Source organism: Wolffia australiana, chromosome 14 (genome assembly GCF_029677425.1).
Source record: "Wolffia australiana isolate 7733 chromosome 14, ASM2967742v1".
NCBI classification, from domain to species: domain Eukaryota; kingdom Viridiplantae; phylum Streptophyta; class Magnoliopsida; order Alismatales; family Araceae; genus Wolffia; species Wolffia australiana.
The window spans coordinates 95,224-236,479 of NC_135848.1; the positions used below are offsets into that span (position 1 = coordinate 95,224).

Below are 141,256 nucleotides of genomic sequence, written 5' to 3' on the forward strand. Positions count from 1 at the left end.
TCTGAAAAGGGATCAGATTTTCAATTCTCTTCTTTTCAGAGTTCTGATATCTTAAGAAAGTAGTATTATCACAGTATCAATCTTATTCTTTAAGTTTTTTTAAAATAATAATAACTTGAGAAATATTCATATAAAAAGATTATATTGGATTTTTTTTTTTTGCTCTTGAGCTAACCTTTCAGGTAAATCGAATACAAGTGTTTCAATATTTCACAAGGTCTTTCAACACTTGTGAGAATAGAGACAATATTTTGAGTAAAGGAGTTTTTGGAAGCTGAGGACTTGAGTGGTCCATTGGAAGTAGAAGTGAAGGCAAGGATACCATCAAAAAGGCTGAGGGGGCTCAAGGTTATTCTTGTTTTTCATTTTCTAGATAGGAGGTATCCGTGTATCCCTATTACCAGGCTGTTTTAGCTTGGGGGGCTATAAACTTGGTTAGGGACATATTAAAACTCCGGCTGGATACCCCGGGACAGGATTAAGGGATTAGCCCTAACCTGTATAAAAATTCTGGGTGTCCACTTCTTCTCTCTTTATAATTAGGTAATAGGTATAGATATCAGGAAAATAACAAAACAGGAAGAAAAATAAAAACAGGGAATAGTCTAATTCACCCCCCCTCTTAGACCATTCATAGGATATTAATCCAACAGATTCAAGTCTTGCTTGCTTTATGCTATTAAATAAATAATAAATATTTTTGAATAAATCAAAGGCTTTAAATGACGTAATTAACCTCTGATTTCTAGTTATCACCCCTCTTTCTTTCTCCTTCTAAAAAAATCACTTCCCAACTGTGAATGGGTGGTCAGAAAATCTACTAAATCCATTGTCACATTGATCACGTAGATATGTGTAGAGGTGGGCACATGAAAGATTTTTACAGTGTCTTTAAGGGAGAAAATTGAGTATAATTAGTCCAACATAAGGTTATGTGAGGTTTTATGTATTAAATATTATTCAATTGAAATGAAATCCTCTGCATATACAATTATAGATGATAAATCAAGCTCGGAAATCCCAAAACCATTCTACCACCTCCCCAGTATGTTATTTTTACATAATCTAGGCCTAAGAGACAGTACATTTACTCCATGCAACCTCACTTCCCATATGGTTTGGAGAGTTGAGGCATCGTGTCACCCACCACCTTACCAAAATCATAGCCATTCAAGTGGCATTTATATATGATCAGCCAGCTGCTACTTGGTTGACCATAATGACAAGAAAAGCTTTAAAATTTTGGGTAATTAAAAAAGTCTATAAATGGGTTTCTATTTTCCATGAAGTTCATGACTCATAGTCGAGTTTGTTCCATCCTGCCTCTTTTTACATTTGTATGCTTTAACATTTTACTTGTTTTTAAACGCGTTTCAATAGTTTAATCTTCTTTTTTACTCTTTATGTTGAGAATTTATTTCAAATTGAGTAATGATACCATTTCCTCCTGAAAAAAAATATGAAACTACTAGAGGCACAATTTTACTTCCAAACTCTCAAAATGAGTGGCAGGTTCTGATTAGTGATGAGAAGCAATGACTTATAAGAGTGAAGATTCTGATCAAAGGTTAAACTTTGGTCAGCTTTCCTTTATCATTATCCGATTATGATACAATATTTAAGTTTGATCAAAATATGAAAACCAAATGGAAGTTGTCCCATAGACCCATCCACCTACTTTAATTATGATCATGGATAAAAAAATAGGGACTGATAATATTCTGATCAAATATCCAACTTTATATTGAAATTCAGATATCTGATACTGATTATATGTATGCCAATGTATCTATTGTTTGCCTCAGATCATTATCATAATATGAACAAAATAAAAAATATATGAAGCAAGCTGGTGTATCCGGATTTCTTCTAATAAGAGTAGGACCAGGGCTACTTCGATCGGGTTGACCCATTCGGCTCGGGCATGTCTGACCTAGTAAATCTGATTGGTTGCGTCTGAGCCAAACTGAGCGAATCGATAAGGCCCGAACTGGTCGACCAGGCCGAATTGGTTGCCTAACCTTACTGGAGACTTTGCCAGCACAACCTGAGTTGAGCCGATCGCCCTGGCCTGAGTTGACCTAGTCAACCTAGCTCGAGCTCACTCATTCGATTCGGCTCAAGTAAACTAGACTGAATTAATCAGAACCATCATGGCCAAACCAGTCCACGCAGGCTCCCCCTATCCCGACAAAGTTGACTTGGCCACTTTGGACCAAGTTGCTTCGCCCAGACTGGATCCTATTGTCACGGAAGTACAGAACACACAAGATGAGAAGCGAGGAACTGTGCCCAACGGGCAACTATCTAGACGAACACAAACGATGACCTAGGCGGAAAGAGTGGAGGGAACCTCACAGAAGTCTACCACCCAACCACTCCTCAAGACTACACTTCCCCCTCTCTACGATGTCACGACCCCAACGAGGGGTTTTACGGACTCTTAAGGGAGTGAGAGTAGTTGCATTCTCCAAAGAAGAGATCTCGCAAATGGCACCATCATTCGCTTACACTTTGATAGGGAGATTTGGTACGAAGCGTCCCCTTATAGATGACATCATGAGGGTAAACTTAGCACCAGGACACTTCCTTGGTACGATGGTCATTGGAGCACACAACGATTTGAGTGTTTTTATCTACTTCCAGTCAGAAGATGACTTCAGAAAGGCTCAGAGCCGCACCACATGGTCGATCACTGGCTCCATTACGCACACCTATCGATGAATGATCGAGTAGATGAGCAGCTCACGAGAACATTTCCCCCACTCTGTCCCAATGTGGATAGGTTTCCCTGAATTACGACCACATCTCTTCACGCCCATTGCTTTGGAATCCTTAGCAAATGTCGTTGGAACATTTATACGCCTTGACAAAGACGAACATTCATTCAACCGCCCTGGATATGCAAGGGTATGTGTAGAGATAGATCTGCTTGAGCCCATTCATCGCATGATACTAATTCGCAATGGCGATGAGTTAATCCGCCAGCCCATTGTGTACGAGAACCTCCCGAGTTTTGTACACACTACATCATCTTGGGTCACTCTCTCTATACGTGTCACCAAAAGGCGTCGCAGGCCACCATGAACTCCTTGGAAGAGTACCTTCCTCCTTTGCCTTATAATGAATACATAGCTGAGGCAAAACTCACTACCCAAGGGCTTCGCCCTAAAAAAGACCGCCTCCGGCTACACACTCCACCCTCACACTGTAGGGTGCAACTAGTGGGTCACCTCTCCTACACGGGAACTCTATGTCGGCTAAGCTTGTCCTGGCCAAGTCCACACCTACAGCTCCACAATGGGTGAATAAAGGTGTTGATAAGCGCCCCCAAACCCTATCCTGAGCTAAGGATGTTTCATTTATTAGTAATCAGTCGGACAAAGGTAAAGAGGTAAGGGTACCCACACCCACCTAAAATATTTGCCATTTTGGATGCGCACCAGAAGGACCCGATATGAGAGACTCCATGGAGGTCATGTAGAGTCGATCTAGTACCCCTAGCACCTCTAGATCAACACCCTCCAGTACTTCACCATCACCTAGGCCTACATCCCCGCACCATTCATCATCCCCCATCCTACATCCTCCCGTCGCTCATCATCTCCCACTTGCCCTCCACCATCACCTTGATCCTCTCCATCATCTCGCTCCCTCCCCCTCGGCTGCCCCACCTTCATCCCCCCCCCCACCTCCTTCACCCCTCCATAGCCCTAGCCCAACATCCTCTCCTAGCCACATCCCCCCCCCCTACCCCCGATATACTCACCTCCCTGCCCGACCTCCACAGCCCTAGCCCACCGTCCCCCCCTCGCCACATCCCCCCCTCCATATGCTCACCTCCCTGCCCAACCTCCATCCATCTCATATTCTCTCTAATCAAGATGAATGCTTGAATAACCGTCAAGCTTCACTCCCCAATTCTAAGGCAATTTGTGGGGACACTAGTGGTCTCTCTTCCACAAGAGAGGACAAGGATGATGCCTCCATTTCTGAGGATTCAGACATAGACACCTCCCTCTCTCAAGGACATCATTTGGATGGCCCCCCATACATGTCGCATATATAACACCCAATCGAGGGTGCATCCTGTGAGCCGATAGCTTTATGATTCTAAGTCTCGTTTGGAATTGTAGAGGGATTGTCAGCCCTCCAACCTAGTCACATCTCCTATCCCTCATCAATAAGCACAACCTAGGGATAGTTGGGCTTATTGAGCGGATCACTCACATTCCATTATGAGGAAACTCGGGATTGATCATGATTACCGTCATTCCTCGAATAAGCTCTGGCTTTTTTGGAAGCGAGATTATTCGTTGGAATTTCTTACTGAAGGAGCACATTACATTACCTTTGTCATACCATACTCCACGAAACCCTACACGCTCACCGCAGTCCACGCCTCGTATAGACATCTAGTGCGGGAGGCCGTCTGGGAAGAACTCACTCGACATATCCAAGCCTACTCGAGACCTGTTGGCCTCCCTTGGTTTATAGCCGGGGATTTCAAATGCATACGGGCAGCCAGTGAACGCCAGGGAGGAACACCACCCAGGTTGCGATCTATGCAAGCGTTCAATGATTTTATTCAACAGGCTTCACTCGTGGAGCCACCCACTACAAGTGAGAAGTAGACATGGTGCAATGAACACGAGGCAGATGTGCATATGTACGAGCGGCTCAACCGTTGCTTTACTAATAGCACAACACTAATGCACTACACTATGATGATTGAGATCCTACCGAGATATTACTTGGATCATTTACCACTCCTTCTCTCAGACTTGAATACTCGAGTTCACCACCCTCCATTTCGATTCTAACCCACGTGGTTAGAGCATGAAGACTTTCATAGTTTTGTGCACAGCTATTGCTACATTGTCTATAGAGAACTTTAGAGACATGCACACACCAATCGAAGCACTTAATATGGTGCTAGCTGTTATTGAGCAACAACTACAGGATGGTTGGAGTGACGAAGCAGGAGAACGCAAGCTTAGGCTTAGTGAATAGCTTGAGGAAGCCATGTGACGACAACAGATTTTCTATCTCAAAAAATTGTGTATCAAATGGTTGCGAGAAGGTGACAAAAACACACTTTTCTTTCATGCCTTGATTTGACATAGAGCTCGTACTAATTATATGACCCTATTAGGGATGCATAATCAGGACCCCGCCCACCTAGCGGCAGCTGGTGTCGTATACTATAATACACTCTTGTCTTCACAACCGACTACTATGAGGGAGGACCTAGTCGCTTCCATCCTCACTTGGTGACTGTCCAGGAAATTGCCCTACTTACGGCCCTTCTTACAAGAGCAAAGATCAAGGAGGTGCTCTTCTCCTTTTGTCGAAACAAGGCCCCATGACCGGATGGGCTTTCTGTGGAGTTCAATATAGCATGTTGGGATATAGTAGGCACGGACTTGGTGCTTACTATCAAGGAGTTCTTTACACATAAAGTCCTACCTAGAAGTTAGAAAATCACTTTATTGACTCTTATTCCAAAAGTGGACACTCCAACTTCTTTTACAGACTTTTGCCCTATTAGTCTTTGTAATGTATGTTATAAAGTTGCATCCAAGATCATTACAAATCAACAAGGGACCTTCCTTAATAGACTTATCTCGCCTGAATAGTGTGGTTTTGTCAAGGGTTGATAGATCCATGATAGTATCATGCTAGTTCACGAGTTAGCCCATCCACTAGACACTCATATTTGGGGCTCAAAGGTCATCATCAAACTGGACATGGAGAAGGCCTTTGATCGAGTTGAGTGGAATTTCCTTACCAAAGTGTTACGTTGCTTTGTGTTTACTGATACTTTCATCGATCTTGTGGATGCAAGCATTAAAGAGAATCATTTCTCTCTTGGAGGACGGAAACTCCACTGGCTTCTTCACGGCCATGAGAGGTCTACGGCAAGTTGATCTCATCTCACCCACCCTTTTCATATTGATGGAGGAGGTCTTCAGCATATCGCTCACACGAGCGATCACTCGCGGCCTCATCAACCATATTTTACAAAAAGGGGATTCCTGATCCTCTCGCACTCTCTATTTGCAAATGATGACATCCTCTTCCTCGATGGATCTAAAAATCCATTAAGGAACTTATGAGTGTCCTCACTGCTTACAAACGGGCTTCTGGCCAGCTCGTCAATGCCTCAAAGAGCAACTTTATGGTTGGTCCATCCACCACATCAAAGTGGTCTCAGATTATTCAATAATATTCCCACTACTCGCGAGGATTCCTCTGTTTTGACTATCTTGGATGCCTTATCTTTCTCAGACCCTCTAGATAACATTATTTTGATGCCTTGGTGTCCAAGTTGTGAAAGAAACTAGACGGATCAAAACTTTATTTTTTATCCTCTGGTAGCCGCAACCAGCTTATTCAACAAGCCCTTATGAGCATCCCGCTACACACTCTAGTGATCCACTTCTTATCACTCATAGTCATCTGCTTTGTGGAACGACTATGCGCACGTTTCTTATGGTCTGGTCACCTTACGGGAGAGCATCTCCACCATTGGATTTCTTGGGAGAAAGCTTGTCGCCTGGTGAACGAGGGAGGTCTAGGGATCAGAAGCCTTCAGGACATCCAAGACATACTTTACAAGAAGCTCGTGTGGTGTATATGTACCACAAACTCCTTGTTGGGGAGTTTCATCTCGGGCAAGTATGGCAAGTGGGCTCGTAGAGAGTTGGACATCCGAGGCCCTTGTAGTTGGGGGGCTTGGCAACACCACTGGCTAGAGATAGCCAATGTCACCCATTGGCATGTCGGTTAGGGTGCGATTAGCGCATGGCATGATACATGGCTTGCCGATGAGCCTTTAGCCTGCCAACCCCACTTTGCACCCCATCAACTCCGATTGATTGTGGCACATCTGCTTACGGTCAACACGCGCCACCTTTGGGAACAGTATGGCCTCCGCTTAGACATGTTATCACAGGCCCAAAGTACTCTAATCGGGACCACTCTCGGCCATCCTATTTGGATGCTTACCCTCGATGGGTCCTTCTTCTGTCAATCCTCTTGTGAGCATTTTTTTTTAGAAATCCCCCATGCCACACTATGGTTGGCGTATCTGGCATCCTGTGATCATCACTCGAGTCTCCTTCTTCCTTTGGAGACTCATGCATCGTGGCCTCCTGACGGATGATCATGTGAGTCGTATCGATCACTCCTTCATTTTACGTTACCAGTGTTCTCCCTCATCTCCCCAAGTTGAGACTATGGAGCATATTTTCTTCCATAGTTTTTTTACAGCCCTAGACTGTTGGTGCCAAATTACACATCATTTGCACCCACTACTACGTACCCCTACTACTCTAACACAATTAGAGTGTTTTGGCAAGATTTTTCTCTCACCAACACACTCTAAGTGGAGCCTATTCCTTCACATCACCATAGCTTACGTACTATGGAATATTTGGAAAGGACAAAATGCTTCACATTTTTTACGGACCCCTATGTGAGCACTAAATATCATGCGACGAGTCCAGTAGTGGATACGAGGCACTCACCATCTTATATGGCCCGCACCTATAGTTTAGCCCTCACATGCACTCTTATTCGCAATTGGGACATATCAGTGACCCTTGGCCCCTTCACTATTCGGCTACAGCTTGTCCACTGGCACCCACCACCAACTGGCATCCTCAAGTTGAATGCCGATGGTGCAGCCAAAGGGAGCCTGATAACACCCTGATTTCGGTCTTTATTTCATGTTATTAGCATGATTTCATGCATTTAAAGAGCTTAAAATTGGGTTGTTATCATATATTTGCATGAAAATAATGTTTGCAAGTATTTTCTAATTTCTCCCTAATTTTCTGTTAATTATATGAATTTTTAAGGATTTATTGAAGCTCGAAATAATTATTTTTGAATTAAAATGACATATTTAATATTTTGTTTCGACATGTATCAGCATGGGAATGAATCAGGGAATTTTCTAGAATTTTCTAGAATTTTTTACAAATTTTAAGGATTTTTCTGGGATTTATTTCAAGAAGAAATGCATTTATTCTATTAAAAAGGGCATATTTATAATAAAATACAATGTATTTACACAATTTCTGGACTTTTCGAGGTCTTTTTGCAACGTTTTGTTGCAAAAAGACCCTGAAAACAGCTCTCGGTCGCCACGGCAGGCGTAAAGATCCAATTTAAAGTCATTCAGGGTTTATTTGCAATTGCATTATTAATTTTAGAGAAAATCGGAGGAGAGAGAGTGCCAAAAGGGCATATACACGAATATTTTTGGGCGGCGTTCATTTACAATTGCTTGTTTTATTAAGGGCTTTCTTGAAAAAAAACGCAAAGAGCCTCCCGCCTTGTCGACGTGGCGCAACTTTACCCGTTGGATAAAAATCCAACGGCGATCGCACATGTGTATGTGGCAGGAGGTAAGTTCACCGCCCGTGCGGCGCATACAATCTTGCGCGTGCGGTGACGTGGCGACACACAAGTAGGCAAAGGAACAAAAAAACGCACGTGTGCGTGCGTATCAAAACGTACGCAAAATGCGCACTAACGAAAATTTAATTGTTTTCTACTCTCTCGTCAGGGGTTCGTGGCGCAATGAGAGAGTGCCCGCCAAAGGAGTTGAAACGCCGCAGCCAATGGGAAGTCGACACGTCATTGCGTGTATTAATAAATAAATCAATTTTAAATCCAATGGACTAAATTGGTTTAAAATTGATTTATTAATAACTTTTGATCCTGAAGTCCGATTGAGATGATTTTTTTATGGATTTGTTTGTCTTGATCCCCTCTTTCTATCTGTATGGTTGGATCATTCAGATCTAGCCTACATTGATAGATAAAAATTAATTACTAAATGGGGGTAAAATGGTGATTTTCACCATGTGACCTAGGTATAAAAGCTGAATTTCGAGAGGAGGGGCTCATTCTTGATGGTTCTCTATCACATCTGCAAGACAGAGAGGAGTCCCATCCTGGATCAAGTTATATGGTACTTTTTCCTTGATTGTATTTGGATTTGTGCGTTTTAAATGAGATTAGTTCAATTTCTTGTTTCTTCTTCTTAGTTTTGATCTGAAATTCTAAATCGCTTGGCTTGAGCGGCATGTACAAGCCCTGATTAGGATTGAGAGGAGAATTTGAGGGATTCAACTAAGCATTCAACTGCATTCCAAAGAAAAACTCTAAAAAAATTAGTTTTAATTCTTAGGAGATTAAATTACCCCCATTTCAGTGCTGAATTATCAAAGTTGCAAAAACAAACCAAACTCAAATTAAAAATTCCCTTTTAACCTCTCTAATTGACCTCTTGGATCCTTTTATTAGGATCAAAGAAGCCAATTTAGAGCTCCATATTTCTTCTATTCATCTCAACTCTTCTACCACCCTTTCTAAATTCTCATCTAATTAGGGTGACTTGATCCTCATTGAAGATCAAATTCAGTTTAATCAGAGTGAAACGACCAATACAATCACCAAATCGAATTCCTTACTAGCTTCCCTTGGACGACACTCATACTTATCACTATACGTCTTAAGTGGAGTTCTTATAAATTTTATTGCATAAGCCAAAATCCACAACGACAAGGGCTAAAAATTGCATAGTTTTTACCCCTGTTTTCGGCTTATCAGAGCCCAAGACTCGCAAGAAGGGGGCAGTATCCTACGTGACCACACAGGGAGTATTCTTTACACCTTTCGTCCTTTTACAGTATCCAAACCAATACACCAGCCGAGACTATAGCGATTTGTGATGTTTTTCTCCTCTACGAGGCGCAAAACCTTCACAATGTCATTGTAGACTCAGACTCTCATGTGTTAGTAAACATGCTCTGTGCAGGCACCTGCTCTTAGTGGCAGCTACAACAAGTATGGCAGGACATCATACGGTGCTTCCCCCGCTTGATTAGCATCCGACACCAGTTGCGCAAGGGAAACCAAACTGCATATGCCCTTGCCAACCATGTGATACATAGTCAAGCCTCTTCTACTCTTTACTCATCCTAGCAGGAACTCCCTCGGGCAGCTCGTGGTTGCCACTGCATTGAGCTCCTCAACTTGCCAGCTCTTCACACGCATCACACTCTATCAAAGGATGGATATATAAATTAGATAAACAGCGAATGTTTATTTTAAACTACTTGTAACCATATTTTTGGGTTCTAGAGGCCTAGATCTGGATGAACAAATCATAATGACACACATCGAAAGACATTTTCAAAATCAAATGACATCATTAAAACCATTGAAACATAGTACCTTCGCACAGATTACATGTGTGATTTCTTGGATCCTAGACCAAGACGAGTCAAACTGCTCAAGTGTGCAGCCTCTAGACATATCCACGTGTTCCTTGGAATATCAAATCTCCTCCTTCTCATTGATGAGGCCTTTCATATTAATTTAACTATCTCAAGATATAGATTAATTAATGTTAGATTGATTTAACCCCATTGATAAGTCGAGTCTCCAACACGTGGGTTGCCAAGCTACACCTTGTGTTCTAGAAGATGCACAGGTGTGTATATCGACTCACTCATGGAACATGTTCTTCATCGGTTACGGTGTATGTATAGTCCCTCATCCACTTGATGCTCCTTGGATGACTTAGGGTATGGTTAAGAGTCAAACCCTAATCGGTCGTCCGAGTTAGTACTGATACATTCAAAAATCATCGGAGAACTCATCTCTGATAATTCACTGCCTTAGCCGAGGACTTCATCTCATCGTCCTCCTTGAGCTATTTCCTCTTATACCGAATGCGATGATCCCATCTTGACCACTCAATCATCTTCGTGAACTTCTTGATGCACTCGAACTAAGACCATTTAGAATCCCATGATCAGAAACTCATTGGCCATAGTCAAAGTTTGTCCATAAGATGTCTTTGATGTCTCAAATCTAACGACAACTTACACAACCATGACGTGAATCAACCTGATTGACATTTTGGTATAATACCATTCAGGGATTTGTACGGATCAATTTAGTGAACTCTTTCCAATAAAGAGCACCCACTATATATCCTTGGTGTCTCCACAATAATGGCTATAGGACCGGCGATACTCATCATATGAGTGAGGCTAGATAGTGTTATTATATCCGGATACTTTGACGTCCTTCTCGTGTATCCTTCAAACAGGAATATTTGGAACACATGCTTAAAGACTAGTGATCTCCGTATCACGATCTCATCATAATTCACTAAGTCTGATCATGTATTCATGGACTTCATTATAAGCATCACATGTGCACTATAATGAATATGTTCTATTAATGAACATGGAACAAGACGTGGAATGTGTGATTGGCTTTCCCGCCACATATATTTCCATCACTATTGTCATCCACCCATACCCCACTAGCCCACCACTCTACCACCATGTCCTACACAACTTAGTATTCACTTCAACCCACAAACCGTAACTATTTACTCAGCTAACCCACAAAGTCCACCAACAATCCCACCCTAACCCACTATCACTACCCCATCCTTACCACACATCATCCATCACCCTCCCTTTACCCTACCCCACACTTTAACCTGCCTCTCCCCATCGCTCCCTCATCTCATCAAGCCTCGCCTAACCACATGTCACATAAAGACAACCTTAATATATTTAATGTAATATTAAAATTTTATATTTAATATTACATTAAATACAAAATTTTAAAATACATTTATGAATATACACTATAACATCGAACTAACATAAAGACAACTTTAAATAATAATAAACTAATTAACTTAAATAATAAATTGAAAAATCTTAATACATGTAAAAATTGTAAGATTTCAATAATAAATTAAATTAATATGTTCCAATATTTTAAGAAAATATTCCAAAAATAAATGAGTGTTCTACCTCCTTAATTCTGAACGTTTTCAAAAAATTATTTATGTACCAAAATAAAATAATACAATATCTAAATTAATTATTTCCTTTAAATTTACCTAGATTGGATATGAATGATGATTTAATGTGTTTTACTACAGTCCATATAGTTTTCATTTTTACCTAAACATATAATATTTTGAACTATTTTCAAATTTACTTTTATTTTCATAATTCAAATTAAGCATGAACCTTAAGGTTGGCTACAATGTGCATAAATCACATAACCAAATTGAGGATTCCAAAATTTTTAAATCATATATTAAGTGTGATCCTTCAAGTAAATCATATTATGATTAACATCAAAATTTTCTCTGAAGTAGGGTGATGAATCCATTGTCCTACCTTTAATAAGAATCAGATCTAATTAGAGATACATATTTTATCATTGATCATATTCTGATAAAATTAAATCATATGACTTCAATAAAAATCTGATTCTGATGACTGATGGGTCCATTTAGGCTTCTAATCTGATATCACAATTGTATCATAATCTCATCACTGAACGAAATATCAATGAATCCATAGAGCTCTTCATATTATATTCAAAAGCAAATTCTTCTAACTATTGGACTTGAATCATAATCTGGTTACTGATCAAAAGAAGTCTAGTGGATACATTGTCTTCTAATCTAGAAATTATTATACCAGTGTAATGTCCACTATTATTTGTCTCCTAAAATTTTAAGATACTACCTACTAGGTATGATTGTTTAATTTTATGATTCTTGTAAACTATGTGACCTACTTTGGATATCAAATATATAATTGTATTTATTTCTTTATTCGTTTGTGACTTTAAAGAATTAAAAACATAGTACAAATATAACTATGAATTTTATCATCTGATCAAGAGTAATGCCTTCTCTTATTTGTAAATTTCTGAATGTATAAGCAAGTTTTGGGTTTTGTGGATTTGATTAATGACTTCATATCAAATTCCATGCAGTGGAAGATGGAAATAAATCCATAATTTATATATATATCCAATGATGATCTCATCATCGTATGAGGAACTAGTTCTGCTATAGAATCTCTATGCAGAATTTCTTAAAGTCGTTTATGTGCCTAGACTCTAGAGATATCCGTGCGACCGCTGCAAAGATGGATTTCCTTTGATATAGCTCAATCCTTGAAGCTCTGGTTGATTTTACCCCCATTAAGCCTCAATAAGAGGGGATTCCAGAAAAAAGGTGAGAAGACAAGGGGGGCTGCCCAGAAATGGCAGTCATGGGAACCTAAAATGGTTGTTCCCGTCTATTTATCCTGACATGAACGAACCTGATTGACATTTAGGTATACCATTCAGAAACTTTTAGAGAACAATTCAATGAACTTTTCCCCTAACGGGCACCAACTATTTGTCTTTGCATATCTACACTAATGGCCACTAAAGGAGATTAGTGCACATATCAACTGTACTTGTCCTATTAGTACGATTAAACAGTAATATTATTTCCAAAGAGTTTGATGTCTGTCATGAGTATCTCTTAAATAAGTACATTATAATTCGTGTTTAAAGACTAGTAATGATGGTATCTTGATCTCATCATAATTCAGAAAGTCACTACACATATTTAGGGACTTCATTCTAAACATTTATCACAGTAGACTATTTTATGAATAAATATTTTTTTGACGAACTTCAACATGTGATGGAAGTTTTATTTGCTTGATTTTCACAAATTATCAATCAACAAGACAACAAGTTCTTTGATTTCTAATGAGACCTTGGCTCCTTCAGTATTAAGATAACATTATTATTGTCACATAACAATGGAATAGAGTCTATGATAAAAGGTATGACTCTAAGGTTAGTTATGAACATTTCAATCAAATTTTCTTCTTGAATATATTAGTTGTAGTGATGTACTCGGCTTTCATCATCAAGTTTAAGGTTGGCCTTCTTGGAACTTTTCCACTAGGCTTTCATCATTACATCATTTTAATGCTCATAAATGATTCTCATGTTACATCTGATCTCTCTTAGAGTTCTCCATCCTAAAATCCTTTTTGGTGATGGTTTATTTTATGGATTTGGAGAATAACGAAAACCTTCCTAACCTTTCTCTATATATCCATAAAATAAAAAGTTTGATTCTTAAACTATCTTTATTTACAAGCATTCATCACTACCTTATGTGCTCTTAACAGCTAGATCTTAGGCCACCTTAGGCCTTACGCAAAGAATGGCGTACATGATGAATATGATTATCATGATACATTGGATCTTTGTTAGAGTTCTACACCTAAAACCCTTTTTGGAGATGATATATAGAAAAACTTCTTAACATATTTCTATAGGTCAGTATTTCTGATATATTGGTTACTTTTCTCAAATCCTTTCATGGAGAAGATTTGTGATAGTCATTCCATTATCTAGCATAACATTCCTACATCATTCTCAACAAATAGATTGTTCTCTACATAAAGTATTATGAGAATATTAAATTAATTGTGCTCCAATTGGTTTTCATGTATACGCACATGACTCCTATTCATTCTCAATGAATACATGATACTTGATCAATTTCATTAAAACTCACAGTGCAGCCACGTAAGTATTTCTTCAGTCAATCTTTGAACACCCAAAACTTGCAAACTATGACATATATTTTTAGGTTTTATCATATACACCTTCATCCATTTTCCAAATTCCATAATCATAATGTGCCTCAACGATAATAAAGCCTCTGATCAACTTTATCATAGAATATAGTGAGAATCCTTCCTCCATGGACTTTGCCTTGAAAATTTTCAACTTATCCATCAACACCAATCTTTATTTAAAAATTCTCTTACACTCAAGGGATACCATACCCTTAGAAGGGTCTCCCAAGTTCCAAGCTTGGTCAAAGTGAATACGTTAAATTTATGATTATGTCCACATTTACAAGTTCACTCATTTACTTGTATCATTATATCACCCAGCATGATTCAGTTATCTAGTCCACTCTATCACACATATGAAGTTTTTTTGGGTACATCTAAACAAGTTCAGAAGTAAGTCTTCATTCAATAAAGTTGTGATGTTTGGGATCTTGAATTTCTCTCAATATTACTTTTTCTTCCATTAACTACTGATAAAATTTATGAATCTTCCAAGAAAATCAACATCTTCTAAGAAGATGTTTTTTCTCCATAATTTAGTAAAACTATTTTTTTTTTTATTTGGACACCCATATAATTCACACCTAATAATCCTTAGATACCTACCTATAGCATGCATCATTTCATGGGAAGAATTTCCACACAAATGATACCTAAAGTTGGTTTGATGTATCTTGACGAGGCCGATATTGTACAGCTCTTGTTACACCACAGAGAGGGCAAGTAATCTGAGATGAAAACGTGAATGGATGATGCAGGAGTAGAAAAACCAAAGAGAATTTACGCCAGAAGTTGCTGACCTAGGGTGAAAGTTCAGATAAGCGACATGAGGGGTTTAGGGTAGTAGATAGGTTCCCAATCATCCGATGATAACATGATAAATGCATGAAATTTTCCATATATTTTAGTTTTATATATTATTAATTTAGAATTTATCATTTTATCACTTGAATTAACTAAATATTTATGCACTAGCTATAAATTCAATTTTTTTACTTTATGTTATTTTTGACTAAACTCCTTGACTTCTTTAAGGTCAAGTAATTTTATTACTGATGAGTATTCTATAGTTTCACATGTGCAAAAAATTACAGGAATGAGAAGATGGTAATTCTTAAAGAGTTGGAGAACTTTTTAGAGTTTAGTGATTCTGAAAGGGGGCTTGAAAAGAGAAAAGAGTATTGTGGGCCTTCAAACAAGAAATATGAAGGAGATGGGCCACGACCTTGCCTGCCCATTGGGCTATTGAAAGCCTTCCAAAGAAACAAGTTGAAGATCACACAGGGAAGCTCTCAACCCATGGAGAAAAATAGGCAAAAATGGCAAGAAAAGAAAATACAAAAAATACAAAGGGGGTATTTTAGTAAATAGAAATTATATCTTCCACCAAGACATTCACTTCGGAAGCAAAAGCCCTTTTGAAAGAGGTTGTTCAGGAATGCATGGAATTTTTTCTACAATAGGAGCAAAACTAAGAGTAATCCTTGGAAAATGTCAATGGTTGATGGCATATTTGTCAAAGGAAAATAGAATATGTTATAAGAATTAAATTGGTCAGTTGGATATTTAATTGGTCAATTGGGAACCAAAAACTCGTTAAGTGTTTATTCCATATTTTCAACCTTATCTCCATGGAACAATATGCTATTGCTGAAACATGGAAGAATTTAAATCTTAGATCAAAACACTACGTATGGATGATATGAACTGCCTAACCAATAATTCTTAAATGGCAAAAAACCAGAGCCTATTACTCACTATATCCAAAATTTTCCATTAATAAAACCATGTAAATCCATAGAAAATTTCTTCAAATGTATAAATAATACTTTTCTCCCTCATTTCCCCTCATTCTTGACGTGCTCCATCAAGTGGCTGGAAAGCAAGACAAGGCATATTTTAGAATCCAGATTTCTCAACCTGCTTGATGTATGTTTATTGAAGTTTTCACTCAATATCAACTCGTGTTTGCATTGAAAAATGCATGGTCCTCACGAAATATAGGGATCCAGACTTGAGAGGAAGCATTGAGGGTTCATTAAGCTTGCATTCAGGTTTTAGGAACTTAGATTTCCCTTTTTCCCATCATTATCATCATTGAGGTAGCGTGGTAATGCATGGAGTGTGTGCAGTCCCCCCCCCCCCCGCGCCGTCTGTAGATGTCAACTTTGTGGTGCATGGCAGGTAGACCTATCAGGCAAGAGGGCGAACTCTCCCGCCTCCAGCACTCCATACAATACGCTAGTCCTGCAGGCCCTCCTTCGAATGTGTGCGACGCGTACAAAGAGGCGGCAAGCTGAGGCACTCAACGCGATAGCATCCACGAGCTACCTGAGGGATTTCCTCCTAAAAGAGGAAAAGAGAAGAGAAGTTTGTGTGCATACCGCATGGTTGGCACATGCATCCGTTGTCTAGTTGCCATCGTGTAGCTGGTGACGAACCCTAGTAAGGTGAGGTCGGCAGTGCATGATGTCATGCCATACTCAATGCAGCCGCAACTGAGAGCATAAACCTACATGAAGCATGTAAAGTAACAACAGCGAGTCTGATTCTACGGTGCTATTGTTGATAAGGTCAAATAAGGGTAGTCATTTGCATGCTTTCTTCATCTTAAATCTCCTGAAATTTAGTTCAACACTACCAAAAACTCTCATTTACATAATAATCAGATCAAGCCTTATACTTTTTGCAATGATGAAAAATATAATTTTTTATTATTAACTTGAGGTTTCCTTCAATGCTCTGACATATATTTTACCAGTTACATAGTTTGTATTTCTTTTTAGAGGCTTCCAGGAATATTTCTAAACCCCACTAGGCTCAATGAGTCAAGTGGGACGTGGATCTAACAATTTCCCTAGTATGTTGACTTTTCAGATCAAAGGTTGACTTCCGGTGGTCATAAAATTATAAAATTTTATGAGGAGGTCAAGACATGAGTCTTGATTCTTGGGGCAAAGTTTTAGATCAAAAGGATCTATGAAGAAAAAATGCATGATAATCAATGGAGTTGACTCAACTAATAGGCTTGATGTGAAGGAGCTTGAAGAAAACCTTCTAGAAGGTCTTTGGAGGCTTTGAGGATGTTCAAAACACCTAGGAGGACTCCATCTGGCTGTTATTATTTGGAGGAGAGCCCAGGGTCAGGATCCAGTCCAGGATTCATGAGGTGGAAACCATCCATCCATCCATTCCAGCTCAAATCCAAGGGCTAGAGATGATTTGTAACTAACTCTAACCAACTTGGTCTTTTCCCTCCAAATTCGAATTGGAGGTAAAGACTCTGACTGTTTGGGGCCTGATCACCTGGATTAAGGCCTCAAGAACTCAATCTTGGACGTTTATCCATGATCCAACCACCAGGAATGACTAAAAGAACACATGTAACCCCATAAAGGGCCCCCTCACCCTCCTTGAGGGTATCTAAAAATTGAGTATTGTTTTGTTCCACTTTCTCCATCAGCTGAGCTTGTTCATGGGTCCAACTTCTTCCAAAAGGTTCAAGGCATTTTCTAGGAGCGTCCTAGATCTTGAGGCCAATTGGTAGGGAGCTAAAGAAATCATGATGTCGGATGTCGTCGATGACTCCATCCGATGGGTAATTTGCTAAGTAAATGTAGGTACGTGATGCGAGTGACCTAGCTGAAATGTTCGTGCAGGGCGAGCTTGCGGGAAATTGCCGAGTCTCGAGCTCCGTGGTGTTCAACCGATGATGATGATAGTGACCTTCTGACCCTCGTCGGAGAACCAACGGCGACTATGGCGCCGAACGGAACAAGTCCGTAGGGGCTCGCACCTAATGGACGGTCTTGACCTGTACCTAGAAAGACGCTCAGCATATAGTTTCTTGATAACTTCCTCTCATCTAATCTAACCCGAGCGCAGTAGAGTGCAGCCAAAAATATATTGTAGAAAGTAATATAACGGATGAGCAAGGGGAACGACATACCTCGTCGGTGGTTACGTTCATCGTCATCTTCGTCGACGCAAAGAAGCCAGTGCGGGCAGGTTGGTGGAGGTGTGCTGGGGGCGAGCACAGCGTGCTCAACAAGGTGGTGATGGCGCATGATGTAGGAGGATGAAGGTGTCGAAGAGTGACGGAGTTTAGGCAACTCGAACAAGTGGCCAGGTTCGTTGGGCACGACGGGACGTGGACTCGTCATTGCACAAATACAATGGCAGGCTCGGCAGTAGGGCACAGCTACAAGCAGTGCGTGCAGCATGAGAAGCACGACAACAGCAATAGATGGGTCAGTTTTTGGGTGGTAAAGCGATGCAAGGGTCTGGATCAAACAGCGTGGCGTGAAGTTCAGTGATGCGACCGCTAGGACGGCTTGAGCATCAAAAAATTCTTCCAAGGTGGGGTGTCTCCTATGGGAACTTGGTAGCAAGACGTGTCTGTAGGGCTCCCGGCGACTTCGCGTGCGAGGTGCAATACCCGACCCAAATGCAGCATTCTGTTGACCGAAGGGGGATGGGCGCATGCAATCGCTTGAGAGAGCCAAGCATTAGACGTCCAATCAATGAAGGAACACCGAGGAAAAGGCGGAGTAAGCTTATGAGGGTAGTGGCAGGTTTCCTTGAGTCATCGTGGCAATAAACAAGCCGAGGAGAGGTCGCGATAGACGACCGTCCAAGCAATCCAAACCAGCAGGCGAGAGCAAAACCGTGGAGGCGTTGGGGCTTGTACGGTGTGCCAAGGCGTTGCATCGGCTTCTTGTGATAATGGTCATCGCAAGGACACTTGCAGTGGTTGACCGGGCACTGAAGAAAACCTCGCCTGTCACCCAGGCCTCCTTGTACTGAGAATCGATGCGGGATCAATCACCACGAGTTGGCTGGCTGCAGTATAATGTAGTGGCACCCCTCTCTGTTTCCTTCTTCCCTCTTACTCCTCCTTTCTTCTCCCTTGTTCTCTTCTTCTCCTTTCTCTTCTTCTTCTTCTTCCTCTCCTTCCTCTTTCTCCTTCAAGCGTGAGATCTGATAACTGACACAAAGACAGATCTAGTCTGAATGTGGGCCTCATCATGGCCTTATATAGGGCCATGATGGGCCCCTTACAAGGAGTCCAACAAGGGGGCCCAATAAGAGACCCCATTTTACAACATAAATAAAGATACTAGGAGATTAAAACGATGCAAAATTAAAATGATACATACAGATACGATGATATGTATATAAAAACAATGATACAGACACATCACGACGAGTAGGAGCACTTGTCGTGACGAGCACAAAACAGAGATTAAACCAACGAAAATAGATAACAGAAAATAAGAAGATACAAGTGCGGACATACTCTACCCAGGGTATTTAAACTCATTCATCTTCACGGATGCTTTGGCGTGCTGGTCGGGCTGGGCATGGACAGCAGTGATGTTGGTGGCGGTGAAGAAGGCTCCGATGACGTGTTGTCGATGACGCTTGGACACGCTCCATCAAATCACCTTGGGCCCCTTGGGTGTGACAAAAAATGTTCCTCTCATCTTCTCATTCTACCTCCTCTCAGTCTTTTCCTAAGCTTTTTGGCTATATTTAGGGAGATATCCAACGCCCTAAGCTTTCCAACACCTACTCACATGTGTCAAAACGATTTCTGGAACTCCAGATATTGTCATTTCACTCTTCTTCCGGTTCACCAACTCTAAACCAGATAAGTGAATTACAGTCTTATTAATTTCAGAATTTTTTATCTCTCTCTAGGGACAATAACAAATTCCTTAAAAAATCTCAAAAATCATTCTCTTTCTAGGCTCTTTACAGAAATTGTTCATACATATTAAAAAAGAGTATGCATCTTTTTTCTCTGAAAATAAACCATGTTAACAAATAAAAAACCTTATCAAAGAGACTTATAAAATCATGGAACTTAAAGTTCATATTGAAATTTATCCTAATTAGGTACCTAGCTCCCTGTGCGATCTAACCTTTCTAATTAGTACTAGTAAGGTAACAAATTTGTTGATTAAATCCATATTGACCTTACAAACGGACTAGTTAGTGATCTTTCTCGTCATCAATTTTGAACCCTTAGTTTGGCAATTGTGAAGGTTTCATTTCTCCCAAAGGAGTAAACCATCACATATCGCCATAGCCTCGGCTATCCTAGTAGTTTGAATATCATAAAAGACAAAAAAGCAAAGAGAATGCTCCTTGTATGGTCACGGAGAATACCGTCCCCTCTGGCTGGCCCCAGGTTCCATTTGGTCGCACCTTCAGCTTGAGGATGTCGATTGGCAGTGGATGCCAATGGACAATCTGTAGAAGAATGGTGAGGGGGACTAGCGTTATCGGAGTGCCCCAAGTATGAAGGAGGTCGCATGTGAGGGCTGAGCTGTAGGCGAGGGCGGTATGAGATGGTGGGTACGCTTTATCCATTGCTTGATGATAAGCTCAAAATGTATGTGTTTTTATGTCGTTAGTAAGGGTTTTCAAACTTAAACAATGATATTTATTTTATCCCGTAGTGTTTAAGTAAGGGGTCAAATCCTAGGGAGGCAATAGGGAAAATTCACTTTTGAGTAACGTAGGGTTTAAATTCAGATTTTGGTTAAGATAATAGCTTCTTAGATATATTCACCTTTATACCCTTTTTAGCTCAAAACATATCAAATTGCTGAAATTAATTTTCTATAATCTTCTATCATCAAGATTAGGATGTATGATTAGTGAACTATTTTTTGTAAGAATTAGTAGGTAAGTGTAGAATTGTTAGCTAATTCGATTTAGTGGGATTAACATGTTTTAATGAGTTTAAATTGACATGGATAGTCAAATTAGTATGATTTAGTTGAAGCAATTGAGGTTAATTCAGATTGATTTATGAAATTCTCCGGTAAAATCCTAATTAAATTCTCACATATTTGGGACAATAGGAAAGTTTTTTTTTAATTTTATATTTATCCTAATTGACTCGAAATTGTAGAAATGAACAAAATTAACAATTCGTGAATGGGGTTCACGATTTGCTAATTTAAGAAATACGAGATCAATTTGGATGATTTAAGAGATGGATATAATTCGGAATTGTTACTTGCTTCTCTACGAGTATTAATTGGATTAAAAAAATAAGGTAAGACTTACGACTAACTATGATTAAAATCAAAAATTAAAAACAAAATGATGGAGATGAATGAACTACGAAATCGAAAAGCTGAACAAGTAATTAATTGTAGAATCAATTCAAATTGAACCAAGAAGTACCAGAAGTAATTTCAGGGTGATAGGAATGAAATTTGCACAACGAGCTAACCGAATTTGACAGAATTTGTGCTTGATTTCAAGGCAGAGTGCGGCGCCGGATCATCTAATTTCCTGTCCAATTTCAGCTCTAAAAGCACTCCAGGCTGCTCTTGAGTCAGAGAGGGAGCTCGGGACTTCTCCTCTTGCTTCCAGATCAAGAACACCTCCTAATTTTTTCGATTTCCCCCATTATCACTACGGAATCAGAAGAACAACTTCTTCTGATTCTGTTACCAATTTTGTCCATAGCACTGTGTACGCCGACTACACGTCACACACCGGTTGGTCCACGTTGGGCACTGGGCATCGTGCGCACGGAGATGCATGCATATGGAACGCATGGAGAAAATTTGCCAGCTCTTCTCGATCTGCCTTTTTATTGGTCCACAACGCACCGCACCAGTGTGAGTTAAGTCGGACCTGATTCGTCCACGTTGCGGCGTGTGTAATGTGCGTCGTGCTGCACATGATCCGCGACGCGCACTACTGTGCTTGCATGCGTGTCACGCACCCAAGCCCAAGCACGCGTTCTGATTGGCTGGCACTCTCTTTGGTGTGTTTCCCTGCGCACTAGACACACTTTAGCGCTTAAAGTAGCCCAATAAGGGCCAATTTCAATAAAAAAAACATTTTTATAAAAAAAAACTTTAAAAATAAATCCTAAAAAATGTGCATTACTCCCAAAATGATTTTATTAATTTCTAAAATTCAGTTTATTTGTTTCTTTTGTGTTTGTTTATAGAAATAGATCAATTCAACATTTAATTCTTCTAAAATTCATTTTTAAACATGTTTAAAATGTATAAATTGACCTAATTATTTTATTACATGTATTATTTAACTTGAAATTCAAATAAATTCTTCTTTTAACATCAAATCAGGATAACATGCATTAAAATTAATGTTTTAAAGCATTAAAAACCCAAAAATGTGATGAAATTAGCACTTAATTTCCTCATATTTGCATGTTATCACTTAACATGGCATAGGATATTAAATGCTTGCACGGGGGTCCCTGAAAATGAGACCAATTTTTCCATCGCCTTTTCCATATCCCTCATAGTAAGTAAGCTATGGTAGCATGAAGGAATGGGCTCCATTTAGAGCGTCCTGGCCAGAGAAAAATCTTGCCAAAACACGCTAGTGGTGTCCGAGTAGGGGGGTTACATAGTGGTTGGCACCAGAAGTCTAGGGTGGTCTCACTATGGAAGAAAAGGTGTTCCATAACCTCAGCCTGGGGAAAGTCGGGCAGCAATGACAACGCGAATTGAGAGAGTGTCCTATATGGGTCACCCAATCATTAGTTGGGAGGCCACAATGCAGAAGTCTCCAAAGAAAGAAGGAGACGTGGGTGAGGATTACTGGATGCCATATGCGGCAACCCCATGGCTGGGGGGACCCCTCTTGAAAATGCTCCCAAGATGACATGGATGGGGGGCACCATCATTTTCTCACTCTAAAGACTAATTTTACCTAATTTCTCTCTCTATAATTGGCCATTTTTCTCTCTAGACATTCATCCATATCCCAAGTTCATCCCCTAGAATTTTCCTTCATTTGAACCTTCAAATTCCATCTCAAACTCCCTCTACCCCCTTCTTCATTTTCTCTCTATCTCCTCATTTTGACCTTTTCTCTCTCTAAAACCATTTTGATGTTGCACGACGTCAATGACATCGCCCAACGGGTCATAACCTACGGATAAGTAACTATGTGATGCGATATCCTACGTGGGAGCACGTGTAGGCCTCGACTTGTGGGGTTTCGCCGAGCTCCAAGCTCTGGGGTGAGAGACTAGAGACGATGTCGATGACCTCCTGACCCTTGTCAGATAGATGATGGTGACTACAGCGTCAAACGGTTTGAATCATGGGCGCTCACAAATAAGGGGCGGGCTAGGCCCATACCTAAGAAATCCTCAAATAGGTTCTCTTGTATTCGTCTTCCCTCTCACCTATTCTAACCCCAGTGCGGTGGAGTGCAGATGAGGTATACTGAAAGTGATAGATTAACTGATGAGCTGGGGAAACGAGGTACGCGAGGCGTAGACGGTGCGAGCAAACTCAATGGAGGCGTGCCAGTGGCGAGCACGGCATCACCCGATTGGCAGCGAAGGCGCAACTCAGGAGATGTAACGCTGGGAGGAGAGATGATGCAAGGACACAGGGCACAATGATAGGGACACGAGGAAGCAGCGTCGGCGGAAACGGCGGTGCGGCTCTGTGGTGGTTTGGCTGGGGGGCAGCGATGGCGGACGTCGGCAGTTGCGGCAATGCAGGTGCAACGCGGGCGAGGCGGCTGCTCAGCGGCAACGGCGGCTCGGCAATCTGATACATGATGCAGCGATTGTGGCGCACGGTGACAGCGGGCAACGAGGGCATGATGGCGCAGCACCGATCGAGGCACCAAAGACGTCTTTGGAGACGTCATCGTCGCCATCGACACCATCACCACCACGCATTCAGCCCACCTGGCAAGCCAAGGCGACGGTACCAACGCCCGGGTTCAAGTACTCTGGGTGATGGCACCTTATCTTCGTCATTCCGTTCGTGGTTTTCGTTCGTGTTTTGGCTCGTAGTTCATCGTTCGTTGCTTTGAATTCAGTCGCGTTCATGTGTAACGAGGGAAGATCCTCTCTATAAGGATCTACCCTCTATTTCTTTTCTTTTTCCCTTCTTATTTCCTTTTTATGTTTAAAGACTTCAGTGTATGGGGGGTCATCCACGTTCTCCTATAAGAAGGGATCGTGGATGACCAAATGTGGGACCCTTGTTTTGTTTGAAGAAGAATTTTCAGAATCGTAGAGAAAGGAGAAGGGAAGGAGGAGAAGAGGAGGAGGAAGAGGAAGGGAAAGTGGAGGGGTAAGGGAAGAGAGCCACCGCCGCCATCTCAGATCGTCGTCGGGCCACCTCCTCTCTGCACCCGCACCGTCGTGAGCGCACCACACCGCCGCCGCCACCCGCGTGAGTCTGCCGGGTTTGCGCTGTTGTTCCGCGCCATGCAGTCGCACAGTGCCACGCGGCGACCCTCACGCCGTTGTGCGACCATCGCGTCGCGCCGCATCTGCTGCCGATCCGCTCGCAGACCGCCGCGCTGTGACACTCTGCTGTGGACAAGTGCAGTCTGTTGCACTGCACCTTCCTGATAATCTCACTTTTAGGGTTAAAATTTGTCGTTGGTGATTGAGATTATTCAATAAATATATTTAACCGTACTTAAAAATATTTAGTTAGGGATGAGTACGGATCGTCTCCACAGGGAACGAAGATTAAGGAATTACTTTCTTAACTCATGATGTTCTTATGAGAAGATTGACAAAAGCACGTTTCAAGGATATGAGCTAGTGATATTGATTAAGAAGTACTAAATGTATATGTTATTTCAACTAAAATAAAGAGTAAATGATTGTGATAGACACGAAGATGAACGAAAGTATAAATGAGGATAATGGTTGGGTATGATGGCACGGATGGAGAGACGAGAAACACGAGTGAAATGAGAGTGCAAGTATGATGATAAATTCAAATTATGTTAAATATAGTGAAGGGAAAGAGACAACGTAAGGCGAGGACACTTACCTTAGATCCTTATGTTCCGCCAGGATCACGGCGATTTACGAGTGCCGGTAAGCCCCTCCTCTTCTCCAATGCTTCTTCCCACACACTCAGGACACCAAGAACACTCTTGATGGATCTCAAAACTCACTATCTTTCAATCAGCCTACACAAGTAGGAAGCAACTTCAAGATGAATTTTACAATGATCCAGGCCTCTATTTATAGATCTGAGAAGTATGGATAGAAAGAGGAAGGGGAGACGAAGCAACGCTGAAAATTTCAGCTAAATCGGAGTTGTAGATCAAAAGTTATGGCCGTTTCAATTTGAAGAAATCCTAGCCATTGATATTTTCTCTCTCCTCATCATCGGCGTCATTTTTCGTGCCCGTTGAGAAGTCAAAGCGCTCCGCATTCCGTGCTTTTCGTCTTCCGCGCGTGCGCTTTTCGAAGTCCACATGAACCTGAAGAAAAGTCAAAGAAAACAAAGCAAAGAAGAAGAAAAAAAAAGCAAAACACGTTTTGTTTTCGGAGGGAGACGTGGCGGCACGACAGCGCGCCACGTCACCTTCTTCTTTCTTCTTTTTCTTTCTTTTACACGAGTGGCTGTGAGTGTGCCACGTCACCCGGCGCCAAAAAAAAACAAAAAACATTTAAAAATTGATATTAAATAAAATAAAAGCCCAAAAAATATGTATATATATATATATATATATTTGACTCAGAAAAATCATATCTTTCCAAATAAAATGTCAAAAAATTCCAGAAAAATCATTTTCTATCTCAAAAATAATATTCTTTTAGAATATATTGTTAGAAAATCAATAAAAATGCAGTAAAATCAACAAATCATTCTAAGAACATATTTAATCATTTTAAGATTGATAACATGCAAATATAAGTAATTAAATGCAGATAAATAGGTAAATATGATCATATAAGGTACTTAAAATGCATGTTATCACTTCCCCGCGCTCACCGCCGTCGCTACGAGCTCCGCCCGCCGCCGTGCCGTCCCTCTGCACCGTGACTCGGGTGCTGAAGTCACCCCGGCCTCCGTCGTTGACGACCGTTCGCCAGTCACAAGTCAACCTCGTCCCCTGCCTTGCACCCGGCCGCCTTCGACGTCGCCACGTGCTTCCCGTCCTCTGGCCGGAATGCTGCTACCACTGCAGTTGAGCTACCCTTACGTCGCCGTACGGGTTGCCAACCCCTATGCCAGCAAACCACCAACGTCCACACCGTCTGTCGCCGTTGTGTGCCTGCCTCCACCGGCCCCGCGCCGCGCCTCCCACGCCGCACACGCCGCGCTACTCTACACCACAGCGCCAGACGCACTGCACACACCCGCGTTGCGCTCACCGCTCCGTGCCCACCTGTGCACGCCAACACCACGCCTCGCGCGCTGTTGCACCTCGTGCGAGCACCCAAATTGCGCCGCCGTATTGTCCTCACACCTACGTCCCTCGCCCGTTGCCATCGCTGTTGTTAGACTATCGCGCCCTGACGCCTGTTCACGTGCCAGATCTGCTGTCTGCCGCCATCAACCCTCGCCATCGACTACTTGCTGTTGAGCCACCCCGAGACCGGGGGATTATTCCCTGGACGACAACGACGTACGCCGTTCAATAACGTCTCTTATTTCTTGCAGTGCATTTTTGGTCGCCTCCACCACGCTCGGGTTAGACGTAGGTGAGTGGGACAGGCTGAGTGAAAACTTAACGCGATTTGAGCGTCTCTCCTGTTTGGTATGAGCCGGGATCGCCCGTCCGTGCAAGCACTACCTAGCGGGAACTCTCCCGTTCAGCGGCATAGCATCCTCGTCCCACCCGGACGAGGTTCAAGAGGTCTACCAACTGTCTCCGACCGACCCCTTCAACGCCCTGAAAGTCGGCACCTCATTGCTTATTGACAGTCGCACTTACTAGCCCCCCCCCATACCCATGCATTGCATCGTAGTCCTTCCTCATAGGACCCCTTTGTCAGACGACTTCCCTGGGACAATGTCTGACATTGTCACTCTCGACACCGAGCCAGCCACCTGGGTGACGACAGGATCTCGTCCCCCGACGTCCTGCATCAGGGCATCTGCATTCCGGCGCATGGGCACGATGGCAGCGATTCGCGAGCTCGACAATGGTGATGGCACGACTAGGTGGCAATGACGGCATGCAACAACGGTGCAGCATGGTGGCGGCGACAACGGCGACGCGATAGCGGCGTGACGGCAGGGACAGCAGTGCGACAGTAGTATGACTCATGGTGGTAGTGGGCGTCGCAGGAGCACGGCCGGCTGCAGGCGACAATGATGAGAGTGTAGCAAGCGCGGGCGATGGAAATGGGCATCGGAGGGCGTCGGTTCGACGACGGCATTCACTGCGATCGCAAGCGGCGCACGAGCGCCGCCAATGGTAGGCAACGACGTCCAAGCACAATGGGTGACAGACGGCGGCAGTCCCGCGGCGTGGCTCACGGTGATCGGGAGCGGCACATTAGCGCGACCGGCGGTGAGCGACGGCAATCTGAGCGCATATGGCGCACCAGCGGCGGCCACAGGCATCGGAGGGTGGCGGTCTGGCGGTGGCAGTAATTGTGGTCGCGGGCGACACCTGAGCGTGGGTGGCCGCTGGCAGTGGCGTCTGAACACGTGCTGCACACGGGCGGCCGCGATAGGCAGTGGACAGCAGTGGTTTGGTAGCAGCGGTCTCCTCTTTCCCTTCCCCTCTCCTCCTCCTTCTCCTTCTTCTTCTTCTTCTCTCAAGAGGTCGTCGACCTTTTCTTTTCCAAAAAATTAAACATTGACCAAGTTGCTAAGGTGCCCACTCCATCACTTATATAGGGATGGTGACTGGCCCCCTAGAAAAGGTCCAAAAAGGGGGCCCCAATAAACATGGGGCCCCCTTTAAAACAAACAAAATAAACAAAAATAAAAAAGAGGTTCAAAAAGAGGGGCAGAACGAGTGGTTATGGCCTGGAACATGTCAAAACCTATGAGTATGGGTGTATCTTCGCCTTTGCGTTGGCATGCCATTTAGGTTGGGCTCGAACCGGCAGTTGTCGATGACGACGATGTGAGCTTCAATGACATCTTTGATGGACTGGGACTGTTCACTCCATCACATTTCTTTATCTCTCTAAAATCTCTTCCTGTATCTCTAGACTTGATCCATATCTCTAGTTCATCTCCTCAAAATTTGATATAAAATCTCCTTTATTTGCACCTTAAAATTCCCTCACAAACTCCTACACTCTCTCTTCATTTTCTCTATCTATCTCTTCCTTTCAGCCATTTAACCTCCCTAAACTCATTTATTTCTCTCTCTAAAATCCATTCTTATCTCTCTCTAGATTACCCATCATTTTTGTCTCAAATCTCAAAAAATCTCATTAAAAAAATATGTTTTATCCTTGTAAAAACTCATTTTTCCCCCTTTTGCCGCCGTCGTCCTGTCCCACCATGCGGTGTTGTGTGGCGCTTGTGCAGTAGGGACACCCATCTGCCCACCAGTCTAAGTGCAGAAAGCGTGCACTTCCGCAGGGCACAGGTGTACCCTGTGCATGACTTAACCAATTTTGCTAAGTCTTCACTCTATTGGGCCAAGCCCCATTGGGCTGACCCAATAGGTCACCAAAACAGGCCAGGCCAGCAACCAGGCCCGCCGGCCCATCTGGTCCACCACGGCCGCTCCGCTGTCACTGCCACCACTACGCAAGCACCGTTGCTGCAGCCGTTGGCGATCGCCGGAGCAGGTAATTTCTCTATTATTTAGTATTTAAAATTATAAAAAATAGAAAAAATCAGAAAAAAAATTTTAAAAATTATTTTGTGCATTTGAAATTCCAAAAAATAAAAAAATCCCCAAAATTCATATAATCAATTTTTGGTGCTTTTAACATCTAAAAAAAATCTCCAAAATCTCTAAATCTCATTTTTAATATTTCTAGCATTTTTTGGTGTAACTTAAATTTCAGAAATTTCTAAAAATATTTGTTTTCAATTTCTGTTGTTAAGAAAAACTAGGAAAATTAGTATAAAATATTTTTAGTGTTTTATTTGTATTTCTGATTTAATTTAAATCATAGGAAATTATCTAAATTAACTAAATATCCAGAGAATCCTAGAAATTTATTTTTCACTTTTAAACTCATTTTCTTCATTCCAAGCTTGAGAAAAATTATGAAATTAAATTTATTCCTCTCTGTGGATAGATCCATTACTTGTCTTATATTAATTATAGAGTATTTAAGTAGAAATTTTCATAAAACAACGACACAATCTCGAAATTTGGATTTATCACCTGTCTGACTGGCTAGAAGGCTGGGGGTGGAGGACAGTCACTGTCCATAGGCATCCACAGCTGTCATCGAGAGCGACACAAATTTGATACCAAGAAAAAAATTCTCAATTTCTCTCGATTCGGTGGCTAAATCTATGACTTGAAAATTCTGGTACAGGAGCAAGCAAGGAGGGCAATGACAAAAGTAATAATACTAGAAAGAAAGGGGAAAAAACTATTTGACCTGCATCAGAAAAAAAAGGGGCCCAAATGCTTGTGGCGGGTCGTGATCCTCTCTAGCAAGGAAGCTGGTGGACAACTCCAAAAGCGGTCAAGAACAACGTTGTTGCAAGGCAGGTAAACAGTCTTGGAGTAGAAGATGAATGGCCACGAGGGGGAGAGCACGGGTCACCGGACACAAGCACATAGGCTCCGCGCCTGGGAATGGTTGTGAAGGGGTGAACCGGGGTGGAGGGCGCCCGCGGGCCATTGAGGCGGTGGTTGAGTGGTTATAAGTGCTTTGTGCATGGAAGCTGCCTTGAGAGGGCAAGCCGGGATGGCAGCGACCGCGGCCACTATAGAAGGCATGGAGATGGATCTTGACAGGGGCCCATGCAGCAGTCCACGTGACCATGCGCAAATGTTGTCATGGCCTAGTCGGCCGAGGACTGGCGTGTGACTTGCGGCTTAGCCCAGCAACTGTCAATGGCGGTCGGGCTTCGGTCTGGCAGGCAGCCTTGATGAGTCCGGATGTAGGGCGGCCGCTTACGAGGAGTCGGCAGAAGTCGAAGGCCAATGGCTATGGCAGAAACCTGGGCAATGGCGGCTGCAACGTAAACAATACTGGCAATGGGGCATCAGTTAGGGGAATCACGATTAGCACTGACTGGGCACGGTAGTGGCAGGATCAATGGCGGGCGTGATGGAGCACACCAGCCCACAACACCGAAATCATCTTCAGAGCCACCATCATCGTCATCGACGGCCCGGTCGGTTCACGTCCAACCCGACCGGCATGCCAAGGGGACAGTAAAGATGCCTGGGTTTAAATACCCTGGGTAAAAGCACCTCCATGCATTCCATGATTTGATCCTTGTCGATACGTGCTCATTTTGTTCATTGTTTTATCATGTTCGTGTGTCCGTTTTCATTGTATCCGTACTCGTCATGGCATGATTTGTACTGTTATGTGTCGTATCATTTTGTGTCGCTTTGTCATGTCTCATTGTGTCATTTTTATTATTTACTTTGGTTTTAAAGGGGGTTCTATGTATATGGACCCCCCCCCCCCCTTAATGGACCCTCCCTACATGCCCATCTTGACACCCTAAATAAGGGAGAAGAGGGCGCCTTAGGTCGGATAGACCAGATTATCAAGTAAGTTTGTTTTGTTTAGCTTCTGGTCTCACGAGGAGGAAGGAGAGGAAAATAGAGAGGAAGAGGGAAGAGGAGAGGAGAAGGAGAATGAGGGGAAGAAGGGGTTGTGTCTCCTCACCCTCCTGCCAACACCACCATCGGCTTCCCGCTATGACCCCCTAGCGCTCACCCAGCCACGGCCGCACACTCCCACGGGTCAGTTCTGGCCCGACGAATCGCTGCTCCCACTCGGGAATTCTAGTGTCCCCGTTGAGATGTGGTTCCTAATGTTGACAGTCAAAAGAAAGCTGAATATCCGTCACGCCCCACCAGACAACAATTTCTTCACGGTGCACTGTTCGCGCCTCCTCACAGTGCTGAGCCGCCGCATCGTGAGGCTCCATCAAACAATCGAGAGGCCTTCTGCATCACACGCTGGTTGACCACCACGCACGGCCAAGGCAGACGAGCACTTGGGCTCTGCACCACTTCGCTGATCGGTCAATGTGGGCTCGTGCTTGCAACTGACCCTCACCCGCGTGATTGTTGGAATTGAGCCGTCGCTTCATGCAACCCCATCCTCCCTGGCCATCGACGTCCTTGCCTATGCACACCACCCTATCTTGTTGAGTCAAGCCTTTGACCTGCGACACGGAAAGAAGTGAGGGTTGTCGCCCGGTCGCAGACGTTCCACCCATGTATGTCGTCCGAGGCCACACACAAGTGCCCAGTGCCGCTTGGTTCCTGCCAGCATCGCTCGGTGCCAAACGACCCGCTGCCCCACCGTGGCCCCCTCCACCCACACCTGCAATGCTTAATCGCCACTACGCCGATCAGAGCAATCATCAACATGCACTCTGATGGAGGACCATCTCGAGGACGACGCCACGATGACGAAGAACCATCTCGAGGATGACGCGATGGGACGTCGTCAGCCACGCCGAGCAGCTTGCGCCGACGCTCGCCACCCGGGGTTTAAGTACCTCGCGTAAGAACTTTTATCTTTTTACTTATGCTCATTTTCATGTGTGTTTGTATTTTCGGATTCGTGGACTGGGCCAATGTTGTTGGGCCCCGTCCTCGTCGTTTTTACTTTTTATGTTTGTATTTTGAATTTGTAAGGAGAGGCCGAACCACGTCTCACGACGGTTCGTCCTCTCCCACATTCACTTGGCACCCATCCTCACTATATAAGGGGATGGCATGCCCAAGGAACACCTTGGAGTCATTGTTGAAAAGTTTATTCACAATTCGTCTCCCCCCCTATCGTAGAGAGTAGTGTAGGGGGTTTGGCTAGCCCCACCCCACGTCGAGATCACTCCGTGGGTAGAGCCCACGTTTCTTCCGTCGAGATCACTCCGGGAGGATCGTGCTGAAGCGTGCCATCGAGATCACTCCGGCACGGGTTAAAGATTTTCAAGAAGTCACTGTCCTTCAGGACTGAGAAGAGTCTCCGTCGAGATCACTCCGGGAATTCTTGGAGGTTCCTGAACATCATCGACGCCGCGACCAAGCTGGGAATCCGCTCCGTCGAGGGAGCATTGCCCCGACCATCAAGAACCCAACGCCAGCCAGGTTCTTGATCCCCCCCTGCCCATCTTCCACCACAACCACCCCCCCCCCCTTCTCCTTCATCCAGCCCATCTCGCCCACATTTCCTTGGACGCCACCCCTTCGCCCTCGCTTCTTGATCATCTAACCCCATTTCTTGATCTTTCCCGCCGATTCTTGAACGCCACCCATTCTCATCCTCCATTTTCTTGAAATTCTTGATCGCCCAACCGCTTCCCCTACCCTTTCTTGATCGTCGTTTCCCCTTCCCCTGGCCTTCTTGATCGCCCAACCACCTCTTCTTGCCTTTCTTGATCGCCCTCCCCCTACCCCTGCCTTTCTTGATCGCCCACCCTCCTTTCCCCTTCGTTTCTTGATTCCCAACCGCCTCCTCTTGTCGTTCTTGATCGCCCACCCTCCTTTCCCCATCGTTTCTTGATTCCCAACCGCCTCCTCTTGCCTTTCTTGATCGCCCACCCTCCTTTCCCCATCGTTTCTTGATTCCCAACCGCCTCCTCTTGCCTTTCTTGATCGTCCACCTTTCTTTCCTCTTGATTTCTTGAATTCTTGATTTCTTGATTTCATGATTTCTTGATTTCTTGATCTCACCATATCTCCTTGATTCCCCTTCGTCCTCCCCTTCGCCCTCCCATCGCCCTCATCTTTCTTGATTTCTTGACTCCCACCCTCTACGCCATAACCGATTTCTTTGTTTTCTGCCCCACCCACATGACTATTCCCACGATACTTGGTTCGCTGTCTTGCCCGTCCACACGGCTGCGCCGTGCACCAGCCAAGCGCGCACCTTGTGCGTCCTCTGCTCTGACTCTTGCTACACGCCACCCGTGGACTCAGCTCTCTGCTGGTAGTTACGACCGCACCGTCCACATCCGGTTTCGTCCTCATCAACGACACTCGCCCGCACGATCCGACACTAAGCATCCGCTCGACGACTTGGACGCCTTGGACTAAGCGATACAAAGGTCAGTCTCGTCTCCCCTCCATAAACTCCAGTATTATTATCTTCGACAGTCTCGTCTTCTCCTATCGCGTCCGCTACCGCGATATTCTCGAACATCATCGGATAGGACTAGCCGCCTTGTCGAGCGTAGGGATTCTTGTGGTAGACGGACTGTCATCCGACTTGGACGCCGAACGCTCCAGGGTTGTTAGACGCCCCTCACTTAGTAGACGTCTAGTAGGTCCAGCGGGTCATTGGGAGTTTGATCTTAGGATCACTCCTCTCTCGTTGATCGGTACGGCCGACGTCGCTTTCCGTCAAGTCCTTATCTGCTCATTCATATTTTCTCATCATTCGGCTTACATCCCATACATTCGCATCATAATCCTGTGACGTGAAACGCGCCGATCGATCCCGGCCGTTGTCGTTTCACATCACACTCCCGCGGCCCTTAGCTGCTCGTGCTGCCACCATGAGCCATCGCGCCGCAACCTGCCACTCTGGTACCCGCTCCACCATCGCGCCTTCGGTTGTTGTTCACATACGTCGCTTGATCCCGCTGCCACGACCCATCTCCAGGTCACGCCTGTCGGACTTGGCTGATCGCTTGATTTGCCTCACCATCGCTCATCCCCCCCCCCCCCCCCGTCCTCGACTATCTCCTGCACCTCGCTCCACCACGCCTGCCCGCACCGCTCCGTGCACCGATGAAGATGCCAATGACGAATGCTGCCACCGATTAGGTACATCGTTGCCCTTGCTCGTCAGTTATATTACATCTTTCATATATTGTCAGCTGCACTCCACCGCGCTCAGGTTAGATTAGGTGAGATTTTGAACATCGAAACTACAAGTTGAGTGAATTCCCAAGTTCGCATTGAGCCTGTCCATTACGTGTGAGCATCAGTAGAATTATTATGTTCGACACCGTAGTCATTATCATCGCTCCAACGAGGATCAGAAGGTCACCGTCACCATCACCGGTCGCCCACCCAGAGCTCGAAACTCGGCAAATCCCCACGAGTTGGGGCATGCACATACATCCGCTTAGGATTTATCACATCAGGTAGTTTCATATCCTTAGGGATTTACCTGTCGGACGATGTCAATGACGATGTCCGACATCATATTGGTGTTAGAGCACCATCCAGATACCTGCCGAACGATGTCCCCGACAATGTTCGTCATCATCTTGGTATCAAAGCATTGTCTCAACACCAAATGGATGATGCCCCCGATGACCTCCACCATCAGGGCATCAGTGGCATGACACAACAAATGCTAATGACTTCTACATCTGAAAGTAGAGAAGCGGCGACGACAAGTGGAGGTTATTGATCTTTCGACAGCGGCAACGGTCTCGGCGGCGGTGAACTTGGCAGCTTCGGATTGTTCGGTGATCATTCCCCTCAGAAGTATTCTCGAAAACTGTAAAACATCTCTCAATGGATGAGAGGGTGGGAACCCCAAAGAGAAAAAATTACTCAAAAGTTTAATTTCTCAAATTAGGGGAAATGTCCAAAGTGACAAGGACATTCCCCTAATGGCCCGAATCAAACCTAAAAACATGAATAAACGTAAGGATCCCAAAACACGGGGGGCCTCCATAAATTCCATAAAAACAATGCGTACAAAATAAAACAAACCCTGGAGACCTATTGTCAAGTCTGATACTTGAAGCTCGAGTTCTTCACGTCAGCGCGGCCTTGCCGGCTTGGGCTTGGCAACGCAGCTGCTCATGAACTCAGGCCTATTCTTGCATGTTGTCCTCCACCATGGTTTTCCATCTATTTCCATATATCTTACATATTAGAATTCACACATTTACTAGGTAACATGTTCTAAATGCATACAAATACAATGCGTGCACATACCCATGGGATCATTAGTGATCTTGAGTAGCTTATTGCAGATCTCACTCTACCCAACAAAATCTGATTATACCTTTTTGATGAAACAGTCGTGCAAGATGTATATGGTTGAGTCAGTTAAATTGGGATATCTTTATCATTCATGAATTATATGAATTTCTATAATCAAATATTCTTCTCTTGAATCTCATTGAACAGTTTTAATCCTCTTTTAGTAGGTAGACGTATAAATCTATTGCACTCCATGGCCTTGATTTGGATGGAAATCAAGAGGTTACAGCAGCTGAAGATTGATAACGGAATCCAAACGGCATACAAAATGTATCCATATGATCCCTATCTTGTTGAATACCCTCCTCCATCTTGTCAAGCTACGTTGACGCTCCATCATCGTTAGAGCATCCTGATCACATCATAAAATCATGAGTCAAAGGAAGAAGGGAGCAGGGAGAAGCAAAAGGGCCCTGAGAAATTCTGACCGGGTGAATTCAGTTCTGGATTTTCCCTTATTTATAATGTGAAAATTTATCATAAAACCCTTTAAACACATCAAGAAGACAAGCTTGAATGACCAATTAGATGTGAGATGCTCTATGCCCAAGTATTAGTCCAGATAGTGACTCCAACGGCCTAGGAACCTTCATTAGCCTGGTGAATTAATTAATTATCATAATCATTTAGATTAATTATGACAAATCAATTCAATAGAGTAAATAAATTATTTAGTCTCCAGCTTATGGGATATCAAGCTACACCTTGGGCTCTTGAGGAGATAAATGAATGTGTATTGACTCACTCACAGAACCGCGTACAAAGAGTCCCTCGTTTGCTTGATGCACCTTGGAGGACTTCAGGTACTGTCAACTTGCAAACCCTAATTGGTCCTTTGAGTTACTAATGATGTTTTTATAAATCATTGGATAACTTCTCTTATATTCTACGACACTCACAAAAGACTTCATCGCATCACCTTCCTTGAGTTGTCTACTCTTATACTAAGGGTGGACGATCTCATCTTCACTAAATTATTTTCAATAACTTCTTGTTTTGCCTGAATTAAGATTGTTTAGAACTCCATGATTAGGAAGCTTTATGGATCAATTGGGTGAACTTTGTCTGCTAAAGAGCACCCATTTTTTATCATTAGTGTCTCGATACTAATGGCTATGAAGCTTGCCATACTCATCATATGAGTAAGAATAGATAGTGCATTTTTATTTGGATTGCTCAATGTGCTTCTTGAATATCTTTTGAATAAGAATATTCGTAACACATGATTAAAGACTAGAGATCTCCACATTACGTACTCATATACTTTGATATAAGTATCACGCATGCACTCTAATCAATACATCGTATTAATGAAAAATGGAGATGTGGAACATGTGATTGACTTGTTGTAGATAACTATTCTTTCCATCAACACAGGTAATCTGCAGATTTTGGCAGAATTAGAATCTTTTGAAAGATTCTGTCAAATGCAGAATCTATTACTTGATTTTCTGGGTGTTGAGGTACTTTTCTATCAAGCTTATTAGCTTCAAGAAGAATCCCCATCTCAGATCACCACTTGCTAATTCGCCCCAAGGCTAAATCAGTTCAATTATTTAAAAAAAATCTCCCGTGGCTTCTATTAACATCAAATTAAGTTAATAAATGTGTGATTATAATTGTTTTTTTTTAGATTTACTCCTTGGATTCTTAATCATTTAAGGTTAAAATAAGAAAATTCTATTTTTTTCCTATGTTTTGTTTTTTGTATTTTATTGATTAATAAGATTAGCTACACTTGACTCCTTAGAGTCGAGTAAATTTTTGCTCTTCTTCTTAGAGGTTTATTTGAATTTCAGGATGAAGGAAAATCAAATAATGCTTTCTAGATGCAAATCGGATTAACGAAGAAGCCCAACTACAAAACATAATAACTCAAGCCATGGCCCAAACCATAAAAGAGGCCCCATACTCGAAAAGTTCTTTCTTTAAGCTCATTTAAGCCCTTTTTAAGACCCAAGTCATGGAGGCAAGTACTATGAAATAAACCCGTAATTAGATGTCAATTAGAGGCAAGAATTCGTAATAAATTAATGCTAAAGGTCGTGTGTCATATCCATATCATTCAAATCATTATGACATAACGTAGAATTACAATAGTTCATTATATTGTTTTTGAATTTCTCAAACAAAGACTTTATAATTATTTCCCAATGGTTCTCTGCTCAGAGCCTACTTCAAGGTTATCCACCGTGCATGTATTGGATCAAACACTTTTTAATATCAAATATCATACAAATGCATATGCTTCTAAGGTGACTTAATGAGCCAATTCATAGAACATCAATAAAAATATGACATTAGATGTACCAAAATATTAGATCAAACAATTTCAGAACACCATAAATGACATTAAGTGTACCTCTACTTATACAAGTATTATCCATAAAAATCATAATGTCTAGTATAAATCTGTGCTTCTCATGAACTCAAATAAAAATCCCCCCAGATAAAGGTGGTAACTAACTTACACATGGAATCATTCCTACTTTCTATGTATGCGGAAGCCTCGCGATGACCGGCGGAAACCTCCATGCATTAACATTACGGCTACTACTTTATGTTGTTGTGCATAGCATTGGACCCTCGGTGAGGTGGGCTCCATGATGGATGACCTATCAGATCTGTATTCCCTTAATGTTATCTTTATGGAGGAACACATCTGCCACTACCTTCTACATACCATTAGTGAGTTTTGCTCCATGATATAAATCAGTTCATGGAGCCTCCATCCTAGTTGATGTAACTGCAAGGAACAGACGACAACAGTTGAATGATGACATTGTTTGCTTAGGCAATGAAAGCAGTTTGTGGTGGTTGCTAAGTTTGGCGATTATGGGCAGAAGGTGCGGCTTGATTATCTTCCATATCTCTCTCCTTCTTATATATACTAGAAAGCAGAAAATTTCAAGAGAATGCAATGGTTTTATTACCTTGAGAGAAATGTGCTGGCCATTTGCGTCATCGTCCAAGATATTTCTGAACCTCCTCCGTGCAGCCATTTTGCTGTGCACAAAAACCTATGTCCGTGCCCCAAGTCTACGCGCTCCTCCCGCCCTATGAGAGGAGCTGAGACCAACCAAGAATAAAAAAAAGATCGATTTATTTAGGTTACAAAAGAAACCCAGAAGGGAGTAACTTACAACACAAGAGGATTGATTTGTTGTGGAATTCTTGATCTTCCAAGAATTCAAGGGGAATTCTTGCTCTTTGAAAATGAAGTCAGTTTTGAAGCGCTTTTTTTTACTAGGACGATAAGAATCTGTTCCCAAAAACCTTTTTTTTGCCATGAGATTTCTTGTGCATGTTCATGTTGGTTCACAAACGCTCCCACATTCGTGAATGCACAAAATGCTTTTTCCAATCCCCGGCCTCTATAAGGCCCTATTGTAACCTTCAAGGATTATTATTTTTCTAAGGAACATGTTTCTCCCCTCTGAGTGTTCTCCTCATTAGAGAGTCCAGCAATGATTGTTTTTTTTTTTTAAAGTCCAGCAATGATTGTGGGCTCAAGCACAACCCCCCTGTGGACTCAAGGGTTGAAGTGGCTGGTTTTGTGAAGTCAGGATTTGCTTGCTTCAAGTAGACAAAGGCTTGTGGATTCAAGCAATGTTTCTATACAGGTCCTGACCTAAGGCTGTGTTAGACCCATCATGAACCCTATTTCTAGACCCATCTCACACCGACATCCAAACAAATCTCAGAACTATAGCAACTATCAAATATCTGGACAGACATCAGAATCTTGTGGATGGTGGCAGATTTCTGTACTGGATTTCGGATCTCGAATATCCAGATACAAAAGAAACCGGAGGCAACATCTCCCATATTAAGTTTGTAAAAAAAATGGTATATGAAGTTATTTGTATACTTCCGGATCGTCCCGGATGAGGACGATGGACGAGACGGGACGGAATTTGTCATGACTGACGTCCATCATTTCCCCCGGGACGAAGGACAGGACGGTATCTCGTCCAGGGCCATCCCGTCCTACCTCTCTTGGACGAAGTTTCGGACTGTCCCAACTCTCCTGGACGAATTTTCGTCCGTCCGGACGAAATTAGAGAGAATTTCACGCTGCCAGCCCTAGTATTGTCCTTCGAAAGAAACTCGGCGGGAGCACGAGTCATACCCAGTACCTTGCAGAGCCATCGGGTTGCCTTTTGAAACCCACCCTTGTCTTCCTCCATCTCTGCGACTCGGCCCTTGCCTTATTCTTAGAATCTTCTTTCTTTCGGAAGTCGGTGTCATCGTCTTCAACCTCGAGCGAGCTAGTGACAGAGAAGCGAGGCGCGCCGCCGGCAAGGTACCTATCTATCTATCTACCTATCTATCGATCTTTCTGTCGATCTTTCTATCGATCTTTCTATCTATCTTTCTATCTATCTATGTATCTATCTGTCGATCTAGCTATCTATCGATATTTCTATGTAGCTATCTATCTACCTATCTATCTATCTACCTATCTATCGACCTTTCTATCTATCTTTCTATCGATCTTTCTATCTATCTTTCTATCTATCTATCTATGTATCTATCTGTCGATCTAGCTATCTATCGATCTTTCTATCTACCTATCTATCTATCTACCTATTTATTGATCTTTCTATCTATCTTTCTATCGATCTTTTTATCTATCTTTCTATCTATCTATGTATCTATCTGTCGATCTAGCTATCTATCGATCTTTCTATGTAGCTATCTATCTACCTATCTATCGATCTTTCTATCTATCTTTCTATCGATCTTTCTATCTATCTATGTATCTATATGTCGATCTAGCTATCTATCAATCTCTCTATCTACCTATCTATCTATCTACCTATCTATCTATCTACCTATCTACCGATCTTTCTATCAATCTTTCTATCTATCTTTCTTTCTATCTTTCTATCTATCTTTCTATCTATCTATGTATCTATCTGTCGATCTAGCTATCTATCGATCTTTCTATGTAGCTATCTATCTACCTATCTATCGATCTTTCTATCGATCTTTATATCTATCTTTCTATCGATCTTTCTATCCTGCTATCTATCTATCTATGTATCTATCTGTCGATCTAGCTATCTATCGATCTTTCTATCTACCTATCTATCTATCTACCTATCTATCGATCTTTCTATCAATCTTTCTGTCGATCTTTCTATCTACCTATCTAGCTATCTTTCTATCTATCTGTCTATTTTTTCCCTAAACGAAGGGTGCATACTATTCGCCTGCTCCCAGGCTTAAGCGAAGAGTGCAGAAGGGCGTGTCTATCTTGGAGATGAACCAGTACTGTCCAAACTGGGAAATTTGCGCTGATTTAATCATCATGACTTCTTCGGTATGCATGTCATGCTCACCGGCCTAACAGTTCGACGTGTGAAATTGTTGGGAAAATAAATGAAACAGGAACAAGATTTCAGCTGCCCATGTTTATTCTTATATCTTCTATGTTTCTGTTTTATGTGGTTTCTTCATTCAATCTAATTCTGTTCCTTTTTTCAAGTTTCTTCTTTCTCTTCATTCGTTCCTTCTCTTCCTCTTCTCTCTCGCCCTTCTCGTTTCATGTTGTCCTCTCCATTTCTCCCCCTTTTTTATTTTTCCTATTCTTCTTCGTCATCGCTGATATTTACTTGGACCGGTTCCTGAACCGGCCCAAACCCGCCCTTCTCACCTCTCTCAACGTTCATCGCCTGCTCATCGCCTGCATCGTCGTCGCTGCCAAGTTCAACGACGACGCGTGAGCTCAAAATCCCATTTTTTTTTTCTTTCTCTGATCATGTTTCTTGATCGTATGATCTCGCTTGAGTAAGTTGTCGTTTAAAATTTTTGTTTTTTTTTTTGGTTTCTGAAAGAGTGTTATGATTATGGTGGCCTGTGTTTGTGAATTCTTGTTGTCGGATCATTTAACAATGGTTAGTTGATTATCTGAGTAGTCTTTGTCTAATTGTGTTTCTTGATCGTCTGATCATGGGTTTTCGAACCAGGATTGAGTTATTTATCGTTTTTTTTTTGTGGTGTTTTATTGTCATGGGTTTCTGGGTGGGTTTGTGTCAATTGTTTTGTTTTTTATAAAGAGTGTTATTATTATGACGGCTTGAGCTTGTTGATTCTTATTGTCACATCGTTTAACGATGGTTAGTTGATTATCTTAGTAGTCTTTGTTTAATTGTGTTTCTTGATCGTCTGATCATGGGTTTTCGAACCAGGCTTGAGTTAATTATCGTTTAATTAATTTATTTTTGTTTTATTTTATTGTGATGGGTTTCTAGGTGGGTTTGTGTTAATTGTTTTTTTCTGGAAGAGTGTTATTATTATGATGGCTTGAGTTTATTGATTGTTGTTGTCAGATTGTTTATCGACGGTTAGTTGATTATCCGAGTAATCATTGATCATGGATTTTCGAACGAGGCTTGAGTTAATTACCGTTTCAAATATTTTTTGTGATTGGTTTTTGGGTGGGCATTTTGTTAATTGTTTTTTTAAAGAATGTTATTATTATAATTGCTTGAGTTTATTATTTATTTTACTGAAAGAATGTTATTATTATGGTGGGTTGAGTTTATTAATTATTATTGCATGCTTTTTTAACGACGGTTAGTTGATTATTCGAGTAATCTTTGTCTAATTATGTTTCTTGATCCTCTGATCACGGGTTTTCAAACCAGGCTTGAGTTAATTATCCTTTTTTTGTGATGGGTTTTTAGGCGGGTGTTTATTAATTGCTCGATTTTTTAAAGACGGCTTAGCTGATTATCCGAGTAATGTTTCTCTAAATAGATTTCGTGATATTTTAGTATTGGGTTTTTGGGTGTTTACCACCTTCAGGTTTTCGAACGATGCTCGAGTTAATCTTCCCGATAATCTTTCTTTAAATGCATCTCTGTATAATTTATGATGGGTTTTTGGGTGTTTATTTCTGTCAGGTTTTTTAAGGTTTTATGTCTGTCATTTATGATGGATTTTTGGCTGTTTATTTCTGTCACGTTCTTTAAGGTTTTATTTCTGTCAGTTATGATGGGTTTCTGGTCGTCTATTTCTGTAACGTTTTTTAAAGTTTTATTCCCGTCGTTTATGATGGGTTTTTTGGTGTTTATTTCTTTCATGTTTTTTAAGTATGTTCGAGTTACTGTTGTATGTTTCCTTACGATTTTGATTCGATTTCAGTTTGAACGGATTACATGTGGGACATGTGAGACGGCCATCTCAACACCAACTACTTTTGCACGAGGTAGATGGATGGGTGCATGAACTCTGCCTCAAGATTCTGTCCCAGCTTCTGAAAAAACACTCACTATTTCTGTTTCACCTTTGTTGTTACTGAGGCCTGTTTTTTGAACAATTAATTTGTGTTAATGAGGAAACTTCAAAGATATGGATACAAGTCATCAATGGCGCACAATATTCAAATTTTAAGCACTGCTATATAATGATTCAGATGTGGACAGCCATCACCAGGATCAAAGTGTTGAATGTTAATAGTACCAACTATAATGAATCAGTGAACTTAATTCAGAGCTGTGAATTAAAAATACACCTTTGACTGTTACGCATTTGACAATAATAATGATTGGAATTTTATTAATTCTAATGTAAAATATCATCGTCAAGGGTGGGCAATAAGTGTGCATCTCTTGTTACCAGACCCTCATGCCAACTCACTAGGAAGTTGGTGGGCACAGTATGAAATAAATGAATAATTAAAGAAGAAGCCAACAAAAAAAACTCTAAAGATATGGATCATGGTGCTGCTTTTTGTAAAAAATTCACAGTTCAAGATGGAAATCTCCAAGACAAATGCTCAGATGTTGAAGACAAAGCAAGCAAAGCAACGTCACAAGGGTCTGGTTCCCCACTACGATGGACCTTTCGAAGTGGTAGCAAAAATCGATCGGGTAGCCTACCAACTCAACATTCCCCGTCGGCTGGCGGTCCATCCGGTCTTCCATGTGTCGGCTCTAAAGAAATATATATCAGATCCTGAAGACGCGGCGAGGAACCAACCCCAACGTGCACCACCAAATGTGCGGGCGCACTTCGACCAGGAAGCATAAGCTGTTCTGGCGAAGCGGGAAATTTATCGGGGAGGACGTCATGGCTGCTATCACAAGATTGAGTACATTATCAAGTGGAAGAACAGGCCAGAGGAATCAGCCACCTGGGAGCGCGACTCGGACTTATGGCAGTTCGAGAACCTACTACAAGCATATGAAGAGGAGCAGCGGGCGTCGACGAGGGCGTCGACAAGTTCAAGTGGGGGGGGCGTGTTAGGCCCCTAACTAGGCGGCATTCCCTGCCCAGAGGCCTGCGTGCTTATTGGGAGGGCGTGTCCGTTGTATTTTGGCTCACGACATTTTAAGGACTGAGTCATAATGGATAGTGATATCCAAATACCTGATCTATTAGGCCATTGCCACTGTCGGTGGTGATTCACGGCAGACTGCGCACGTACCCGTCCACGCCCAGAGCGGGACGAATCAGGTACGGTCTGCGCGTGCTGGGCGCGCGGGCTGAACGGCGTGTGCGCGCGCGCGCCAAAGCCAAGCGCCATGCGCGGGCGCCAGCGCCGAGCACTGCGCGCGGGAGCAGGAAGTGCTGCGCGCGGGTGTGGGACGCGCAGGCCGGGCGGCATGCCGCGGGAGCAGCGCGCGGAGTTGTGCGGGATGCCACGCAGCAGCCGTGCGGGCAGCACGCGCATTGCGTGTGCGGGACACGCGGTGGGGAGACATCCCCGCCAGGAGACTAAGGCAAGTGGCGCACAGAGAGCGTCGAGACGGCACAGCGGGCGCGCAGCGCTCCTGCGGGTAGTGCTGGGCGCGCAGCGCCCAGCTCGGGGGCGTCGAATGCGGCGGCGTCACGCAGACTGCGCGCTAGAGTGTTGACATGGGTGCCGGTGGCGTGTGTGATCGTCAAGGCAGGGGTGGCGTGTGTGATCGCCAGGCCCGCGGGCGCACGACGCCCGGCCCGACGCGCTTGTGTAGCGGCAGAGCGGGCGCGCGCGCGCGGAGCGATGGCCCTGAGGCGGTGTGGCGACATTACATCGGCGCAAGGCGCCTCGTCTCGTTCCTTGTAACACCCCTCGTCTTCCCCCATGTAATCTTGATGTACTCTTTAAGATATCAATGCAATGACCCTATTCACTGACGGTGCCTAGCACCAACATCTCCTCTAACCCCTTTCAAGCGATCTTAAGCAATTGCAAAAGCTTCCGCTGCAAGAGATCAAGGTTGCTCAGTATTCTGCTCCAAGCACTGAGGCCAGCACACGCCAATTCCGACCACGAAACCTAGCTCGAGATTTGACCGTGTGACACTCTTTCATACTCCATTTCTTTCACCTTACCTTTGCCTATCGATCGAGAGAAGCCTTTCTCCTTCAGATCTACTCGTTTCAAACTGCATTGCTCTTCCAGAGCCATGCTCCTCTTTCCTCTGGCTTCCACAACTCTCCCCCATGATTTTCTTTTATTTGTTCCACAAAATTGTCGCGCAATCACGGTGAATCCAGGCGGCTCGGTGATGACAAAGATGGAACCATTCACTTTCTCCTATCACGTCGATTTAGCGCGGAGAGACCGGGTTATCCTCATTTATGCGTCAACGGGCAGAGAGAAGAGTAGCATCAAACACAAGTGAAACGGGAGGCGTTCAGGAACAACAGCCTTTTGATCCTGAATCCTCGGACAAATCTCCGTCGGCGACACTGCCCTCGACGGGCAGTGCCCGCGGCGCAGGAGCACGCAAGGAAGAGAGAAAGATTCACGTTATACACAGGAAAAAGAGGGCGTAAAACTTAACGGGCAGGGAAGGAAGCCGGGCAATCAGCGTGTGTATTCTGTCTCTCTATACGAAGAGGAGGAGCACGTGGAGGGAGAGTCGGTCGATCCCCCGCGCGCAGCCGGGGATGGGCCCTCTCCTTATTCGTGTTCCGCGAGGAGGAAAATGAATCGTCGAGGAAGTCAGAGGATTCGGATTCGGGTTCGGATTCGGAGGAGCGTGTCTGTCCATCAACCTACGCGAATGATCCTCCGACGGATCATCTCTGCGCCTTGTCGACCTTGGCTTTGATCTTCTGCTCCAAGATGGACTTGTCGGTGTCGAGGCTGAACATCCGGTTGAGCGCGTGCATGTTGTCGAGCGTCTCGTCCAGGCTCCGGCTGTCGCTGCCGTCGCAGCGCAGGTGCTGCAGCGGGCCGTGCAGCAGCTTGTTCACGATGCCCGTGCTGAGGTCGTCCACGGCCTTCCGGACCTTCTTCGTCAGCGCCTCGTCGCCGATCTTCTGCAAGCACTTCTCCAGCTCCGCCACCCGGATTCTGTCCGCGTAGGACCTCAGCTTCTTGATGGTCGGCACGGTCTCCAGCGAGTCCCGCCACGCCTCGAACCGCCTCATCTCCTCGCTGATGATGGCCTGCGCTTCCATGGCCTTGCGCAAGCGGTCCTCCTTGTTCGCCGCCACCACCTCCTTGAGGTCGTCGACGTTGTAGACCTTGGCCGTCTCGGCGGCGTCCACGCAGGCGCCGACGTTACGGGGGACGGAGATGTCGACGAAGAGCCGGCGGCCGCCCACGGCCTCGCTCACGGCGGGCAGGGCCTCCGCGTGCTCCCGCAGGAACAGAGGGGTCTCCGACGCGGTGCTCGTGAAGATCACGTCCGCCTCCGCCGCGGCCGCGAGCATCTCCGGCAGCGTCCGGTAGACGATCTCGATGCCCTTGATCTCCTCGCGAATGGCGGCCACCCTCTCCTCCGACCGGTTCACGACGACGACCCGGGTGCAACCCTTGGAGGCCAGATGCTTGATCACCAGCTTCCCCATCTTGCCCGCCCCGATGAGGAGCATCCGCGCGGACAGCGCGTGGGCGCGCGGCAGCTTCATGAGGGCCAGCTCGACGGCCGCCGAGCTGACGGAGACGGCGCCCGAGGAGATGTTGGTCTCGCTGCGGACCCGCTTCCCGGCCGTGATGGCGTCCTTGAACATCCGGTCGATGTTCTTTCCCAGGCCGCCCGCCTCCTGCCCGACTCGGACGACCTGCTTCACCTGCGCCAGGATCTGGCCCTCTCCCAGAACGAGAGAGTCCAGCCCAGCCGATACCTCGAACAGATGCCGCGTCGCGTCGCCGTCCCGCAGCATGAACAGGTGCTTCTGCAGTTCCGAGGGGGGGATCCCGCTCGCCTGCGCAGAAACGCGCACGCTCAATCTTCTAAAAAAAGAGCGAGCTACGAGAGAGGAGGACGAACACGAGGAGAGGGGAGGGGAGGGGAGGGGAGGGGTTGCGACAGAGTCGCGGTTCGCACCTTGGACATCCAGCCGATGACCTCTCTGATACCACGGTGCCACGAGAGGGCGACGACGTAGATCTCCATCCGGTTGCAGGTGCTGAGGACGGCCGCCTCCTCAATGTGGTGGAGGTCGCAGAGCTCTTGAATGGCGCGGGGCCACTGCGCTTCGGGAACGGCGAGCTTCTCTCGCATCTCCACCGGCGCCGTGTGGACGCTGAGACCGATCACCATGATGCTGCTGCGCTCTTTCGTGTACCCTGATGATGATGGGAGAATGTGCGGAGAAGGGCATGAGAGACGATAGGGCGGGGTCGGACCGATCGAAAAATCGCGCCACTAAGAATCGGCAACACGATAGATGAAAAATCCATGGGCTAATAAAAAATGGCGGATCGGCCGATCCCTCCGGTTATGAAAATCAAGGATTTGGGAACGCAGGAAAGGAGGGGGAAGGAAAGGGGGAGACTTACTGTCCCCGGCGGAGGTCTTGAGCTGCTCCAGGGCGGAGATGCTAGAGGCCCTCGAGGCGGGGGAGGAGGAAACCTCCACCTCCGCGGTGGCGACGGAGTTACCCGATTCGTGGCCCGCCGCCGCCGCCATACAGATGGGCAAGGCACCCTTCCGCGACCAAGAGATGCGCACACCCTGGACAGATGAGATGGCGGCCAGCGGCGCGGACAGGCCGCTCACGGCTGCCATGGCGGGCAGAAAAGGAGCCATTTTTTTTCTCACTGGGAAGGTCGGTGAGAACCGCCGCGGCCGCGCAGCAGCGAGGAAGAAGAGCAGCCGGAGGAAGCGGGCCCTAGAATCCCCCCTCTGGCAAGAGGGTATCGGCTATTGCGCCGGCTGCGACGGCCGCGACGGATGGGGGAGGAGGCGGCGCGAGGCGGAAGAGAATAAGAGGGGAGCGAGAGAATGGTGGGAGGAATGGGGGGTCTTTCTTCGCCCGGCTGGGGAGATGAAGGCGACGGCGTGGCTGCAGGGTTTTCACTGTTTGGGGGCCGAGACGTCTGGATCAGGGGCTATGGACGACCGAGGGTGGGGCCAAGCGTCTTGTGGAGATCGCGAGGAGCCCCCGTGGCCTGATTACTCGTGGTCTCAATCGCCTTCCCCCGGATTGCGCCCCTCTCATTGGTCCATCCCGCACCACACTTTATCCAAACTCACCTCTCTGTGAGATCTTGTTCAGACCGCTCCCAAAATCATAGATAATATCCAACCCGAATATCCTTTTGACCCCAGTTCTCCTCCTTAACTATCATTTCAACAAATCGTGTGCAAGTTTATGTAGCCGTCAAGACATTACTATCTTTCGTGCTTAACCCTGCAGGATAATTATCTTATATTTTCATTGTAACAAATGTAGCAAGATTATGCAACCATCAAGACAAAATACCAATTTTAAAATTAGTTTGACAAAATTATGCCTCCTCAATCACAAGAGGTTTCGCATTAACACTCTACAAAGCCCATGATAAATATCAACATGTTAAATGTTGGAGTCACCACGAGTCTTATTCATTACTGCCAGTCTCATAAGACCTTGATCTTATCCAAGTAGCTGTTTGAGTCTATGGCTTTTATTTCAAATCATTCTTTTAGTAACAATAATTATTGGAATGAAATAACTTTAAAATATTCATAGAATATTAATGGAGATCTCTTAAGAATATGATGTGATCCTAGAGATGGAAAATATTTTGAAATATCTTCAAAATAAAATGTTTTGGTGTCAGTTATGCCTTATAAAATGTTTTATTTTGAATTTTGCTAAAGAATAAGCTTCTGTTGCATCTTATGTGCAGAGGTATTGCCTAAATTCTTACTTCATTTTCATAAGAGAGAAATTGTTCTTACAAATAGGTGATATATATGAAAGGAAAAACCTAGAGACAACTATACCAGTATAAAAACCAATCACAATTCGTTCTTAAATAGATATTTCAAATACATGAGCTCATAGAGTTGTCTCTAAAACAAAGTTACATTCCTTATCCCGCTTTTACCAAAATATGGTGGTTCTTGAGCTGAGAAGAAAAACCCAATTATGCATTTATCCGTTGAAAATCCACAATTTAAAACTATAATAGTCTGCTCTTTAATTTAATAATTAGTTTTTTATCATCATTTCATAATTGGAAAAAAATCTAATTTATATATAGTGTTGTAATAAAATATTAGGAAATTTATTTTAATATATAATTTTTTGAATGTTTAGTTCTTAACTAGAGTGTGGAAAATGAATCACCGTTATACAGGCCCGTTGGGTACTATTCTCTCCCCTTAGAGTCCATATAATACCATGAAATCCCTTATTTTTTGGTTAATGGACTATATTCTAGTTGATTAATGTGGTATCCGAGCCAAGTTATTTCTTACCCTCACTTCACTATTGTGTGTTGCCTTTCTCTACCACCAATGCAACCTCATGGCATTACTTGTCACCCATGCCATCACACCTTATGTTGCCACACACATCTTTGGTGTCAACCCTATTGCTAGCATAGATGCTCACAGGTTGGTCTTCTTCCAGTGTTGTCGTGATCAGCCCTATCACTAGTGTTGACACATGACTTGGCCTGCTACCTGTGGTATGCTCCTTGCCCTACTTCCAGTGTAAATGTAGCCAGCTTTACCCCCTGAACCACGTACAACGTAATGTAGCCTGCCTCTTCGCAATCAATCCTACTACAAGTTGTGTCACTCCATTCTCTATCTATAATAATATGAAAACCTCGCCTACCGCTAGAATCATCACAGCCATCCCTACTTCCTCACAGAATTATATATGTCATACAATACAACCACACAATTTGTGTATTAATCATTATTCATTAATGCAAAACATATCCATTATTGTTCGTGTGCAACATTCATAATAAAGTGCAAAGATATGTGCAATGATGAGTCAACATAAATGAGATCATACTACTATAATCACTCTCTTTAAATACAAATCCTAAATATTCCTATTCCTAGGATATTTGAAAAGGATGTAGAAATATCTTGATAGTGATGCTCATTTGATGATGTTCGGGAGCAACAATATATAATCATGTTCATTTGATGACAATGTTTTATCCCAAGACCATTTGTGTGGAGACACTAATGAGATATATTGGGCGATCTTTGGTGAAAGACTTCATTGAATTGATTTTTATGAATCCCTTGATAGTGTCATACCTAATTTTCAAACAAATAGATTCAAATTTTAGCTATATAAATGATCCTCAGACATAAGTTCTCAAGGATATGTTGTGGATGGATGGTTAGCTTTTGCCTGTGATCAATAATCCTCTAATAAAGGGAATCCAAAAACTCTTAACTCATATTTTTAAAGAATATAGGAGATTAATTCAGTGATCAAGAAGTGATCGACATCCCTTGTTAAATAGAACACCAAAATCAAGGAAGACAACACAATAAAGTCCTTAGAGAAGGCAATATTAAATCAAAGAAATAATTTTATGATGATTTTGTAATGCACTAGTCCTAAATAGGATGAACAATTAAGTTTTTAGAGTTGAGTCCTCGATTGAGTTCAATTGTGCATGAATAATTAATTTTTTGGTATAGTTTATGACTTATATGAGCTAATAAAGTATTTTTTGGGCTTATGTATTTAATTTATCTGGTTTAGTAAAAGTTGCATGAGATACTTAAACTATGAGTTATGATTCCCTTATAAAAGGATTCCAAACAGTCTTCACGTATATAGAGCAACAAGTCCACATCAAGGATTGTGTATTCAATAAAATGATGTCCATGGCCAAGGCAATACAAATATAAAAAATGGGTTTTTTAATGATTTCTCGATGCATTACTTCTCAATCAGATGACCGATTAAGTTTTGATAGTTGACCAATCCCTGAGTCATTTTCAGAGTGTCTCATAGATGAGGGATTAAATATGCATGATGAAAGATGATATACAGTTTCCCTAAATGACTTGACGAATTCATTTTTACCTTCTATAGCATTTTATCTTGCTTGGCATCTCATGTGTTGAATCTATTTGTGCCTTATTTATCTATATGTATAATATAGCTAACTTATTGGGTTATTCAATAGAATGTTACTAGGATAATGTATTCATTGACTAGAGCGGTACATAGTCATAGAGAATCATATAAATAAGATTTTGCTGGAAATCAGAAGATTTGCTTTGACCAAAACGGCATTAAAATACACAAAAAAATATAAAGGATATAAAGCTCAAAAGTTAAAATGCTAAATAATGTATTACTTTAGGTCCCCCTCCTTGTCTCTCTCTTTCCTTAGGCACCCACCCATCCTGGTGTGATCTGATAGACAAGAATATCCTTCCAAGATTGATGTAAACTTATTGATAAAATATAATTTGGGATTAATTACACCATTTAAGGTCTTGTAGTGAATGCAACTTATTTATATTTCATTACGAGCACAATGCAAGTAAGTGTCAAATCCAAAGGGAGAAATTATTGAAAAAGTAAATTTGAAATTTCTATTTTTTCAGTTTTTTAGATTATTAATAATTTAATTTAATTTAATAAAAGCCAAGCATTGAAAATTAATTCAAAGTAATTCTAAAATTATTAAAAACTAATTTCCCTGATTAGCATAATTTATTCAAATTTTATAAAATAAAGTTGGGAACTTTAATGGAATTTTAGTAATGAGAAATTCTAATTCATACCTAGTTGGTGCTTCAATAATGCTAGTGAAGGTTGATGATGATGAACATGAGTTAAGTGGTTCAGACAAAAATATATATTGTCATGATTTTAGTGGAGATGCTACCATTGTTGGTGGCGACGGAGAAGGAGGATGCTCGCCAGTGAGCGGCAGTGTTGGAGCTGGCATGCATGATGGTAAAAACTTAGGTTATTGACCATAATAACATTTAAAAGGGATGAACATTTAAAAAGTCAAAAAAAAGATGAAGATCACATTAACATCATTCTCATGTGCCTGACGGGCTGAGCAGTGTTTTCTCTTTATGAGTTTATATCTGAATGTCACTAATCCAACCTTTTCTCATTGAATACAAGAACAGACTCAAAAATTATTTTGGATGAACAAATCCCTTTGTATCGTAATTTGCAATAAAATCCAAAGGTGTCTTTCTAATAAGGATGGGGGGCTATTTATAGAACCAGGATGGTGGATTGAAAGAGAAGGTAAAGATAAAGTTATGCTAAAATTTTCAACTCAAATTTTCTAAATCCTGAGATATCTTCATTTGAAGCTGAAGTAATCTGAGCCACCGACTTTCTCCCTCCTCCAATGTTCTCTCTCTATAATCCATTTGCTGAATTTCCACCATGGAAAAAGTCAAAACAAAACCTTAAAATCTATATTTCATGCCTTCTTAAAATATTTCTTTTGAATTTTTTAATGTTATAAATTTCATAAAACACAAAAAATAAGAATGATCATAATTTCAATATAAAAATTCAATTAACGCATAAGCATTTCTAAATAAATCGTTATATATATATATTACTATGATCATAATATTATTTTCTTTATGAAATTGATGACATAAAATTCCAAAACTATACTGTAAAATTGGTAAAAAATAATTTTATTCGAAATATGAAATAAACACCTAAAAATAATTAGCTAAAAATAAATATGTATTTTTTACTTGTAAAAATATATATTTATAAAAATATATATGTTCAAAAAATATACATTTATGAATATAAATATGAATTGATGTCTAAAAAATTATGTTAAAATACAATAAAAGTGAGAATAATGAACGCCATTCTAAAAATGTAATGAATCACTTAATTATTAATAACTTAAATTTATGATCATTTCAATGAAAATAGACACATGAAACTACTACCAAAATTAGCGTATTAGTTTTTATTCATGCCTATCAAATAAACCAGAAGGGCATTCAATGTATGGAGGAAAGCATGGATATGTTTTGAGCTCATACCTTAATGAGGCCCATGATGAACCATTCGTGCAATCCAAAGGGATAACATAGGTGATTCTTTATAGGGCAATGGTATCAATATACATTTTTAAAAAGGTTTATTTTTTGTTTATTTTCCGGCTGCTTCCTAATTCGTCTACAGCAGTTCATCATACTCTCCAAACCAATGATGTGAATGCCTTCACACCTTTCCCTAGGGTTATCTTTTCGCCCAAGAGATAATTTGATTTCCCTTATGTTGGGGTCTATAAACATAAATATGGATGAAGAATTCAAAACAACACGCACTGGAAGACTTTTATGAAATCGTACGGCATCATTAAAATCATGGAACAAAGTACCTTTGCATGGATTGCATTCATGATTTCTTGGATCTCGGAGTGAGACGAGTCAAGCTGCTCAAGTGTGCAGCCTCTAGACGTATCCATGTGATCCTCAGCATGTCGAATCTCCTCCTTCTCGTTGACGAGCCCTGTTCAATCTCCATTGTCATCGTCACGTCATCCCGATCACATCGGGGATGGAGAGGGGGTGTGGGGAGAAGGGATAAGAAGGGAAAAGGTCCTTCCCCTATTTATACTAAGTGGATATTTTTCATAAAAACCCTCAAAACTTTTTAACGGTGGTACTTGGTACTTGAGAATGAGAGAGAGAGAGAGAGAAAGAGAGATGGAGATTTTCCAGAAGATTGGAGAGAAAAGCCCTAAATCTCTTCATCAGGAGGAATCACAGGAATCATCAATTGGCATGGGTGCCCAGATGGAGCTACTTCTTCCTTTCCCTCTGATCATCAAGATGATACGGGTGCTCCAGATCCGATGAATGATGAAATCTCCTTCTATTCGCTCTGCGATGTTCAGGTAATCAGAGATGATTGGTCATTGTTTTGATCGAATCTCAATCGTTGTTTTGAGCTCTCTGGCATGTTTTGGCAGGTTAAACTTCACAGCAAGCACTGTAAGATTTGATCGTTGTGTAGATGGATTTGATCACCATTGTAGGGTGAGATAGGATTTGGGTTGTGTTTTTTGACGGAAGATCTTTGGATGGTCTACGAGGTTAAGGTCTCAACTTTCGAGTATTAATCTGGAATTGTTATTTTTAGTGGCTGAACAACTGCGTTGGACGGAAGAACTACTCCTCCTTTTTCCTCCTCATGGTTTTCGTCCTGCTCATGGTTAGTCCTTTCTCTTTCTCTCTCTCTCCCTCTCTTCTCTTTCTCTCTCTTTCTTACTCTCTCCCTCTTTCGTTCTCTCTTTCTTTAGCTATATATCTCTCTCTATTTCGCACTCTCTCTCTCTCTCTCTCTCTCTCTCTCTCTCTCTCTCTCTCTCTCTCTCTTTCTTACTATTTATTCCTCTCTCTATTTTTCAGACTAAAATAATTTTTATTTTCTATTTCACGGTGGTACTTAAGAAGAATCCAACTTGTCATTCATCTCGATATCAATATGAATAAATAATCCAAAATTTTGAATTATGTGTGTCTTCATCTGATAAAGACAGATTTCATTTTATTGTTTTTCACTATGAACCTAGCATATAGTTCGTCAAGGATCAATAATGATTTCTCACCATCATGTGTTTTTTGTTGTATAGCATGGTCAATAGGGACCTTGACTCCATATTCCATTTTTTTTTTTTAATCCACATTCTCAGAACATGTTATAACATTAAATTTTCTTTTATGCTACCAATCAACAGATACGCCATGTGGATATGCCTTTGACATCTCATCAATGTTAACAAATCTACAGTACAGTTGATGGATATGAGTTGATCATTTTTCTACCTTTTTGAATGAATCTACGATATAGTACATGGATATGAGTTCTTCAGTGCTCTATAATTTCAGCATCTCAGATATTTGTGATGTACTACCACTAGAGTCAATCTACATGACACTCTCAATCTCACTAACTGCGAGCTAGCATAAAGTTATAGTTTATATGGATTGAAATGATACAAAATATTGTATTTGAGCATTATGACCCTAATAATAAATAGCCTTGACTCTGTATGTAAGTATAATTTTAGAATTACTAAAAAATGATCATATATTGGTGATTTTCTACAAATTTAAGTGTAAGGGGCATAACACTATTAAAATATTTTTTAAATGCAAAGAACATACATATTTAAGGAGTGCTATATGAATTTGTGGTTGTTATTTTTCAATTTATTTATAGTGGTGGAGTTTGAAATGTTGATGGATTCATTCTCCTGATGTGAACAATTCTAGGCGGAGATTTTATTGGTACAAATTTCTCCTAAGCGCACTCTCTCTTGAGCGTTTTCCCCTTGCGTTGGGGCCTTGCAGAAAATTTTGGATTAGGGTGAAATTTCCCCGCGAATTAACTCTGCAACCTTGAAAGAAACTTTTAGAGGTTTATTCTTCTGCTAACTCTCGAAATATTTGAGAGGGATATTTTGGCAAGGAGTGAAGCGATGGTTATATGTCTCTCTCAAATTAGTCTTCCTCCCATTCTCTTATTTCCTCTAGCTTGAGTCTGACACATTTTACCACAACATTGTACTTCCGAGAATATATTGAGCTCTCTCAGATCTTTACCGGGTACTTAATTTCGAATGACTTTAATATTCAAGTTGCATTTTTATGATGCTACAATTTCCCTACATTTCTTCCTTTGCAGTATATTCACGTAAATGTTTTTATGTGAGAATTAGAGCTAGATGGTGAATCTTTTGTAACCCAATATTATTGTTAGACTTGTTTCCCTACTGATCGTTTCATCCGTTTCTTCGTTTGCAATATACTCAACTAACATGATGAATCTATGTTTGGCTTTGTTGCTGAAGCGGTCTGGATAAATGAATGAATCTTAAAACAATTTGTAATATATTTAACAGTGGTGTGGATGGTCTGTTCTGAGTTTTGTTTGATCCGAGATTCTGAGTAAAATTTGTTTTTAATCAATCAGTTGGCCATTGAGTTTAAAGAGGAGTGAGGAGCCCTGTCGATTCTCTCAACCGAAAAGCGAATATGGAGGTAGCTCGTGAGCCAACCGGTCATGAACTCGCGAGCCGCCCACTGATTTCTCCGGCCTCTGAAGTTTGCACATACCACCCGGTACATCCGCGACGCCATTACCACCGGTGAATGGAGGAAGGAAGCGTGCGAGAAACTCGGCGTATATCCTTAAACTATATGAGCCGGATATATCCTTGATCTTCACCCCCAGAACCGCCTCCTCTCTTTGCCACGCCCCGCAGAAACGCCACCCCTTGTTCTAATCTTTATCTCGCAGACAGCCCGTGTATCGACGACCCCCGCAGCGATGGACTCCAAGGCTGGCTACGTGTATCCGTATCTTGCTCAGGGTAACTCCTGCTCTCTTCTTCGATTTCTTGTTCTCGATTAGAGACGAGTAAATTGTACGCATCCGGCCTCCCCATCTTTCTACTCCTCGTTCTTCAAGAAAAAAAAAGGATATCTTTCTACTATTTCTATACTTTCAATCGCGTCGTCGTCATCACGATCATCAGCTTTGCCTTTCCTTGCGATGAATCATTCATCATGATCATCACCGTTGATCTTGACCCCCGCCGGGTGCTTTCGAGGACGAAGCAGGATCTTATCAGGGACCCCGGGTGATGGCGCCGCCGCAGTACGCCGCGCCGGCTCCGCCGCGCGGGAAGCGATCGATGGGGTTCCTCGAGGGCTGGTAAGATTCTTCTCTCCCTTGATCGTCCGTCGTCCTCAAATTCTGCCCGGTGAGGCTGAATTCTCTGCCGTGTTGAGCAGCCTTTCCGCGCTGTGTTGCTGCTGCCTCATCGACGAGTGCTGCTGCGACCCCTACGGCTTGCGCGTCTTCTCGTGAGCACGGCTGAAAGCTGGTCTCACGGTCGGAGTCTTACGGGCTACGGAGGGTGTGAACTGTGAAGGGCAGTAAATGCGTAACAGTATTTGCGGATCGTCTCCAATAAATTTTACGTATTTTTTGCTGGATCGTTGGAGAGCGAGCGTTTCGTGACGCTTCTTCTTCTTCTTCTGTAGAAGACGATTATTTCGTAGCTGATGCGCTTTAATCCTTCCTTCCCGGGATATTCGAATGTGCCGTGGCGTGGATAATACTCTTCTGCGCTGATCGATCCTCCGCAGATAATTCGAATTCGGGGAAAACCCTTGTTTGCTGGACGGCGGTCGAGTTGACTACGCATCTTGCCTGCGGTCAATCCCCTGAAATGGGCAAAGAATGGTCCTATTAAGGTAGAAGACCCCTCGCCTTGGAAAATTGGCACATCCTCCGGTCTTTCCTTGTGTTCCCGGCGCTATGGTGCTGTGGAGAGTGGGCAAGTACGAGGTCGGGAGGACAATCGGAGAGGGCACCTTCGGTAAGGTCAAGTTCGCCCAGAACACGGAGACGGGAGAGAGTGTCGCCATGAAAGTGCTCGATCGGTCCACCATTGTCAGGCACTGGATGGCTGACCAGGTAGGTCGATCCCCTTGTCTTTCCTTCCTCCTGCTTCCGAGGCGTGCCGCCGCTCGTCGGATTCCCTTCTCTTCTCCGATCCATCTCTTTTCCCATGCGCTCTGGGTCGTCTGGTTCGAGGATCAAGAGAGAGGAGAATTCCATTTCAAAGGGCTATTTTCAGCCGCCCGAATACTCTTGGCCTGACAATCTGTGGCTGAAATGCTCGTTTAGTCTTCGATTCGGAATCTGATTTCTTTGTTCCGTGTTTGCAGATTAAAAGGGAGATTTCCACCATGAAGGTTGTCAGGCATCCCCATGTCGTTCGACTGCACGAGGCATGATTGTACCATTTTTATCTTCCATAATTGTTCCGTCGAACCGAGTTTGGTTTGGATGAAATTGATTTTGTGCCGAATTGCTGCCGTTGCCTTGTTCTGTTCGTCCCCTCTTTCTGTAGGTTTTGGCTAGCAGGACAAAGATTTACATCATTCTGGAATATATAACGGGGGGTGAACTTTTTGATAAAATTGTGAGTCCTCCAACTCAAACTTTTCATGGTCGGACTTGGTCTTGTGCTAATTTTCTGCCTACTCTTATATGATTCCGTAACTTAATTTTACTCACCTGCCAAATGTATGTGGCAAAAGGCAAATGTATGTGTCATTTGCAGCTATCCTTGTGAAGAAAGCGAGAGGAAGATCCAGGATATACTTCTTTACTGTTGCTTTCCCTTAGAACCGCAAAAACTAGTGGAGATGGGAAAGAACCAGAAATACTTATATTGCGAGATGCGTCTGTGATGAACATCTTTACTCATGGGTCTGACGGATTTTGCAGACCCGGAATGGCAAGCTCAACGAGAACGATGCCCGCCGGTACTTTCAGCAGCTCATTGACGGGGTGGATTATTGCCACACCAAAGGGGTCTACCATCGAGATTTAAAGGTGATTTCCATTTGATATGGATTTAGGAAAAAAAATTCAGAAATGAAGCTGCTAGAGGAGAAGGAATGTTCCTCGTAGTTTTATATAATTTTGGTATCTGATCAATGTGCTGCTGCATGTAGCCAGAGAACCTGCTTCTGGATTCTCGGGGAAATCTGAAAATCTCAGACTTTGGTCTAAGTGCGCATCCGCCGCAGGTCAATAGCGTCGTGCCCTCCCCGGCTTGCAATTTCCCAAAGAATTGTTCATATCCACCATTTATGTCTTAATGACCTTGGTTTTAGCTTTAGGGAGTTAGCCTCCTTCACACGACCTGCGGGACTCCAAACTACGTCGCCCCGGAGGTGATAAATCTTTGTATTTTTTTGCTGTGGCTTTTTAATTCTATTTATCTCCCATCCCATCTGACTTAGAATTTTCGTACGTTACTAGTGGGTGAAACAAAGTTGGGTTTCAAGGGATCAGATTAATTTAGATATTATTAGTCCTCCTCGTCAAAAATCACTTTAAACTTGATAGTTACTCATAATTGCATCAGCCTCCAGCTTCTCCCATTTTTGGTTCTTGATATAACACCGACGAGCGAGTTTTTTCCCCCATCTGATGGTTTGTGATCGCCGTACTTAACCATGAAAAATTGTGTTAGGTGCTTCAACACAAGGGTTATGACGGTTCGTCGGCGGATGTCTGGTCTTGCGGTGTCATCCTCTATGTTCTTCTTGCCGGGCGGCTGCCATTCGATGAGGTTGATCTTACCGCGCTCTACAGCAAGGTAATCCGCATGTTTCTCCCCAGCTTTGCTTCTTTTCGTGTGATCCTTTTTTTTTTCTTCATCGAAGAAGAAAATCTGCGCGAGCCGTGTTTAGTTAGTTTACAGCTTGTTGTGGCCGTTCCCTTTTTGCAGATTGGAAAAGCAGAATTTTCTTTTCCGTCCTGGTTTTCCAGCGGAGCAAGATCATTGATTTACCGGATTTTGGATCCAAACCCAGACAGCGTGAGTATCCATACACGCTACGGTTGATTAGCATGATGAGCGGCAGCTTGTCCTTTCTCCCAATGACATAAAATTTGTCTGATGTTCGTGGGCAGCGCCTTAAGATATCGGATATTCGAGAAGACAATTGGTTCAAGGAGGGATACGTACGGGCCAAAAACCCGCCAACCCTGCAAAGCGAGGAGGACGATATGGATGATCTAACCAAACTCTTTGATGATCCGGAGGTGGGTTTGCCTTTTCTTCTTCTTTCCTCGAACAATAACACGAATAACATGAGATACGAACAAGGCATACTCGTGCGATGTTTGTAACTTTCTTTCTTCTTCTTCTTCTTCTTCTTATTGGAAAAACGGGCGTTGGTCAGGATCTGCAGGAGAAGGGGGAGGCGGAGCAAGGAAACGCGGGTCCGCTGGTTCTGAACGCATTTGATCTGATCGTCTTGTCGGAGGGCCTCAATCTGTCAGCCATTTTCCACCGGGAGCAGGTTGAGGAGACGTTGTTCTCTGCTGGTATCCGGGGATGACGACGATGATGATGATTGATGGGTATAGTATTATTATCTGGTAATCCAGGGGAGGCAGGAGGGGGGAAAGGAGGGTCACCACACGAGATTCGTGTCGCGGCAGCCGGCGGACGTGGTCCTCTCGACTATGGAGGTGGTAGCGCAGTCCATGGGCTTCAAGACCCACATCCGCAACTTCAAGGTCACCGCGCAGAGCCCTTTTTTTCCTGGTTTCCTTCCCCCTTCGTTTGCCACGGCTTCTCACTCTTGGTCTTCTTCTTCTTCTTCTTCTTCTTCTTCTGGCTTTGGTCGCTGTTGGTGGCTCGGCAGATGAGGGTGGAGGGGCCGTCGGCGGAGAGAGGCGCCCACTTCTGCGCCATTCTTGAGGTATGTACCCATCGAGCAGCTTCGTCCCCCTTCTTCCGCCGGCTCCTGCAATGAGCGCTGCGATTCCGTCGTTGACGATGGGGTTGGCAAGCAGATCTTCCAAGTGGCGCCGTCGTTCCTCATGGTGGACGTGCAGAAGGCGGCCGGGGACTCGGCGGACTATCTCAAGGCAAGAAATACCCCCTGACGAGTGACCACTATCTCTCTGTCTCTGCGTTTTTTCTTGTTTTCGGGCCGGGGATCGATTGCTCTGCACTGGGCTGCGGTTGCAGTTCTTCCGGAGCTTCCGCGGCAAGGTGGACGAGCTCGTGTGGAGGCCTCCCCCGGGCAAGCCCAGAGCGCGCGCGCCGCGGCTGCCCAGGCGCTGACTTCTTCTCCGTCTGCCGCCATGGCCTACATCATCATTCCTCCCCCGCCCCCTTTGTTTCCCCTTGTGTTGTGCATACGAATCTGATGCCACCATTCTTGCACCATCGGTACCAGTGGTTTCGACTTTCGAGCAAGGTGTCTCTGCGAGAGAAAAAAATTTGGCTTCATATGGAGAAAAAGAGAGAGAGAGAGAGAGAGAGAAACCTTCGATTCATGCGGCCCGTGTTTTACAACTTCACCGCGTTCCGCCAAGAGGAGCCAGCTATAAAATATGTACACGCGAGTTGAGGATGACAGAGGGAGATCGGGTCATTGAGAGCGGTTTCTTCTTGAGGAACGGCCATGGCGGTCGCCGGGGCGGAGGTGTACGAGCTGAAGAATGGGAGTTTAGAGGTGAAGCTGACCAACTGGGGCGCCACCATCATCTCCCTCCTCGTGCCGGATGCCCACGGTGCTCACTTCTTTTCTCAATTCTCCCCCTTTTTCCTTGGAGAAATCAGCGTGCCATCTCCTGATTTTTCTACCCTGCTTCTCAGGCAACGTCGCGGATGTCGTTCTGGGATTCGATTCCCTCCAGCCCTATCTCGTAAGAACCCAAACTTTGTTCACCTTCATCTTCTTCTTCCTCGCTCTTCTCTCGTCGTATCCATCGCTACACCAACGCGCAGGAGGGCGAGTCCCCGTACTTTGGCTGCATCGTGGGGCGGGTTGCGAACAGGATCAGGCACGGCAGATTCACCCTCGACGGGGCGGAGTACACCCTCCCCATCAACAACCCCCCAAACTCCCTCCATGGTGAGCGCACAAGAAGAAAATGCCCACACCTTGATGAACCGCGGCCCTAATTCACCCACCTCTCACTCTCTCACTCAGGGGGGCATCGCGGGTTCGACAAGGTCCTGTGGGAGGTGGCGGCGCGGGAGGACGGCGAGATCCCCTCCATCACCTTCAAGTACATCAGCCGCGACGGCGAGGAAGGTACGTAGGTCGAAGCCTGCAATCTGGGCTCATCCTCGCCGATGATCTCTCTCTCTCTCTGTGAATTTGTTCGCGCAGGGTACCCGGGGGAGGTGGAGGTGACGGCCAAGTACTCGCTACCCTCGAGCACGGCGCTGAGGGTGGACATGGCGGCGGTGACCAGCAAGGCCACGCCGATCAGCCTGGCGCAGCACACCTACTGGAACCTGGCGGGGCACGACGCGGGCCACGTGCTGGACCACGGGCTCAGGATATGGGCAACCCACTGGACCCCGGTGGACCAGGACGCGGTGCCCACGGGCCAGATCGAGCCCGTGGCGGGCACGCCCTTGGACTTCACGGCGGAGGAGAGGGTGGGGAGCAGGATCGGCCTCGTGGGGGGCGGGTACGACCACAACTTGGTGCTCGGCGGGGGGGCGGGCGAGGAGAGGACGGGCTGAAGCGGGCGGCGAGGCTGCGGGAGCCGCGCAGCGGGAGGGCGCTGGAGCTCTGGACCGACGCGCCGGGCATGCAGCTCTACAGCGGCAACTTCTTGGCCGGCGTCCCCGGCAAGGGCGGCGCCGTCTACGGGAAGCACGCGGGGCTTTGCTTGGAGACGCAGGGCTTCCCCAACGCCGTCAACCAGCCCAACTTCCCCTCCGTCGTCGTTCGCCCCGGCCAAGAGTACCGCCACTTCATGCTCTTCCACTTCTCCGCCCCCCAGGGAAGGGGTAACATACGCATCATGAATCCTGAGACCTGATGAATGAAGACTCCATGAGAATAATGGATACGAGAATAATGAATGACCATCTTTCTTCTCGAGGAAAATGAGCTTGCCGAATCGAATCAGGTTCAAGTGTCAGCAAAATGGATGCGCGAGTTAATAATGCCCAGCGGTTGAGATACTGGATATTCAAGAAGCTTTGTTTTGTATAAATATATTCAAGGAACTAAGTCTATGCATTTTGGATTGACTATTCTTACGTACAAAGATTTAGTTCATTAATTAGAATTTAACCGGAATGCTGGACACTGCTTATGCTTCGTCATGGGTTTTTCTAAATATACGTTTTAGAAAAATGCGGACATTCATTCCGCAGTGTGGCCTCTAAACACGCGAGTTTCAAGAGATGGAAAGTCAAAGCTAGACGATAATCGAAGATAATGAATGAAGAGTCTAATGCCACAATAGCTAATCTGACAAGGATGTGATATGAGTAAGGATATGCACGTTGGAATCTAACAGGTGGTGTTTTTCTTTCCAGTTTAAAAGATAAGTCTGCGTCTCCTGGGATCCGAGCCTAGAAAGGGGCGGGGGATGCCTCCCACGGTCTAGTCTCCTAATCTCCTCCCAAGAGGCAAGGAGGCAGGGAGCAAAGCACACGGGGAAACAAAACCACAAGAAGACAGAGTAGACTCGACTAGACTAGAGTCTATAGCTTGGTTGAGTGCCAAAATTTGCGCATGGAAAAGAGATGAGAGAAGGGGTCGGGTGATACTGCAGCATGGCAGGAAGGTCCAATGCCTTCCTCGCTCACTTCTTCACCTCCTCGTACTCAGCCTCAGGCGGGGTGTCGGGGCCGCCGGCTCCCTGTGCACCGCCGCTGCCGCCGCCACCAGACATGTGCTGGCCGATCTTGGAGACAGCCCGGTTGGCAGCATCAAGCTTAGCCTTGATCTCATCGACGTTCTCGCCGGCCATGGCACTGCGGAGGTCGGCGACAGCAGACTCAATCTCGGAGGCGACTTCGGCGGGGACCTTGTCGCGGTACTCGGTGAGGCTCTTCTCGATGGAGTAGATGGCGGTGTCGGCACTGTTACGAATGTCGATGAGGGCCTTCCTCTCCTGGTCCTTGTGCGCATGCTGCTCCGCTTCCCTCACCATCTTCTGGATCTCGTCTTCCGACAGCCCACCGGAGGACCTGATCGTGATCTGCTGCTCCTTCCCAGTGGACTTGTCCTTGGCTGACACCGTCACGATACCGTTCGCGTCGATGTCGAAGGTCACCTCAATCTGAGGCAACCCCCTCGGCGCCGGAGGGATCCCCACCAGCTCAAACTCCCCCAGCAGCTTGTTGTCTGACGCCATTTCTCGCTCTCCCTGCAGCACACGGATTCCCACCTGCGTCTGGTTGTCCGCCGCTGTCGAGAACGTCTGGTTTAAGTTCATATCAGAACATGCCATCAGTCTGAAGAGCCGCGCAGGGTGACGATGATGATGATGCTGATGATGCTTATAAAGACGATGGATGATGGTAATCAATGGGACAGAGGGTTCTCTCTTACCTGGCTCTTCTTGGTGGGGATGGTGGTGTTGCGGTTGATGAGGCGGGTGAAGATGCCGCCGAGCGTCTCAATACCAAGGGATAAGGGGGTCACGTCCAGCAGCAGCAGCTCTTTAACATCACCACGGAGGATACCGCCCTGGATGGCAGCGCCCATGGCCACTGCCTCATCAGGGTTGACCCCCTTGCTGGGGATCTTGCCGAAGATCTCCTGAACCACTTCTTGCACCCTCGGAACCCTTGTCATCCCACCCACCAGCAGTACCTCATCCACGTCCTTTGTGGAGATTCCGGCATCCTTGAGGCAGTTCTTGCAGGGGTTCCTCGTCCTCTCGATCAGGCTGTTCATCAAAGACTCGAACTTGGACCTAGTAAGAGTGATGTTCAGGTGCTTTGCCCCAGAGGCGTCTGCCGTGATGAACGGCAGGTTGATCTCCGTCTGCGATGTAGAAGACAGTTCTATCTTAGCCTTCTCGGCTGCTTCTCGGAGCCGCTGCAGAGCGAGCCTGTCCTTGGACAGATCGATGCTCTCGGTTCTCTTGAACTCCCCGACAAGGAAGTCCAATAGCGCATTGTCAAAGTCCTCGCCTCCCAAGAAGGTATCACCGTTTGTTGCTTTGACCTGAAATTTGGGACATAAACCACTGTACATCATCCGATACCTGCTTATAGACGGCATGGTCAGAGAGTAAGTTTCCCATCACGTACCTCGAAGACGCCGTTGGAAATCTCTAAGATGGACACGTCAAAGGTTCCTCCACCCAGGTCAAACACAGCAATGAGCCCCTCCTTGTTGTTGAGGCCATACGAGAGAGCCGCAGCAGTGGGTTCATTGATAATTCGCTGCACATCGAGCCCTGCAATCCTCCCGGCATCCTTCGTCGCTTGTCTCTGGGCGTCATTGAAATACGCCGGAACAGTGACCACAGCTTTCGAGACTGTTTTGCCAAGGTAGGCCTCTGCTGTTTCCTTCATCTTGGTCAGCACGAAAGCTCCAATCTGGCTTGGCGAGTACTGCTGCCCATTGGTTTCCACCCACGCATCACCATTAGGAGCCTTGACAATCTTGAAGGGCACCATCTTCATTTCCTTCTGGGTCTGAGGATCTTCGAACCGACGACCGATCAGCCGTTTCGTCCCAAAGAGGGTGTTTGTCGGGTTGGTGACAGCTTGACGTTTAGCCGGCGTTCCCACAAGCAGCTCCCCTTTCTGGTTGAAGGCTACCACAGACGGCGTAGTCCTGGCACCCTCAGAGTTCTCTATGACCTTGGCGTTCTGCATCGTAGTTTTTTACAACATAAGTTAAAATAAAAGAAAACAATTGTTCCATATAATGATAGAACAAGAATGATCATATTGCGCATAATGACTAACCTTCCCTTCCATCACTGCCACACAAGAGTTTGTCGTCCCCAAGTCAATGCCAATAATATCGCTACTGGCAGGCTTCGCACTGATGAAACAAATATAGTTTAACAAAAATATAAAAAGAAAAATAATCCCAGAGTCAAAAGAATCATGCCCAAATCTACCTGAATGCTCTCGTCAACCCAGCCAATCTGGCACTAAAAGGAGACGCGGTCCATGGTGCTTTTGGATTTCCAGTAACCTGGCATGAAAACTCGATCATTCAGAATACATAATTGTCTTTCAGGGTATCCAACCATGACAGCACGGGAAACCGTCGTTTGACCAAATTAATTCGTCCGGACCACAAAATAACAATGCCCATCTCTCGCGCAAAGGAATCATAAAACAGTGGAAAAGAAAATCGGATGGGCATCTTCATAGAGAATATTATGAGGATAGAAGATATCAAAGCAAGCAGAAAAATAAGGTGTAATAAGTAATTATACGCTATCTCGCCATAGAATGTGGAAAGTTTCCAACATGAACACGATTGTGATGAATTTCAGAGTAAAAGATACCAAAAATCACTTCCCTTTAAAATCACAAAATGATCTAGAAACAACTGTTACAGAAAAGAAGCGGCAGCAAGCAACAATATCGAGTAACAAATGAACAGTGGTAACTGAAAAGAAGGGTGACCGCAGACTTGGGACAAAAAGTAATTGACCACCATGAGCTATCGTCGAAAAAGTACACGAAAGCATAAACCGCTCTAACACAGAGGACTCAAACTGAAGTGTGGAAACAAACAGTCGTCGAGGCCATTAGAAGATATCAAGACACTAAGGTTAAAATTTCTACCCAGCAGTATTCTTTGCGCGTGGATATGAAGTAAACAAAATACATCAAAGATAAATGGTAACGAGCACAGGACACGAGATCACTGAGATATGGACAATGTCAAGACCAAAATGGTGCGCGCAATGTTTTTCTTGACAGCGACTGCAAAACTGGGACGTGCATAAATTAGCTTAGGACGGAAGTTCTATATATACGCCAGGAAAACTAGGCGCTGAGATTGAATACGCTATACTTTGGAATCAGATATTCATTCAAATCAAAGAGAACATGGAGTGATTTGACTCGCATCAACACTGGTCAGAAATCAATACTGGATAACCAAATCAATAAGATCATCGATTTGAATCGCGGTAGGTGAAGAAACAACCGGCGAGCAAAGAAAAGCGCGGATCAAGACTGCACAAAAGAAACCAGACACCAGAGGATAAACTAACAAAACGAGGAGGATCGATCAATGGCAAAGAAAATAACAAGAGCCCAAGTATGTCGGGCTTTCAGGGGCCGCAAAGGCGAGGCAGAAGCAAATTAGGGGAGAGAGTTCCTACGGATCGAAGAGCAGACAGCGGTGCGTGGAGATCCCGCCTCCTCGCGGCCCTGAGGAACGCCGATGTGGCCATCGTCCGCCCTCCCTCTGCCGACCGACTAACCCTACTTCTCTGCCTCGCCCTTGTCAACCGAGAGACAAAGAGGGAGCGAAAGAAGAAGACCTCCCCGCAAGTTAGGGTTTCGCGTCGTAGACAATGGCAGCTGGGCTGTGGGGGAAAAAAAAAAGAGGTTGCGGGTCCCCGGAAAGGATCTAGAAGCCGGTTGAGCAGGTCCGCGGCGACCGACGCGTGCCCGTGGAATACTCTCGCCAACCGGCTGCCATCGTTACAACTAAATCGTCAAACCGGTTCGTGGCCATGATGGCGACACGTAGACAACTGATCGTTAGAAGCCTCGAGTTGGACCTCGTCTCCAAGAATCTCGTGGGCTGAAAAAGGAGAGAGACAATATATAATAATGTTAATGATCAACAACCAATTAACATCCATACGATTATCGAATAATTTACATGACGTGAATCAGGAGATTTAAAAAAATACAATTTAACGAATACTTATTTTGAAACGTAGAATGTTCCAGAAGCACTCTGAAAACCCCCAAGGTGTAAATATATTTTACTTCAGTATGACATGCTCTAGTCCTTCGTCTACACACCATATAATCGTAAGAAAATAAACATGTAAAACAAAAAATATCAGGATAATATTATATCATAGATAACCTAATTATTTGAATGTCACTAAGTTCGAATGATAAAAATAAATTGGGGTCGAAAATGGTGTTTCATGCTTCTGATTTATGCAGTAATATTTATCATTTTCTTTGTGCGCACGTATTTTTATAAAAAAAATGGCTGAATCCGCATGGAAAAACTGAATTTTTAGTTAATTTCTCATTTTTACGATTGGATAGTTTTAAGAATGAAATACGCATTTTAAAGATCAAAATAATGAAAACTAATTCAGAAAAACTCTATGACGGTGAAAAACAATAAATCTTGTTTAACACTACTTATCTAAATATTATACAAAAATGTTAGGACTTTAATGAAATTTATTGGGATAAATATTAACTAACTCCAACTAAATTACCTTAAATTAGCTCTTTGGGAGTGTAGGGTGATAGGGGCTTTCCTAGCAAGTGGAGAGAGTGAATGGTGTTTTACCTATGCGGATTATGATAAAGATGGTTGTACATACATACTGACATGTGGCATAGTAGAATAACTGTAGCACATTTACTGTCACTTGATGCAGGGAAAATGTAGGCCGATACGCGCTGCCAAGTGACAAATTTGATGGTAGCATGCAGCATGGCAAAAACTTGTGCTATCATCAACAATGGTAATTTGATAAAAATATCAAAGACGTGAGTTGAAAAATACTTAATATCACATTAACCTAGCAGTCACCTGCCCATCCGGACAAATGGTTCTTTCTCGTTGTGAGTTTTAATCAGATCATTGCTCTTTCAATATTTCACTCTTATAACTCAATAAAAAACCCAACCGAGAGTTTGAATTAAAAAAGCACCCAGCTAATATCCATCCCCAGATTTTGAATGCCAAATTGTAAAATTTTAAAATCACCTGGCTAATTTTTTCTCTTTAATTTTTAACGCCGAAGTTTTAGATCAATATTTACCGTGACTTAGAAAAAAGTCAAACTTAATGTCAATAATATTTATATATTCTGAGTCACCAAAATGATATCTTTATGAACATAATGTCAATAAATGCCACAAAAAGTACCCAAATTCCAAAAAAACAGTCATTGTAACATTATGATTATTTTATTTAATCTAAGCTATTCAAATGACTTTTAATCAGTTTTTTAGGTAGTCCAAACATTTGACTAACTTTATATCACAAATTTCACTCCTATCATTTCATAAATATAATATTTAAATTTTAAGACATATGGTAGCAGTGAAATAAAATAAATTTGAAAAATTAGACTATTATATCCTTTTGGGTTGACTCATTTCTCACTCTATAATCATGTGAAATATTTAAAATGTAATTTCACAAAAATATTGTAATCTAAGTGTGTATCAAGCATTGCTAAAGTACCCCTGTTCGTGGACTTATCATTTTCACGCTGATTTGTATTTAGTCTAAGTCTGCAGACCTCACTCATGCATTCTTTTCACTTTGGACCAAGTTTCTTTCTCAAAGACCAGCCGTTAAAATTTCAATTTTTTTATTTTTTTGGAAATAAAAAAAACTATGCAGTCATAATGATGTCAGACGTAGTCAACGGCGTCCTCCGACATGTAATTTCCTAATAGAGAGTGTAGCTACGCGAATGTGAATGCCATGGGTGGAGTGTACGTGCAGGTCTGACTTGTGGGACTTTGCTGAGTTCTGAGCTCCGGGGCAGAAGACCGATGACGATGACGGTGTCCTTCTGACCCTCGTCGGAGCACGACGATGGCTACGGCGCCAGACGGAATAATTCTGTAGGAGCTCACACATAACGGGCAGGCTTGGCCCATGCCTACGAAACCACACAATTCATAATTTTCCCCAATAATTTCTCTCACCTAAACTAACCTAAGCACTGTGGAGTGCAGCCAAAAATATACTGTAGAAAGTAATGTAACAGACGAGCAACAGAACGACGTACCTCGTCAATGATGGCGTTCATCTTCGGCATCTTTGTCGGTGCAATGGGCCGGTACGGGCAAATGAGGAGGAGTGTTGGAGGTAGACACGAGGCGAAAATGCTGAGTTGGGGCATATCGCTGGAGGAAGGTGGAGGAGTCGAAGAGAGGACGGCGAGGCTGACTAGTGTGGACGAGTGCAACCTGACATTCACAATGACCGAGCTCTGGTGCGGCAGCGTTCAATAGTTCGGCGCATTCAAGAAGATCTGATCAACATCAAATTGATGATCAGCACACCGTGACTGGGGGCGACGAACAAGGCCGAAGGTAATTGATCGCCGAGCGGGGAGACAACCAATGGTCTTGAGCATGATCAACAATAGCGCAGCAACCATGGAGCGATGATGCCAAGCTCAACATGGAGACCTGACAGTATCAGCTATGTGCGTAGGGATTAAAAGTCCCAGGCAGCACTGGCTTGAATGCGTCAAGATGGCGTGTCGATGCATCCAGGAAGTGTGATGAACTGGTGGTCAACAGTTCATATGCGACTGATATCACTCACATACCGGACCCAAACTCATCGTCACTGTTAAATAGGGCGGTCGATACGACGTTGTGGGATGTCCAAATTGGTCTGACGATCATGTGGAAAGACGAATGGCTTTGGTGGGCAGATTCCCCGGTCAATCGTCAACAGCTCCGTGCAGATGTCCAACGTCCAGGTGGACGTATGGGGTCGGTGGAACCACACACACACACACCACATCATAAGTGCGATGGGCAGAGTTAGCATTGTCGACCACAAGGCTAGGTGCGCAACAGCGTCCACCCAAATGGGGATACCATGGACGACGATCGAATGAGGATGTCACCTTTGGAGATTTGCCTAGGTCCCGCACGTGCATATGGAATTGCCAGACGGCGGGTCAACGAATTCGGCGGGAGCTGACCAATGCAGATTTTGACTTCCAAAGGCGGCGATGAAAATCCTGATGCCTTGACAATGCACCAGAGGAATGATCGACATTCTTCCCTCCCTCTCCTTCTTCTTCTCCACCTTCTTCTTCCTCCTCTTTCTCTCGATGGGACCTGATTCTCAGAAAATAACTGCCACAAACATAAACCAGACTAAAGAAAGAACGTGGGGCTCATCGTGGCCTTATATAGGGCCATGATGGGCCCCTTACAAGGAGTCCATAAGGGAGGCCAATTTGGCGACCCCCCCTTTTACAACAAAGATAAAACTAGAGATATTAAAACAATGCAAAAATAAACGATGCGAACGGATACATACACTGAAAAACATAACGATACGGAAGTATCGCGATGAGTATGATGTACTCGTCATGACGGACACGAAACATGAAATCAGACGAACGAAAAATGGATAATTAAAACACGAGCATGTGCGTGGACGTGCATTACCCGGGGTATTTAAACCTAGGCGTCTTCACGGATGCTTTGGCATGTCGGTGGGGCTGGACATGGATCAACGGTGATGTTGTTGACGACACGGATGGCTGCGATGACGTTCTGTCAATGTTGTTCGGGGGCGCTCCATCACATAAATTGTTAACGGTAACTTTAAACTATCAAGATTAATAATTCAATTAAATGTACACGTAATTAAACATTTGGATTAAATTAAAAAAACAAGGTATAACCATGAATTTAAGTTGAAATCATGTTTTAAATAAACAGGAAACTATTTACAAAAAGGCTTAAGGGTGATGAACCCAAAATGGGGCATGAAATATAAGCATTTTAAGACCATTTTGGCATCATTTTATTGATGCTACCTTCGTCTTTATATGAAATTTCATCTCATGCATTAAATGTATCATTTGGTTTGAAAATTCCAGTTTAATGTATTTTTTGCATAATTTACAAATCATATTCTACATTTTTTAGTGCATAAAAAATATATAAAGAGCAAAAAAAAACTAGTTCTAGGGGCCAAGGCAATTAGCTAGGTGCAGTAGTGCATAAGCTAATCGCAGGCATGCGAGCGTAGAGCTCTCAAACCCACTCGTAGCCGGTGAAAACTAGCGAGCACCGGGGATCCCCCCACAGCCCAACACAAGGCCAACCCTTAGCATCATCCACATAAGGCCCACATTAAGCCCAAGTTGCAAGATTGTCACAAACTCAAGCATAGGAAAAGGGAGTTGTTATTTATTCAAAATTGATGCCCAGTCAACATTTATATAGCAGAGCTATTTTCTAAAGTTTCTGTAATGGAATAATTGCGAACCAATTATTTTTCAGCTGTGCATTGGGTTGGGTCAAAAATGATGCATTGGATCGCTCCGCAACGTGCTGAAATCTTAAGACAACTAGAAAGAAATCTTTAGCGGACTTCGTGCCGACCTGGCCCCTGTTGGGTTCGGTTCGACAATGGAAAACCACGTTCCATGGATGTGGAAGCGTGGTCGATCAATTCTCAATCGATCTATAAAATAAAACATTGCTAGTACCTTTTGGGGAACTCGTTCCACCCTTGACTTTGCCACACCTAGATCGTTCTGAAACCGTTCATGCGTTCGGCCTCTAGAAGTATCCACGCGATCACTCAGCGCTTGGATCTCCACGTCTTCTTCTTCAACTCTTCTTGAAAATCTAGAAGATCTCCTCACCATGAAGACACTCTCCCTTGGACAAGTGGAGAAGAGAATCGAGAAAGGGAGGGGCTCTCAAATCAGGTTTGCATGGGTGCTTAAAATGAGACCCCTTTCCCTCTTTCTATTTCACTCAAGATTTTTCTCAAAAACCCTATAAAGTAAAATATATCCACCAATGCCCTTATGACCTTATGTGTGTGACCCTCTAGGCACATATATCATTCTAGTTAATAACTTTTGTGGCCCGGTAACAATTATTGACCAATCTTATTAATGAAATATATCAACATATACGTTAATTAAATAAGGATCAATTTAACACAATCGATAGGTTAAGTTTTCAGCCCGTGGGGTGCCAAGCTACACCTCGTGCTCTAAAAGATACCGAGCAATGTTGATCTCTCTCATGGAACCTTTACCGTCATCGGTTACCGTATATGTATAATGCATCATCCGCGCGAGACTCTTGAACGACTTAGGGTGTGGTTTATCGTCAAACCCTAATCCGTCATTCGATTAGTACTGATGCGTAACGGGGATCATTGGAGAACACCTTCTCTAATATCCTCACTACCCTAGCCAGGGATTTTTCTACATTGTCTTCCTTGAGTCGATCTCCTCTTATACCGAGGGTGGATGATCCCATCTTGACCACTCAATCATCTCTATAAGCTTCTTACTACATCCGATCTATAACTTATTTAAATCCCATGATTAGAGGCTCGTAAAACCCATGAACGTAAATATTTTATTCAATGGACTTAAATAAACACGATAGTGTGATTGGCTTGACAGCCACATAATATCCATCAGCCCCAAGCCCATGTTGTATTAGGCCAATTTTAAGTGCATCAATATAATCTCGACTGTTTGTTCCTCTGAAGGAGATATATATTCTTATAAACTTATTTACTTTCCTTAGATTTCTGATTAGATGCGGCTGCTAATGCAAACCACATGGCCACACAAGCCAACTAATTGATAAGAAGGTTGTTGGCCTGGCATGCTGACAAAGATGGTCGATGTGGCATGGTGGGTGTATCACTTAAAAGTAGAGCACGACTGTGATTTAATTGCAGCCATGGGCAAATCCATCCATCTCCTCCCCTATCCATGAACCCGTCGAACAAGCGACATATTTCGGTGATGATGAGGGACCATATGCCATCTAGTGGCTGTCAAAGGACTCCTGCAACCAGACCGTGAGATTGACTGCCACGGTATGTCCTTCCTAAACTAAGGGGTTTACAACCCCCTATCTCAATATTTTCCAATCCAAACATAAGGTGGTGGCGAGATGAGCCAAGGGCGAGATATGACACCTCCCCATGGCTCTAGTTACCCAGGACAATGCCTTAGGAGTGCTAGAGCTACTTGGATTCATGCCAGCGTAGAGCAAGGCTGGAGGAGACAAAGACCAGGTCTAGGGGGCATTGATCGACACCATCATACTCCTACTACCTGAATCAAGGCGATTCATGTGAGTTTTTGAGCCCCGTAAGATAGTTATATATATATTTCCACTTTAGATGCGTGTATTTGATCCAATTCAAAGTTGAAATTTGTTTTCTATATATTGTTTCCAAGTTCGTCCTCTATTATCCATTATGAAAAATTAGATTTTGGACATTATGTATTTTACACAGATTTTCCTCGTTAAAAAATAGTAAAAATAATAATTAAATATATAAATTAGATAAGTTACATATGTTTACTATAAACTACTTGTAACCATTTGACAATGTAAATACTATTCTTGTTGGATATTAGTGGCGTCAACCCAATTACAGTACCATGTTTATTTAAGTTCATTGCATAAAATATTTGCGTTCATTATTATTCGGTGTGATGTTTATAATGATGTCCATGAATACGTGCAATGACTTAGTGAATTATGATGAGATCATAATACAATGATCACTGGTCTTTAAAAATGTATTATAAATATTCTTATTTGATGGATAGTCGAGACGGACATCGAATTATCCGGATAGAATCGCACTAGCCGATCCTACTTATACGATAAGTATAGTTGATCCTGTGGCTATTAGTGTGGTGACACTAAGGACAAATAGTGGGTGCTCTTTGGAGAAAGAGTTCACTGAATTGATACGTACTAGTCCCTAATGGTATTATACCTAAAAGTCAATCAGGTCGGTTCAAGTCACCGTTGTATAAGTGATCCACTGACCTGAGACACCAAGGACATCTCGTGAGTGGACAACTACGTTTTGACTATGACTTACGAGCCTCTAATCATGGGATTTAAATAAGTTATAGATCGGATGTAGTAAGAAGCTTATAGAGATGATTGAGTGGTCAAGATGGGATCATCCACCCTCGGTATAAGAGGAGATCGACTCAAGGAAGACAATGTAGAAAAATCCCTGGCTAGGGTAGTGAGGATATTAGAGAAGGTGTTCTCCAATGATCCCCGTTACGCATCAGTACTAATCGAATGACGGATTAGGGTTTGACGATAAACCACACCCTAAGTCGTTCAAGAGTCTCGCGCGGATGATGCATTATACATATACGGTAACCGATGACGGTAAAGGTTCCATGAGAGAGATCAACATTGCTCGGTATCTTTTAGAGCACGAGGTGTAGCTTGGCACCCCACGGGCTAAAAACTTAACCTATCGATTGTGTTAAATTGATCCTTATTTAATTAACGTATATGTTGATATATTTCATTAATAAGATTGGTCAATAATTGTTACCGGGCCACAAAAGTTATTAACTAGAATGATATATGTGCCTAGAGGGTCACACACATAAGGTCATAAGGGCATTGGTGGATATATTTTACTTTATAGGGTTTTTGAGAAAAATCTTGAGTGAAATAGAAAGAGGGAAAGGGGTCTCATTTTAAGCACCCATGCAAACCTGATTTGAGAGCCCCTCCCTTTCTCCATTCTCTTCTCCACTTGTCCAAGGGAGAGTGTCTTCATGGTGAGGAGATCTTCTAGATTTTCAAGAAGAGTTGAAGAAGAAGACGTGGAGATCCAAGCGCTGAGTGATCGCGTGGATACTTCTAGAGGCCGAACGCATGAACGGTTTCAGAACGATCTAGGTGTGGCAAAGTCAAGGGTGGAACGAGTTCCCCAAAAGGTACTAGCAATGTTTTATTTTATAGATCGATTGAGAATTGATCGACCACGCTTCCACATCCATGGAACGTGGTTTTCCATTGCCGAACCAAACCGTAGAACCCAACAATCCTTACATTCTGTGAGTATCATAATGAATTGAGAGTGGATATAAGCTTCTCCTCATGTTTGTTGCTTATTCCCACGCTGAGGACACCAATAACACACGATACATCCCAGCTAATCACTATCTTTTAATCATGAGTAGGAAGCAAGTTTAAGGATGAATTTTACATAGATGCAAGTCATTTGCGTTAGAAAATATAATTTCCCTTAACGATGATCATTAACATATTGTCAGTTGTCATCATCCTTGACATCTATGATCATCATCCCCGTGGTGGATGTATATCATCCCTGTCGTTAATTGCCTTAATCCCCAATTTTTTGCATGATCTTCATCCCCATTTCAACGGCTGTCATCGATAGTTGTTATCCTCATCATTGACATTGGCCTTCCTCATTGTTGTTGGTCAATTTCCCCATCATGAACGGTCATCATTCTCGCCATTGATCTTCATTTTCCTATTCATTGGTGGATATTGCCCCCATCATTATAAGTTGTTATTTAAAATACTCGGTGGATTAGTTTTCCCAGGTCATCATCCAGGCATCAACGCTTGTCATTCCCATATTGAATCATTATCTTCCCCCTTGTTGATGGTCATCACCCTCATCGCTAATGGTCCTTATTCCCATTCACAATGGTCGTTGTCCCTGTCATCCACAATCATTTTCTCCATTGTCCATAGTTCCATCATTCAAAACATCATTATTCAACCTTTGTCATCCGATCTTTCATTTTTTGTCATGATGCATCCATAAGCAAATGACTGACGAGTGAAGTCATTTCATTAATTCGGGCAATGATAGATGACACATGCAGATAAAGTGAACATGGTCATTAATCGTTCCCACAATCCTACTTGGATTTTTAAATAAACCCTCGAATGTACAAATATCATGGAATTTCTCCTGCATTGGTAGATCTAGAGAAAAATGTTACTTTATGGTACATCATGATTTCTTGATGGTCTCATTGTTGATTGAAGATCGGAGTCAAAATAGAAGTGATGGAGCTCTCTATACATAGAAACTCACCTTGATATTGGTGGAATATAAGTATACAAATGTATGTTCCTCGCACTTACGTTGGCATCTTTTTATCAGCATTATTAGTTTAAATCCATCTATAAATGTCCATCAATTCGATTCCATTTCTTCCATATCCTAAACTCTTCATCATCATCATTTGTCATCATCCCACAACACCCCATTATTCCATAAATAATATTTAAATAGATTAATTATCACACACATATGTAACCCTACTTATCATTATTCTCATCCACTCACATTTATGCACTTTATCTCCCCTCTCTTATATCTATATTATATCTGTATCATCCATCCTCATTCACTTAATACGTAATATTTATCTATCTCCTTCTTTTATCATGATTTACACGTCACTCTACTTCTGGACTATCCCTTCTCGTCCCCTAGTAAAAATTTTTAAAATAATAATTCCCTAACGATTGTCACTTGTGCAGAAAACAGTGATCATGACTTCATATTACATAAAAAAATAATTCATTGATGAAAACTTAGCCCCTGCACTGAGTTCATCAGGGGCAGTTTAGGACGCAGGTGGGAGCACTATCGAATGCATACATGCACGACAACGAATGCAGCTAGCAGTGAATGAGTATGCGCAGAAGAGCATCACCCAACATGAACAATGTCAAACATGGTCAATAAAAAAAGTAGATAGAAAGGCTGCGATGACCCCTAAACAACCTAAAATCATAGCTGATGGCCACTACCTTCTTCGTCGGTCATCAACATTGACATAAACATGATGCATTCGTAATGTTATACTTATCGGACACACAGTCGAAGATGAAAAACACTGATGATGATGCAATCACATTCGTCCCGTCATGATCATGCCGTTATCTCATTGTTATTACACAGTTGACACATCTGGACATGTCAAACCTCAGCACATGGTAAATATAGAAGGACTAAATTGATAAAGTGGAGGTGGAATTTCTGGCCTACTTCGTTTGAACAACCTATTTTTGTGATTTCATACTAAAATGGGTGTTTATTGAATTTTGTTGCGTTGGTTTCATGTCATGTCAATAAACACAATTTGGGAAGTTCAAACGTGGTTTAGATAATATATTATTTGCATTTAGTGAACATAATTGTTGAAAGCTCATTGAGAGAAGATTGAAATGCTTTTATATGCAGTGGTTATCAGGAGAGACATAAGCCATAAAGGTTCAGAGAGAGACCAAAAGTATAAAAAACATACATAAAAGGACGTAAAACTATACTAAATTGAGTGCATAGTTACCTTCAAATTATGACCGTTGATGCCATTTTCCCACTTTATAGTTAGGTGTTATTTTATTTCACCCCAAATTTTAATTTAGCGAAAATAAAAAATCAGCCCATCAAAATTATGTTATATAAATAAATACAATGATACTAAATATTATTAGTGAATACACATGAATCATCAAGCAAATTATGTTATCTAAACAAGATATATATTTAATTAAAATCGAGTATTAAAGTTTGTATTTATTAATATTTTATAATAAAATATAGTTTTTACAGAACAAGAAGTAAAACCATTTATGTCAAATTAACTTCATTAAAAATCTGAAATATTATCAAATTTTGTGATGCTATATCTTATGTAAGATATACAGTATTATAATTCAAACCCTGATATTTCCGCCCATTTAAGCGATTATCTATTTAAAATTGTCATTTATTCGTTTTGGTAAACCTCAGAGTTATGCTTTTGATAGAACCCTCTTTAGGAATCTTCTCTAGTGGCACCATCCCTATTTTAATTTCATATAGATATGCTGATTTTACAAGGGGTTTTCCTCCTCGAATTGAAAGTTGTCATGTTTTACCTAAGTTTTATTAGACGGCCTGGCGTCCCATCCCACACCCAAAACACTAGAGTCGGACATGCGTCTTTGCCTTCCTTGTCCCTTGAACAATAAGCCTTTTTGATTGCATCATCGAGTGACTATAATTCTCATAATCAAAGAACCCAAAAGAGAGATGGTTCCGACTTTGATGTTGGCGATCGAGATGGTGGACTCTTATCATTTTGTCAGCTAAAACAAGCAGATTCTGGCCTTCAACGGCATCTCGATTTACCCCCCCTTACGTACTTCAATACTTCCCATGATCATCCGTCGTCAGGACATCAGTCCTTGGAAGAATCGTCGGGCGCGTCAGACTTGGGCTGCTGGTTCAGATACTCTTCCTCGATCGTCTCTTTGAGAATGAACAGCCGTTGGATGACCACGGGATCGGCCATGGCGCGGGCGTCCCTCATCTCCGTTTCCTCCTTGTTCATCTGGTGCGCGTCCAGCATAATCTTTATCCACTTGTGCAGCTCCTTGGGCGTCCTGCTCCGCCACTCCATAATCAGTAAAAGAAGAAATAATTCTAGGAAAATAATCGATGATTGATTTGTTCGATTGGATTACGTACGTGTAGATGACGTCCGCGTCCTTGGCTTCTCGCTCATCCCCGGGGCAGAAGGCGGTCGCCAGCGCCGAGAATCGCTCTTCCGGGTCGACGATGTTCAGCAAGTATTTCACGAGTTTAATCTCCGGCGGGGCGATAGTTCTAAGGCTCTTCTGCGTCGTCGTGTATATCTGGCGCATAATTTCCTTGGCCTGGAACAATCGACGACGGCTAATCCGTCAATCTTTTACGCGAAAACTTTGAAATTATAGATTGATGATCAACGGGCGGCCACGTTTACCTCGTTCCTGATCGTTTTGGAGGATTTGGCGGCGGCCCAGGTCTGGTTGATCAGCAGGATAATAGATGAATCGAGCTCCTTGGCTTTCGCAAGGCTTCTGATCTTCTCGCACGCGATTTCCAGGGAAGAGGAACTCAAGATGTCGTCGAACTTGGACTGAGCGCCTTCCGACTCTTCAAAACTCCGCAGAGCATTATCATACGCCGACACGGCCGCCAAGCATCGCGCTCCAAGCCGCGCCATTGCTGCAAGGCGGGAGTTTTTTAGAGAAAAATCGAACCACGGCATGGCGGAAAGAGATTAAAAAGAAGAAGCGATCAGCAAAACGGTGGCGTTCTTCTCCCTCCGCGATGAAACATTTGTCCAAACTAATTGCCCATAAACGAGGAAAAGAAATGGATTGGATTTTGATTAAGTTACCGTCTCGATCCTCCAGGCTGTCGTGGGTCTCCGAGAGAGTGGTGATGTGGCGGAAGAAATCGCCGGTGAACTCCTTCCGTCGTCTGGCCACGACGGCGTCAATGTCCTTTGGGCTCTGCTGAATCTCATCCAGGAGATCGTTGTACATTTCGAGTTCATCGTCGACCTACAAAAAAGGGGAATGAATTCAGTCTCGAACCACCATTTTCATACCAATTAAGGCACCACCTTTTTTATCTTCCGAGACAGCGAAGCCAATTTCTTTATCACGGCGGAATCCGTTTCTGCCTCCACGCGGACCTTCAACCGGTCATAGAAGCTCCGGCGGTACTTGTTCCACTCTTCCCTGAAGGTCAGCAACTTCCTCCAATCCTTGGACGTGGGCTTCTCGTGGAGGAAAACTTCGATCATCCTGTCGCAGAATTGGGTCATCGTGTACCCTTTGGCCACCTCTTCTTCGGTTTGGATCGTCTCCTCCGTTTGAATCGTCTCCACGTTAGAAACTGCAGGAAGAGGCAAAACTGACTCTACCGAAGTCGAACGATTTTAAGGAGATACACGATCGAGACCAAGAGAAGGGGACAGAGATTAGGCGAAAGAGAAGAGAGGAGAGGAGAGAAGATAAGAGAAGAGGAGGAAGCGACAGCTTACCGGGAAGAGGAGAGCCCATCCTTCGTTGTCTCACCCAGAAGCTTCCATGGCGGCGATTTTCTGCCCGAGAGAATTTGCAGGCATCGAAGTCGGCGCGGAGAAGAAGTGGCGGCGGGATGAGCGGATGAGCCGCGTTGGCGGCGGAGTTGCAGACGCGCGAAGGGCAGAAGACGAAGGCGAAGAATTTGGTGGATACGATCGCCATCAAACGATCATCACTGTCCTCGATCTGCTGTTCGCCTCCGAAATCCGAATCGACCCTTTCCCCGCTGCCGATAACGTTGCTCCTCCCTTGTTCGCTCGCTGCACGAACAAGAAGCGGGGTTTTAGACCAAGGCGGAGAAGAGGGCCGAAAGGAACGCGAGGATTAAGAGAGGCTGGGGAAAGAACATTGTGGGACGGAAGGGATGACGGGAACCGTCATGGGACGGACATTCGGTCAGTCATCCGTCCACTTATGTTTTTCCCGTCCTATACGCAACCCGTCTATTCAGTCATCCGTTCATCTGTCCATGTTTCGTCGTCGTCACCATTTCATTAATATAAGTCCCATTTTTTCGTTCATCTGACCTTATTAATCGTCTTCCCACTCCAGTTCTATGGAATATATCCACCTATGGGTTAATTGACTCTACTACACCTGATTACAATTTCTTAAAAATGTACGGATGTCTTTTCTTCGCAAATCTAGGGCCCAATTTGGCCAAAAAACTTAGTCCACCATCAGAGTGGTGCATCGTGAAGGGGTGTATCACTCATCACCAGGGGATCGTTGCTACTCTCTCATTTCTCACGATGTTATCTTCGATGAAGATTCTTTCCCCTCCTAAATTATCTTCTCAACTGTCAATGACATTCTTGTTCTCGGTTCGGAACCCCATACCTTGAAAAACAGTCATTACGACCCTTAGCTCTGCACTTTCTGTTCGCCACCTTGGGCCAGCTCGTCTTTTTTCTAGGCCATCTCACACTCAATACGACATCAAATTACTTCATATGGACCAGATGGCGCACTGCAAACCCATAAGCACTCCATGTCGTGCACACTCCTTCAAAAAATGAACTATTGTTGAAATGAAAACGTATGACGAGACTCGATACTGTAATATCTCAAAATCACAGGGCCAAACATTCATGTAACGTCAATAAAGCACGTCAGAACATGCACTGTCCCCAAGCCAGCTATTGGGTCGCTCTTAAGCGTCTCCCACGCTATATAAAGGGGATCGTTACCTACAGTTAACATTTCCATACGAAATAATCGTCTCATATCTTGGCCTTCGGTGACACGAAGTGGGTAGGTGACTCAGAATATCACCTCTCCGCGAGCGGGTACCTTATTTTTCTTGGTTCCAACTTTATTAGTTGGGCGTTCAAGCAACAAATGGACGGATTATACACGATTGTTCACGCCGCTCTGGCTACAATCTCTCATCAAAGATACTCGTCTTCTATGTTATGAGATTCTCATACTTTGATGTGACACTCTACGTGTTACATATCTCATAAAAATCCAGTTTTCTCACGTAATAACAAAACTGACTCATCATTTAAATTGACTCATCATTTTTTTCAAGAACGCGAGGCCAAAAATGAATTTCAGGTCTCCTTCATTTCAAGTCAAAATCAAATTGCTGACGCACTTGCAAAGCCACAGGGAAGATGCGTTTCAACTGGATTAAATACATTAAGGCAATCTTGATCCGAGCTTGAGTTTGCAGGGGAGTATTAAAGATATTAAGGCAATAAACCCAACCGTAAACCGTTGCTCAGGATATGAAGTGACATGGAAATCTCATGATTACCACGCATAACCGCCCAGACTCACTTCCTGTAAAGCTTCCATCTGGAAACACGCTCTTTTCATTCTTCTCTTGTTACTCCTACTCCATTCCGCCGCGTGAGTTCTTTTCCTCTATTTTCATCTTCTTTTCCTCAAATCCGTCACCTGAGGTGAGGGATACTACATCCGATGTAATATCTTATTTTTGCGTTCCGGGACGACTTTTTCGTCCCACACCTGTGATGTGACTTCGCATCCGCATCCCAGATCTAGCCGTCACGTCATTTTCGTCACGGATGACGTAACGTGACAGATGGACGACAATTTGCTAATCGGATGACGGACGGGGGAAAAGAAAAAAATCCAACAACAGCTGGATTCACAGAAATATCTAGTGACAGCTGCCTTGGTCGTGTTCGACGACGTAATCACAATTTTTTCCAAAAAAATTAAAAAAATCAAGGATCCGCGATCCGATCAAGAATCCATTTGATCCTATCACCCCCTCGATCAGATTGATCAGCCGTCCCCCGTCACCCACCTTCCATAACATGCTTGGAGCTTATACTATGTGTACTTGTAGAGTATGGTCTACTGATTGGGCCATCGTTCCATTCAATGGACTTCAAAAGGTCTGAAAAGGCAAACCAACCAAGAACATCTTCTTCATGAAGACTTTTCTGCCCATAGTTATAGACGAGGCAGCAATATCCAAACCAAACCTCTCTCTACCATGCGACGGATTAGATGCAGGTTTTCATTGTTCTGTACATTCAATAAGATATTACACTACCGTGCTTGTATGCGTGTGTACTGTGTACCACATTATCATCCTTCTTCGTCCATTTCATTCTCTCTCTCTCTCTCTCTGGCTCTGTAGAAGCCTAAGACCATCGACTTCAACAGAGACTAGTAGGGACGAAGTAGAGATAGAGAAGGACCTCCCCAGGCTGCTCTTTTCACCTGCATGCAGGACAAAGAACAAGTGTGAGGGGCCAGGAGCCAGAGGCCAAGGCAAGATACTTAGGCCAGCAGCTCGACGTAGGCCCTCAGGCCTTGGTTGGGGAGGTTCTCCTTGAGCTTGTCAATGGCCCGGCTCTCCAGCTGCCGGATCCTCTCCTTGGACAGGTCCAGCATCTCCCCGATCTCCGACAGTGACATGGGCTCGCCGCCGTGCATTCCGAATCGGAATTGAATTATCTGCCGCTCCCTCGCCGGCAGAACTCTAAGCAGTCCCCGGACATGGCGCCTCATCATCTGCTTAGCCACGATCAACTCCGGCGCCTCAACCTCCGGGTCAGCGGTTATCTCCTGCACACCAACAAGTTCCATTTCATCAAAACACCATAACCAGAGATGGTCCGTTTTTTCTGAATTCTGCTTAATCAAGGACCAGAGGGGGTATATTTTATTTAAAGAAGTGGTTTTTCATGTAGCTTTTGCACCTGGACGGTGATATCCTGGTCGGCCCATGCATGGTCCTGGATGGACACTGGGGATCTCGCAGAGGCCACGACCCTCTCCAGTCTCTCCTTGGTGATGCCTACCCGCCTGGCAAGCTCCTCATTGGTCGGGACGTATCCCTCTTGGAGATACAATCTCCTCGTGTGCTTGATCTTCTTCAGCAGGGCATATACGTTTTCCTGCAAATTAGAAAGCCCATAAGACGATAATTGCACCATGGAAATTGATGTAGTTTGAAGGAGAATCTCCTAATACCGGCAAACGGATAGTCCTGGAGTTTTGGAATATGGCCTTCCTGATAGACTGCCGTATCCACCAGTATGCATACGTTGGGAATCTGCACCCTGCCTTGGGCTTGAACTTCTCCAAGCTCCGCATCAGGCCCATGCTCCCTTCCTGCAATCACAGAGCAAAAGACACATTCATCATAACCATCATCAACATTATCATCATCGAATTTGCAGTTATGCAAAGAACTTTCAAAACCTGGAGCAGATCCTGAATGTTCAAGCCCTTGCCCTGATACTGCTTTGCAACGTGCACCACCAGACGGAAATTCGCGTAAATCATCCGTTCCCGGCAGCGGTTTCCAGAGTAAAGGCAGGACTGGAGTGTATGGCAGGTCATCCCCACGGCTTCAGCCCATTCGACCAGGGTAGGCTCGCGACCGAATTGAGAATGCAGATTCTGTTTCACTTCTTCCAGTCTCATGAGTTCCTGGTTTTGACACCCCATCGTTGACTCCTCCATGTTATTTATTGATCAAAATAAATTAGGAAGGATATGCTGAGACATACCTGAATTTTCTTGAACAATTCTTTTTCTTCTTTTACTGTCAGGAGTTGCCTGGTCTCGGGGGCCCAGAGGAAGAATCTAAGGGCGTCGTTAGTGTCGGCGCCTCTGCTCATCTTCCTACTGATTTCTGCAGAGATTGCAAGTGGAGTGCTAACAGTGGCAGTGTTGCTAGAGGGAGACCTTCGGCGTCTCCGTGACCGCCTCTCCAGGAGCCTTCTTGACGCTCCATCTCCTGCCTTAGAAAGCACTGTATCTCGGTCGTTGAGGCCTTGACTGGTCAAAGAGATAGCGAATTGCATGAAAATAATGGCAATGGCAGAAGTTTCGACCCAGAACAGGTCAACAATAATGGTGGCAGGAGGGACGTGAGATGCAGACCCAGAATAGCAGATGTTGTTAGCAGGAGTCGACAAGAAATGACCCTCCGCCAAGCTGGCAGCTTCTTTGGAAGCTAAAACAGCTCTTCTAGCAAGAGCAAGGACCTCCGAGGGCAATAGGGCGCGGTCAACACCATCGTCGCTTGCAGTGTTTTCTCTAGAATCAAAATTCGCGCCTGAGTTGGCCCTGTCAGAGTTTATGAACTCTGACGAGAAAGGCTTTCCTTCGTTAGAACATGGTAACCTGAGGAAAGTAGAGGAGGTACAGAAGATAATCAGTTATGCAGCAGGCAAACAGAAAGTTATGGGCGAAGAGAATAAGAACGCAGATGAGAAAACTTACGCAAATCCAACACTGGGTAGCAACCTTTCAAAGTACTCCAGATACTCGTCCAATCCTTTTTCTCCGCCCTTACACAGAAGAGTTTTCTTCCCCGAGGGTCTCGAGTCCAATGCTACGACCTAGAGATTCAAAGACACAAGTAAAAAAATGCTCAACAATGTCCCTTTATAAGACCTTTTTAAGGGCATCCGAAAGATAAATTTGGCACGATATTTAGCAGATTTTAGAGTCTCTGTCTTCATCAAAGATTGCCCAGAGATAAAAGATGCCATAGGTAATTCTAGAAAGACTCTAGAACTAATGGTATCTCCTTTCAAATTTTCTACAGCCCGGCGAAGGAAAAAAAGTTTAACAAGTTTGGTTTAGCTAGCTTAGTTCTTCCAATAAGCAAATATTCTGGTGGTTATCATAATCGTGAAGATGACGAACAAAGCAGATGAGCCACGCAGCTTATCCGGTGTCCGTCACTTCCCCCAATTAGTTAATTTTCAGGTAAACAGTCGCTCGTAATTCAAGTCATAACTCAAGAAAACGGAGAAACAGGCGAGCACCTGAGCAGTTGTTTCATCCCTGGCGATATAGGGACTGAAGTCATGTTGCTGCTCCTGTAACGCAACAGATGAATGGAAGTGGCGCACCACGGACATGATCGGTGCTGCTGGAATTGGTCGACTCGCTTGCCCATTAATGATAAGAACTGAACAAAAAGTAGAATCCACGTCAAAAGAAGTTGAACTTCACCATAAAATCGTCCAAAACAAGGCGAGTTGTACCCCAAAGAATAGTTGAAATGAGTGTCATGTAAATTCAGAAACTAAGAAAGGAGAAAAATGATAAAAACGCAGCCGATGACACGCCTAATACTCCAAGGACAGTGTACGATAGAGTCGGGTGATTTGTTGATCTTAATTTCACGGAATCGAACATCGTCGTTCAAGGGAGCTCGAACAACGACCGAGGAGGCGTAGCCGCTTCACTGTAGAGTCGTAATAGCCTGATAGACGACCGACAGTCTAGTCGCCAACTTCAAAATTCGTTCGACGAGTTCCAGCACGAGAACCCACGGCGCTCGTCCAGCGAGCCAAACCATGAGAGACAAAACCTCGCCCCGGCCAAGAGTCAGCTCATTTTTTGGGATCGATTCTACTCAACAGAGTGGGGAGATGATATCGATCTTCCGATGAACACATACGCGGGGTGTTAACATACAGGGGCGGCATACCTGGGCTGGGGGAGAAGGAGCTCTTCTTGAAGCGACCTCGCGAGACGTGAGACGTGGACGCCGCGGGGGTCGGAGGGACGAGGCTTCTTCCGGCTTCCATGGAGACGACAAGTCGGCCAAATCGCCGAGCTTCTCGCCGGCCGTCTCTCCCCGCCGGGTACGATGAGCTGCAGCCTAGAATCTCCTCCCCAGTCCCCAGACGAGAAGAGAGACAGGGAGAAACCCGCGGCCTTGGAGATAAGGTTCCGAGTCGAAGCGGTCGGACGAATCATCTTCCTCCGTCCCGTCCCGTTCAATACCGTCCTGACAACTTCGTTCCGTTCCGTCTCTACCATCCCGTCCCGTTCAATACCGTCCTGACAACTTCGTTCCGTTCCGTCTCTCCCGTCCCGTTCCGTTCCGTTCTTTCAATCGTTCCCTCTCGTGCCGTTCCGTCCCTTTGCGGAGGGCAGATGAAGAGGAGACTGAGTGGGACGAGCGGAAGACACAGTCACCCGCCGAAGGGTCTGAGCTGCCGTCCAGAGCTTGGGGAGGGTGGCGGGCCTCGCTCCGCCTCTTTGGCGGTTTGTATGACTTCTCTCCAGCCGCGGTTTCTCTGCCGTCTTCTCTCCTCTCCCCTTCCTCGCCGCCCGGTCCTCCTCCGCCTCTTCGGCTCCGCTGCCAGTCCCCGCTTCTCCCGCGCTTTCTCGGCCATGCCTTCTGGACGCCGGGTGCGATCTCGCCGCCTTCTTTCGTACCTCTCGCTCTATACATCCCGCTTTCGTAGCGGCCTTCTCTCCTTTTTTTTTTCAGTTCGATTTCTGCGTTCGTCGAGGTGGTTGAGATTGTCTACTCTTTGTCAACTCCTGTGGCGCGCAGAAGAAATCGGGCGCTTCCAAGGGAGGGATACGGCAAGCGGAAGCGCACGACGAACAGTTGGCGGCCGCAGAGGCCGTGACCAGCCAGCTCCACCAACTCGTCTTGCCGGCGACTAGTGGCCGCGGACCTAGTCCTACTCGTCCTTCTTCTTCTTCTAGGTCTGGTTCGTCTCCTTTGCTGTCTGGGCCCGTCGAGAACCGGGGGTTGAAGAAAGTGTGGGCATCCAAGTCTTATGGAACGTCGAGCGGAACTGCGGCCTTGGCGGTCGAGAAAGAATCTGGTGTTGCTGTTTCGCCGGGAAAGTGTTCTTCTGCTGAGGTTTCCGGTACCAGCAAGGAAGAGAGCAGGCTGTCGAAGCTGTTCAAAGGTCCCTTGGGGGAAAACTTCTCCGTGGATACACACACTTTTGCACGCGCTCGGATTAGAGCTACGTTCTATCCTAAATTTGAGAACGAGAAGTCGGATCAAGAGGTATCTGGCAGCCACGACTTGCTTAGACACTGATTAGAGGCTATTCTTTTATTTATGCATGACCTTGTTTGTTTTGGCTGAAAATGGTTTTCTAGTTTATTCTTTTATTTATGCACGATACTTTTTTTTGTACCTCTTCCTTGATGGTACTGGGGAATTAATCAGTTCTGTCATGAACTTCACTGTCTTCTCAACCTGTGAATTATAATCTCATCCTGGAGATTTAAATTTATCCTGGGCTGTCGGGTTTCATTTTGGGACTACTCGCTCAGAATTTGAATCTAACAATATTATTTTACATTAATTTTCACGACATGCAGTGAACTTCACATTTTTGCTAACAATGGTATTATTTTCCAGGTCAGGTCGAGGATGATAGAGTTGGTTTCTCATGGTCTGGCCACCCTAGAAGTATGTTTCGGAGTCCCTTCATAATTTGATACTCGTTATCGATAACAACAAGGAAGCTAATACCAACAATTTGATAGTCGTTATCCTTCTGCTTGGTGGAAGTTATGAGCCTATAGGTGACACCCAAAATGCTGAAGAAAACTTTTTTCTATAAATTGCAGGTATCCCTGAAACACTCTGGGTCTCTGTTTATGTATGCGGGACATAGGGGTGGAGCTTATGCAAAAAATAGCTATGGCAATATGTATGCTCATGTTTATTACCATTTCCAGCGGCAGATATATTTTTTTAAGCACTTTCTGAAAGTAATGACTGTATACAATTTTAAATGCACATGATTTTTGTGCATGACGCTATGACGAGAGTAATATCTCGTGCAGATACTCAGCCGTTGGTGTCTTTGTTCTTGGTCGGATGTTTATGGAAGCATGGGGTGGTCAGGCAAGGAAGAAGCAAGCAGAGTTCAATGAATTTCTGGAGGTTATTTAGTCATTTTTTGGTTTCCAGAAGCGTTAATTGAAGAATATTTTAGATTGAAATCCAGATTGAATTATTTTTTCTACCTCCATGACCATTATTTTTTATAGAAAAAGCACATGTGCATCTCAATGGAGCTTGTAACAGCTGTTTTAGGAGATCATGGCCAGCGACCTCTCGATGATTATGGTAGATATTTGTCCTTTAATTTTTTGAGTGCATGACTAAGCGTAACCCAACAATATAGTTGGGGTGTACTTATGTGACTTTTATTTCCTTTTTTTTTTTGACTTTTATTTCATATTGCCATCTTTGAGATCTCCAAGTTTCATTCTATTTTCTTTCAGAGTGTTTATCACCCCATCGGTTTCACTATTTCTGTTGTTTCCTGTTACTGTTTCCTCTTTCTTGATAAAAGAAGACAATATCCAAAGCTTTTTGGTGAATAGGTCCAGTGAAATTTTTTTCGACAGTATTATATTATTTCGTTAACTGCAAAATAACTATTTTTATCTACCGGTTTATTTAGGATTGTGCATTAGTTCTACCTTTCTCAAAGGGATAGAAAAGCGCAGAAGGAATGAATAAATCTCTCAACCCTCAACACCCAGTGCAGTATAACGGAATCTTTCACCGGTATCCATTGATGGGATAGCAAACTGTACAGAGGAAACAATAGAATACTTCAGTTCGGACAGAGAATTCCATATCTTTGGCTTTAATGAAATTGATATACTTTTGGCCCATGTTCTGTAGATATCTCTCAGTAATAATACCTACTTTTTGCTAATACTTTGCACAAAATCTCTCTGTTCATTCCTCTCCATAATGTTTCCTTACAATGTTTGGGGGGTTTTATTATACAGTAGTTTTTTTCAATTTATGCTAAAATGATCGACTGGTTCTTGGTGGATATGGAATCCATTTGGTGACATAATTCTTTTCTATCATTATTCCATGATATAGAAGTTTTTTATTTTACTTCTTTGCATATTTTTTTGCCAGCCTGCGACTCCTTTTTTCATCAAGAAAAAGGATGAATCACCTGAAAGTGGTGTTCGACCCAATAATGTAGATACATGAACAAGAGTTACAAGGAGGGCCAAACTGATTCCCGCACCATTCATGTCCCTCTAAACCAACTTGAAATAAAACCCGTCACTTTGCGAATGACACTGTCCGTTGACGAGTCCTCCTACAGCCTTCCACACTTTGCCTCACCCCCTGAATATTCCACCTCTGAGAGAGGCCCAAGAGGCCTCATCTGAAGTACCATCTACCTATGGAGTCTTTTGGCTGGCCTAAACTACATGAGCAAACGGGGACTCAAAGAATTGATGATAGCAGTTGATACACCAATCATGTATCAAGTCTCTGGATTGAGTTCTTGTAAGAATGCCCGAATCGAATTGTTCCAAAAGAGAATAACAGTTCCAAACTGTTAGGTCATGGAGGATACTTAGTAGGGTTTAAGCTAACTAATGGGCCCGAGGCCTTGTACTCTGTAATAGCCTAACCCTAGGAGATATTAATAAAAATAACTACTTCAGGCCCAACATGGGCCGCCTAACTTCCCACTAAGGGCCCATTAAGGGCCCATTAGTGTAGGCCCAGTAGGGCCCATATATTAGGCCCAGTAGGGCCTAATATATGTTGGGCCTGACCACAGTCAGGCCCAACTCTCCAACGGCTGAAACCCAGCCGTTGGAGAGTCCAGCTGCTTTAAAAGCTTAATCATTGCTCTGCGATTATAAATAGAGAAGAAAAAACATAAATGATGGTGTTGTCAATGGAGACAGGTATCTCCTGATGACTTCGATTGAAACCTTAAGAGGGATAGAAGCTAATATTTGAACAGTAACACTTCACTTTTCACTCCACTATCCTGGTTTTAAATACCAGGTCATGAAATATACATATTGGGCTAATAATTGGGCCCATTCGTCCATAAAGGAAATAGCTAACAAATAGCAAACATAAGGAAAGGAAATGATGGAAATATAATATAGAAACAAAGGGTGAATCAGATGGCCGACGTAGAGTGAATCAGATATTATCAGTGCAGGTCGGATCGCAAAGGGTTACAGGGACACAGGCAGTGGGTCGAGCAATGGCGGAGCACTTTCGTTTGATGTCACGGCGGGGGGGTTGGAACAGTTGGCGGTGGACGGGACAAGGGGCGTCTCAGTTAACGCAAGGGCAGAGAGATGGTCTGGTGCGGCCTTTTGATATGGAGGAGGTTCGGGCAGGTATGGCAGGGCTGAATGGCGAAGGCGCCCCAGGACCGGATGGCATACCGGTGTTTTTCTACAAGGAGTTCTGGAGGGAGGTTAAAGATGATGTGTTCGCCACATTGGGGGAGCTCAGGAACCCTCAAGCTAATATGTAAAGGATAAACAAATCCTTCTTATTCTTACTACGGAAGCGGCAAGGAGCAGAGAATGTAGGCGATTACCGGCCCAAATTGTTATCCCACTCCATATATCTTATTGTGGCAAAGGTACTGGCTAATCGACTACAAGGGGTACTTGGGGACTTGGTTGGGCCGTTCCAGTCTGCTTTTGTTCCGGGGAGGCAGCTTGTTGACTGTGCAGTCCTGGCAGGGGAGATTATTACTTCGTGGAAGAAGAATGGGACCAAGGTGTTCATGTGGAAGGTTGATTTTGCGAAGGCATATGATTCTTTGGATTGGCGGTTCCTATGGGCAGCGTTACGAAGGAGGGGGTTCCCGGAGGAATGGATCAAATGGGTGAAGCGATGCGTGACGTCTCAGTCGTTTGCCGTGTTGGTAAATGGACGCCCAGATTGGGGGTGGATCAGACCGCAGAGAGGACTCAGACAAGGGTGTCCACTAGCGCCAATGCTTTTTGTTCTGGCAGCTGATGTACTAGCCATAAGTACTTCTTTGGTATGTGGAAGGGGTTGTATTAAAGGTTTTCAGGCGCCGAGCCAGCCATTGGGCATCCCTTTGTTACAATATGCCGATGATACACTATTCTTCATCGAGGGATCAATAGAGGAGGCCAAGAATTTGGCGGCACTCTTGCGGGTGTTCGCATATTGTTCGGGACTGCACATCAACAGAGGAAAATCGGAATTTGTGGGTTTCGGCCTTTCGACGGAGGAGGAGACACAGTGTGCCAGTGCGCTTGAAATGCCGGTGGGTTCACTGCCTATGACATACCTGGGGCTACCCCTGTCTGTTGATAGCCTACAACAAGCATACTGGCAACCAGTGGTGGAGAAGGTGGAGAGACGGTTGGAGGGGTGGAAGCAAAGAGTCCTGTCGCGAGGGGGGAGACTAGTGCTGCTGCGATTGGTATTATCAGCAATTCCAACGTTTTATCTATCCGTGTTTAAAATCCCGGTGGGTGTTGTGAAACGCCTGAGCGGGATCATGCGGAGATTTTTTTGGAAGGGGGCAAATGCGGGGGAAGGACGTGTCATGGCGCTGGTTTCATGGAATGACATCTGCACGCCAACTAAACAGGGGGGACTTGGGGTGCCTGACCTAAATACACTAAATGTGGCATTTTTGACGAAATGGGTTAGACGGATTGTGGGACCGGAGGATGATTTGATTAAGGAGGTGGTGAGGGACATACGGATCCAATTTGGATTGGGAGAAGTTGATGCGTAATGTGAGAGGGGAGTCGGCTTTTTGGAGAGGGCTGAGGAAGGTATGGCTAGTGGTCAAGGAGTTTTTCCGGGCCCAATTGGGGAATGGCGCCGGCTTCAGGTTTTGGACGGACAATTGGTCGTCTCATGGACGACTCTGTGATCTGTTCCCTCGCCTCTATTCCCTTGCCCGTCACCGGCATGCCTTGGTGGAAGAGTGTTGGGATGGAGTGTGGTGTCCAACTTTTGCGGCCATCTTATCTAGTCAACGGGTGGAGGATTCTTAAGCCTAAAGCAAACTCTGAGCAACTGGAGGCCAATGGAGGGGACGACAGATGGGTGGGTATGGGCATCGGGTCCGTTCTCCAGCCGAGGTGTTTACCAGATTTTGAGACCACTCCACTATGAGTACCCAATCATCTTAAGGGCATGTCGCTCAATCTGGAGGCAAAAGATTCCCTTAAAGGTTAGGGTGTTTGTATGGTTGCTCGCCAGGAAGCGGACAATGACCTGTGTGAGACGGCGAAGGTTCTTTCCGGCTGAATCCTCATTATGCCTTGTGTGTACGGAAGAGGAAGAGGAGTGCGAGCACCTGTTCTTCCATTGTCGGCTTGCTCGGGCGCTATGGGATAGCCAGGGGCTGGCAGAGGTTACGTCGAGCTCGCAGCTATGGGCCACACTGCTGCGGCGCAAGCAGGGGACTGACAAGGAGCGGGGGCTGAGATTCGCGGTGCTTTGGGCAATATGGTCTCACCGCAACGAGGTCGTTTTCAAGGGGGCCGCAATGTCGGTGGAAAGGGCAAATAATGATGTAGAGAGACTGGTTTTTTGTTGTTTGGTCCTGGATGAGGTGGTGGATTGGGGCGGAAGGATGGGATTATGCTTTTTGGCCTAGACCCGTCCACATCCATGTGTACGGAGGGTCACCAAGTTGGGTGATCTTCTATATTTTTCAAAAAAAAAATAAAAAAATATAGAAATAAATAGGAAACGGGAGTAGTCCGGCTAACACTCCCCCTCAAGCTTGTTGGTAGATGTTCTGTATTCCCAGCTTGGAATGCAGTCGATGGAATACTCCTCCTGCAACCCCTTTCGTAAGTAGATCCGCCACGTGATGAGTTGACTGAATGTACTTCAATTGAATCACTTTGGCATTGATCTTTTCTCGAATAAAGTGTCAGTTTATCTCGACATGCTTGGTTTTATCATGTTGAACTGGATTGTCGGCAATATCACTAGTTGATGTACTGTCACAATACGATGATGTGGGACGTCGAGTGATACTGTAAGATCTTGTAGAATACCTCTAATCTGTGGAACTTCACAAATTCCCTTAGCAACTGCTCTAAATTCGGCTGCAGCACTGGATCGTGCTACCATCTTTTGCTTCTTCTTCGCCAGGTGATTAAACTACCTCTGAGAAATGTACAATATCCAGTGGTTGATCCATGATCCAAGACAGATACACCATAGTCTGCATCAGTATAAGCCTCTAGTGTTAGTTGTCCACCCATCTGAAACACCAAACCAGGTCCAGCAGTGCCTTTCAAATAAGCAAGTACATAAAATGCTGCCTGCAAATGGGGTTCTCTGGGATGATCATAAATTGATTTAAAAGTCCCAGAGCAAATGCGATATCTGGTCTGGAATGTTGAAGATATATCAGTTTATCAGTTTTCCAGAATCAACATGATACGAACCTTGATCTAGGTTCGTATCGGGAGGAGCTTGGAGGGCGATGCGAGATAGACGTTCCCGGGGTAGGAGAGTTGAAACGGGAATGAAGAGAGAGGTCGAACAGATGGGGACAGGGATCGACCGAGGACGAGCAGCCTGATGACGCGGTGAAGGGTTCACGATCGCTGGGACAGGGATCGCCGGATGACTAGAAGGGAACCGAACGGCAGGGGTAGGGATCGGATTGGAGGGGAGCCGGCTGAAGATCCGGTGAGACGATCGTGGAGGTAGGGGATCGGTGGACGGTCAAGGGGATGAGACCGAGACGAGGAGGATCGAGATAGTGAGCCAAGAAAACAAACTTACCTTCATTCTTGACTGCCCTTCTCAATGGAGGGCTACACCTATTTATAAGGAACGTAAGCAATCTACCCTAAACATCAAATTACTAAAATGCCCCTAGTGGGCTAAATTCCTAAGATACCCTTTGGGGGTAGAGGATCGTATCACAACACGGGCAGCTTCCTCACATAATCCAATCTTCAAATTTGCGTTGATGGGCACCAAAGACAGTTTGTAATTGGTCATACCAGTTTCCGCCAAAATATCAAGTATATATTTTCTTTGAGAGACGAAGATACCACTGCGGGAATAGGCAATCTCAATTCCCAGAAAATAACGTCACAATCCCAAGGATTTGATGTCTAAGGTTTGGGAAAGTTTCTGACCCCGAATGAAAATTTCTTTTTTTTTGAAATATAAAAGGGATAAACACCCGACGAATCGGTGAACCTCCCATCGGGACCTTACAGTCCCTTCACCATCAATCCGATCCTATTCCAAATCTCCCCTCACCTCCTGTCACCTGCGAGAGCCATGCCTCCTTAAATCCCTCCGCTTCATATACATCTCCCCATCTGTAGAAGTCATTCTTCCCTGCACCTCATTTCTGTGCAACCAGATGGCCCACAACACTGCCAAAGCTCGGCCACCTTATTCATGTCCTCTGCCTTAGCAATTCTGGACTGAGTCCCAGAAAGCCTCTTCAGATGTCACCTTCACCCTTGATATTGCCTGGCTGGCCCAAATCCTGCGGGCAAATGATCACTCAAAAAAGAGATGGTTGCAATCTTTGTCCACATTTGAGCGTAGCATACATTGCGAGGATACACTGCAAGGATGCCATATGAATCTGCGTGCCCGGAGTAACACTTCACTTCGTGCTAGCATCCATCCAAAAATCCTCCCCTTCAATGGGACTCTTTGTCGCCATATGAATCTGCATGCCCAGAATAATGACCTGTCTTCCTCTCGCTCCTCCCGGAGCTTCGCGTAGGCCTTCTGGACCGAGAAGGGGCCATATGTTCATGCCCAGCTGTCTCGCTCTCTACCAATCTGTTTTAACTGGAGTAGGGATTGTTGCATGTCCATGAGTTCAGACACCCGCTGGTCCGATAGGGTACCATGTATGATCGGGTTCCGCATTCCATCCCAACAGTCTCGGACCCAGGCGCTTTGATTCCGTGTGAGTGCGCAGAGTCGTGTTAGTGCGTGTGTGGTTCGAGTCTGAGAGGAGTCTTCACTTTGACTTGGCATGAGACAATTCTTCCCTTGCGTCCGGGTGTTTTTTGATGCCAAAACTAGGAGATGGCTCCATTTTTAGATACCGGTTGTCTAGAGGCATCCTACAGGCAGAGTTTCCGTGACGTTTTGCGTTGCACTGAAACCTCATGCCACAATCAAAGAATGTCGGGATGGTGCATGGAACAGACACCTTAACAGAATGTGTTATGAGCACAAAGGGTGAGGAAGACCGTTCTCATCTCTTCTTTACATGTCAGCTTGCACAGGTGATGTGGGCATTGCAGCAGATCCCATGGGTGGATGGCTCTTGTGATAAAGCCTTCTCAGATTTTGTCAGGGAAGTCAGATCCAGGAGAAAGATGAAATATAGAAGACTTCTCCTGGTGCTATGGCCGATCTGGCCACACCACAATGAGGCGGTGCATAAGGGGAGGATGGCCTCAATGGACAATATTCTTCATAATGTGGAGTCTCTTGTGGCTTATTGGTTTGGAAGGCGGTGAACCGGGGAACCAGTTTGGTCGTTGTCTTTATCAACTGTTCGTCTATCTCAATAGCTTCAGGTTGATCACCGATCTCAGTTATCTTCCTTCTTTTCAAAAAGAAAGAAACTAGATCTAGTGTGATCTAGTCCTCATGGACCACATTTTGAGTATTTTCCATTGGAAAAGAATGTTGATGTTCTTTTGGTTTTTCTCACTGGGGCTAGAGGAACTATGGGTAAAATAAGGTATCTGCTGACACTGTTGCGTGTCTATTATGCTTATTTTGTTCATGTTGCGCTTTGTAATTTTGTTTTTTTTATTATCATTTCATCATGTTCTAACTGTGTTTATGTTATGTAGTTGTGGTGACGGCCGTTACGGAGCTGGGTAGTGGTAAACCAACGTTTTATTCCACTCCTGATGTCCTTGCCTTCTGCAGAAAGTGGCGGTTACCTACAAACCATATTTGGTTATTCTCCACAAGGTTATTTTTTTATCTTTTCACAGCCGACTAGATATATTCAGAATATTCACTAGATTTTACGCAATACCTCTCTATAGTGTTTAGCTTAAGTTGGATCTGCCGCATAGATTCAAGCTAATTGTGTGGATTTATCATTGTCGATAGGTCAGAAACGCTTTTGGATGCAACATTTTAAATCTTTGGGTTAGAACTATGTGGATGTTGGTCATGATGCAGCTTAGATTAAAGGTTCTGTATGTACCTTTAAGGTTGGCATACGTTCAATACTGTACTGATTGAGATTTTATACTGTACTGATTGACTCCAAAATGATCCTAGGATTTCCTCAGCTGTATTTTCAAAAAGTAATCATTGTTTCCATTCGGACACTACAGAATTGATATCACACAGTAGCAACCTTTCTTTCCAAAGGATCATACAAGATCAGCCTTCTAGTGCAGACGTAATTGTTGTGAAGTGATTGACTGCATTACTTGACCATATTACTCGCTGAGTTTATGGTGGCTGTTTATTTTACCTTGTAATAATTTTCTACTCCATTGTTATTCAAAAAAAAAAAATTTCTACTCCATCAGCAATAGTCTTATGATTTTTCTTCTTGTAGGAAATCGGTCACTTCTTTCTTTGCTGCTTACGATGCCTTGTGCGAAGAAGGAACTGCCACACCAGTGTGTCAGGCTTTAGATGAAGTTGCAGAGATATCTGTCCCAGGTTTGCATTAAACCTAAACTTACGACCTCATCATAGCTTGTTGACAATGTTTAGTCTCCACCCTGTAGCTTACTGTTGGATATAGTTGTGTTCTAATGTTAGGATGGAATAACTTTTCCTTTTTTAACTCACAGGCTGAATTTTAACCCATTGACTTTGTAATCTTTGTATTGTATGTAGATTGTGTCAAACTAATAATAGATAGTGCTAGCAGGGTCCCACACCCCTCTCCCTTGTTCCATTCACTTCCACAAGAATGCTTGAATGAATGACTTTCCTTCACTGCAGTGGCTTTCTTCTTCTCGGATTTTTGTTTTTAAATCATTGATAGGGAAAATTTTACGAAAGAGGAAAATCCTTTCTTTTGTAGCCTTGACATTTTGATTTTGGTTGTTTTTTCAGGATCAAAGGATCATGTGAAGGTCCAAGGCGAAATATTAGAAGGTCTTGTTGCTCGAATTGTCAGTCCAGACAGTGCAAAACACATGAACGAAGTTTTGAAAGAGTTTCCCACTGTTCCTTATGAACAGGGTATAGTTTACAAGTCTGATTTCTAGTTGATTAATCGATATATGTGCTTATTTGCCAAATCTGGGAATCATATATGTGCTTTTGGATTTCTTCAAACGTCCTGCATAGCCTACTGACTGTACCCTTATGCTTATCCGTCTCACTTTTCATGAGACTAATATTTAATGAATGCTATGAATCCATTAACTTGTTTTGAGTTTGTAAGCGTGACTTTGTAATTGGGTAATTCATATGACTCGGGATTCTCAATGTCATTAAGGAGACACATAACTTAGTTGATAAAGCTCATGTCCTCAGAGATCAGTCTTATGGATATTTGAAGGGATGGAGACCTGAATTCCAAAATGTAAGAGCTCAACTTCAACAGTGACGATAAATTATACTCTGAATATTAGACAATTTGTTACGATCCCATGCAGTAGATACCTAAGAAAGAAGAAGAAATGGGGGTGAGAGCAAGGAAAATATGCCGAGAGAATCTGCCTTAGATCTGATTGCCTTTCTTATGATACGATCCGCTCCCGTATCTATGTGCGTCATCCTTGGCCCATCCAACATGACGGCGGACCGGCCCAGCAGGGCCCAATACCAGACCCTGAAGAGGGCATTTCCAAGACGAGGAAGATACTTGCGACCAATCGTAAGTAATCTCTACGAATTCTCGTCCAAAGTCCCCCTTCGCTCATCGCCCTCCCTTGCAGAAGATCACCCCTGCAGCAAGGAGTCGCCCTGAGCTCGTGGCATGCACCATTCCGTCAACCCCGGCGTGTCAACCCCGTAGGCCGTTTACCTTCCCTGTTCTCTCTTCTCCCCGAGTTCTCTCACAGTTCTAATTGTACAACTCTTCTCTCGAACACAATTTCATCTTTCAATTTACAAGTGGATTGAAGTTACAAGGGTGGTTCGTAACATCTTAGCACAAGATTCATGTGCTAAGGAGCATACCCGCCCCCATCTTAGATGGAAAACGCGTTACCAAAAAGGAAACTTAGAAAATCTGCCGCCTGGAGGAGCATCAGGGTGCTCTTCTTCACTGGAAGGGGGACAGCAGGGCAATCAGAGCTGAGGAGCGGTGACTGAATGAGCTGATCAGAGTACTCCAAGAAGGCGGGACAGACTTGGTGTAGGAGTCTGCACTTGGCCTGGCTTCTGGGAGTAGCTATTGCCTGATGGGAGGCCTTATCGGCAAGGGCAGGACTTCTCCGTGGACTGGATCGGAGGCAGGATTCAAGAGTCCGCAAGTGCAGCCAAGATCGGAGTCAAGATTCACTTAGAATGTATATCATCACACCACTTGGAGTTTGGTGTGATGATATCGTCCTTTGCTTTCTTTGGCTGATTTGGTTCTATGGAAAGTGCATGATGATTCAAGTACAGAATAAATAAATTTGCCTGGAATTAGGGTACAAAATAACGATATTCAAAGCTCAGCACGTGCAGCCAAGGAAACTGCAATGAATGGTGACTCTAAAAACTGAAGCAATGCTCAAGATTTTGCCTGTTCCTTATGCATTCTTTGCAAGAATATACGAGAATAAACTGAAGAGAAAAACCAAGCAATTACAAAGGTGTGTGAGCAGACACTGGCACAGTGATGTAGTCGTTGTGATTGTGGACTACTGTGTTGTGTTTGTACTCAGTTTGTTATGTTCCTTATTCCCCTTATCCACTTAATGCTTATGCTAATCTATTGGAATTCTAGTCCTTCCTGCTTCTTCATCTCTATGGAGTTTGACGATCTAATCTGATGGTCCCTTTGGAGACATCCAATAACGATATAATCTGATGAAAGTTCGCTTAATTTATTGTTTCAAAAAAATAGTTCACTTAATTTACTATGAATGTGCTAACCATTTGATAGTATTATTTATCTCCTTTTGAAAGATGATTTCACGTCAATTATGCTGGATATATCGATCATGTCCAGCATGATTCATTTCGCTTTTCAATTTTGAATTGCCAAGTCGGAGAGATTGAAATTCGAGTGGATTTACTAGTCATCTTAAAAAAAAATTATATTTTTTCCCAGCTGGCGACAATTTCGGCCCCACGTTGCGTGAAGTGTGTGCCGCCAACCGATCGGATGAGAAGGATGTGAGCTGAATAGTCAGAATTTTTTAAGATAATAACCTTTTCTTTTTGTATTGTCCGCATCATTTCCTTTTTCATGTCCTACAATTGCCTGCATCTATTTTCAGCAAATACGGTCGCTTCTCCAAAATTTGGGCTCTGACATGTGCCCAGACCATGTAGATTGGTTTGGGTTTGGAGACATGGCTTCCCATTCACGAAATGCTGATCGGTCAGTGTTGACTAAGTTTTTGCAAGCCCGTCCTGCCGATTTTTCGACAACAAAGTTACAGGTATAGCATCCTGTTGTGTATTTGATAACTTATTTCTCAAGGTACGATCGAAGTATGGAAGTTCATTTTCTTCCGTTCATCTGGGACCCATACATTCACCGACTTTTACAGTTTGACTAGAACATTTTATAGATATCTGTTTGTAATTGGGTAGTTTCCGTGGCCACTCTATGATTCTTTAATATTTGAAAAGTTCCTAGACTCTGGAATTGTAGTGCATACATTTTCCTATGAATCGTTGGATGGATTATCTCTTGGGAAGGTTTCATCACCTCAGAGTTGAATTTTTCCTTGACGCCAAGTCAATAATACCAGATACATCATTCCTTCGTGCCGTCTGCCTCTATTGAGCTGTTCTAGAGTTCCCGTCAATACAAACGGTAACTGCTCGAATGAATCTCCACTGGCTTTCAGGCGCCTAGTCTGTCTTGAAGCACATGAATCAAAATATTCCTGTGGGATAGATTTTGGGTAATATAGTGTGAAAAAGAGTCCCGGCTGCTTTAACTGCAGACAATCAGAGCCGTAAGGGTTATTTACTTTTTTATGGTAAAATGTCTTTGTTGCATTAAAGACTCCATGAAGTTACAACGGTTCATATTGGGCTTCGAGATATTCTATGAGTTTAATTCTTCATATCTTCATCACATTTTATAATTATTTCCCTTTTGCTTGTGCTTTTATATTGTTTTTTTATTCTTTCACTATGGTTAAGGATTTATGGCATTTGAACTGAAAGCATTGTGTTCGATGTTTCTACTTGAATAGGAGATGATTAGTTTGATGAGACAGAGACACTTCCAAGTGGCTTTCAAGTGTTATTACAATTTTCACAAGATAGATTCGTTGTCGGCCGATAATCTTGATTTTAAGATGGTTATTCATGTGCACAGCGATTCAGTTTTTCGGAGATATCAACAGGAAATGAGGTCTTTCCCTCCCTATAATTACTTTTTATTATCTATCCTTGTTCCCTTATTTAAAAATTTGGTAAATTTTCTCACATTTCAGGCGAAATCCGGGACTGTGGCCACTATATAGGGGTAAGGTGCATGATGTCATTTACGTTAGCCTTGTGTTTTTTGGCAAGTGTTATGTCATCATGGTATTCTCCTGAAGGGTTATTTTCCTTAATATGTGTAGATTCTAATTGAAGAAACAGCTGGCTAAGCAGTTATTTGACTAGTTTATCATCCAAGTTCATTGATCTTGGAATGGTGTATTTATCTGCTTAATTATATTTTTGTGAAAGAAACATGTTTCTAATTATTCTGTCAAACATTAGAATGAAGTAGGAACTCTTTCGAGAACATCTGCAGTGAACAATGTGGGCCACAAAAAAGAATGATGCTTACAAATTTATTACTTCTCAAAGTTCATTTCAATGTAATAGAAAGATGCAGGGTTTTGTTTGACCGCCAACTTATCTCATCGGGGCAGTGTGTGTGTCTGCATTCAGTTTATCCTGATACATTTTGCTGGGGTTTCATGATGCCGATTCTATGTGGCGTGTCCTGTTAATTTGCTGAATGTCTTCAAATATCTCTGGCAGGTTTTTTCGTTGATGTTAACATATTCAAGGGGAAAGAAAGCACATCAGAACTTGATAGTAATGATGGTTCTTCACCGGATAAAACATGCAGTGGTTCAGTCATGTCAGAAAGTTTAGCTGACGAAGACACCAATCTGATGATCAAGTTGAAGTTTCTTACGTACAAGGTATCCTTTATTTTGTCATATAGCTTGGATGCATTCCTCAATGACGTCGGTGTATCTGAGACAGACCTTATGGAGGTTAGTATTAGGGAAGAGAGATAAAGGGGAAGGGTAGAAGTTCCCTGGTTTAGAGGGTAAAACAGGAATGGTCAGAGGAGAGGTTGAATAGAGGAAGGGATCGACCAGGGCCAAGCCGTCTGGAGACGGGATGAAGTAGAGACATTCATGAGGGAGGGGGATCGCAGAGGGAAGATGGGACTTTAACATGGGTGAGAGGAGACACAGGGGGCTTCAAATTCATGATACCTCTTGGCTGCCTTCCTAGAGTGCGAGATGCCCCATTTAAAGCAAATACATAAAGGTCAGATGACCAAAGTGCGCTTAGTGAGCTATCACGATGAAACTAACTCTAGATAGGATGGAGAGCATATCATTATCATGTTAATGTCTGCCAAAATAGTCTTTTTTCTCATTTTTTATGTTTGTTTATAGTTTGTTTGCTCGGAATTAAGTGCAGACAATATAAACTTCTTTCTCAAGACTTGAGAATACAAAAGCAAGAACTGAAACTGCTGTTTCTGTTTCAAGAATAAATATTAAAAAAAATTATCAACTTTCATGAATCAGCGTCTATAGGAATCACAGTTGGGGGATCTTTTGTTACCGTTATGAAATATCATATCGTTCAAAACCTTATTATTAATAAGTGTCTTTATTTGGGGCACCTTTGCTGCCGCTGTGAAATATCCTGCTCTTGAAATTTTTGACGTCAATTTAGTTAGTATTTATGAGTCATTCACATTTAATCTTGCGCTTCTGTGATTTTTTTCTGTTGTAATTCTCAAAGAACTTCACAGCTGTGTTCGCATTTTGATCTATTCTCTACTCGGGGTTAAAAAGAACTTTGACGATATTGCTAGGCTTTTTAAGTACTTATTCTCATTTATTCTTTTGTCAATTAATTGTTTGTTGCGCAGATACGCACGTTTTTAATTCGTAATGGATTGTCAATACTCTTTAAAGATGGCCCGGCTGCATATAAGACTTATTATTTGAGGTACGCTCATTAAACACATACGTCCATCAGTGCGTAGTAAATATGGGAACGGTGGCTAAGGTCTATTTGTTGGTGGAAACCCATTCCATATCAGTAACGCATGTTTTAATTCCTTAATTGTGTCTCTCCAGGATTTAGTCGTCTCTTGGATACAAGTTGCTGCCCCCATAGGGCTCGCAGAACCTTGTTAATTTCAACTATTTTTAATTTGATGATAGTTGCTTTCTTTTTAATTTTAGATTCACTGGAACTGTTCTAATTTGGAGCATCTGACTACTTGAGTAGGCAAATGAAGAATTGGGGTACGTCGACTCAGAAACAGAAGGATCTCTCCCGAATGCTGGATGAATGGTAGTTGTTTCTCGTTGTTGTCTCCTCAACCTACTCCCACGTAATGACCATTCTAAGTTTTCAACTTTTAGGGCTGTTTATATCCGGAGGAAATGTGGTCATAAGCAGCTTCCATCATCTACATATTTGTCCGAAGCTGAGCCTTTTCTTGAACAATATGCAAAGCGAAGCAAACAGAACCAGGCCCTTATAGGCTCTGCTGGTAATTTGGTGAGAACTGAGGACTTCCTTGCTGTTCTTGACGCTGACAGAGATGAAGAGGGCGACCTTGTTCGTGGGGATGATTCAACCCCCCCTCCCACAACCGTGTTAGACAAGGTTCCTCAGAAAGAGGGGCTTATTGTTTTCTTTCCGGGTAAATTTGATAAGTAATCCTCTAAATATTGTGATATTCTCTCTTTTTGTCGTCCTTTATCCACAGCTTACCTTTGTTAGGCCGTTGAAGTTAAGAATCTTAAATTATCTCTTTCGTCTTTTTTTCGCTTATGTTCTCAGCTCAATAATTTCGTGAAATATTTTTTCCCTTCAGGTATACCGGGATGTGCAAAGTCTGCTTTATGTAGGGAGATACTAAACTCACCAGGTTTGCTTGGGGATGAACGCCCAGTGCACAGCCTGATGGGAGACATGATCAAAGGTGTTTAGATAAACCCAAAGTGTCGTATTGGAAGTTTTATGCCTACGTATTTCGCTGGTTATAGAAGCCGTTACTTTGAGATGAATAGATTTTATGCCAGTAGCCTTAAAGCTAAGAATACAAAATACGAAATGATACTTTGTGATTTTGGCATTTTGGTCTTTAAGTCTCCGTTTAAAAGTAGTCACTGACGAGCCGTGACGATCTTCCATAGAGCTCTTAAGATTGAGATATCTATAAAGAACTTGCATTTGTTGCATACCTTTCTACGCTCTTCATATCCTCTGATGCTTTGTGTTTTTTTCGCTTTGGGCAATGGGGATTATGATCGTCAGGTACTTTTTAATCCCTGACGCCATTTTTTTGTTTTATTACAAGGGCTTCCTCACTTCGTATAACAGGGATGGAATCAAGTTAGAGTTCGTAGTTTCCTTCCAAAAAAAAAAGTTAAGAGTTCGTGGTAATGCTAGGACTACTTAGTGAGGGCATAGAAATACTGAAGAAGATAAGTTATTGTGAAAAGTTACTCTCGAAGTTAATGATATTTGTGTTTACTTTATTATATTTATTTTACGTAATTCCCTCTCATGAGGCTGATCATACTTTCTTGAATAGAGTTGTTAGCTAATATCCTTAATCCTTTCCTGCTTCATTCTTCAATCTCTTATTTGGGCATATGCTATTCGTTTTTCATTAGATTTGCTATCTCAGTGCTCTCTAGAGTTCATAGAATGCTATTGGTTCATGCGCATCACACGTGACATAAATCATAAACCCACTCAAAATTTCTGCCAAATATACCGCCTATGTTTTGTGCTCCAATTGAAATTAAGGGTGTAGTAATTAATGCCTTGAACGGGATAGAAGTTTCGTCTACTTAACGGTAATCCACTCTATGTCAATTTTCATTGTCTCCAGGGAGATACTGGCAAAAAGTTGCGGATGAGCGCAAGAAAAGGCCATTCACTGTAACTCTTGCGGATAAGAATGCGCCGAATGAAGAGGTCTGGAAGCAGGTAATCCCTTTTTAACGATGTGATTCGTTATTGGTTAATTTTAATAAATCTTCTGAGTTCGAGTTTGTGAAGTATTTTATCAGCCCTTTCATGCTAGTCTCTGTACTGAATGTTGGACTTCACAACTTGAGAATGTGTCTATGAACTCTCACTGACATAAACGCCATTTTATCTGCCTTGAGAAAATATTTAATCCGCCTAAGCGTTCTTCCATGCTCATTTTAGAAGTCCCTGTGTTTAAATTAATACCCAGTAGAAACTGTTTCGAATGAAATGTCAGCATATTTTTTTCTTTCATTTTGTACTCTGGTGTTTGGTGACGGCATATTTCTGTTTGTCATTCAGATTGAGGATATGTGCATATACACCAAAGCTTCGGCCGTACCAGTCATCCCTGATTCTGAAGGTTAATCTTGTACTTTGTTTTGTTCTTTTCATTTGAAAGCGTAGAGATGATATTTTTCCTCATTATGTCTGGCCTCTGCCTCGAAGGATACTGAAACATAAATTTTAAGCTGATTTTCGACTGTGATAAAAGACCTTTTGATCATATATTTTACCGATGTTAAAGTGATTTTTGGGACAAGTTCAAGCTGTTCCGTGGTATTTCTAAGCAGATTTCTTTCTTCCCGAGGCTTGCGAAATAGTTTATTTAGCTAAATAAAAACCTTAAACGGGCATTTACGGAATGATGCTTTGCTTGTTCGTGGACTTCATTATATGCTTGACTGCCGACCTTGTCATAAGAACTCGTTTCGCTGTTACGTAGGGATTCCTTTTCTCAAAACTCTAGGTACTGCTTGCAGGAACGGACACGAACCCTTTTTCCCTCGATGCATTGGCTGTATTCATGTTGCGCGTTCTCCAACGAGTCAATCATCCGGTATCTAGGAATAAGTATTTCATTTATGATTCAATTTTGAACGCAAAAGAAAACAATGAGGTTATCGCTTCTTTTGTCCATGCACCGGGAGGTCTTGATCTTATATTATTCTTCAGGGAAATCTGGACAAAGCATCACCCAATGCCGGCTATGTTCTACTAATGTTCTATAAGCTATACGAAGGCAAGGTACGGTTTTGCCTGCGTCGAAGGAGATCACTTTAAACTTCACGGCGAATTCATCCGGGAAAACTTTTTTACATTCTTTGCTTTGATTCAGAGTCGCAGGGAATTCGAGAGTGAACTGATTGAACGCTTCGGCTCTTTGGTCAGGATGCCTTTGCTCAAGCCCGAGAGGTATTCGCAAATATATTGCTCTCACCTACATATTTTGTGCACAAACAAACAACTCCCTTATTTCGACATCATCCACAAATAAGCAGACTCTCCTCTTCCTTAAAAAAGAGGAACGATTTCCCAAAACCAATTCTCAGTTATCATGATCACGTCATTATCCAGGGACCCTTTACCGGATGCCGTCAAGTCTATCATAGAAGAAGGCTTGGCTCTTTACAGGCTCCACACCAACAAGCACGGCAGGTAGGCGGTGTGCTTCTAATTAAAAATCGATGATGCTTCTCCACCTTGTCATTGTCTTGCTCATTCATTCAATGACTGTCATCGTGAAGGTTGGAACCGTCCAAGGGGGCGTACGCCAAGGAATGGAGCCAATGGGAGAAGCGCCTGCGCGAGATCATGCTGCAGAATGCCGATCATCTCAACACAATTCAGGTCCCATTCGAGTATGCGGTGGAGCAAGTGGCGGAGCAGCTGAAAGCGGCGGCCAGGGGCGAGTTCCGGCCACCGCCGGGCGGCGTCGAGAAGAGGAAATTCGGGTCGATCGTCTACGTCGCCGTCGCCCTGCCCCCCGCCGACGTCACCGCGGCCCTCAGCAAGGTAGGAGGCACCCATCAGAGCATGGTACCCATTTGTTCTTTCGCTCCCCTCCCTCCAGTCGTCGTGAACTGAGCTCGGCGGCGGAGTGGTTCAGGTGGCAGAGGCGGACGAGCAGGCGCGGAGGTGGCTGGCGGCGACGGACTTGTCGGCGCTGAGCAGGGCCCATCTTACACTGGCTCACAAGAGGAGCCACGGCGTGGCGGCGGTGGCCGGCTACGGCGTGTTCGCCGGGCGGCAGGTGCCAGTGGAGCTGACGGCGCTGCTGCTGTCGGACAACCTGGCGGCATTGGAGGCGGCGGCGGGGGCGGCGGGGGCGGCGGCGGACGACGAGGGCGGGGCCGGGGAGAAGGTGGCGTCCATGAACGAGTGGCCGCACGTCACGGTGTGGATCGGGCCGGGCGCCTCCGCCAAGAACGCCAACTCGCTGCCGCTACTCGTCTCCCAAGGCAAGGCCCAGCGCGTTGACATTCGGCCCCCGCTCACCCTCCTCGGCACCGTCCAGTTTTACTGATGAAACCCACGAGCACTTCACATCATTCAGCGATGTCATGAGACGAGACGTTCATGGAATCAACAGAGCAGCGATGCTGGTTTTCACTGTAGAGACTGATTTTCTTTAATAATAGTAAGACCCACTATCAAGACTCGTCTTTAACTCACAAGGCGTACCTCCTGAAATGCCCCCTCCAAGACGCTTGCAGACAGACGGTTCCAAGTTCCAATTCATGATGCATATTTCTTCCTGAAATTTCAGCGTTTTTAGTCAGTGAATACGGTCATGATTCAAGAGTCGGGGGAAAAGTGGAAATTTGTTTTTTGGATTCGGAGAATTTGGAAAAAGATGTTTTGCCTTGTCATGTTCCTCCACTTGTCCTTCAGATCGACCTGCTCCAATAATGAGAGAAAATTTCTCTCGTCAGTTGCCAAGTTTTCTGCTCTTTAATTAGAAAAGAAACTTTATGGAAACTTGACCTCGGTCCTGTCTGTAAATAATTCTGGATGGCGTTGCAAGATGAATTTCCACACCCCTGTGCCGTACCTTCATGAAAGGAGAAATGGGTCACCCGAATGATAACGCTCCCCCGTACGAAACCAAAAAAAATCATGTTTTTGGTATTTTGGTTCGGATGGGTTTTCGCATACTTCTCCACTGCCGTTCTCAAGGATTCCTCTTCTTCGGCAGGCCATTTCTTGATCTTTCTCCTCCTCACGAACTTCCCATCATTATGCCTCTTTAGCAGAGGAACTCTCCCAAGCCTAGGCGATGCCAACTGGAGTCTTCTTAAAGAACACGACGTTTTTCCAGATATCTCCTCTTCTGAATCATCACTCTGCAATAAAAGATGTCCTTCAGTGACACATGAATACGGCGGATGAAACCGTTAAAGGAAGACGGCTGAAGCACTTCCATGAACACTTCCTTTAACGGATAAAACCCATTCACGGGAGCAAGCTGTATTTCTTTGAAAATCTCAACTCGGGTCAGAAGGTGATCACCTCAACTGTGCCAGCTGTCGGATTACGTTCCGGGAGACGAGGCCGCGGCGCCTCTGCATTCTGCCTATCGCCTCGGTTGTTCTCTTCGGCCATTATATTAGCAAGTGTCTCTCTGGCATGGCTATCAACGTAAGGGCAGCCCGCATTCGGAATAGCCAGGTTTTCACTCTTCCCCATCGCCGTGGCCTGAACATCCCTAGCTTTTTGCAGAGCTTCGGGAAGAGGGTCCCTCACCACCCTCTCCAGATCAACGCAGCTCGACTTCAGCGCTTCCTTTCCCGCCTCAACTTCCTTGGAAGGAAGCAGTTGGTACCCTGGCGCCTTACCTCTGCCATGCGCAACTCCTGTCAAAATCAGACAATTCTAGTCGCGATCAGACAGAGAGCAAAAAAACGACTCAAACGCAACATTAAGAGAAAAAATTCCCCCGACCCCTTTCAACGGGCATACTTTCACCAGCATCATCTGCAGCTGCAAGATGAACCTGCTTGGCATCGTCGCGATTGGCAAAGGCGCTCGGTGCAGCAGGCTTATGAGGTTGAGGACGAGACTTCGTGGCGACCTCCACAGACCCATTTTGCTCTCCGTTTTTTCCTCCCACTCTTGTCTCGGCCGAGAGACTCTGAAATTGGTTGAGATCTCCAGCAGCACAGCGACGGGCCATCCGCTCAAGCAGGGGAGGACCCGTCTGCTGGAAAACTAGTCTCAGATAATTTCCCAGCGCCTTTGCCGCTTCTTGGGCTGTCTCCTCTCTCAGAACGCGACCCGTCCATTCATCGTCGCCGATCGCCTCTTCGACCAGCTTCTTCCGTTCCCGCAGGTCCCCTCCTTGAAGCCCACTCGCCTTAGAACGCTCCAAGTCCGACACCCAGTTGTTCCATATCCCTTCAGCCATCGTTCTGAATTCGTACACGCCCAGGCCCGCGGCCCTCAGCGACGACGCGGTCAACTCGTCGGCCACTGCGCCGCAGGCCAGCGTCTGGGCCCGGTACGTCGCGGTCGCGCCGAGTGGTCGTTCGAGCTCCTCGAGCGAGTTCAGACACATGAGAGTGCTCTCGGAGAAGCGGCGAGCGGCGAGGTCGGACGAGAGGAGCCTGAGGAGGAGGACCCGCCTGAGCTCGGGGTCGATAGACGGCGGCTTCGCGAGGCGAAAGAGGACTTCTTTGGCGAACCAGTCTTCGAGGGGCTGACGGAGGACCGATTCAGAGATCCAAGAGGCTTCATCGCCGCCCATTATCCACCTTGGGAAGCTGGGTCGGCCCCGTCTCCGGGGTTCTTGATCGCCTGCCTGCAGACCGGAGGGACTGCGGCGGAGAGCGCGCGGGGACGACGAGCGCGAATCCCACGTTCAAACTTCAAACCTCGCGCTAGTGATCGACGATCCTTGATCGAACTACCACGGTAGGGATCGGATCGACTTTTTGAACGGCAGATCGAGAGCAATCCGGTCCGATCTTGAATCGATCGGACAGGAGAACCCTAGTTAAATCTCCCTAGTAGTACAGGGACGCGGACGGGATGATTTTTTCGTCCCATAACGAAACAATCGTCAGTCCAAGGGTGTGTACGATTTTTGTGACGAATATTCGTCCGGGGGACGATCGGATGGGACGGTTTTCGTCCCTTGGAACGAAAAAATCGTCCGTCCAGACGTCTCGGACGATTGACGGACGACTCTGGACGAAAAAACTAATAGAATTAATTAATTAAATTGCCAAAATAATCTATGGATTTCCAATAAAACGTGGAGAAGGCAATGTTTAATCCCTCATTAATTAAGATTATAATTTATTTTTCTACATGTCGTTATCATTTTATTTTACTATTTTCACGCTTAAATGTAAAATTTAACAGATAATTATGGGTAAAATAAGAATTTCATATTCCGTTTCTCCTTAGATTAAATTCCCAGAAAATGCAATAAAAATTCATTATTTAATCCCTAGCATTTTACAATTATTTTTATTCAATTGTGTCCTTTTGCAATTTAATTAAAATGGGCAACAATAAATTTGAATGCATATCTAAAAGTAAATATTTATCTATTTACTGTTTTGTAACGATATACTATGTCATGGTTTTATGTTTCATGGGTCAATGGGTAAAAATGTAGCTACTGATCTCCATTTGGAAAGATAATTTATAAGTTTTCAATGATATGTAATCTCACGCTTTTAGATTTCATAGTACATTGGGTAAAAAGTAGCCTCTGCACAAAATTCTAAGTGAGTAATATTTTTTTCCAATTTGAAGAAGAGTCAACAATCCATCAGAATTCACAATGACACCTTAAACCCATCTATATTTTTGTAGCTTGCTCTAAGATACGACATTTTTACAGTCGTACACTGACCAAAACATGAAATTTAATGCAGAGCTTTAGAGAATTTCATTGCTTGAGAGGTGAATTACAGTAAAAAAGAATCAAAATGGAAGAGAAACAACAGGGTAACTCAATAGGCTTTGTATCGTGTGTTGGGTTCTAGAGGCCTTGATATGGAGGAATAAATGAAAATGATTCACAACGGAAGACTTGAACGAATCAAATGGCATCAACAAGAACATAAAAACAATTACCTTTACACGGATCACATCAGTGATTTCTTGGATCCCGGAGCGAGCTGAGTCGAGCTACTCAAATGTGCAGCCTCTAGATGTATCCATGCAATCCTTGGCACGTTGGATCTCCTCCTTCTCGTTGACGAGCCTCGTTCTACCTCCATCTTCATCGTTACACCGTCCCGATCGCATCGAGCATGGAGAGGGTGTGTGGGGAGAAGGTAGACGAAGGGGAAGGCACCCTGAACAATTCTGGCCTGGGTGAAGTTTTTTTAGGGCCTTCCCCTATTTATACTAAGTGGGTATTTGTTTATACAAACTCCCAAAACTTAAGTATATCTTCCGACGTCCAAAAGACCATTTGGATATGACCCTCTAGGCCCTTGTATCAGTCTAGTTAACGACTCTAGCGGCCCAATAACCTTTATTGGCCTTCCAAATTAATTAACTATATCATAATATAGATTAATTAATATCGGATCGATTTAACCCAATCGATAGGCCGAGTCTCTGACACGTGGGTTGCCAAGCTACACCTCGTGTCCTAGAAGATACAAAGGAGTGTGTATCGACTCACTCATGGAACATGTTCATCATCAGTTACCGTGTATCTATATCCCTCATCCACTTTACGCTCCTTGGACGACTTAGGGTATGGTCAACTGTCAAACCCTAATCGGTCATCCGAGTTAGTACTGATGCATTCAAAAATCATCGAAGAACTCTTCTCCGATATTTCACTTCCTTGGCCAAGGACTTCATCGCATCATCTTCCTTGAGCTGTCACCTCTTATACCGCTGGTGGATGATCCCATCTTGACCACTCAATCGTCTTCGTGAACTTCTTGATGTACCCGAACTAAGACCGTTTAGAATCCCATGATTAGAGACTCGTTGGCCATAGCCAAAGTACAACCGTCCGTCCACAAGATGTCTTTGGTGTCTCAGGTCTAAGGACCACTTACACAACCGAGTTTTTTTCTCCCATATGGGATAACAACAAGATTCTGAGTTTAACATCAAACTGGGAATCCTTTATCCCATATGGAAGAAAATAGAAATTTCGGGCATTATTTATGGAACGAGTTATTAAAATCTTAAATATATTACATATATAACCGGCTTAAAATATACTGAATTTTTATTAATATGTTACTAAATCGTTTAATAAATATTATACCTTATTTAATATACATAGCCTACGATTTCTACTTTCTTCCATATGGGATAACAGGATTCGAAGTTTAATGTAAGCTCCGAATCCTGTTATCCCATATGGAAGAAAATAAAAATCTTGCACTGTATATATTAACCGAGGTTGATAACATATCAAAAACTTGTGCCGTTGGATTTATAAATCATTGAAGGTGATGAATAGTATACTTTTTTCTCTCGATACGGGATATCGATATCCGGATAGTGGTTCCAATATCCAGATATCGAAATCCGATACCCGATATCCGATATTCGGATCGTCCTTACCCCTCTGATATCCGTCTTCAATATCCGTCTACACCTAACGAACTGATATTGTCCGATATCGATATCCGATATCAGACACCGTCCCGGTTTTTTTCCGAATATCGGATATCGGTTGTCCACTACTGGATATTGGACAGATATTGGTTGCACAAACACTAAACAAGCATAATTCCCAAACAAAATGCAGAAGTAGAACATGAGCGAATGAAATATAGAGAGGTATAGGGGAGAGATATAGAGATATAGTTCGATAGAGACAAAGATTGAGCCATAGAGAGAGAAAGAGACAGAGGAAAATATTGAAAGATTGATTGAAGATGCGAACATACCTTGACGTCAGGGAAGCGAACTCCAATGATGCGAACGGGCGCAGAGGGCATCGGGAAAACAAATGCCACCCACCACCGAGCTGGTTGCTCCGGGGAGGGGGTGGAGGATTGCCCTACACCGGAGGGAGGTGGTCTTCTTTTTCCTTCCAAGTTCCCAAATAAAACTAGTTCCAAAACTAAATATTGAAATATTTTTATTATTATGTTAAATATTTTTTTGCCCAAGATGAAGGACGGGACGGTTTTTAGCCTGGACGGGACGAAAAACCGTCCTGCAATTATTAGATGGGACAGTTTTTTTATCATGGATGAAAAACTGTCTCGTCCTTCTTCCCTGAACTTAAAGCGGATGTAGGACGGGACAAAATTCGTCCCATCCCGTCCTTCAACCACGTCCAGGACGATATGGAACTATACTCCTTACCCCCTTATGTGGCCTTTTGTCAACATGGAATCACACTATTGCCAATAGTATGTCTGACTAGGGAGTGAAAATGAAAAATACAATGTATATTACACAGATTGTACCAACCTTTGTGAAAGCTGGTAGTACTTGTGTTTGATTGTTGTCTCAACCAAAAAAAATGGATTAATGGCAGGTAATCATCCAAAAGTTAGGATCAATTCAGTGATTATTTAAGCCAGCACCTTCGACAGAATTGTCAAAAACTGTCCTATTATCTACAATCTACAACATGGTGATTATCCTACGGTTTTCTTTACCAATATTATGTTTTTTCTTGATGTTAAACCAGCTGTTTTCAATTTCTGAGGGTAAAGCAAGGGAAAAAAGAAAAGTTTAGGATGGAGGGAAAGAGGGCGGGTAACACCTTGGAGTGGCCGCAAGTCACCCAAGTGTGACTTGCTCACCAGAGATCAAACCACCTCGGTGGAGTCACGTAATACAGACAATGGAGTATGCATTTATGTAACATGTGCCTTACCAGTAGGTAAGACATTTCCTAGGGTTTGGATAAATATGTTTCCTCGATGGAAAGATTGGATCCATTTGTTATTTTAAATAAGTTTTTTCTCTCTCATCTCTCCTTCAAGCAACTCCCTTTCTTATCATGTGTCTCCCTTTCTTAGTCCTGCATTCACTTGACTCTCCTAAGGGCCACTCTTTCTCAGAGTCAGTACTAGCACATTGAGAAATCATTGGAAAATTCTTCTCCAATATTCCACTACCTTGGCCTAGGACTTCATAACATCATATTCCTTGAGATATCCCCTTTTTATGTTGAGGGAGACAATCACATCTTGACCACTAAATCATCTTCATGAACTTCTTGATACACCAACACTTAGACTATTTAGAATTTTGTGATTAGGAACTCATATGTCATATTTAAAGTACAACAGCCCCGTCCACGAGACAACTTTGGTGTCTCACTTCTAAGGGCTACTTATACAACCGTGACGTGAATTAACCTGATTAAAAGTTTGGTGTACTACCATTCAAGGATTTTTACATATCAATTCATTGAACTCCTTATACTAAATATCACCTAGTATATATCCTAATCACCTCCATTCTAAGGCTACGAGGCCAGCCATACTCATTAAATGAGTGAGCCTAGATAGTGATACTATATTTGGATAATTAGATGTTCTTGCCGATTATCCTTTGCATATGAATATTTAGAATACATTATTAAAGACTAGTGATCTCTGTATTATCATCTGATCATAATTCACTCAGCTGGATCATGTATTCATGAACTTCATTATAAGCATCACACATGTACTCTAGTGAATATAATATATTAATGGACAATGAACGCGATTGGGATGTATGATTCGCTTTCTGGCCACATATATTTCAATCAAGCTTCACCATTTTGTTGACATCTTCCTCCATCGCCCTCCATTAAGGCTGGATATTTGACAACACATAATTGTAATAAGTTATATGATAACACTTACATATTTATTTGCATTAAGGTGATTATATATGCATGTTACCAATCCTAAAATTATTAAATATATTTTTAGAATCATGATTTGAATTTTGTGATTTTTTAGTATTTAAGGGATTTTTATAATATTATATTCAAAAATAAAATATTACCTATAGTCAATATCAATTTTCCTATATTTTGAAACATTATATTCACGCATATATGAATTTTATAAGTCAGAAATTAAATTCATTTGTATTTTTTGTGTCTTATTTTTTATTTTATGATTTTATTTGTGTATTTTTGGGGTTTACTTTTTGTTGCCCCATGTGTTATTACTCCATTTGTCAAATGTCAACCAATAATTTATTCTCATTAATGATAGGTGTCAAACTATCTGTGAACCTCAAAAATGATTTGCATAAGCCAATTGAAGATTAAGCTTTAAGGGCATTTTTAGCACTATGCTTTAATGTGTTTTGATGAATGTTTAAAGTTATGCATGCCTCAATATGGGTTGTGATCAAATCACAATAGGCCGTCTATCAAGTTGATTGTATGGGAAGATAAAATAGGAGCCTAAGATTATTTTTATCTTCATGCATGAAAATCCTATTTATTACCTTTGAATATTTGATTTGTTGAATAACTTATCCAAAATCCTATTTATTACCTTCGAGTATTTAAAGCTGAATTTACTGAATATTTAATGAAAATGAATTACATGAAGATATTATTATCCAATGGTGATATATTTATTTAAGTGATGTGGTAAACAATCTAAAAGTTTACCATTAATTTTAAAACTCAAATCGTTGACATAACTACTAGTTTTTGCTCTTAACTCTTGGAAGGTGTTTTGAACTGATGGCAAAATTATAAATATAAAAAATCAAAATTTAAATGGTTATTAATTTATATTTCTTAATCATAATCAATACATATGAATGCTGAACTTTTGAAAGATTACCATTATGCCCTTTTATACAGTTCTGAGCCCTAATTTCATATTCCCTTCTCCTTGCCATTTGAAAATCACAGTCCAAAAGCTAGAGAGATCTCTCAAGTCCTAGAGCAATTTTCAAGCAGTTTTTGAGCATTATTTCCAGTCCAAGTCCATAGAACTTAGAATCGTGGTTTTTGGTTCAGGTTATTTCAAGATTTAAAGAAAGAAGGCTGGGATCCAAAATTTGCACATCCTTGACCCTTTGATAAGTTTATAATTTTTAGCATATTTTTTATACTGATTTTGAGTTTTTGTTTAGCATATGAATTGTTTCTAACATCCATAAAAAACCAAAGAAATTTGAATCACATCATTTAGTCGAGTTTGAAAAGAGTTACAGGGTTTTAAAGTGGAACATGGAGGAATCGAGCAATAAACTAAGGATGTTGAAAGATTGATCTCTAGAGATTTATCTGATTTATTTTTGAACACTTTGTGTGGGACAATAGTTGTGAAAAATTATATTTAAAAACCATTACAGGTGGAGCCATTGCATTTGGTGCAGGATTGAAAAATATATTTAAGTTTTAAGCATCAAAGGTCAAACGCGAATCAAGAATTGTATCTGATAAGCCGAAAATAGGGGTGAAAATTACGCAAATTTTTAGCCCTTGTCGTTGTGAATTTTTGGCTTATGCAATAAAATTTATAAAACTCTACTTAATATGTATAGTGATAAGTATGAGTGTCGTCCAAGGGAGGCAAGTAGGAATTTCAATTGATTTTATTTTTGGTGTTTTAGATCCTAATTAGAGTGAATTTGATCTTCAATGAGGATCAAGTCACCCTAATTAGGTGAGAATTTAGAGAGGGGGATAGAAGAGATGAGAAGACTAGAAGAATTAAGGGCTCTAAATTTCCTTCTTTGATCCTAATTAAAGGATCCAAGAAGTCATTTAGAGAGGTTGAAAGAGGGTTTTGATGTCAGATTGGTTGGTTTTTTAGTTTGCTGATTCAGAAATGAAATGGGAAATCTTAATCTCCTAAGAATTAAAACTAAATTTTTTAGAGTTTTCTTTTGGAATGCAATTGAATGCCAAGGTAAATCCCTCAATTTCTCCTCTCAATCCTAATCAGGGCTTGTACATGCCGCTCAAGCCAAGCGATTTAGAAGTTCAGATCAGAATAGAGATGAAGAAACAAACAACTTAACCTAATTCATTCAAAATGCATAAAAGTTCAAATACAATCAAGGAAAAAAGTACCAGATAACTTGATCCAAGCTAGAGCTCCTCCCTGTCTTGCAGCTGTGATAGAGCACCATCCAGAATGAGCCCCTCCTCTCGAAATTCAGCTTTTATACCTAGGTCACATGGTAAAAATCACCATTTTACCCCCGTTTAGTAATTAATTTTTATCTATCAATGTAGGCTATATCTGAATGATCCAACCCTACAGATAGAAAGAGGGGATCAAAACGAGCAAATCCATAAAAAAATCATCTCAATCGGACTTCAGGATCAAAAGTTATTAATAAATCAAGTTTAACCAATTTTAGCCATTGGATTAAAGTTTGATTTATTTAATAATACACGCCATGACGTGTCGACAGCCCATTGGCTGCGATGTTTTAAATTCTTTTGGCGGATGCTCTCTCGTGGCGCCACGTACCCCCTGCGAAAAAAAAGAAAACATAAGAAAAATCGAAAGTGCGAAAAATGCGTACGTGTTGTTGTGCGCCTTTGCGTGCGTCTGGTCGCAGGGAGACCCACTGAGAAGTCACCACGTCACCCCCCGTGCGAGCGCTTCGCATGCGCCGCACGGGCGGTGATCTTACCGTCCGCACCCTCTCTTTCTTAAAAATCCATTTGATCCGCATCCGACGGCCACCGATGCGCCACGTCGCCCTTGCCAAGCTTCTTTCTGACTTTTTTTTGCGCGAAACCCCTTACAAATCATTCTTTTGCAAATATCGTTTTTGCCTTCTCTCTCCTCCGATTTTCTCTAAAATATTAAAGCAATTAATAATGGAGTTCCAATAAAACCCTGAATGATTTTAAATAGGATCTTTACGCCTGCCGTGGTGACCGAGAGCTGTTTTCAGGGTCTTTTTGCAACGAAACGTTGCAAAAATGCCCCGAAAAGTCTAGAAATTGCATAAATACATTTTTTTCTCTTATAAATATGCCCTTTTTTAATAGAATAAATGCATTTCTTCTTGAAATAAATCCCAGAAAATTCCTAAAAATTCGTAAAAAATTCTAGAAAATTCTAGAAAATTCCCTGATTAATTCCCATGTTGATAAATGTCAAAATAAACTTTTTAATGTGCCATTTTCATCAAAAAATAATTATTTCGAGCCTCAATAAATCCTTACAAATTCATATAATTAACAGAAAATTAGGAAAAAATCAGAAATTACTTGGAAGCATTATTATCGTGTAAATATATGATAACAACCCAATTTTAAGCCTTTTAAATGCATAAATCATGCTAATAACATGAAATAAAGACCGAAATTAGGGTGTTATCAGTATCCAAAGAAAAACGTGGAGGAGAAGAGGGCTGAAGAAAGAACGAACACAAACAAGGAGGTATTACTGAAGGGAAGTCATAGTTATATTTATGAATGTTTATATCTGAATTAATAAAATTTTGACATAAAGGTATTCTTGTTGAAATACTGAAAATTGGTCCTTGTCTTGAATACTATTTTAAGTAGCCATCAATATTAAGTGTTGTTGAGGACAATACATTATTAAAAAAATATAATGTTATTGCTAGATCTTTGTGATCACTCAGTTAAAGGCTTTGGGGACCATAAGAAGAAGGATTTGGGGGCCAAGTAAGTAGATAAAGCAACGTCATTCCGTGGAAGCCTTCGAGGGTTGAGGATGACAAAGCTTCAATGTAATTTTATTTTTTCTTGGTATCCTTATTCAGCCCCATTTCCAAGTGATTTGCTTGGGGGGCATTCACACAAACTCGTTTAGAGCACATTATTACCTCGGGATGGATAGCCCCCAACAACATTAAGGATTAGCCTAGGCTATCTAAAAAAATAGTTGTGTCTCTCATTTCCCTACCTCATTTCTTAGGTAGAAAAATCATAGGCTAAATAAATACAAAAAATACAATATATAACCTAATTCACCCCTCTTGGGTTATTCCCTACCTCATTTTAGTAAAACAATTTTTTAAATATCTTTTTATCACATTAGTGACATTACTCAATAGAAAAGAGGTCTGATCTTATTTTTCATAAATCATTTGCATAGACAAAGGAGGCACATTTAATTAACAATGTTTTGGCCATTTTTTATTAAACTTAACAGGTCAACAGCAGTGCCGACCCCACTTGACACGAGACACATGGCCCCACGTCTTCACATGGCGCACATGCGTAGGTACCAATGTGTTTTAAAGGACATGATGCTTTATGGAAAGGACCCTAACTTGTCATATGCTGATGCACCACCATGTCACACATATCTTTTATTATTATCATCATATTATGGTATTCTTGTCTTTTTATCTTTTTCCTATATAGGGGCACATGGTGTGACACAAGCTGTGGATAGAGAATGACATAGGAAAATCTGGGCCCATTATTCCATTTAATGTTAAATAAAGGAAAAAACCCTAAAAAGGATTATGTAGTGTTGATGAGGACGAGGAGATAGCAATCTTTTGTTAAATCAATCGCTAAGAATTGTCCAAGTTTAAGGTTTGATATCTGACGATATAGAAGGCAGATCCAGTTGAAAATTTGAGGGCAATTTTCTCTTTCTCCCCTCTATCGATGAACATAGTTGGATCTATAGCTTGAGCAATGGATCCCAGTAAAAACATGCTCAAAATTGTTTCCTCCTAGGGAGACAGACTGAAAGAGTGTGAGGTCTTCACGGTCCATGAAGAGTTTTCATGGTGTCATGAGTGTTTGGAGAAGATCAAAAGATAATTGGGGAGGATGATCTCCATCAGAAACTTCTCTTGATTCTTGTAGAATGTAGGGATCTAAGGCTAGTATCTTGATTTACATTGTCATTGTCCATCACATCCTTTAGTTAGATACTTATAATTTGATCACTCCCTTTTCAATCTATCATGATCCATCATCACCAATCAAACCCATTATATATCTGATAAGCCAAAAAATAGGGTTCAATTTTACCAAATTTAATCCCTTGTCATTGTCAATTTTGGCTTGTACAATAAACTTTATAAAACCTTAAGATGTATAATGATAAGTAGAGGTATCGTCCAAGGGAAGCTAGTAAGGAATCCAATTTGATGATCTGCTTGAGTAATTTGACTCTAATTAGAGTTAATTTGATCTTCAATGAATATCAAATCAACCTAATTAGACAAGGAAGTTAGAAAGGGGGGTAGAAGAGATGAGAGGAATAGAAGAAATAAGGGGCTCTAGATTTGCTTCTTTGATCCAAAGAGAAGGGTCAAAGGGGTCAATTAGAGAGGTTGAGAGGGAAATTTTGATTTGGTTTGGTTGGTTTTATAGGTTTGATAATTCAGAAATAAGTACACTATTAGATAATAGAAAGGGAAATTTTATCTCCTAGAAATTCAAGTTTTTTATAGTTTTCTTAATGTGCACTTGGAATAGGTAGGTAAATCTCTCCTCTCAATCTCAGTAAGGGCTTGTACGTTTCGCTCAAGCCCAGCAATTTAGAATTTCAGACCAAGATCAAGAAGAACGAAGAAAAATTTAACTAAAACATCATCCAACATACACTAAAATTTCAAATACAAAGAAGAAAAAAGGTACCAAATAGGTTGATCAAAGCTGGAGCTCCTCTCTGTCTTGCAGCTGTGATAGAGCACCATCTAGAATCAACTTCTCCTCTCAAAATTCAGCTTGTATACTTAGGTTACATGGTAAAAATTACCATTTTACCCCTATTTAGTAATTAATTTTTATCTATCAATGTAGGCTTGATCTGAATGATCCCATACATATAGAAAGAGGAGGTCAAGATGAGAAAATTTTAAAAAATCATCTCAATCGGATTTTAGGATCAAAATATATGAATAAATGAATTTAAACCAATTTTAGCCATTGGATTTAAATCCATTTATTTATTAATTTCCGTTTTACACACGCAATGACGTGTCGCACTTTGATTGGCTGGAACAGTTTAAATATCTTCTTTCGGGTTGAATGTGCGAGCACCACGTATCCCCTGGCGAAAATAAAATCCATATAACACGCATCTAAACGTGCGTTCTTCACATCACAGACGAGTAAAAGCACGCCATGTCACTGACCGTGTGTGCACATTGTATGCGCTGTGCGGGCGGTGAACTTACCTCCCGGTGGCCCCCGTGATCAAATGCCGTTGGATTCTCATCCGATGGCTGAGATGAGGCCACATCGACGCCTGAAAAAATTGCCTAGATATTTTGCATAGAAGCCCTTTGTAAAATGCAAAATTGCCGTTGGATGCCTCCCAGAAGTATTTGTGTACGTGCCCATCCGCACTCTCTCTCCTCTGAATTTTTTCTGAAATCACAAAAATACCATGACAAGTTTCAATTAATTCCCTGCAACATTTACATAATTGTATCTATGCCCCTACCAAAATGACCGAGAGCTATTTTCAGGGGTATAATTCCAAGACTATTTACGAAAAGCCCCTCGAAGTTGGAAAATTACTTCAACACTCATTTTCTCCTTATAAATATATTCTTTTCCTCTTTAAAAATTCCAGAAAATTCTAGAAAATTGAGTAATTCATCCCCACACAAATTAAACTCCAAATTAAAATTTAAACCTGCCATTTTCATTTAAAAATAATTATCTCAAGCTTAAATAAATCCCATAAAATTCATAAAATTAACAGAAAATTAGGGGAAAATTAGAAATCACTTGGAAACATTAATTAAATGTAAATATATAATAACAACCCCAATTTAATCACATTAAATGCACGATATTGTGCTAAATTGCTTGAAATAACGACCGAATTTAGGGTGTTATCAATATCTTCCATAAAAGGCACAAACCCTAAATCATTAACTTCCTCACCATCCCTTCCTCTTCATCCTCTACATTTGTCATATATCCCCTATGTCTTTGTATGTATCTTACTTCCTCATATACATTCATCTCATTCAGGTTAACTTAACTATTTCTCTTTGTATTATCCATCACATCATAATTAAATATTTAGTACCACCCATCTCATGTCACCGTCTGAATCTCATCACATCCTCAATTATCTTCTTTATTGTGCATGTATAATCTGTCTTCAACATGAGTTTCCCAAATGATTTGCGATATAATCACTGATTGATCATTCTAGTTACTAATGATGGAAATGAAATCATCAAAGAACACCTTCTATGATATTTCCAATACATTGGTCAGGAATGTAGCATCGTCAGCGTCCTAGAGTCAATCGCCTAATATTGAGGGTGGATGCTACCCTATTGTTTTTAAAAAAAAAATGTGTGATCACAGCACTCTATTTTTACTTAAATTGTTTTATTACATCAGTAATTTTCCCAAACCAAGCTCTGGGTGATTGTTTCAACCCATGCATCATTTTCTGAAATTTGGAAACTTTATCACTATATTCTTTATCATAACTAGGTGGTATATCCACATATATTTCCTCTTCTAATTCCAAATGTAAAATTGCATTTTCATCCTATTGATGTAAAGTTCACTCCAAAGTAGATGCAAGAGAGATAAGTATCCTCATAGTATTCATTTTTGCTACCAAATCAAAAATCTCAACATAATCCTTACCATAAACATGTGTAAATCCTAGGGCTACTAATCTAGCAATAAATATTTCAACCTCTCCATTTGACTCATAATTGATACTTATTTAGATCCTAAAGTTTTCCTTTCTTTAAGTAAAGCAACTATTCCCCATGTATTATTTGCTCCTTAATGCATCTAATTCATCATTCATAGCTTGTTTCCTCAATCATATTTTTTTGCTTCAACCACACTTCTAGGTATTTTTTCCTCACCCAACTTGGAGAAGAATGTTTGATGTGATAATGAGGCACGTTTATAGGTCAAATAATCTTGATAGAATGTAATTTTTTTGTTCTACTTAAAATTTTCATTTCATGTTTTTAGGTCAAATATGAGGATCAGTTCTTTAATCTCTCTTTTTTTACATTGTCTTCTTTGAGATTTGGGTTTTGGACATCATATTCAATCATCTGATCTCCAAAGTCAATCATTTCTTGTCTTTGAGCTGATAGAATATCTGCCCATTCATTATAAATCCTTAAGCTCCTATGTGCAACACCATTATGTATTGTGGTTCTTAATGGATAGTATGTGGTCTTCAAGTCAAATCACACCTCCATATTTTTCTTAAGTTCAAGGAATAAGAAAAAATTTCATTAATATTCGAGTGTGAATTTTATAATAAAGTCCATGAACATATTTAATCAATTAACGAATTATGATGATATCATAATACAAATGATAAGCCAAAAATAGGGGTAAAAACTATGCAATTTTAAGCCCTTGTCGTTGTGGATTTTGGCTTATGCAATAAAATTTATAAGAACTCCACTTAAGAAGTATAGTGATAAGTACGAGTGTCGTCCAAGGGAAGCTAGTAAGGAATTCAATTTGGTGATTGTGTTGGTCGTTTCACTCTGATTAAACTGAATTTGATCTTCAATGAGGATCAAGTCACCCTAATTAGATGAGAATTTAGAAAGGGGGGTAGAAGAGTTGAGATGAATAGAAGAAATATGGAGCTCTAAATTGGCTTCTTTGATCCTAATAAAAGGATCCAAGAGGTCAATTAGAGAGGTTAAAAGGGAATTTTTAATTTGAGTTTGGTTTGTTTTTGCAACTTTGATAATTCAGAACTGAAATGGGGGTAATTTAATCTCCTAAGAATTAAAACTAATTTTTTTAGAGTTTTTCTTTGGAATGCAGTTGAATGCTTAGTTGAATCCCTCAAATTCTCCTCTCAATCCTAATCAGGGCTTGTACATGTCGCTCAAGCCAAGCGATTTAGAATTTCAGATCAAAACCAAGAAGAAGAAACAAGAAATTGAACTAATCTCATTCAAAATGCACAAATCCAAATACAATCAAGGAAAAAGTACCAGATAACTTGATCCAGGGTGGGACTCCTCTCTGTCTTGCAGCTGTGATAGAGAACCATCAATAATGAGCTCCCCCTCTCGAAATTTAGCTTTTATACTTAGGTTATATGGTAAAAATCACCATTTTACCCCCGTTTAGTACTTAATATTTATCTATCAATATAGACTGGATCTGAATGATCCAACTGTACAGATAGAAAGAGGGGATCAAGACGAACAAATCCATAAACAAATCATCTCAATCGGACTTCAGGATCAAAAGTTATTAATAAATCAATTTTAAACCAATTTAATCCATTGGATTTTAAATTAATTTATTTATTAATTTCGTTTTTAAACACGCAATGACGTGTCGCTCTCTCATTGGCTGCCGCATTTTGAATCCTTATTTTTGCAGAAAAGTCCTTAAAAAGCCTGGAATTACTTTTGGACGCCGCCCAAAAGTAATTGCGTATATGCCCCTTGCGCACTCTCTCTCCTTCGATTTCTCTTAAAAACATTAAAAATATATATTAAAAATTGCAATAAAACCCTGTAAAATTTTAAATTGGATCTGTACGCCTGCAGTGGCGACCGAGAGCTGTTTTCAGGGTCTTTTTGCAACGAAAGTTCGCAAAAAGGCCCTTGAAAGTTCGAAAATAATAAAAATACTTCTTTTTCTATTATAAGTACACTTTTTTCCTTGAAATAAATACATTTCCTCTTCAAATAAATCTCAGAAAAATCCTTAAAATTCGTAATAAATTCTAGAAAATTCACTGATTCATTCCCATGCTGATAAATGTCAAAATAAAATATTAAATATGCCATTTTCATTCAAAAATAATTATTTCGAGCTTCAATAAATACTTTACAATTCATAGAATTAACAGAAAATTAGGGAAAATCAGAAATCATTAGAAAACACTATTTTCATGTAAATATATGATAACAACCCCATTTTAAGCTCTTTAAATGTATAAAGTCATGCTAATAATATGAAATAAAGACAGAAATTTGGGTGTTATCAACAATGATCCCCAATTTTTTAAGCATGTATTCTAAACATTCCTATTCAATGGATTATCTAGATGGGCACCAAATTATTGTGACAGAATCTCACTATCTGATCCTACTTCAACGATAAGTATGGTTGATCTTGTGACTATTAGTCTGGAGACATTAAGGACATATAGTAGATCCTCTTTGGAGAAAGAGTTCACTGAATTGATCCGCAAGAATTCCTAAATGGTATTATATATAAACGTCAATCAGGTTGATTTATGTCATGGGTGTATAAGTGTTCTCGTTGGCCTGAAAGACCAAGGATATCTCATGATGGACAACTATGTTTCACTATAACTTATGAGTCTCTAATCATGGGATTCAAACAAGTTTTAGCTTAGATATAGAAAGAAGTACATGGAGATGATTATACGGTCAAGATGAGATCATTCACCTTCGGTACATGAGGAGGTTGATCAAGGAAGAGGGTGCATCTAAATTCCTGGCCAGGGTAGTGAGGATATTGAAGAAGATGTTATCCAATGATCCCCGTTACACATCAGTGCTAACCAAATTATGGATTAGGGTTTAAAGGTTAACCATACCTTAAGTCATACGGGAGTCTCGTGCGAATGAAGAATTATACACGTATGGTAAGCGATGACTGGCAACGTTCCATAAGATACTTCAAAGCCAACTCAATATCTTCTAGAGCATGAGGTGTAGCTTAGACACCACAGCCTCAAAACTTAACCTATTGATAGGCTTAAATCGATCCTCTAATAATTAATCTATATGTTTATATTATTAATCAGTAATGTTTGTCAATAAATGATATTTGGCATTAAAGTTATTAACTAGAACGATATATGGGTCTAGAGGGTCACACACGAAGGACTAATAGGATGTTGGAAGATATACTTTATTTTCAAGGGCTTTTATGAAAAATCTTAACTAAGTGTAAATAAGAGGGGCACCCATTTTAGGTGACCAAGCAAGTTAGATTTTGGCAACCACCTTTCTTCCTTCTCTAGTTTCTCCACTCATTTCAAAAGCTTCTTTGACAGTGAGAAGAATCACAAGATAGTTAATGAGATGTGAACAAGGAGAGGAGATCCAGCAACCTTCTAGTCGCATGGATTCCGCTGCAGGCCAAGCAACTGACCGGCTCAAAGGAACTCTACCTGGAGGAAAGATAAGGATTGAAAAATCTCTACAAAAGGTACTCATTCTATTACATATTTTATAAACGTAAATGATATTTTAAATGTATTCTATTACATATTTTAGATGATCTAATTTGTCCACTATTAAAATTAATTTTTGATGCACCAAAAGTACAGCCCTAGAACCTAACAGTTCTTATCCTAGGAGTAGAACAATATTCAAAATTATCATGAAAATTAACATTTATTGACACAAAACGTTTCCTCGGACTGGGAGTAAAATATTTATACCATTTTTGGGTGTTAGAGTAACCAAAAAGATGCATTTAATGGATTCTAACATATTCAATCCTACATTTGGTTTATGATCAAAATATACACTCAAATATCATTGGTTTACTATTGCTTTTCATATTTACATGTGGATAAAAAACTCATTATATTAATGGGAGACTCATAATTATTTTTAATTGGTTGTAACCTATTAATAAGATGAGTGGAAGTTAACAAAGCTTCTGCCTACATATTTTTTGGAGCATCGTTGTCAATTAGTAGAGCTCTTGTTTTTTCAACAAGGTTACATATCTTCCTTTCAGAATGTGTGTTCTGCTGAGGTGTATAGATACATGATGCCTCATGAATGATACTCTCTATTTTCTTAAACAAATCCATCAATTTATGATTACAATAATCTTTGGCGTAATGAGTTCAAAAACATTTATCTTACCATTAAATTTATTTCAAATCATTTTTTAGAATGATGGAATAACATTTGAAACTTCAATTCTATTTTTAAGTCAAAGTACCCATCGAAAACATGTAAAATCATGAACTAAAACATGAACCACCAATATATTTAAATGAGACATCTGAGTTTGGAACATGTATATCACTGTGAATGAATGGGAATGGTTACTATGGCCATATTTATATGTTTATTCACATGAAATTGATTATATATGTGTGCGTTATCAAGCCAAAAATGATTAAATTAATTATTAGGATATTATTTTGAATTTATGAATTTTGAAGTATTTTTAATGACTTTTTGACATCTAATTCTGAGAAAACATAAATTTTTGAGTCAGAATATAATTCTTCCTGGATTTTTTGGTATTATATTCGAAGATATATCATTTTTTAAATTCAAAATATATATTTATAACATTTTTGAATTAATATCTTATTTTGGAATTATTTAATGGCTCTTTGACTTTCCAAAATCAGAGGAGAGAGAAAAATGGAGGCATGAGAATGATAAAAAATTAAATCGCAATATCAGACAATCAAAAAGGATTTTTGGCCTGAAATTTGGAGCTCAGCTTCCATTTTATCCTGCATTTGCATCTACATGGTTGGAGCTATAAATAGAGCCTTGGGTTCTTGTATAAAATATCTTTGAACTCACTTCCTCCAAGAGAGGCTAATCGAAAGCGATTGGGAAGATCAACATAGAATTAGAGAGGTTTATCTGCATTAAAAAAATCACCTTGATCCCAATAGAAGGTAGTGATCTAAGGCTAGTTTGTCGCCTTACATTGGTTCTTCTCCTTCACATCCTTTTATTTATATCTACATCCTTATTTTCATCATCATCTCAGTCTCATCACCAATCTTCCATCACCTCACCCATTCAAAGCCATATATAATCTTGATCTCAACCTCATCAGCTTCGTCTCATATAAAAACCCATCATCCTCTTCTCCATCTCACAACCACCCATTTGTTCTTACATCACATACAATAGTTAGATTTTTAACTTTTCTTCTTCCATCATTCTATTTCACCATTGTCCATCCACATCCTCTCACATCCATTCACCCATTTCATCATCCTATCTTCTTATTCATCTTCTGCATCCATCATCACTTGATATCTTCTTCTATCTCACACTCTCATTTCCATTTGATCCATCCATGTCCTCCTACCTATTTATGATATTCTTGTTCATATCATCCTTATGATATAATAACTACCACCCTCTCACCACCTTGGATTCATCACATCGCTATTTATATGTATCTCCTTTCATTCCTGTAGAATAATCATTTAAAGAATATTTGAAACCTAATATCTGTTCCCTGTGGAGACGGATAACAAATGAACATCCTAAATTTGAGTTTATCACTCCTTGACTTTTTCGAACATCAATTTCAAATTTAAAACTCTATCCCCTATTTTTTTGGCTTCCTACGATATCCCAATATGTCTCTTTAGTATGTCTTCTTTTCTTAAAATGTGTACTTCAAAGGTTCTCCTAGAGATCATGCTGATTTCCTCTCATGCTTCCTCTAGTTCTGACTCTAATCTGTCATATTGGGGTTTTTTATTCTTAGACTGACCAATATATGATAAATTCAAAATATGGTCAGGATTTTGACTCTGTAATACCAATACTTTCAATAAATTCTCTTCATGAATTGCAGAAGATATGAAATATTGAATTTTACCTTATTAGGCTTATTGAGGATTTGAACTCTAAATACCCCAAATTCAGTTTTTAGGCTATGTAAGAACTGGTAAACTCTATCTCGAAGAATATACTCTATGTCTACTGTATTTGGGGTTGAAGGAGGTAATGATACAACTTCTTCCAAGAAGTAATCAGCTCATATGCATATTCCAAAAAAGCGTTGTGACCTTGCTTAATCATGAAAAAAGATCAGACTAATTCATAAATATTTGCCTCAGCTTCGCTTTTGGATTTTGTTACTCTATTAGAGGTGTTGCAGAAATGTTTGCGATCGAGTAAATAGCTCTACGAACGAATGGATCGGTTTGAATTGGAAAATGGAAAGATTTGTACACGTTATATGTTTCATTACCACTTTTTGGAAATTCGTTAGATATGAATATGTCAAAAACCTGAGAATCTTTGATAACTCAGATTTTGGGTTGTATTAGTGATAAAATAATCACTAATTATAATCGTTCATGTAGTATGAATAAAAACAACAATATTTATAAACATTACTAGCTTAGGGAGAGTAAGGGTCAATCTTTAGAGAGCAATGTAATAGTTAGTAAATTTTCAGTTTAAAATATTTTTTTTGGTAGCTTTGTACTTATAATTTATCACCTATAAAGCAAAGTAACTAGATTTACTAAAATTATAATTAAGAAATTTTATCTATATTAAATTAATACTGAAGTATATTTTTGGGAATTCTATCTATATACTTCAGTATTAATTTAGTATAGATAAAATTTCTTAATTATAATTTTAACATATGCAACACCATCCTTTGAAAGGTGTTCCATAAATTTTAATGCAAATAGTTCTCCCTCATATTATTAGGTCCCTTGAACCTGCTTATGGCTTGTAAAAAGATGTTCCCTAAACAGTTCTCCTTTGGGAATATTTTCATTGTATTAATCTATTTGTGATCATATAGCATAATTTCTCTATCGGTCCGAGTCGAACCTACTTGAGCTTCTTGACTGGAGTAATGTGGAATCTCAGCTTGCGACATTTTTTTCTGAATTTCCCATAAGTCTTTTCTTTCCAATCAATTATTTCACACAAAAGAGTTCTAGCAGAAGGAAACCAATTGATATGGTCCGTCATAAACAGTGAAAATCAAGAACCCATGAAAATAATAAAGTGAAAGTGAAAAATTTTAACATGTACGAGTCTGATACAATTTCAAGAAAATGGAGATGGCATTTGTATCATCTTATTTCTTTTCTCCCTCATAAATCAAATATTTACCTTGAATCTGAAAATTAAAGATGCTTGATATCTTATGAGATGAATATCTAAAAAAATTTGAAGAAGGAGCTAGATCAACAACGTGAATCAAGAGGTTCTTTACTGCTAAAAAAAGGAATATGATGCTTACTTCATTCATGAGGTTCCCATAAAATCCTCAATGGAATATTTATACAATGTGTTTAATTTCAAAATGAAGGGAATTTTTTATTTTAAAGTAATGAATATACCCTAATTTCCTATCAATAAATATTGACTTCTAGCAGTCAATATATTGCCAGTCGATCCTCCTCCTCCACTACATTCTCCTCCTAGACAATCTTGTATTAAAAATCGTAAGTCTTACATGGCCTCTACTTATGAAAGAAAATAATGCCAGTGTTCTCCACGATCGCCATCAATACATATTACACAAAACTAACCTCAACTAGTTTGGATTCTCTAACAGTTCTGTAATACTATTCCTTTCAGAAATGATTTTTTCTTACTTTCCAATTATCAAATTCTTATTCAAAATATGTTTTGTTAGATATTAATAAATATTTAAGATATGACTAAGAGCCAAATTTTCTAATTCTTTTTTGAGAAAAATTTATAATTACCAATAAGTTCCTGTTCATAAAAGTTAATAATACTTAAGATGATTTCTTTATCATACTAATAGATAGTTCAATTCATCCTGATTTAGTTTTTAGGAATTCAATTTGAAGATATGAGGAACTAAAAATATGTTAAACATCAAGATTAGTTCATACAAAGGTTTCTGAGTGAAAAAACTTCCTGACTTGTGATGCACCTATATTTTCAGAAGGCTCAAGTTTTACACTTTGAAATAAAAAATCCAACTAATTTTGAATAAAATAAGTTATTTTTTATTCATTTTCAAATTAAACTAAACACAAAAAATTAGTAGTAGTATTAGTAAAAAGGGAAACATCAAAGGTAAATTCATGAATGGAACCATATATAAATTTGTTTCATCATTTTTAAGATTGACATAAAAGTTAAAAAAAAATTGATTTAAATTTAATGAAACTATATGTTTTAATTATTTGTTCTCATAAATATTTCTTACAAGTTTTCAACAATGTCATAGGGCCTAGAATTCATTAAGTATGTCCACAAAGATTTTTTCACATAAAATAAGGCAGGGAATTCCCTCTAGTTATTTTTTTTCTTCTGAACGCAATCAACTGGTTGCACCAATAAGGCAGGGATGTCAAACTCAATTTCTTTTAGCGGGCCTACCAACTTAGGAGAAAATTAATGATTTTTTAAAGTATATCTGGTGAATATATTTAGATTGGTAGATGAGAGAGAAAGAGAGACAAAGCTGCCCTAAACCGTTAATCGCACAATCATTCTAGATTGTTGGTTATCACATTCTGAAATTGGATGATTTTGGGTCATTATTTGTCCTCTCCTTTGTTAATCCACGAGGCAAATTGCCAGATGTCAGCAAGCTACTCATATTTTTAAAATATTCTCAGCTTCCACTATATTGGGTCCATGGTTGGATCACTGAATTTCAAGTTTCAGTTATCCACTTGAGTAAGACACAAGTCGTTGTGGCATTATTCCTGCATTTAATGCACAATGACACAAGTTTATATTTGTAAATTTAGTTTTATCCATTTGGTGAATGGAACCTAAACATATGCGACCATCTTTTTTATATACTTCCATCATAAAATTTTGAGATTTATTAGGATTTCATTCCCAAACTTTTATCCTGATACCAGGTGTCCATCTCTTGTTGCATTTATCATTGAATTTTAATTGTGGAATTTTGTCACCTGGTGTCTCTATGCACTTTAAAATTTTAATAAATATAAATCCATACACCATAATGATTCTTTTTCCCAATGATTGGTGCAGCCAGTCATTGGGAAAATGAAGTGAATGAGATCTTGGTGTGAAGACATTTCAAAAAATTCAACAAATATCATAAAAAATTCAAATACATTTGAAAATATGTATATAATGACTTCACAATTATAATCTCCCTTTGAATCTGATGTAATAGTATAAAATACCTCAAAATACTAAACAAATCACAATAACCTTCTGAAAGAAATTAATAATTTTAGCCTAATGACACACATCAATGCTCACTTTAATGCTAATAAATAGGTAAAATCAATGACATCGCATTGATATCAAATGTGTTATCACTATCATATTGAAGGAGGTTTGTAAACAAGAGTTTGGACTATCATTCGATATGTGAAATCAGTATCAAATTAGTAAGAAAATTGAGGGAGGTTATCTTGAATGTATTAAACATCATTGAGAAAATATTAGAATCATACTAGTTGAGATTAGTTAAAGATTGAGAGTAAAAATAGTTCCTTTGACAATTATTTAGTGACTCAAGGAAGTCATGTGCGTGGCTCATGGATAATCTAGAAGTGGATAATTGTGATTTTCCAAGGGACTAATGAAGATTCATAGGCTGACTTTTGAATAGTTCACTAGAATTTAGCACAATTTGATGGCAATCAGATGCACCAATGTCGCGAAGATATACTTGGAGGGCGATGCAGTCATGAGAATGAAAGGGTATATGAGATAAAGTGGGTTTTAAAGATGTAGAGAGTACCAATGCTTTATCTTGACGTCTATTCGAGGTAGCTGGGATGTGCGTGAAGGTCTGAGGAGATACACAAGATGAGTGTAAACATGCTCTTTATAGACTTGATTTGTAAAAAAATATAGTAAAGTAGAAATTACTAAATGATTATACAGACGAAATTAAACTCCTATGTGATTGGATTATGTCACTTAATGTCTTTAAACCATGGTAAAGAAATAGGCGATGAAGAAAAGTTGAAGTGGGTCTATCTCAATGAATATAAGCTCTAACTCAACCAGTCATGCAATCAGATCTTGAGCTTGGAACAATGCTCGGATCGAACGCTTGTCGGCCTCAGTGCTTGGACTGGAACACCGAGCAGCCTTTGGTTGTGCATCGGAAGCCTCTTGCAACAAATTTAAATTTCTTAGAGGTTAAGGACAAAGGGAGGGGACAGGGCCCCGTTTATGAATTGGGTCATTACATTATATCATAACAGATTAGATTGTAGTCATAGATATTTCATGGGAGAAGACCAGGGTTGATACCAAGTGATAACACCCTAAATTAGGTCTTTATTTCATGCTATTAGTACAATTTTATGCAGTTAAAGAGCTTAAAATAGGGTTATTATCATTGATTTACATGAAAATACTGTTTTCAAGTGATTTCTGATTTTTCCCTAATTTTATGTTGATTCTATGAATTTTAAGGGATTTATTTGAGCTTGAAATGAACATTTTTGAATGAAAAAGGCAAGTTTAATATTTAATTTCGAGATTTATCAGTACAGGGATGAATCAGGAAATTTTCTAGGATTTTTAAGGATTTTTTGGGATTTTTTAGGATTTTTCTGAGATTTATTTGAAAAAGAAATACATTTTTAAAGAAATATTTATAAGAAAAAAAAGAGTATTAACATTATTTTCGAACTTTGAAGGGCCTTTTTGTAAAGTTTTGTTGCAATGATACCCTCAAAACAGCTCTCGGTCGTGGTTGTAGGTGTAAAGATATGATTTAAAATGTTATGGGGTTTTATTGCAATTCTTTAATATATTTTTTAATGTTTTTAGGAGAAACCAGAGGAGAGAGAGTGCGCAAGGGGCATATACACAATTACTTTTGGGCGGCGTCCAGCAGCAATTCCAGGCTTTTTAAAGCCTTTTCTGCAAAAAAGAGAATTCAAAATGCGCCAGCCAATGAGAGAGCGACACATCATGGCGTGTTAAAAAAGAAATGAATAAATAAATCAATTTAAATCCAATGGATTAAATTGGTTTAAAATTGATTTATTAATAACTTTTGATCCTGAAGTCCGATTGAGATGATTTTTTTATGGATCTGTTCGTCTTGATTCCTTCTTTCTATCTGTTGGTTGGATTATTCAAATCCAGCCTACATTGATAGATAAACATTAATTACTAAATGGGGGTAAAATGGTGATTTTTACCATGTAACCTAAGTATAAAAGCTAAATTTCGAGAGGGGGAGCTCATTCTTGATGGTGCTCTATCACAGCTGCAAGACAGAGAGGAGCCCCAGCTTGGATAAACCTATTTGGTATTTTTTCCTCTTTGTATTTGAACTTTTGGTGTATTTTGGATGTTGTTAGTTGCATTTCTTAATCGTTCTTCTTGATCCCTGTCTGAACTTCTAAATCGCTTGGCTTGAGCGGAATGTACAAGCCCTGACTAGGATTGAGAGGAGAAATTGAGAGATTTCCTAGCTATTCCAAGTGCATATAAAAGAAAATTATAAAAAAAACTTATAAAAAGGGTTAAGATTCTAGGAGATTAAATTTTCCTTTTTATTATATAATAGTGTAGTTACTTCTGAATTATCAAACCTAGAAAACCAACCAAACCAATTCAAAATTTCCCTCTCAACCTCTCTAATTGACCACTTTGACCCTTCTCTTTGGATCAAAGAAGCCAATTTAGAGCTCCCTATTTCTTCTATTCATCCCATCTCTTCTACCCCCCTTTCCAAATTTCTCATCTAATTAGGGTGATTTAATCTCTGTTGAAGATTAAATTAACCCCAATTAGGTTGAAATTATTCAAGAAGAACATCAATTGGATTCCTTACTAGCTTCCCTTGGATGACACTCGTACTTATCACTACACCTCTTAAGTAGAGTTTTTATAAATTTTATTGTATAAGCTAAAATTGACAACGACAAGGGTTTAAAATTTTATAAAATTTACCGATATTTTTGGCTGATCACCAAGTAACCAGACAAGGTGCATCGCACCTGGGTAGTGGCACTCATGCGTCTGGAGGCCTGCAACCCTATACGTGCACCTAACGGAACGACCGCTACTCAGTTGTGTCAAGGCCAAGCGCCACGCACCCATGGGTCATGGCCCTCAACGCCCCAACCAGTCCATCTAGCCTTGACGCTGCACATGCCACCAGCACCTGTGTTAACACCATCACGTGCGGTCTACATTAGCACCGACGTACTCGGGAACCCAAAGCCTTTGTGTGCTCATTTTCTGTTCACTGCACATACGCGCGAGGCGCGCAGGCTAGGCGCCACACGCGCACAACCGTCTACCACCCTGTGCCCCTTGCACACACCGCAGGCAATGTGCGCATCCAGCCCATGTGATGCCCAGCGTCGGTGCCGCGCCCACATGCAACGCAAGCACCTCTGTCGCCCAGCCTGCACGTCTCGTGCATATGTGCGCTCAGCAGCCAATGCACGCAGTGCATGGCCTGCCCTTATGTCACATGCTTGTGCGTCGATGAGCACAAGCACCTAACAGGTGTTGGCTTAAAAGATCAGGATCAAGTGTCCACGCTTAAGTAGGGTTAGTCTTTTGATGCAACCAGTGCGAAAGGAGTATGATGTGCTTTCTGGTACGATTTTCCAGACCGCACATCAGATAGTTCTACAGTACTTCACACCGCACATCGACCATGTTGTGTACAGTGAAAAATGTGTGAATTAGTTCATTTTTTTAAAGGCGGATTGCGACGGTAAGAGTCTCGTTTCTGGTTTTCCTTTTCCATTGACTGAGCAGTGACAACCACAGAACACTGAAGACTAAAGCTTTGCTTCCCTCGAAGAAGTGAACACTGAAGGTCTGAAGCTTTGTTTACCTTTTCCAAAGCTCAAGAACTCCATTGTTGAGTTCAATCAACAAGTTGAAGTTGCATGTTAGATCTTTTTCAATTTTTTAGGCAGTTCATTTGCATATATTTTTCTGTTTTTGTCAAACTGATTAGATATGATTTTTTTTGTAGTTCAGCTGAAGATTTCTAAGCATTTTTTGTGATCAGTGGTCAGTGGATTTCTGAAGATTTCTAAGCTCTCTTGGTCTAATCAGGTGTGTTTAATAAGCATTTTACTTTGAGTTTCTCATGGGTCATTTTTGTTTAATTTACATTAGTAAGAACTTTCACCCTCCTGCAAATCCTTTAGTTTAAAATTGGTTTTTATAAATAATGATTCAATCCATTTGATCTACTTGAATTATAACTGATAATTTGTTTATCTGAATTTAATCAGATCTATGGACGGAAACAACATTAATGCTATTACATTCAACCCATGCGTCTCTCCTTCTCTTCTATTCTCTTCTCCTCTCTCATTGGCTTATATTCTCTTCTCTTCAACTATGTCCTCTTCTCTCACTCTCTTCAGTCTCAACTTCTCTCATTCTCTTCTCTGTTGTCACTCTCTTCTCTTCTCCTCTATCTTCTTCTCTCACTCTCTTTAGTCTCCACTTCTATTATTCTCTTCTCTTCTCTCACTCCCTTCTCCTCTCTTCTCTTTTACTATGTCCTCTTCTCTCAGTCTCTTCAGTCTCCACTTCTCTCATTCTCTTGTATGTTGTCACTCTCTTCTCCTCTCTTGTCTTCTCTTATAGTCTCTTCTCTTCTCTCACTCTCTTATCTTCACTTCTAGTATCTTCTCTTTTATCCTCTCACTAAATGACTAGTGGGAAAATAGCTACCCTCCTGAAATAAGCATCATGAAGAAAGGAATTATCCCCTCCTCTTTGGATAATGAATCCTTGGGGAAAGAGTACATGAACTGACCGCTTTGTAGATGCTTTACCCATCCCACTTTTCTTATAACTATTAGGATGGAGGACGGTGAATCCTCACATGGCTTAGAGTTTACAATAATGTTTGTAGAGGATGAGTCGAATGATAGTGGCGCAAACAAAAAATAGAAAAGCCCCGCCTTAATAGATGTGATGCATTGAGGTACTTTGCGTCTCTAGAACAACAGAAATTCAGACGCAACTTATGCAATTGAAAGGTCTAAGCAGCACTCCAATTGAAAGGTCCCAGAGTGGAAACTGTGTGAGTGTGTGCGTGGGACACGCCAAGGTGAAAGGTCCCCACACTAGGGAAAACATGAACATGTGTGTCCCCCAAATTTTGGCAGAGTTTAAATTGAAATCAAGGTATGCATAACATTGTCATCAATAATAGTTTGTGTTATGTCATTTTCACCTTTATGATGTAATTTTACGTAGGTGTGTGAATTGAAGTAGTTAAATCCTCATTTCACAACAAGTAGGCACGTCTTATGCATGTCACATATCATCTATCTTGTAGTCTATGACGAGCTGAGCTCACTACGGGTTACGGAATCACCATCAGAGAAGGTCATTTTGGATGATTATATTATTGGCGCCAATGATTGTGAAGAATTCAACTCATATGATGACTTCGGTTCATCCACATTGGGCAACATAGTGCTCCGATTAAGGGACATTGTCAGTGCCATATGTGGGTCGATACAACATGAAGAGCGCTACATATCATTATGTAAGCAGTTCAACTTACCAAACTAGAAAAGGATCCCCTTAGACTGCACGACCAGGTGGAATTCAACGTATGAGATGCTTGTAGCGAGCGTCAAGTAGAGGGATATTCTTCACAACGAATGTTTTGAAGAAACCTATGCTGGTTGACGAAGAATGGCAGATGATCAAGGATTTTGCAAGGATTCTACAACCCTTTATGTTGGCTTCCGCACTTGCTTACCGATCAAGGTCACCAACAGCAAATGAAGCGATTGTTATCCGCAAAACATTCGCAGAATCATAGAATGAAAGATGTTTCAACTAACTATTTTCATACCATCATGATGGAGGACCATCCAGTCGACCACGTCCCGATCCGTCGCCAGCCACGTCGTGAAGCCCGAGCGGACGTGAAGAATCTACAATTTCACTACCAAGCTTGAGAAGCGACATCGTATTATCGCTTTAGGTCGTGTATCTTTATGTTTTGTTCATTATCTCGTTGTCTTCAAATTATCGGGAGGCCCCTCCTGCATGAGTACAGGCCTCCCTCATGCGTGTTTTATTTTAATTCGGTTTAAGTGTCATCTTTAGGGGGAGGAAATCCATGTTGGACTTTCTTCTCCCCCTAAAGATCTCTCTTAAAGGGAAAGCCCACTAAGCTTTCTCCTTTAAGAGGGGCCCAACGTAGCCCCACTATGTCCACTTTCCCCTCTATAAAGAATAGAGAAGGGTGGCCGTGGAGGCAGAGGCCAGAAAAAAGAAGTCATTTGTGTGTTCCAGACCTCGTTTTTTTCTTCATCAGTGACAGTTATTCGGTGTTCTTGTTCTACGTTATTTCTGAGGGAGAAGAAGAAAATCATCGCAGGAGAAGAAGAATCAAAGACCCAAATATAGGGAGGATGGAAGATCGCATCTTTTTTTTTCCTCTTGCTTCCTCTGGTTTCTTCTGCTGTCGGCCGTCATCTTTTCTTGAAAACAAAAGAAGAAGGAAGAAGGCTTGTTCATCTGAAATAAGAAGAAAGGATCATCGAAAACACTCCTTGTTCGTCTGAAGACTCCTCGATTCTCTGATTGTGTCTCTGAAAATTCAACTAGGAAAGTCACCGTGGTGGAATTTCTCGCTCTGTTTCTCCTCCTGCTGTTGTTCAAGGGCACTCCCGTTAAAAGTCTGAGCCGGCGCCCCGCCGTTAAATTTGGCATTCCAGAATTGTAGCCAATCGTCCTTCTCTTTTCCTTGACTGTCGTCACGGAAAATTGGGACATTGATTGCTCCGTCGACGACCTACAATCCCCATTCTGCTTCTATATCCATCTGTTTGACCGATGATCCACCCGTCATCCTCACAATCACTGACCGCCGACGGATTTCTTCGTCCATTGACAGTCCTCGTACTGGTGTTCCGAATCATTGCCTGAAGGCATTCTCTGAAGAAAAAAAAGACACGAAGATCGACTACGTTGCGCGTCAAAAGGGTCTCCAATTGTCTATTATTGCATTGCTAATGGCTCGACTGTCAATTCCTTGCTATTTCTGGCGATAAATATCATCGGTGATCGACCAGCCGTTCATGTTTGCCATCGCGTGAACAACGGCAACTTTGATCCGCTCTTGTCGAAGATTTGAAAAGAGCCACGGAGACCCTGATCGATGCTGCTGACCGGCATATAAGGCCATCAACCCTTTGTGTGATCCCCCCACTATGATCACACTCGTCCGGTGAATTGGACCAAAAGAAAACCAGGTCATCACTTCTTCCCCTTTATTTTACGGTGTTAGTTACTTTCTTCAGTGCCGATTTCATGATTGCTCCACTGCCAAAAGAGGATCTTACTTGAGTATAGGATTAGCTCCCCCTGTTCATGATAGAGAGAGTTTCCTTTGTCAGTGTTGGATCTGGTCGTTGAATTTTGATAGTGTTGACGCTCTTGGACGAGACGTTCCCCACCCCGTCGTCTGTTTGAACCGTTTGCATTGGTCAGTGGGAGCCTGATTAAGATGAAACCCGTCCCGTGTCGTATAGTTGGTGTGTGCCTCTGATCGTTCGGCGATCAACGTACTACCCGTTATTGTTTTCTTGAATCATCTTAAAATTCCACGTCATTAACTTTACATTCTATGTTTAACATAAAATTCCCGTGTCGTGTTACACCACATCATGTCAGCAAACTTTTGTCTTCAATGTGTTTCTGGAAATGAAGACCAAGTTAGCGAAAATGAAGCTACCCTCACTCGCAACCAGGCCTTCACCATTGCTGCACTCATTGATCCATCTATGAAGTTACGATTAATTGACTATGAATATCTGGACGAAGTCATCAGTTATTTGCAGAATTTATTAACTACACATGGGATCAGAAATGAACAAAACATGGCTGATTCAGTTTCTTTTGGATCTTTGCATCCTGCCTAAACAACTACAGTTTTTTTCTGTGAAGAACTGGACAAGTTGTTGGATAATGATCATACACCCACCTCTGATCTAGTGCATGAGCTAGATGTCACAGGTGATAGGAGGTGCACGAGCTCACCTCCTATCAATGGGATGGAGTCGGTACGTTGGTGGAAAGTCACAGGTGAGCACTCATATCCAATATTAGCAGTAGTCTCGGCAAGAAGTGCACCCTTACAGAGATTTTTCTCCACCGATCATGATGTCACTAACTACAAGCGATCAAGGTTGATAATGGATAGCATCGAGCTACTTGTGACACTTAAGCGTTGGTGGAGACCAGATGACGATGTCAACCATGGTTTGACCACAATTTTTTTCCTTCATATTATCTTATAGTTTGAACAACATTATAATAATTATATAGTTAGAGGTGGAATCAAATAATTATATATTTAAACATTGAATCATAATTTTTTAATAATACCATAAGCCCACGTAACAGCTAATGTTCTTAGCATATTGAACATAATGCACAGTTTTACCAACATTATAATTATTATCTCGTTAGAGGTGGAGTCAAATAATTATAAAATTTTAATTTTCAATCATCATATTTTTAAAATAATAACATGAACCCACATTAGACCTATTCTTCTTAACATATTTCACACTGTGCATTAAGTTTTACCAACATTATAATTGTTATCATGAAAGGTGGAATCAAAATTTTATAAATTTTCAACTTTGAATCATAATATTTTTTATAATCATCAAATGCATTTAACTTGAATATATATCTTCAATATTTTATTAACATCATAACCATTTTCTATTGATTAATAAATAGCTATGTAATTTATTTCATAACCATCAAATGCATTTAACTTGTATATATATCTTCAATATTTTATGAACACTATAACCATTGTCTAGTGACTAATAAATAGTTATGGAATTAATTTCATAATCATCGAATGCATTTAACTTGAATATATATCTTCAATATTTTAAGAACATTATAACCATTGTCTAGTGATTAATAAATAGTTATGGAATTAATTTCATAACCATAAAACACATTTAACTTGAATCTATATCTTCAATAATTTAAGAACATTATAGCCATTGTCTAGCGATTAATAAATAGTGTTGGGAGTAGTTTCATAATCATCTAATGAATTTAACTTGAACATATATCTTCAATATTTTAAGGAAATTATTTATTGAATATAAAACTTAACATATTGAACATAAAGAATAGTAATGGCCCATGACTGTTGAACATTACTAATGGGTTTTTTCCAGTACAAATGTGTGCACTGTGAGGTGTAAGTTATTTGCACAAATTTGCTCCGGTCATCAAACTAACATTTTGTACCGGTCATCAAAAAATTCACACGTCGACTAAAAAATTGGACTGAACCGCATGACCGACCCTATGCTTAAGGACTTGATATCCTATTCTGAGTCCAAGTACATGGAGATGTCCTCACAATAAGCACGCATGCCTCTGTGTAAGAATGCCACATACGTTAGGCCCTTATACGACCACTTTGTGAGAATCACTGCCACCATATTTTTTTACTACCTTGTGGTTAGAATATCAAAACGTGTGGATCAGGTGGGCATGTTATAAACAGAAGTTGAGGACTATTAAGCATCAAATGCAAGATATGAAAATAATACATTGGTGAGACTATTTGATTTCTCCATGTGGTAAGTCTCTCACATGGACGACTATGCGAGAGAGATATGCTCTCAAGGAAATAAACCAATACAGAGGTCATTCACCAAGAATGTACCAAAATTAATCATTATTTTCTTCAATACATCAAATGCCCCTTTTTTACTACAATTTGGGGGTTCAGTTTTTAAGAACCGTTATTTTACAACAGTAAAAAAATAGGTGTCACAAGGTTAGAAGGGCAATTTTTAGAAATATAAGGGTAAATCTGTAAATATAGGTTTTAAACATTCTCCGTCAAGTTGAGGGTGGATGTTTTCCAGTCACAATTTGGTAACAAGACGCATCAACAATGGACTGCACACTCCCTTGGTAAGAAGATCAGCACACTATTCTATAGAGCTAACGTGAGATGTATACATGATGCCTTTTTTCGGCTTCTCCTTGATGAAGTGGTAGTCAACTTCCAAATGCTTCATCCAGGCATGGTGAACTAGATTATGCACAATGGCTATGGCAGGCATATGATCACACTTCAGCATGATTGGCTTGGGATAACGTATCTAGAGTTCCTCAAGAAGATGTTTGATCCACAATTGCAGATGCCTAGAGCAAGTGCTCAAAGCTTAGTGATAAAGGGATTTTTAATTTTAAAAATATACACATTTTAGAGCTACACTATGCATCATCTTGTTAATTTTATCTTTATTTTACTATAAATTTTCCCTCCATACATTAATTCTTGAAAATCTTCAATACGTCCATTTATCCTCATTAAAAATCTATCTAATGTTCGAAGGCCATTTTATTTATCCCATTTAGGAAATATTTTTAAATTAATAGGGAAATAAATAAATAATGATAATAATAGAATGAGGGTTTGTAAGTAGCCAACTGAAGGGGGAGTCGGCAGCACTCAAGTGAACCGCCAGCCAGCGAGTGCCAAGCACTCAAGCCCGCCAACAGCCAGCTAGCACCATTGCAAGAGCCCAATTGTTATCCCACTAAGTGCACAAGATAGGCCTCAATAGCCTTAATAGTAAGCCCATAGAGGCCCATAGAAAAAATCCACGCATTCACACAAGAGAGATTTAAGTAATTTCAAAAGCTAGATGAAAATGGCGTTTATATAGTGTCTTATTTTTTATTTGTCCAATATGGGATAACTAATGGTTTTTAACTTTTAAAAGATAAATTGACCGGGTTTTGAGCCGACTCGGCCATAATTCCATATCATTTTGGGCCATTTTTAAGTAAATGGACATGATCTCAACTGTCTGATCTTCTTAAAGAAGACCAAACAGTGAGATCTGCTTCATATTATTTCATTTGTTTTATTTATTTTCCAAGGTTTATGATTGGCTGCTACAAATGACGTGGATGGCGGGGCCAATGGCTGAGCAAATCAGAGCA

General features: G+C 41.9%; 8 protein-coding genes and 1 long non-coding RNA gene across 11 annotated transcripts; 3 read left to right on the forward strand and 6 right to left on the reverse strand.

Moving 5' to 3' along the window:
• Positions 1 to 45,098: 45,098 nt before the first annotated feature.
• Positions 45,099 to 47,627, reverse strand: LOC144711599 (glutamyl-tRNA reductase 2-like). The gene is made up of 3 exons (XM_078585581.1): positions 47,101 to 47,627; positions 46,646 to 46,887; positions 45,099 to 46,523 (listed from the first exon to the last, which is right to left on the reverse strand). Exons 1-3 carry the CDS (start codon positions 47,348 to 47,350, stop codon positions 45,390 to 45,392), a joined length of 1,626 nt encoding a protein of 541 aa, XP_078441707.1. The 5' UTR covers positions 47,351 to 47,627; the 3' UTR covers positions 45,099 to 45,389.
• Positions 47,628 to 53,225: 5,598 nt separating this feature from the next.
• LOC144712379 (CBL-interacting protein kinase 8-like) lies at positions 53,226 to 60,326 on the forward strand. 2 transcript variants are annotated; one of them, XM_078586637.1, is made up of 19 exons: positions 53,226 to 53,424; positions 53,500 to 53,566; positions 53,670 to 53,741; positions 55,506 to 55,905; positions 56,156 to 56,249; positions 56,330 to 57,017; positions 57,272 to 57,334; positions 57,457 to 57,528; positions 57,837 to 57,944; positions 58,067 to 58,141; positions 58,235 to 58,288; positions 58,591 to 58,716; positions 58,849 to 58,938; positions 59,034 to 59,165; positions 59,315 to 59,425; positions 59,493 to 59,645; positions 59,774 to 59,830; positions 59,925 to 59,999; positions 60,103 to 60,326. In XM_078586637.1, the coding sequence occupies exons 6-19, from the start codon at positions 56,859 to 56,861 to the stop codon at positions 60,196 to 60,198; spliced, it is 1,371 nt and encodes a 456-aa protein (XP_078442763.1). In that variant the 5' UTR covers positions 53,226 to 53,424; positions 53,500 to 53,566; positions 53,670 to 53,741; positions 55,506 to 55,905; positions 56,156 to 56,249; positions 56,330 to 56,858; the 3' UTR covers positions 60,199 to 60,326. The 2 variants fall into 2 exon arrangements, with proteins under 2 accessions (XP_078442763.1, XP_078442762.1); XM_078586636.1 differs by having other exon boundaries at positions 53,227 to 53,424; positions 59,306 to 59,425.
• LOC144712382 (uncharacterized) lies at positions 59,474 to 60,537 on the reverse strand. The gene is made up of 2 exons (XR_013583781.1): positions 60,404 to 60,537; positions 59,474 to 60,340 (listed from the first exon to the last, which is right to left on the reverse strand). It is a non-coding gene; the product is annotated as an uncharacterized LOC144712382 (long non-coding RNA).
• LOC144712380 (uncharacterized) lies at positions 60,471 to 62,171 on the forward strand. The gene is given in 6 exon segments (XM_078586638.1): positions 60,471 to 60,650; positions 60,736 to 60,785; positions 60,868 to 60,994; positions 61,073 to 61,177; positions 61,256 to 61,602; positions 61,605 to 62,171. Coding segments are annotated over 6 exon segments (1,053 nt in total). The 5' UTR covers positions 60,471 to 60,541; the 3' UTR covers positions 61,920 to 62,171.
• A 375-nt stretch (positions 62,172 to 62,546) lies between these two features.
• On the reverse strand, positions 62,547 to 66,400 carry LOC144711593 (heat shock 70 kDa protein, mitochondrial). Its single transcript, XM_078585568.1, has 6 exons — positions 66,201 to 66,400; positions 64,977 to 65,053; positions 64,819 to 64,897; positions 64,153 to 64,719; positions 63,446 to 64,066; positions 62,547 to 63,314 (listed from the first exon to the last, which is right to left on the reverse strand). Exons 1-6 carry the CDS (start codon positions 66,270 to 66,272, stop codon positions 62,694 to 62,696), a joined length of 2,037 nt encoding a protein of 678 aa, XP_078441694.1. The 5' UTR covers positions 66,273 to 66,400; the 3' UTR covers positions 62,547 to 62,693.
• Positions 66,401 to 77,605: 11,205 nt separating this feature from the next.
• On the reverse strand, positions 77,606 to 79,814 carry LOC144711986 (endoribonuclease E-like protein). The gene is made up of 6 exons (XM_078586156.1): positions 79,464 to 79,814; positions 79,041 to 79,315; positions 78,813 to 78,978; positions 78,393 to 78,637; positions 78,116 to 78,303; positions 77,606 to 78,030 (listed from the first exon to the last, which is right to left on the reverse strand). Exons 1-6 carry the CDS (start codon positions 79,666 to 79,668, stop codon positions 77,826 to 77,828), a joined length of 1,284 nt encoding a protein of 427 aa, XP_078442282.1. The 5' UTR covers positions 79,669 to 79,814; the 3' UTR covers positions 77,606 to 77,825.
• A 2,455-nt stretch (positions 79,815 to 82,269) lies between these two features.
• SIGF (RNApolymerase sigma-subunit F) lies at positions 82,270 to 85,547 on the reverse strand. Its single transcript, XM_078586180.1, has 8 exons — positions 85,448 to 85,547; positions 84,777 to 84,922; positions 84,226 to 84,344; positions 83,508 to 84,126; positions 83,197 to 83,427; positions 82,966 to 83,106; positions 82,692 to 82,889; positions 82,270 to 82,557 (listed from the first exon to the last, which is right to left on the reverse strand). The coding sequence occupies exons 1-8, from the start codon at positions 85,545 to 85,547 to the stop codon at positions 82,270 to 82,272; spliced, it is 1,842 nt and encodes a 613-aa protein (XP_078442306.1).
• On the forward strand, positions 85,460 to 106,379 carry RNL (RNAligase). Its single transcript, XM_078586047.1, has 26 exons — positions 85,460 to 86,157; positions 86,306 to 86,776; positions 87,137 to 87,187; positions 87,349 to 87,431; positions 87,568 to 87,667; positions 87,775 to 87,853; positions 95,389 to 95,512; positions 96,117 to 96,223; positions 96,626 to 96,754; positions 98,784 to 98,848; positions 98,953 to 99,117; positions 99,886 to 100,046; positions 100,129 to 100,160; positions 100,670 to 100,836; positions 101,811 to 101,890; positions 102,176 to 102,241; positions 102,313 to 102,596; positions 102,771 to 102,878; positions 103,797 to 103,894; positions 104,240 to 104,300; positions 104,701 to 104,777; positions 104,894 to 104,965; positions 105,057 to 105,133; positions 105,296 to 105,376; positions 105,466 to 105,733; positions 105,828 to 106,379. Exons 1-26 carry the CDS (start codon positions 85,546 to 85,548, stop codon positions 106,242 to 106,244), a joined length of 4,035 nt encoding a protein of 1,344 aa, XP_078442173.1. The 5' UTR covers positions 85,460 to 85,545; the 3' UTR covers positions 106,245 to 106,379.
• On the reverse strand, positions 106,194 to 108,692 carry LOC144711910 (uncharacterized). Of its 2 annotated transcripts, none has more exons than XM_078586049.1 (7): positions 107,681 to 108,692; positions 107,231 to 107,574; positions 106,877 to 107,064; positions 106,706 to 106,772; positions 106,584 to 106,618; positions 106,403 to 106,475; positions 106,194 to 106,330 (listed from the first exon to the last, which is right to left on the reverse strand). In XM_078586049.1, the coding sequence occupies exons 1-6, from the start codon at positions 108,462 to 108,464 to the stop codon at positions 106,457 to 106,459; spliced, it is 1,437 nt and encodes a 478-aa protein (XP_078442175.1). In that variant the 5' UTR covers positions 108,465 to 108,692; the 3' UTR covers positions 106,194 to 106,330; positions 106,403 to 106,456. The 2 variants fall into 2 exon arrangements, with proteins under 2 accessions (XP_078442175.1, XP_078442174.1); XM_078586048.1 differs by having other exon boundaries at positions 107,663 to 108,690.
• Between the last annotated feature and the right edge of the window lie 32,564 nt (positions 108,693 to 141,256).

Bases quoted from the DNA above. Each gene is read 5' to 3' on its own strand.
- LOC144711599 (XM_078585581.1), bottom strand. From the start codon at position 47,350: ATGGCTCCTTTTCTGCCCGCCATGGCAGCCGTGAGCGGCCTGTCCGCG. The intron at 46,888-47,100 runs GTAAGTCTCCCC...CATCATCATCAG, and splicing joins CAAGACCTCCGCCGGGGACA to GGTACACGAAAGAGCGCAGC. The intron at 46,524-46,645 runs GTGCGAACCGCG...GTTTCTGCGCAG, and splicing joins TCATCGGCTGGATGTCCAAG to GCGAGCGGGATCCCCCCCTC.
- LOC144711910 (XM_078586048.1), bottom strand. From the start codon at position 108,464: ATGGGCGGCGATGAAGCCTCTTGGATCTCTGAATCGGTCCTCCGTCAG. The intron at 107,065-107,230 runs GTGATCACCTTC...CTTTTATTGCAG, and splicing joins CGACAGCTGGCACAGTTGAG to AGTGATGATTCAGAAGAGGA. The intron at 106,773-106,876 runs GTATGCGAAAAC...CCTTTCATGAAG, and splicing joins TTGAGAACGGCAGTGGAGAA to GTACGGCACAGGGGTGTGGA.
- RNL (XM_078586047.1), top strand. From the start codon at position 85,546: ATGGAGACGACAAGTCGGCCAAATCGCCGAGCTTCTCGCCGGCCGTCT. The intron at 96,755-98,783 runs GTATAGTTTACA...ATTTTTTCCCAG, and splicing joins CACTGTTCCTTATGAACAGG to CTGGCGACAATTTCGGCCCC. The intron at 105,734-105,827 runs GTAGGAGGCACC...GGAGTGGTTCAG, and splicing joins TCACCGCGGCCCTCAGCAAG to GTGGCAGAGGCGGACGAGCA.
- LOC144711986 (XM_078586156.1), bottom strand. From the start codon at position 79,668: ATGGCGATCGTATCCACCAAATTCTTCGCCTTCGTCTTCTGCCCTTCG. The intron at 78,979-79,040 runs GTGGTGCCTTAA...CCTTTTTTGTAG, and splicing joins TGTCTCGGAAGATAAAAAAG to GTCGACGATGAACTCGAAAT. The intron at 78,031-78,115 runs GTACGTAATCCA...GTGGCGGAGCAG, and splicing joins GACGCGGACGTCATCTACAC to GACGCCCAAGGAGCTGCACA.
- LOC144712379 (XM_078586636.1), top strand. From the start codon at position 56,859: ATGGTGCTGTGGAGAGTGGGCAAGTACGAGGTCGGGAGGACAATCGGA. The intron at 57,529-57,836 runs GTGAGTCCTCCA...CGGATTTTGCAG, and splicing joins GTGAACTTTTTGATAAAATT to ACCCGGAATGGCAAGCTCAA. The intron at 58,289-58,590 runs GTGATAAATCTT...AAATTGTGTTAG, and splicing joins CAAACTACGTCGCCCCGGAG to GTGCTTCAACACAAGGGTTA.
- SIGF (XM_078586180.1), bottom strand. From the start codon at position 85,547: ATGGAAGCCGGAAGAAGCCTCGTCCCTCCGACCCCCGCGGCGTCCACG. The intron at 82,890-82,965 runs GTATTAGGAGAT...TCTAATTTGCAG, and splicing joins CCAGGACTATCCGTTTGCCG to GAAAACGTATATGCCCTGCT. The intron at 82,558-82,691 runs GTGCAAAAGCTA...GTTGGTGTGCAG, and splicing joins ACCAGGATATCACCGTCCAG to GAGATAACCGCTGACCCGGA.
- LOC144711593 (XM_078585568.1), bottom strand. From the start codon at position 66,272: ATGGCCACATCGGCGTTCCTCAGGGCCGCGAGGAGGCGGGATCTCCAC. The intron at 64,898-64,976 runs GTAGATTTGGGC...TTGTTTCATCAG, and splicing joins GGGTTGACGAGAGCATTCAG to TGCGAAGCCTGCCAGTAGCG. The intron at 64,067-64,152 runs GTACGTGATGGG...CCCAAATTTCAG, and splicing joins TTTCCAACGGCGTCTTCGAG to GTCAAAGCAACAAACGGTGA.